Genomic DNA, 144,179 nt, shown 5'->3' with positions numbered 1-144,179 from the left:
AAGTACGAAACATTTCGTAAGTCTTGTTATATATCAGAAAAGATGTTTTACCTCACTATGCTAAATAAACAAATGAATACCTATACGGGCAAGTACATGGACGGAGGAGGCGGGATGGTAGGGAGTTACAATGAGGTGCGTTCTGCAGTGCCTATAAGGTTTTCAAAATCCCATCTCTACTGGAGAAGCAGTGGTCCTGTCCTTGCTGTTTCTTGGAAGCCACTCTAGCTTAGGCTGGGGATTCAAAAAATCAAAGGGGAGGATGACTGGGACATTGCAAGATGAGATAGAGCAGACAAATTATCTTTGAGTGTTTCAGGCACTATAATCATCAATTAAAAAATCAGCCACACACTCAAGAAACAGCAGGCCAAGAGTATTTTCACAGCACTCTAAATATATTTTTGGCATTACATTTGACCTGATTTTATGCATAACCTTTTCTAAACATAACTATAGGGTGATGCAGAAGATCTGGTTTATTGACTATTTCAATGAGCCAAGCACTGTGCTAAATGCTGTTCACATATTATTTTAATCATTTCTCACAACGATCCTATAAAATACACACTGTTTTTTTGTTTGCCTTGTTTTATTTTGTTTTTGACATTAAGAAAACTGATACTCGGAGGTGACTTGCTTCAGGCTACCTTGCCAATGGGTGGCAGAGTCAGGTCTAGAAAAGGACTCAAATCAGGCACAATCTGACAAGAGCTTTGTTCTCTCGACCACTGAACAAATGGCCACTGGGAAAAAATTTAGTCTTCTGTATCACTTCTGTTTACATGATTAGAAAATGCCATTTATAGGGGCGCCTGGGTGGCTCAGTAGTTAAGCGACTGGCTTTGGCTCAGGGCATGATCTTGGTGTTCTGGGATCGAGGCCCACGTCAGGCTCTTACGCTGGGAGCCTGCTTCTTCCTCTCCCACTCCCCCTGCTTGTGTTCCCTCTCTCGCTGGCTGTCTCTCTCTGTAGAATGAATAAATAAAAATTTTTAAAAAATGCCATTTATAAAAGACATATAAAGGAAATACATTAAAAGTGCTATGAAAATAATGTGGCCTAATTAGTTTATGAGATGATTAATGTTTGAAGAAAAAATGATGATTATAGTAACCGAGACCATCAAGGGCAAATTTGTTCTCTTTCATATGTGTCCCAAGGCACATTTCTTAGACTAAAGTAATAGGCATAACCTCTTAAGTTAATTTGAAATATGACATTTTATTCTTTTCTTTTATTTTTTTCAAGTAATCCCTACCCCCAACATGGGACTTGAACTCATACCCTGAGATCAGAAGTTGCATGCTCTTCCAGCTGAGCCAGCCAGGTGCCCCTGCAATGTGACATTTTAGATATGATAGGAAAAGGAGCAAACTCTTGCTAATATTAAAGAAAAAGTTTAGATACACACACACACACACACACACACACACACACACACACACACACACCACGGGTTGGTATGTGATCAAATGGTTTTTCCTTGGTCTTAAACATTATGACCTGCTCCCTCCTTTCTTGCCTCTGCTCACCCTCCATTGTCCCTTTCCATGCTAACTCTAGGTATCAGCTTAGATATCCCTACACTGGCTTCCCTGACATGTTGGCATCAGTTAGGTCAAGGTGCCCCTCCTCTGTGCTCCCATAGCCGCATCAAAGCACAGAACACACTTCCATGAATTTAACACATTTGAAGATTATAGGTCAGTTATTTTGTAGAATGTTTTTCAATTTGGGGTGTGTGTGTGTGATATTTTCATGTGATTAGATTCCAATTACATATCTTCTATGATATTCAGGAATATCACAGAAGCGATGCTGTGTTCTTGGGCACACAATGTCCACCTAAACAATATTTCCTGATGTGACATTGCTTCCTTGATTTAGGTGGTGTCAGCTAGCTTCTCTACTGTTACATTTTCTTTCCCTTATTGCAGTTAGTATTTCACAAGCATAGAGTATTTCTTTATAGTGAGAAACTGAAGCCTCCTGCCAACAGCCACGTGTGAGAGCTTGGAAGTGGATTCTCCAGCTCTCTGAATGACTGCAGCCTAAGCTGCTCCCAGATTCCTCATCCTCAAAACTGGGTGACATAATAAATATTTATTGTTTTAAGAAGCTAAGTTTTGAGTAATTTGTTACATTGCAAAGGTTACTAATCCACTACATATCTACTTCCTGTCTTCCATAAGTTTTTGTCACTTTTCATCTGTTACTGTCTTCCCCCTTCTTCTTTGCACCTAGGGGTTCTCTCTCTCTCCCTCTCTTCCTCTTTCTCTCTCTCTCTCTCCTTGCCCTTTTAATAGCATTTGGGGTAAAATAGAGATAAATCTACACAATTAGCCACATTTTTACCAGAAGCCCAAGGAAGTGAATCTTTTTTTTTTTTAATATTTTATTTATTTATTTGACAGAGACAGCGAGAGAGGGAACACAAGCAGGGGGAGTGGGAGAGGGAGAAGCAGACTTCCTGCTGAGCAGGGAACCTGATGCAGGGCTCAATCCCAGGACCCTGGGATCATGACCCGACCCAAAGGCAGATGCTCAATGAGCCACCCAGGCGCCCCCCAAGGAAGTGAATCTTAAGCACAGATTTGAAGGAGAGAAAGGATGGGACTTAGTGGTGTTGTTTAAGAAAAACATTTGAGATAGAAGAAATATGAGATAAACACTAAGAGACAGAAAAATAAATTTATAGAAAATAATAAGCAACTGGAAAAGATATTTCTTTACATATTTAATAGATAAAATTCCGAATTTTTAAAAGTATAATTTTAAGACTATTTCTTTTGTCTGTCCAGCACTGCTCTCCTTCTGGAAACAGAAGTGTCTTCTTTTTAGAGGAAATGCTCTTCTCTTTACCTAAACTATACTGTTCTAGTGGAGGCTGCCAGTTATAGATTTGGTCTCTCCGTCCACAAAAGGGGCGTATGACCTAGGTGAACCCTTCAGTTCCCTCTCTGGGAATTTCCAACAGGATTTAGAGAAGAACTAGTCCTTTTCAGGAAGCGATTTCGAAAGCGAGGTTCTCCAGGGTAGAAGGTTGCAGTCTCCAGTAAGACAGAAAGCTGACTCAGAGAGAAGCAGAAGTTAGAGTTGGATGGAAAGAGACTCTAGCCATGTCCTTGTTTTTGTGATCGTTGAGGTCCATGCCCTTCCTGAGATTTTGTTACTCAGGTCAGTATTTATTTCCTGGTTTGCCCAAGGTAGCTAAAATTGGGTTTTTGTTACTTGCAACCAAAAGAGTTCTTGCTTCAGTAGAGTGTCCCTTTTCCCACCCCCGTAAATAGTCTTCTCCCCTGAGAAGAGCAGAAAAGAAGTGCTTTTGGAACTATGATTTGAGATTGTCTTTTGGAATCCTCAGAGGCGCTGGCTTAAGAAGAAAAATCTCATCTTCCAGTGCCCTCCACTAACACTACCTGGGAAGTATTGAGGGGGTGAAGGAGAGCTGTGTACACAAACATACACACACCTGTTAAGCTCTTGTGCCAACACAATAACATTTATTGAAGGTCTATTATATTTCAGGCACTTTTACAAACATCTGTTCTGTATTAGTCCAAGAAAGTAGATTTTCAGACTGCTCCTAATTATAGATGAGATAATACCTTTAAGATAAAAGATGTCAAATATTAGTTTTTCCAAAATGGAAACATTAAGAGCAAAGACTAATTTTGTGCACCTTTCCTTTTTAAAAATTTTTTATTTAATTCAATTTATTTAACATATAGTGTGTTATCAGTTTCAGGGGTTGAATTTAACAATTCATCAATTGCATATAACACCCAGTGCTCATTACATCAAGTGCCCTCCCTAATGCCCATCATCCAATTATCCCTTCCCCCCCACCTTGTGCAACTTTCTGTACCTTCTCCAGGTTTAACCACCATTTGGATGTTTCTTTTGCTTTCATAATGAAAGGTTATCCCGAGAAACTTAAAACAAGATTTCGAGTGCAAAAGCTATTACAGTATTACTATTTGAATGACTTGTTTCTAAAGGCATTTTGAGAAAGATGATTAAAAATGAACAAAAATCCAAATCGGCCATAACTAAATAGCGTGACTTGCCTTGAAATTCTAGCTTTATTCATATAATTTTGTGTCCTCCAAAGAAACAGACTGAAACAAACCAGCCCAAATCCATACAAACAGACTTAAGTTCAGGAGAGCTGTGGTGCTAAAAGCATTAATTCCACTTTTGATTATTACTTTGAAACCTGGGCAATTAGTGTTTGTCCAGTAATTTCTCATGTGTCCCCCCCCCCGCCGTCTTCCTGGGGAAAATGGTTACAACAGTTTAGAGCTCTTATCTGAAGAAATTTCCACACTGGCAAAGGTACCAACTTTTCACTCTCGTAGTGGGTGGTCTGGCACAGAAATTTCCCAGTGGCTGAGAATCTGGAGCCTGGTGGGGCCTCCCATAAGCTGCAGTATTAAACATTTTTATATGAAATTTAAGATGTGAACTGTTATAATTAAAATAGATAATTAGGTTTTTCCCATTAGAAAATTGTAAGGAATTCCCAGCATATTCTCTAGAGTTAAGACTATAAGTCTGGGTCATAAATTAAATTTCTTCTTGCTCACTTAAAAAAAATGTAGTATCTTGATTCCTGACTTTGCTCTTCCCTTTTTTATCCTTTCTTCTATGCCCTTCTAATGTTTTGTCTTAATTATTAAATATACATGCATATTTAAATTATGTTTAAACATGGTATGTTTTTGTTTTCTAAATAATTCATTTATTTAATAAAAAAAAGTTATCAAACACTATGCTAGGAACATTAGAGGATAGGGAGGTAATAATTATTTATTAAGATAAGTGTTTTATACCTAACACCTCATTAATGATGACAACAAATCTATGAAATAAGCATTCATTCCCATTTTCCAGATGAAGAAACTGAGATGCCAAGAGATTAGTTAATTTGCCACAAATCACATAACTAGAAACTGGTAAAACCAAATTTAAATCTGAGATTGTTTGACCTCCAAAGCTTTTTCTCTTGACCACACTATACTGTGTTCCTATTCACCACCCCAAACCAATGTAGAATACTTACCCAACTCATTCCATGATGGCTCCTCAGGAACAACCACCTCTAAGTAAAGCAGATGTGCTAACTACTATACACGGAATGATAGAACCTACATTCTCAGGAAGTTTAAAATATATAAGAATAGATAAATCACGTAAGCATATAACTGAAACCAAAGTCAAAATTCAGTAAGTACCTTAGGAGTGGTACAAAGTTCCCTGGACTTTCAGAAAAGAGTGAGAATACTTCTGGCTGGTAGGATTAAAGCATGTCTGAGATTCCTTTTGACTTTGGTTTTGAAAGATGGGCAGGGTTTTAATGGAAGTGGTAGGAGGACATTCAGGCAGAGGGAAAAACGCAATACAGATTTAATGGTAGATGTGGGATGAGTTTGGCAGACAGAATAATCCAGTGTGTCAAAGTAGTGGAAAGTAAGCCTGGAAAGCTAAATTGTGGCTAGAATGTGGCAGACATTGAAAACTAGACTAAGAAGTTTGGAGTTAATTGTGTAGGCACTGAGTAGATGGGAGTGAGATTTTTGAGCAGAATAATGAATGGATATATATTGTACTTTAGTAAGTTAATGTGGCAAGGATGTGTGACCAAACCGCAAAGAGAGATAAACTAGAAGGTTTAAACTGGGGTATGGTAGAGATAAAGGAAGAGGAAGAGCTGAGAAAGATAACCGAAAGACTACGTTGGATGAGGTGGTTTAGGGAAAGCACAAATTCAACAAACTTAAAGTTTTTGAGTTTATGTGATTGACTGAGTGATGAGCCCATTAGCAGAAACAGGGGAATGCTATTCATCTAAAAACTTGCTTCCTAAGTTAGGTGAACAAGAAAAGGAATCATGGCAAGGCACACATAGTGAGGAATATAGTTTTGGAATCCCAATGTTAGGAAGACCAGATTTTCCTGGTAGAGAACTCACCAACTGTCATGTTCAATCAAGACTGATCTTACTGAGAAGGCAAACTGATGGCAACCTATTATGGTTGTAAGGCAGCCAAAAGCTTGCCCAAAGCTTTTCACTTACTGTATCAGAAAATCCGCATCATTAGATGCCCTAATATGGATTCAGGCATTGACAATGGTCCCTAAATGTTATTAGACTGTCCAACTTCTTCCTTATTTAAAAATAGTCAACTTTTGATTGAATAGAGGGAGATTGAAAAAGGTCTTGGAACGCTAAGGGAAGACTTTGGTAGGATAACTGGTACAGGCAAGAGGAATTGGGTACCAAGAAACTTGGGAGAGGGGAATTCATGATCTGTCAATAATTTATTAACCAATTCACCAGTTACAAATATTTATTAAGGGGCGCCTGGGTGGCGCAGTCGTTAAGCGTCTGCCTTCTGCTCAGGGCGTGATCCTGGCGTTCTGGGATCGAGCCCCACACCAGGCTCCTCTGCTGGAAGCCTGCTTCTTCCTCTCCCACTCCCCCTGCTTGTGTTCTCTCTCTCTCGCTGGCTGGCTGTCTCTGTCAAATAAATAAAATCTTAAAAAAAAATTAAAAAAATATTTATTAAGTATCTATGAGCATAAGTATTTTGCTAAATCCAATGGAGAAAATAATGACAAAAACATTGTTTCTATTCTTAAGGGGTGAGCAAAGAATAAGGAATTTATCCCACCCATAACTTTGCCAAAGGCTGATATTTTGTGTACAGCCCTAGCAATTAAGTTTCAAGTGTTCACACTAGAGAATTTAAGACATTGTAATCTTCAGGACTCATTTCTTGAGGATTTTGCCTGTTTAATTAGTCAACTTTCAAAATATATTAGAATTACTGATGAAGTTGGAGCTGCCACTGTATAGCATACTATATATTTTTTTAATTTTTTTTATTATATTATGTTAGTCACCATACAGTACATCCCTGGTTTTTGATGTAAAGTTCGATGATTCATTAGTTGCGTATAACACCCGGTGCACTATGCAATACGTGCCCTCCTTACTACCCATCACCGGTCTATCCCATTCCCCCACCCCCCTCTCCTCTGAAGCCCTCAGTTTGTTTCTCAGAGTCCATAGTCTCTCATGCTTCATTCCCCCTTCTGATTACCCCCCTTTCTTTATCCCTTTCTTCCCCTACCGATCTTCCTAGTTCTTTTTTTTATATTATTTTTTTTTAAAGATTTTATTTATTTATTTGACAGAGACAGAGACAGCCAGCGAGAGAGGGAACACAAGCAGGGGGAGTGGGAGAGGAAGAAGCAGGCTCATAACAGAGGAGCCTGATGTGGGACTCGATCCCAGAACGCTGGGATCACGCCCTGAGCTGAAGGCAGATGCTTAACCGCTGTGCCACCCAGGCGCCCCGGATCTTCCTAGTTCTTATGTTCCATAGATGAGAGAAACCATATGATAATTGTCTTTCTCTGCTTGACTTATTTCACTTAGCATTATCTCCTCCAGTGCCATCCGTGTTGCAGCAAATGTTGAGAAATCGTACTTTTTGATGGCTGAGTAATATTTCATTGTATATATGGACCACAACTTCTTAATCCAGTCATCTGTTGAAGGGCATCTCGGCTCCTTCCACAATTTAGCTATTGTGGACATTGCTGCTATGAACATTGGGGTGCATATGGCCCTTCTCTTCACTACGTCTGTATCTTTGGGGTAAATACCCAGTAGTGCAATGGCTGGGTCATAGGGTAGCTCAATTTTTAACTTTTTAAGGGACCTCCACACTGTTTTCCAGAGTGGCTGTACCAACTTGCATTCCCACCAACAATGTAGGAGGGATCCCCTTTCTCCACAACCTCTCCAGCAATTGTTGTTTCTTGCCTTGTCAATTTTTGCCATTCTAACTGGTGCAAGGTGGTATGTTAGTGTGCTTTTGATTTGAATTTCCCTGATGGCTAATGATTTTGAACATTTTTTCATGTGTCTGTTAGCCATTTGTATGTCATCGTTGGAAAAGTGTCTGTTCATATCTTCTGCCCATTTTATGATTTGTTTATTTGTTTCTCACGTATTGAGTTTGAGAAGTTCTTTGTAGATCTTGGATACCAGTCTTTTATCTGTAGTATCGTTTGTAAATATATTCTCCTATTCCATGGGCTGCCTCTTAGTTTTTTTGACTTTTTCCTTGGCTGTGCAGAAGCTTTTTATCTTGATGAAGTCCCACCAGTTCATTTTATCTTTTGTTTCTCTTGCCTTTGGAGATTAGCATACTATATTTTTATGTGCATGGGAAAAATGGACCCCTATTTATACTTGACAGAAAATGAATTTCATGTGTTATTTCTAGAATGGTGCAGGTGAAGATATACGTACTTATTTTATCAACTGGTCTAAATAGCTCTAGAGACACAAATGTTTAGCAACAGTTTTATCAATAAACTGCATTTTTTAAAATTCCATAACTATTATACTTATCAATAATTCAAAGTTGTGGAGTGTTGTTCATATGACAGAATTAAAATTCAAGGAGATCAGGCACCTAGGTAGTTCAGTCAGTTAAGCATCTGACACGTGGTTTTGGCTCAGGTCATAATCTCAGAGTCGTGGGATTGAGCCCAAGTCAGGCTCCACACTCACTGGGGAGTCTGCTGAGATTCTCTCCCTCTGCCCCTCCCCCTGCTCTCTCTTTGTCTCTCTCTCTAAAATAATAAATAGATAAATCTTTAAAAAAAATTCAAAAAAGATCCAAAAAGGTTGAAATACAGAATTGAAACTCCAATGGTAATTTAATGATAAATATGGGTGATTTTTAGATTAAAAAGATCAATAAATACCAAGGGGATGAAGCTGGCTTAACAGTATTTCCTAAACATTAAATTATCCAAGATTTTAGTGGATGTAGTAGCCAGCCTTCACGAACCCAATGATTCCAGGCTCCTATAATTGACATCTTGCAGTCCCCTCCCACAATGAATAAAATTAACCTATGTAGCTAATGGGATATTGTGGAAATGATGATGTATGGCTTCCAAGGCCAGAAAAGGAAACAATGCTGGGACAAGGAAATGGTTTCTGAACAAAGATCAAATTCAGGCTCTGCCAGGCAATTATGGTATAAAAATGAATCTGAGGGTAGAGTGGTAAAATCCTTTGCTAACACCTTATAAAGATCTAAGGTTATGACTCAAGAGAGCCATCCAGTGGCTTCATCCACATCTGGGCCTGGTTAAGATGACAAGATTCTAGACTTTGAGATGATGCTGTAATGGGATGAAACGTTTGGTGGCCTTGAGAAGGTAAGAGTTTAATTTACCTGTGGGAGGGAGTTTAGTCATTGGGAGACAGAGGGTGGGTTCTAGTATCAGTTTGTGACATGGCCTCCAAATAATCCTGGCTTCCTGATATTCATGCCTCTGTGTAGTCCCCTCCCACACCGGATAGGGCTAATCTGTGTAACCGATAGTGTATTATGAAAATGACAATGTGTACCTTGCAAGACTAGGACATAAATGATATTGTAGCTTCTGCGTTGCTCTCTTTTGGGTCATTCACCCTGGAGAAATCAGATATCATGTCATGTCATAAGGACCCGCAAGCAGCCCTAAGGGCAGGACCATGGGGTAAGGAACTGAGCCATAATGAACTTCACTGCCATATAAGTGAGCGTGTTAGAAGTAGATCCTCCAGCCCCAGCCAGATTTTCAGAGGACTGTAACCCTAGCTGAGATTTTAACTGCAATCTTATGAGAGACATTGAACAAAGGACTACCCAGCTAAGGTATTGTCAAGTTCCTGAGCCACAGAAACTGTATAAGATAATAAATGTTTGTTGTTATTTTCAGCCACTAAGGTTTTGGGTTTTTTTAAGATTTTATTTATTTATTTAAAACAATTTTTTAAGAGAGAGTGAGCACATGCAAACGGTGGGGGAGGGGCAGAGGGCGACGGAGAGAATCTTAAGTAGACTCCAGGCTGAGCACAGAGAACACACCATGGGGCTCGATTTCACAACCCTGTGAGATCATGACCTGAGCCAAAACCAAGAGTAGAACGCTCAACCAACTGAGCCACCCAAGTGCCCCTTTTAAGATCTTAAGATTTAAGTAACCTCTCCACCCAGTGTGGGGCTCAAATTTGCAACCCTAAGATCAAGAGTCACATGCTCCACTGACTAGGTTTTGAGGTAATTTTTATGCAACAACAGATAACCAATACAGTGAACTACAATCCCATCATGAGGCAGTAAAATGAACTGACTGCTTAAAAATGTTATGTGCTTTTCGACTGCATCAATTAAATGAAGTTTCCATATCAACGAGGGTAGTCGTCCATTTCTAGACTTACATCAATTTAAGATCCTATATATAGTCTGAGTCACATACATTGAAAGACATTGGAAAAGTCACTGAGGGTACTAAAGGCCAATCAGGAGAGTGAAAACAACACAGCAGAACATAAAGAGGGTATGAGAACAACTGGTGATACCCTGAGTAGACTTAGGGGTGACATAGCACCTGTGCATGTGTTTAAAGCAGCAGCACAGGAAACATATAGTAAGTATATCCTGCATATACTGTGTTCCTTCAAAGGGGAGAAGAAGAACAAAAGGCTGTAAGCTATAGAACGGTAGATTTTAAATAGCATATGCAAGCATCTTTTGATGCTTCCAGTTCTCTAAAAAAATGATTTCCTCACTGGAAGAGTTGAAACACAGGCTAGATTATCACCTATACAAAAATGCAGTACAGAAAAATCCTGGACTAAAATGTTTGATAAACTTTGCAAAAGGGCTTTAAGGCTGCTTTCCCATCTGATCTAAAATACATTTGTTCAGTCACCTGCAAAACATAAATAGCAGATTTTTAGGAATTCCCTTACACAAACCTCCAAAGTCTTATAGAAGTTTCATCATGGGTGACACAGCGGACAAGTTGCAGACCCATGGAATGTCATTAGTGTTTTCCCAGTTGCATAACCATCTAGAAGCAAAGCGGAAAGACAACTACAGGGGAAAGACACCTCTTGCTCTCCTTATTTTGTGTGAAGATTGAAAAAAAAAAAAAGACTTCTCTGAGATGGATATATTTTCTGGAGCTAAGATTCAGACTCAGCTTTGGCCTCATTTTAAAGCAGAACATTGTAGATTAGAATGATTTATAAGATTTAAAGTCAACTTGCGTATCATAAAATACAAAGAAGGTAAGCATAAATCGTTTTCTCCACTGGGAGTCATTTCACTGTGTATTGTTTGAGGTCCATCTAGAGAGTCCATTACATGCCATGCCTGTAAGGGTTAAGCTTTCAATCAGCTAATCAAAGTCATATAATTGCTGATGACAGAGTTGGGGAAAGAATGGAGGATTCTTAACTCTTAATTCTTAATTCACAGTTTGGAGGTCTCCTAAGAGCTATATTATTTTTTCTTGAATAGTAAAAATGTTCTCATCCTTAAAAATATCTTAGGAATTATTGCTACGATAATGTTCACAATTATAAAAACAATATATCTGTAATACTCTACTTATTAGATAATTGTGTCTAATGTAATAATATTTTTATTTTTTAAAATTTTTAAAAAAGATTTTATTTATTTATTTGACAGAGAGGGAACATGAGCAGGGGGAGTGGGAGAGGGAGAAGCAGGCCCCTCACTGAGCAGGGAGCCCAAACACAAGACTCGATCCCAGCACCCTGGGATCATGACCTGAGCCGAAAGCAGCCTCTTAATGGCTGAGCCACCCAGGCACCGCATAATGTGATAATATTTTTAAAGCAGAAATGGGGAAAAAAAACCCATAGCATTTTGCCAATTGTCTCTGAAGTTATTAAAGAAGACTTTCTCAGTTTTACCATCTGTAAGTTGGGGTTAATATTTCTGTACAACATATAAGAATATTATGCAAACATTGACTTATCTATCATGCTTTGAAGATGAAGATCCTGATAATTGTGAAATATTTTTAAAGAACAGTTTCATCCCCAGATTTATTAAGACTGTAATCATATTTCCACTAGAATAATATATATTAAAATGCCAAACTTAAGTCTGAAGTAAACATTTATTTTTGATGTTACACAGGCTCAGTGTTCTGAGCTCTTCCCCAAGAACGTAAAAGCCCATTTGTGAGTTGCTGTCTTAGAAAAATTTTATGTTCAAGGTCTTTTCTTATCATTGCTTCTCCAGGCTAAGCCTCCTAAGTTATTTTTCTATCATCATTATTTTTATTTTATATTACCAGTTAGATCAAGTAGAAAAATATATAAGGCGAAGTATTCATAAACCCCTCAACATTCAAACATGGATACTTGCCTTTCAAAACGTTAGTTAACATGCCAAGATTTTTAGATTGTAGTTCAAAGTTCTTAAGTTCTTTGCTTTATAACTGAGGGGGAATGGCTGCTTTTTTCACTTCTAACAAAGTATGTCCCTACTCTATGAGCCTTCACCAGTCCCTGGATCCTCTGGGATTAACATTTAGAAGCTGAAGATACACAAAAAGTGAAGGGCCAAGGCTTTCCAAATAGGTATAATTTTGTTTTCCATGCGTTGGTGAAATGAGGTACTCTTAGTTATTATTGAGAAGAAGAGAGAACACATTTTCAACACATATTGCAATTAAATTCAGTTTCTTGAAAAACTGAATTGGTATGGGTTTAGAATTTGGAAAAGTTATAAGGAAGTGTATTTCTGATAATGATAGGAGAATCCACTTTTAATATTGGATGGCTATTTATATGTGTCAATATTAAATATTCAAAGTACTGAAAAATTAATATATTTAGGTCCCTTCTTAGAAAGGCTGATGGCCTTTTAATTCTAAAGCCACTGTTAAACTATGGTTGAAGATTTATTTTAAGGACATTATAGCATAAACTAAGTAAAACGTGGTCAGAATGTCTTGGAATTTAGAGTGTAATTTTTTATTGCTATGAATTTATTTTCTATAATGAGAGCTAACCTCATATAATTTTAAAAGAAAATTAATTTTAAAATGTAGAATGAATGGGTCCCTATTTTCTCAACTATCTCTATAAATTATATGCCCATAACAAAATATCTCATTGTTATTGAGATATAGGATATTTATGAAAATCAATATTCCTTTTCTTTAAGTCATAGTTTAAAGTGAGTTTTCAGTGTTTGACTTCAAAGAAAATTAATCCATTCTCAACTTGTGTAATCCTTACCCCTATTCTATTTCAATTTTGGTTCTTCCTTAGTGGCTCTGATGTTTACACTTTATAGCATGATAATATTTTAAATGATGCTACCAGTACAACAAAAAATACACATCTTCATGCTTTAGAATATAGTTTCATAGACACTTTGATACATTATTATACTTCATAAAAGCCTATGGCTAACCCAGTACATTATAACACTGTAGAAATAAATACTATTTTAGATAGTGCAATGGGAAAGAAGAGAGATTTGGTGTGGAAAGCACTGACCATTACCAGGAATTCATCAGTCACCTATCTTTTTTTCTTCATTCTTAAGTAGAAATAAGATTAAATCCATCAATGCAGTAGCACAAGTATTCAGATTGCATTTTTTGAAGAAGTGTTTTAAGGAAAAGAGTTCGGGGAATGCAGTTTGGAGAACATCTGGCCCATCCACATACAAATAAATAGTAGTAAATACTTGACTTGGAGCTGCCAGAATTGACAATTTATAATCTAAACAATGCCTTATATATTGGAAGACTCTGAAACTTTTCTTTAAACTTGGAGCTTTAATTTCCAGAAATTAAAAAAAAAAGGAAGACATGCCATTCATTTCATTAAAAGACTTTAGCTTTTTAAATACATAGTTTTCTTTCTAAACATAAATATAATTAAATTATTGTGGAACACTTCATTTTAAAAGGATCACAAAATTGTGAGCTAACTTGAATCTTTGTATCCTGAGATCCTAATAGTATTCAGTAACAGATAGAAATTCACTAAATATGTATTGAATGAAATATTTCACAAATAAAATAAAACTATCATTTAAAAAAATTTAGCATCTTTGATATTATTAAAATATGACATTAATTCAATGATAACAGCTAAAGTTTATTTTATCTTCAATGGCTAAATCCATATCATTAAAATTAACATTTAACAGGCAATCAAAACTTAATACAGTTAGGCACAATTGTATAAATACTATTTATTAATTCCACATTAATTTTCACTTAAAAATTTTTTTTCTGGCTAAAATCCCGAGTATTAAATATATCAAACAGGATCCAAATCTAAATGAATTGAGGTTAAGTCACAAACAGCCAAAATATAGAAATGTATAGCAGAAGTGTCAATTGGTTTGAACATCTGTCACTTATGTTGCTGACTAGAACAAGTTATCTTTATTTCATTGAATCTGGAGTTTATTTGCATTTATAACAGACACTTGGAAACTAGCTCTTGTTACCATGATGGCTGATAATGGATAAGATGCTGTGCCAATTTTAGTAGGCTGTAATTTCTTGCCTAAAAGTACAGATGTGTGAAAATTAAAACAAAGTGGGGATGCTAATAGATGATAAGACTTCATCTGTTTTCAAATTCCCTTTTCTCCTCAGATATTTTAAGAAAACCTTCAAATAACCCTTGAAATGACAGTACCTCTTTACTGGGATCTCTCTCCTGAATTATGCATATTTTCATTCTCAGATTATGTTAAGGATCCATATCTGCTCTAGGACTACTGGATATATAGAGCTAAGTAATACTAGTTTACTACAAAGAATTGCTCCCTCTAGTGAATTCACAATATTACTTCACTTTTTGGCACTGCTGCCTTACATAATTTAATAAATGATATAAATGATGATGACAATAGGTTGATGATAGTGGTCTGGCCTACTTCCGTGATATTACATTTTAATGTTTTCTGTGCTTGCATGTAGGGAAGTTTTATAATGATTGATTAGAGCTGCTTGCTGGGTATTTTAGAGCACTACATTTAAAAACCCTGCATTGAGAAAAACAATTTACTTCTAAAACTCTTCAGATTACTTTCGAAACACCCATGTTACTTTGATGGCCGTGGCCCTGTTGACATTAGCAAAGTAAAGAGCGGGAGCTAAAGCAATTGTCCTAATAATTAAAAGTGTGTCCTGGTGGAAATAAGTTTAACTGGAAATGTAATTCTAGATACAATGCTTGTCTTTTCTTTGGTTACCATATACCTCAGAAAAATTATACATTATTAACCTTATTCCTCTCTACTAGTCAGAAATGCTACGCAATCAGTGATACAGATACAAAAATAGTTGAAACTTCTTGGTGTTTTATTTAAATTTCTATTACAGTATATGAATATAAAGTAACTTAGTGGGCTGCTATGAAAGGAAGAGCATTATTTAATTCCCAATCTGTTAATGCAGACCTTGCCTTAAAATTTTAAATCACAGGGAGGAGACATTAAAATCGAGTCGTCCAGGTGACTACATTTATACAGCTGATTACTTTAAATGTGAAAACAATAATTGAACAAAACAACCGAAATCGGTCAAGATTCACTTTTTCTTCAAAAGCAGGATTCCATTTTTCTGGGGAATTCGAGTTACCTGGATAATTATTTCTGCCTTGGACCGCTCCGCCTGGCTAGGCAAACCCTTTTTACAATGTAATTTCCGTGAAGATAGCAGATGGCACGGGGTACCAAGCCTACTGAGTTATTGTTTTTCTGCATCAATAAGAGTAACTCCATCAAGTTTTATGTAGTTTTCACCTTCCAAGTGCTTAGCAAATATTAATTCATCATTGCAGCACTCCTATGAGGGGGTCGGAATTTTTAATAAATAAAATATAATAAAATATACTCTAGATTAATTTACTTGAAAGCACCTGTGAAAGACAAGCAGAGTAACTCTAAAAAATTAAATGATTATATTAATTATATTAAAGAAGGCAATATTGTTTTATGATCCACTCTCCCTTGAAGTAATTTCAGGGGGATCTCATGGGAGTTACGGGCTTGCCGAGGTTTAAAACATTTTGTCTCCACTCCCCTCTCTCAAGTGAAGGAACAATTGGCAATACTTTCACGGGGATACTTCCACGCGACTAAATCCAGGCAAGGTGCAGTAACCCTGGTCTCACGCCGCCCCCGGCTGCCCCTGCCCTTCCCCTTTCTGGGGGTCATCTGCCCCCCAGGGAGCAGAAGCCCCGCCCCGAACGCCGGGCACGCGCCTGTGGCCCCACTTGGCCGCTGGCCTGGTGGGTGAGGCAGGAATTCCGGGCCGGGAAGCCCAATTAGGTCCCGGCTGGGGTTTCGGTCACCTCTAAGCCTTTCCCGAAGCTTCCTTCTTGCTCTCCACGACCAAGCGCGCCATTTATCTTGAGAAGCCTGAAGCTTCGTCCTCGCGGCCCGGGCCTCTCCGCGCGCCCCTCTCCCTCCTGGTGGCGAGGTGGGCCGGCGCTCTGACCCGGGGAAGCAGGGCCGGACGGGGGAGCGCGCGGCCCCACGCCAGAGGCCCCTCCGGAGGGCTGGGCGTGGTGGAGGCGGCTGCAGCCTGCGGCCCCGGCCGTCGCGACCCCAGCGGAGGAGGGAGCGGAGGAGGCCGCCATCCGAGGCCCTGAGAACCAGGAGGCGCAGTCACACCGCGAAGCCGTGCCAGGTTTGCGGCCTTTACCGTTGCCCCGGTTCCCACGTGGTGGGGCCTGAGGACTCGTCGCGGGGGGCGAGGAGCTGTGAAGCTGCGTGCCCGACCTCCCTCGAGGAGCGACTTGTGTCTTAGCCGCAGTCCCCAGTTCGTGTTCACGACTCCCTGCGCTCTTCTCCGCGGGAACTTGAAAAGTGCCGGTCCTGGCTGTTGCAGGCTTTCCGGCGGTGCGTGTAGCCAGGGAGCCAGCCAAGCGTTGCTTAGAGCGAGCCTCGCGTCCCAGCGCCACTGGCTGACTCACCCGGAGGTAGTGTCAGTGTCTGGAGCAGTAATTGACGAGGAAGAAGAGTCCAGTGACTCGTTTCATTTTTAATTTCATGAGTGGCGAGAAATCAAGGCTTTGAATGAGTAGATTGGAGTTTCAAGGAAACAAAGGTGCAGGGAAGAAGACATGCCTTTGGTACCTTCCCAGCCTTTCTCCTGGACTGTCGGAGACGGGGGCGCACTTGAAAAGATGACGTGAGATTCAGGAAGGTTCATTGTTTCTCGGGCAGAGGAGATATTTCTATTTTCCTCTCAGAGTATTTCTACTTCGGGTCACTCCTGATTCAGAGAGACAGAAAAGGGGCGCCTGGGTGGCTCAGCGGGTGAAGCTTCTGCCTTCAGCTCAGCTCGTGGTCTCAGGGCCCTGGATCCAGCCCTGCCTGGGGCTCCCTGCTCAGCAGGGAGTCTGCTGCTTCCTCTGCCTCTGCCCCTTCGTTCGTGCTCTCTCTCAAATAAATAAATAAATAAATAAATAAATAAATAAACTCTTCTTAAAAAATAGAAAAGAGTGAGAGCCAGACTTGAGTTCATCAAACCCATCTGTCTTCATTCAGGTTTTTGTTAGTGGTTTCGTTCCTTAAAATAAAATACTCCCCCCCCCCCCATCCCAGGGTTCACATAATAGCTCATTCAGCTAATAGCCCATCTCTGTCTACAAAGAATTTGACGTGTAGCTATTTTTTTTTTTAAGATTTTATTTATTTATTTGACAGAGATAGAGACAGCCAGCGAGAGAGGGAACACAGGCAGGGGGAGTGGGAGAGGGAGAAGCAGGCTCCCAGTGGAGGAGCCTGATGCGGGGCTCGATCCCAGGACTCCAGGATCACGCCCTGAGCCAGAGGCAGACGCTTAAGGACTGCACCACCCAGGCGCCCCACAAAATGTAGCTGGGTACTCAAAGTGGGGGTGATATTATGTATAACTGCTAAAGTTTACTAACAAACTTGGCTCTGAGCTTCCTCAGGTTCATTGGATGAAGTGTCTGTTCTGCTCAGAGTAAATAGTAAAAGAAATAAAGGCAGTTTGGTTTCTGCAAGGTCACTTTGTAAAATCCTTAACCTGCCACTAGAGGCTGCTCTTCATTCTTGTTATGTGAGGACTAATTTAGTGAAAAGAGCTTTTTTTCCCACAGCCAGTAAGGAACTGGAAAGTACTTTGGATATTGCATTGTTTTGCTAGTCACATTTTCATGTTTTCCCCCACTGACAGTTCTTTTCTTTTTAAAAATTTATTACTGTTATTAGTGTTGGTTCCTATCAGTTCTGTTTGATGGTTTGTTTTTGGCATCCAAATAGAAGATGAAGGTACTCTTACTTTTGGCTTATGCTTTTGTAATTCAGCACATATGTAGTCCTAGGATACTTTTGGTCACTGTTATGAATTTCCTTTTTGCAATCAGAAAACTCACTTTTATTAAGGCACAATTCATGACCAAAATTCATTGTGTCTATTGCTTTTCTTATTAACCGTTATAGTGAATTAAATGGTTGTTCTCTTTTACCCACTCTTTTTAATAAAATAAGGGAACTTTTCAAATAGGCAAGATATAATTAGATCTCAAGCAAATACCGAATGAGTACAAGGTGAAGATTTATGAAAAGTTCTAACAGCTGATACAGGGTTTATCCCTCATCAAAGGCATATTGCATTCAAAATATTTTAATTTCTGACAAGTGATACCAACCCCTTAAGTGTCAGATGGCAAAGTATTAATCTGCAACATGAGACTTAAAGTAAACATTCAGCCTCCTACATAATATATAAGACCTTCCCTTTTTGACTTCTAGGTCTCATTGTGATTTGCAAAAGGGACAGATTTTAGTATTTATCGAGCTCCTGCTATGTGCCAATTACGGTGCTAGGTGTTTTATATATAGATATCTCTTTTTTATCTTTACAGCAATCTTATGAAGAGACATTAGCACCTTTTTAAAATGAGGAAATAGGCTTCATGAAAAGTAACTTGTTCAGAATCCAACAGCTATCAAGGGGTGAAGCTGAGATCAGATCTGGTCTGGTTGATGCCAAAGCCCATCCTCTTTCAACTTATCACAATCGAAGAAGTGTGGCAAGATCAAGGGTATTATTAAGCAATCACTCATACATTTGGTAAATGGTTATAGAATTTTATTTTCACTAGCTAAATTCCATGCTTTATTCAGATTTCCTTTGTTCTTATCTAATGTCCTTTTTCTGTTCCAGGATCCCATCCAGGATATGACATTACATTTAATTGTTATATGTCCTTAGGCTCCTCTTGGTTGTAACAATTTCTCAGACTTTCATTATTTTTGAATTTTTAAATTCATGTTTATATTATTATTTTTGACAGTTTTGAGTACTGGTCAGGTATTTTGCAGAATGTTCTATTACAGTTTGATGTTTTTCTCATGGTTAGACTTGGATTATGGGTTTTGGGACGATGACCACAGAGGTGAAGTGCCATCTCATCATATCATATCAAGGGTACATATTATCAGTATGACTTACCACTGGTGTTGACTTGGAACACCTGGCTGAGATAGTGTTTGTGAAGTTCTCTGCTTTGCAATTGGCTTTTCTCTCCCTTTCCCTACTCTTTGTAAGGAAGTCATTGTGCAATGCCCGAACATAAGGAGGTACGGAGCTATGCACCACCTCCTTGAGGGCACGGTTTCAACATCAATTATGTGGACTTATGCACAGGAGGTTTTGTTTACTCTTCCCCCTTTGTCAGTTCATTTAATCATTTATTCATATCAGTATGGACTCATGGATATTTCTTTTATAATTTGGGTTATAATCCATTATGGATTCATTTAACAATTTAATCCATTTTTGGCCATTGGGAGCTATTCCAGTTCGCTCCTGTGTCCCTTTGACATTCCTCCGTGATTGTGAGGTTTTGTTTTGTTTTGTTTTGTTTTTGAACATTTCCTTACTTTCTGGCACTATAAGATGCTCCAGGCTCATCTTGTATATTTCTTGCCACAGTCCAAAAATCAGCCATTTTTCCAAGGAGCCCTGGTTTCTTTTATTGAAGAATAGTATTAGAAACCAAGATGTGGATGCTAATGTGCTCAGCGCTACTGGGGTGTCATTGCTTTTAGTCTTTGGCAGTTGACAGATCAAAGAAAGAATGTGTGTATACTGACCTCTCTATATACACATATCTATAAATATCTCTATCTGTAACCATCTGTGTCTATGTTAAGCTAAACATGAGTTCATACCGATGCTTCAAACGCTAATCTGTTACCACATGGATCATTCCCTTGCATGTCCGTAACTCCCATTCCCAGAGTGGAAAGCCTGGCCCCTACCATCTGCCGTCCATTTGCTTGTTCATTTATACTGTATTTATACAGTGGTATCAGGATTGTTAGCCAGAACTCCTATGGGAAACAACTTTATCAACAAAACACAATGCTGTGTATAGTTTCTTCTCCCCTTAGTCTTACAGACTTCACTTACTTTCACAGTTACAGAGATCAGCCCCTTTCCCTCTACCCCACTCAGTAAAGCTGTGAATAAATTTGTAATAAGTTAAATGTTTTGGTCACATTCTGTACTTGATCTGGGATCCCCTGACCTCAAAAATGATTTCTTTCTAATTTACACACATTAATATTTATTCTTTGTTCTGTACAGTTTTATGGGTTTTGACAAATGCAAGAGATTGGACTTCAGATATAGATTTTGGAGACATCCCTACGTCTATGACAGTAAAAGCCATGCAAACATGGAGCCCTGGGGGGTTGCATGTGGAATAAAAACCAGGAGGAAGGAGTACAGAATGCTGGAAAACGCTAACATATAAGGGGCATCTGGAGGACAAAAAACTAGAAAGAAAGAGTTGTCAGAGATGTATAAGAGGAAGCCAAGGGAGGAAAATGACAAGAAGGAGGATGTTAAGGGTTGATGTCCTAACCCCTAGGAAATCAGAATATAACCATATTTGGAGGTAGGGTCTTTACAGAGGTAAACAAGTTAAAATGATATAATTAGGATGGGCCCCAATCCAATATGACTAGTGCCCTTATAAAAAGGGGAAATTTGGACACAGAGACACAAATACAGGGAGAGTACTGTGTGAACATGAAGATAGCCATCCTAGCCATGGACAGAGGCTTGGAACATAGCCTTCCTCCATAGTCCTCTGAAGTAAACAGCCCTGCAGACACCTTGATTTTCGATTTCTAGCCTTCAGAACTGTGAGAGAGTAAATTACTGTTGTTTAAGACACCCAGTTTGAATGTTTGTTTTGACATGTTTTTGTTTGTTTGTTTTGTTATGATAGCTTTAGCAAACTAATATAGAAGGCGTGGTCAGTTATCTTGTTAGTGATTGCTCAGGTAAGATAAATAAAAAAATGCCCATGGACTTAGAAATTGATACATTGATGGTTCTTTAGCAAGAACCATTTCCAATGCAGAAATCATATTGTGGTGGGTCGTGGGGTGAATAGTGGGTGACCAAGGGAAGACTAATCATAGCTTGTGCTTTAAATAAACGTGGTGGGGGCGCCTGGGTGGCACAACGGTTAAGCGTCTGCCTTCGGCTCAGGGCGTGATCCCGGCGTTATGGGATCGAGCCCCACGTCAAGCTCCTCTGCTGTGAGCCTGCTTCTTCCTCTCCCACTCCCCCTGCTTGTGTTCCCTCTCTCGCTGGCTGTCTCTCTCTCTGTCGAATAAATAAATAAAATCTTAAAATAAATAAATAAATAAATAAATAAATAAATAAATAAATAAACGTGGTGATACAGAGAAGGAAGAAAGTTTGTTGAGGCTCTAGTCACTTCAAACTTCCTAGTAAATTGTACTTGATTCTCTTGCTAATTCTATCCACTTTGTATTTAAAAAAAATCAAATTAGCATTTGTCTTTCTTTATTTTCAGGATATTTTTTCTCTACTGAAAAATTTTTAGTGGATCTGTTATGACTTTATTAAGTTAATGTCGTTAAGTGGAGCACAGGATGCTAGATGGTGAGTTGTGGCTCAACAAAAGACCTGGGAAACGTGCTTTCATTAGTGTCCTCGGGTGGAGTGCTTTTGGGTTCCCTGTGCTAAAGCCTAATTGGTTGATTGAAACAAAAAGAGCAGGGTTTTGGTAAGCTTCATGGGTATCTTATCTAGGGAACACACAAGGGGGCGGGCTTGGGAGGAAGAAGGGGGGACTTTTGGTCACAAGGGCTGTTGGGGGAAGTCATATCGGGAACTTATATTTCTATGTGACTCTGCGAGCTGTTCTCTAGGGCTTGCGCTGCATGAGGGGTTTGTGTCAGTTTCAAGTCACTGTAGGCCTCTTGGCCAAACAAAATGGATGCCGAGGCAGCAATACCATGAAGTAGCTTGACTTAACTTTTGACTGGTTCCAACTTCTGTAATTAAAATATCAATTGAAAACTAGGAATGTACTTGAATTTACTAATATACATTTAAAGATGTAATTTCAGAGGCAAGTAGTGGAAAATAATGCTAGTTAACTGATGTGGCTGAGCAAATAGAGCTTTGTGGAGCTCTGGGAGGAGTTCTATTGGCGTCAAGTTTCAGTGCCTCAATAATTTATATGCCTCCTTCCTCCTAGCTGAATTATCAGCCAACTGAGAGATAAATAAGTTATTACAGATAAAGTCTTGATTCGGGGACATAGTTTAGGTGTGCAGTAAGAGTAATGAACCCAAAGAATTAGGTATACTCACCACTCTGTCCCAGTACCCTGGATAATTTCACGTCCTCTTTCCCTACCTCACAGGGAACCTTTATTGTTAAGCTTGTTTTATTGATGAAAACAGATCAGAATATACGCTTTCTGAACAAGTAGACTCCTGGAAGAGGAAAGAAAGGGAGGACCGATCCATGTATGTCCAGTTCCTGCTCCTACATATAAGGGGAGAAGTGAGTAAGGGGCAGAGCAAGGCCAGTGTTTTTACCTTGTTGCCCTCAGTGAAGGACACATTAGGAATTGGAAAGAAATTCACTCTTAACTTGGGAAGGAAGACAAGGAAGGATTCTTGCAAGAGAATCCGAGGCACTTAGAGCACTTGCATCAGTATTTTGGAAAACTTCAAGAAAGAGTCTTCCTCTTCTACCATCTCTGAAATAACCCAAAGATTGCCCTAATTCTTGAGTTTACTATGTGGAGAGCTACATCCTTGACTTAGTATTCATAATTTCCTGTTATTGACAGTGTCGAATTTGAATACGACTGGCACCATTAAACCTATGGCCGAATTTGAATAAAAGAAGGCACCATTAAACCTATGGCCATATCTGTGAGGTATCATGTGAAATCAAAGTATACACAAAGTATACACACCTAAACGAATTTGAATAAAACAAGGCACCATTAAACCTATGGCCATATCTGTGAGGTATCATGTGAAATCAAAGTATACACATTGAACTGTGTATAGTTAAGTCTTATTCCTATGGCCTTGAAATAAAGACCTTCCCTTCCCCAATACCAACATGAAATATGAAAATAAAAATATCCACGTAAGAAAATCTAAGTATGGCAGGCAGAACCAGAATTTAGGGTAGATTCTGGGGCATAGTTACATGAAGCATGAATTTGGTGAATACAATTAGAAGATCAGATACCAGTTGGCCACTGAGACTCTTCTCCGCTTTGTTTAATCAAGGCCAACTGCTCTAATCTACATTTCATGTTGCTCTGTTCTACTCTCATTTTATGACTCCACACTTGATTTAAAAGTTTAAACTGTGATACTTTATGTACAACCATTCACTAATCCTAGCTGGATCCAAAGTATAGTCTATCACTTTATATTTAAAAGAAAGGGGGGGGGGAGCACAGCTCTTTATTTACCCCAAGTTAAGCATTTGTTAGTTTACCAGGCATTTTGTCCAATTTTTTAATAGCTTTCTTCTTGATAAACTTCACATTTAAACTTTTCTGAAAAATCAGAGCATAGATTCTCTTTATTATTATTATGTTGTGGATAAATCTTTTAGGAAGAGCATACATTTATTTGAGATTTCATTGATCCTTAGACCTAGACCTGTAATTCCTTAGATAGGAATCAGTTACCCTACTCAGGGATAATCTTCATTATAATATTGACATATATCCTTCCAATTATAATACATCTGCAATTTACCTTAAAGTATTAATTGCAAAATATATATTGATTAAAATTATAGATTTTATGATACTTTGTCAAGAAGGTTTTTCTTTTTTTTTTCTTTTTTTTTTTTAAATCTCTCTAAAAGGAAATGGCTGAGGAGGAAGCTTGCCAAAATTTTCTTTAAATCTTTTACAGTCTTAAACAACTGGAGCTATATTCCACATCCTGTAATTTGGGGACCTTAATAATCAGCCCATCTATAGAGTAGATAGGTGCAAAATCATTTATCTGGGAAAGTCTTACCTTTGCAAATGGTTCTACTTTTGGAGTAACTTCTATTCAGACAGCTGCTTCTCGACTTTCATAAGAACATGTCAACATTTCCCTCAGTTCATCTGACTGTTAAAGTAGAAAAAGAGAAAAATCTGTACTCAGACCCACTACTGTTTTGATAACACATCAAAACTCTTGAAAATACTGTTTCTTGAGATTATCTGAAGAATATGGTCCATTTCATTTGTCTAGAAATTCTAAACTTAACTTCAGTTTAAGCCATCTATCAATTAGCTGTATACTTGGACACTATTATTTCTGCTTTCTGTAGAATTGTTTTAACTGAGAATTGACTTTTGAATTTAGCAAGGTGACCTCAACAAGTGCTGTTTCAGTAGAATAGTGGGGATGAAAGCACCACTAGAATGGGTTCAGGGGAGACATTTTAGATGAACCTAGATAACTCTTTGTTTTGTTTTTGTCTTTTATTCTCTGATAAAAGAAACGATGCCAATTTCTAAGCACAGTCCTTGGACATAATAAATGTTCTATAATATTGGTTGAACAATTAAAAAAGTATCTCTGGGTAAACATGTATAAGGATTTATCCAAAAGGGACCCTAATAGTAGAATTGCTATTCTAACAGCATAACCATTTAAAATTCAATAGTTTCTGCTAAATTCTCTAAGATGACTAGCTAGCATAGACAACTCTTTAGAGAAGTTTTGCTGTAAATAGGAGAGAGCTGGAAAGAGAAGTGGGGTCAATAGGTATATATTTTAACTTTTTGGGAAATAATAGCATGTTTCTCTGCTAATGTAAAGAACACGTTAGAGAAGAAAGCACTGATGATGTGAGAGAGAGAACAGAGATTTACTAGTACAGTGCTTTGTGAAGTTGAATAAAGATGAAACCTAGTGCATTGGCCTTAGCTAGGAGCTCACCCACAATAGGAAAGAAGATAGAACATATGGGTGGGTATGAGTACAGGTATCTTATTCCAGTGTATGGAAATGTCATAATTTATTTAACAAGTTTAGTGACTGGCATGTTTTTACTTTCAGGAGCTAAGTGGTGAAAATCCTTTCATCCTTGTATACTGAGAACATCTTTGTGCAGGATCTATAGGATAAATCTCTAAAAATTGGATTGCTGGGTCAAAGGAAAAGCATATTATAAATTGTAAAATGTGTTGACAAATTCCCATTCAAAAGACTATTCGAATCCACACTGCTACTAGCCATTTTTCCACCCCCTTCCCAACAGTGACTTTTACCAATCTCTAATTTTGGTTGATCTGATAGGTAAAAAATGGTGTCTCTTTATTTTGATTTTGTGTATTTGGGGATATTCTTTCTCTTTCGATTTTTAGGTGATTAAAAACATTTTATTTTGACATAATTCGCATGCTATAAAATTCACCTATTTAAAGTGTACAATTAAATGATTTTCAAGGTATATGTTGTAGTACGTGTCCGAACTTCATTCCTGAGGGTGGAGTTAAGATGGCAGAGGATTAGAAGGACCTTAAGCTTGTCTCCTCCCTCAAATACAGCTAGATAGTTATCAAATCACTCTGAACACCGAGAAATCAATTGGAGGTCTGAGAGAACAAAAACTGGAGGTCTGCAAGTAGAAAAATGACCACCTTTTGGAAGGTAGAAGGTGTGGAGGCTTGAATTTGGGGGAGATATAGCTTTGGATATGGCAGCGGGGAGGGAGCCTGCATACAGGGGCTACTGAAAAGTATTGTAAACCATGGAGCACAACATCAGAACCTTTAGAAGTCTGCTACAGTGGCGGATGTGCCTGGCTTAAAGGTGCTCAAGTAGAGAAGCAGAACAGAATCCCAGGTGTGACACCATGGTCTAAGGATCGCCTGGATTGCAAGAAGAACAGATGGTGCCTAAGTGCTCTACTGTTCCCAGGCACAAGAGTGTGGAAGCCAGCCGAGAACAGTGAGTCTAGGTGCGGGCCTTCTGCTCTGTGTTGCCACAAACTGCAAACCACTGCACAGTCATCTGACTGTGGGATGGGTTCTGGGATGGGTCCAGCAAAGGGCAGAAGCATGATAAGACCCTCCCTGGGAGGAACAGCATGGATCCATGCTGCCAGAGTACCTAAAATTTGTAGTTTTGAAACTTAGTCATGCTCCTGAGATAAAAAAGCTCAGATGCAGGCAGGGTGAGCACAGGGTTCTGACAGAAACCTGGGAGACAAAAGTGATAGACTGCTCTTCTGTGAGGGCTCACTGAAAAGTGAGGGAGGCAAAAAGTTTCAGCTCTGGGGCTGCTGGGTGCCGCCATATTCATCCTACCTATCCATGCTGAAAGCCTTCAGGGAGCAAAATACCACCACCTAGTGGAGTCTGGAGCCGCTTACACCAAGCCCCACCTCCCTGCACCCTGGAGTGTACTTCCACTAGGGCAAGTCCACTTGAGAATCAGTGCAACAGGCCCCTTCTGCAAAAGACCAGCATATACAACTCTTTTGCACAGTTTACTGATCATAGAAGGCTGCAAAGCTTCAGCTCTAGGGGAGCTTTCTTTGTATTTTTATTTTTTAATGTTTTCTTTTTTCCTCTTTATTCTCTTATTTTTTTCAGTTCGTTTTTTTTTACTAATTTTTTTACATGTCTATTTTTTTTTTTAAAGATTTTATTTATTTATTTGACAGAGATAGAGACAGCCAGCGAGAGAGGGAACACAAGCAGGGGGAGTGGGAGAGGAAGAAGCAGGCTCATAGCGGAGGAGCCTGATGTGGGGCTCGATCCCATAACGCCGGGATCACGCCCTGAGCCGAAGGCAGATGCTTAACCGCTGTGCCACACAGGCGCCCCTAAATGTCTATTTTTTATACATACTTTATTTTTGTTCATTTTCTTTTTTTTTCTTTCTTATTTTGGGATCTAAATTCCTTTAACAAGCTAACCAAACACACCCAGGATCTAGTTTTTTTGTCTTTTTAATTGTTGCTATTTTTGGGTTTTTTGGTTTTTTGTGGGGTTTTTTTGTTGTCGTTTCTCCTTTTTCTTTCTTTTTCTTTTCTGGGCAAAATAATGAGACAGAGAAATTCACCCCAAAAGAAAGAATAGGAAGTAGTACTCACAGCCCAGGGTTTAATTAATACAGATATAAGTAAGATGTCTGAAATAGAATTTAAAACAATGATTATAAGGATACTAGCTGGGCTTGAAAAAAGCATAGAGGACCTTAGAGAATCCCTCACTATAGAGATAAAAGAACTGAAATCTAGTCAGGTCAAAACTAAAAATGCTATAACTGAGATGCAGTCCCAAGCGAAGTCCATAAAAACGAGGATGGACAAGACAGAGGTGCGAATCCATGATATAGAAGATAAAACTATAGAAAATAAGCTGAAGAGGGAAAGAAAGGTAATGGGCCATGAAGATACACTTAGGGAACTCAGCAACTTATTAAAACATAATAACATTGTATCATAGAAGTCCCAAGAAATGAAGAGAGAAAGAAAAGGGGCAAAAGACTTATTTGAACAAATTATAGCTGAAAACTTCTCTAATCTGGGGAAGGACACAGACATCAAAATCCAAGAAACCCAGGGAACTCCCATTAAAGTCAACAGAAGCCAACCATCACCACAGCATATCATAGTCAAATACACAAAATACACAGAAAAGGAAGGAATCCTGAAAGCAGCAAGGAGAAAAAAGTCCTTAATGTACAAAAGAAGACAGATCAGGTTCACAGCAGATCTGTCCGCTGAAACCTGGCAGGCCAGAAAAGAGTGGAAAGAAATATTCAACATGCTGAGTGGGAAAAATATGCAACCAAGAATTCTTTATCCAACAAGGCTGTCATTTAGAATGGAAGGAAAGATAAAGAGTTTCCCAGACAAACAAAAACTAAAGGAGTTCATGACCACTAAACTAGCCCTGCAAGAAATTTAAGGGGGACTCTTTGAGTGGAGGAAAAAAGAAAAGACCAAAAGCAGCAAAGACCAGAAAGGATCAGAGAACATCACCAGAAACACGAACTCTATAGGTAACATAACACAATGGCAGTAAATTCATATCTTTCAATAATGATTCCCAATGTAAATGGACTAAACGCTCCAATAAAAAAACACAGGTTATCAGAATGGATTAAAAAACAAGATCCATCTATATGCTGCCTGCAAGGCACTCATTTTACACCTAAGGACACCTACAGGTTGAAAGTGAGGGAGAATCATCTATCATAATGGATGTCAAAAGAAAGCTGGAGTAGCCATACTTATATCAGACAAACTAGATTTTAAAACAAAGACTGTAATAAGACATGAAGAAGGGCATTATAATTAAGGGGTCTATTCATCAAGAAGATTTAACAATTGTATATATTTATGCCCCCAACTTGGGAGCACCCAAATATGTAAATCAATTAATAATAAACATAAAGAAACTCATTGATAATAATACAATAATAGTAGGGGACTTTAACACCCCAATTCATAGCAATGAACAGATTGTCAAAGCAGAAAATCAACAAGGAAACAATGGTTTTGAATGACACACTGGACCAGTTGGACTTAACAGGTATATTCAGAACATTTCATCCTGAAGCAGCAGAAACACATTTTTCTTGAGTGCACATGGAACATTCCCCAGAACAGATCACATACTGGGTCACAAATCAACCCTCAACAATTACAAAAAGACTGAGATCTTACCATGCATATTTTCAGACCACAACACTATGAAACTTGAAGTCAACCAGAAGAAAAAATTTGGAAAGACCACAAATACATGCAGCTTGAAGGACATCCTATTAAAGAATGAATGGGTTAACCAGGGAATTAAAGAAGAAATTTAAAAAAATACATAAAAACAAGTGAAAATGAAAACACCACAGTCCAAAACCTTTGGAATACAGCAAAGGCAGTCATAAGAAAGGAAGTATACTGCAATACAGGTCCATCTCAAGAAGCAAGAAAAGTCTCAAATATACAACCTAACCTTACACCAAAAGGAGCTAGAAAAAGAACATCAAATAAACCTAAAGCCAGCAGAATGGAAATAATAAAGATTAGAGCAGAAATAAATGATAAAGAAACAAAAAACATGTTAGAACAAATTAATGAAACTAAAAGCTGGTTTTTCAAAAGAATTAATAAAATTGATAAACCCCTAGCCAGACTTAACAAAAAGAAAAGAGGAAGGACCCAAATAGATAAGATCACAAATGAAAGACGGGAGATCACAACCACCGCTACAGAAATACAAACAGCTAGAAGAGAATACTATGAAAAATTATACGCCAACAAATTGGGCAACCTGGAAGAAATGGACAAATTTCTAGAAACCTACAAACTATCAAAACTGAAACAGGAAGAAATAGAAAATTTGAACAGACCCATAACCAGCAAAAGAATTGAATCAGTAGGGGTGCCTGGGTGGCTCAGTTGTTAAGCATCTGCCTTTGGCTCGGGTCATGATTCCAGGGTCCTGGGATCGAGCCCTGCATTGGGCTCCCTGCTCAGTGGGAGTCTGCTTCTCCCTCTCCCACTCCCCCTGCTTGTGGTCCCTCTCTTGCTGCCTCTCTCTCTGTCAAATAAATAAATAAAATCTTAAAAAAAAAAAGGATTAATAAAAAAAAATTGAATCAGTAATCAAAAATCTCCCAACCAACAAAAGTCCAGGGCCAGATGGATTCCCAGAAGAATTCTACCAGACATTTAAAGAAGAGTTAATACCAATTCTCCTTAAACTGTTCCAAAAAATAGAAATGGAAGGAAAACTTCCAAATTTGTTCTACGAGGCCAGCATTATCTTGATTCCAAAACCAGACAAAGACCTCACTAAAAAGAATTATAGGCCAATATCCCTGATGAACATGGATGTAAAAATTCTCAGTAAAATACAAGCAAATTGAATTCAACAGTACATTGAAAGAATTATTCACCATGATCAAATAGGATTTATTCCCGGGCTGCAGGGGTGGTTCAGCATTCACATATCAATCAACATGATATATCACATTAATCAAAGAAAGGATAAGAACCATATGATCCTGTCAATAGATGTAGAAAAACCGTCTGACAAAATACAGCATCCTTTCTTGATAAAAAAACCTCAACAAAGTAGGGATAGATGAAACATACCTCAAAATCATAAAGGCCATATATGAAAGACCCACAGCTAATATCATCCTCAATGGGGAAAAACTGAGAGCATTTTCCCTATAGTCAGGAACAAGACAAGGATGTCCACTCTCACCATAACTGTTTAACTTAGTACTGGAAGTCTTAGCCTCAGCAATCAGACAATAAAAATAAATAAAGTCTTCTAGATTGTTAAGGAAGAAGTCAAACTTTCACGTTTTGCAGTTGACATGATACTCTATGTAGAAAAATTCTATGTAGCAAAATTGCTAGAACTCATCCATGAATTCAGCAAAGTTGCAGGATATAAAATCAATGTTCAGAAACCTTTTTTTTTTTTTAAGATTTTTTTATTTTATTTGACAGAGATAGAGACAGCCAGCGAGAGAGGGAACACAAGCAGGGGGAGTGAGAGTGGAAGAAGCAGGCTCATAGCGGAAGAGCCTGACATGGGACTCGATCCCAGAACACCAGGATCACGCCCTGAGCCGAAGGCAGACGTTTAATGACTGCGCCACCCAGGCGCCCCTTTTCAGAAACCTTCTGCGTTTCTCTTTTTTTTTCCTTAAGATTTTATTATTTTAGAGCACGTGCACATGCATAAGTGGGGGAAGAGCAGAGGGGGAGAGAGAGAGAGAATCCTTAAGCAGACTCCCCACTGAGTGCCGAGCCCAATGCAGAGATCGATCCCAGGACCCTGAGTTCATGACCTGAGCCAAAACCAAGAGTTGGCCACTTAACTGACTGAGCCACCCAGGCGCCTCAAATCTGTTGCATATCTATACACCAGTGAAACAGCAGGAAAAAGAAAAAAGAATTGGTCCCATTTGCAATTGCACCAAAACGAGTAAGATACTTAGGAATAAACCTAACTAAAGAGGTAAAAGATCTGTACTCTGAAATCCGTAGACACTTATGAAAGAAACTGAAGAGGACACAAAGAAATGGAAAAAAATTCTATGCTTACGGATTGGAAGAACAAACATTGTTAAAATGTCTATACTACCCAAAGAAATCTACACATTTAATGCAATCCTATCAATATAACACCAGCATTTTTCACAGAGCTAGAACAAACAGTCCTAAAATTTGTATGGCACCACAGAAGACCTTGAGTAGCCAAATCAATTCTGAAAAAGAAAAATAAAACTGAGGGCACCACGATTCCAGATTTTAAGCTCTATTACAAAGTTGTAGTCATCAGACAGTATGATACTGGCACAAAAACAGACACATAGATCAATGGAACAGAATAGAGAACCCAGAAATGGACCCACAACTATATGGTCAATAAATCTTCGACAAAGCAGAAGAAAATACCCAATGGAAAAAAAAAAAACAGTCTCTTCAACAAATGGTGTTGGGAAAACTGGACAGCAACATGCAGAAGAATGAAGCTGGACCACTTTCTTACACCATACACAAAATAAATTCAAAATAGATGAAAGACCTAAATGTGAGACAGGAAACCATCAAAATCCTAGAGGAGAACACAGGCAGAAACTTTTTGACCTCAGCTGTAACAACTTCTTTTTAGACACATCACCGGAGGCAAGGGAAACAAAAGTAAAAATGACCTATTGGGACTTCAACAAGATAAAAAGCTTCTGCTCAGCAAAAGAAAGAACCCACAAAATTAAAAGGCAGCCTATGGAATGGGAGAAGATATTCGCAAATGACATATCTGATAAAGGGCTAGTATTCAAAATCTATAAAGATATTACAAACTCAACCCCCCCCCAAAGAATAACCCAGTTAAGAAATGGGCTGAGGGGCGCCTGGGTGGCACAGCGGTTAAGCGTCTGCCTTCGGCTCAGGGCGCGATCCCGGCGTTGTGGGATTGAGCCCCACATCAGGCTCCTCCGCTATGAGCCTGCTTCTTCCTCTCCCACTCCCCCTGCTTGTGTTGCCTCTCTCACTGGCTGTCTCTATCTCTGTCGAATGAATAAATAAATAATCTTAAAAAAAAAAAAAAAAAGAAATGGGCTGAAGACATGAATAGGCATTTGTCCAAAGAAGACATCCAGATGGCTAACAGACACATGACAAGGTGCTCAACATCACTCATCATCAAGGAAATAAAAATCAAAACCATGATGAGATATTACCTCACACCTGTCAGAATGGCTAAAATTAAGAACACAAGAAACAACATGTGTTGACAAGGATGTAGAGAAAGGGGAATCCTCTTGCTATGTTTGTGGGAATGCAAACTGGTGCAGCCACTCTGGAGAACAGTTTGGAGGTTCCTCAAAATGTTAAAAATACCCAATGATCCAGCAATTGCACTACTACATATTTACCCAAAGAATACAAAAATATATATTTGAAGGGATATATACACCCCAACATTTATAGCAGCATTATCAAAAATAACCACTATGGAGAGAGTCCAAATGTCCATCAACTGATGAATGGATGAAGAAGATGTTGTATATACATGCAATGGAATACTACTCAGTTATCAAAAAGAATGAAATCTTGCCATTTACAATGACATGGATGGAGCTAGAGTGTATTATGCTAAATGAAATAAGTCAGTTAGAGAAAGATAAATACCATATGACCTCACTCATATGTGGAATTTAAGGGAAAAAACAGATGAACATATGGGAATGGGGAAAAGAAAAAAAGGAGAGAGGGAAACAAGCCATAACTGACTCTCAATGATAGTGAACAAACTGAAGGTTGATGGAAGGAGGTGGATGGCTAGATGGGTGATGGGTATTACAGAGGGCACTTGTGATGAGCACTGGGTGTTGTATGTAAGTGATGAATCACTGAATTCTACTCTAGAAACCAATATTGCACTGTGTGTTAATAAAATTTAAAAGAAAGAAAAAAAAGAGAGAGGTAGGAAGGAAGGAAGGAAGGAAGGAAGGAAGGAAGGAAGAAAAGAAAGTTGGAAGGAAGGAAGGGAGGAAGGAGGAAAGGATGAAAAGAAGAAAGGGAGAAAGAAAGGGGAAGGGAGGGAAGGAGGAAGGGGGAAAGGAAATAAAGAACCTCATTCCTTTTTGGTAATATTCCACTATACAGATACACCATGTTTATTTTTGTTGGCTTATTTTTTAAAGTTTTCATTTTAATTACAATTGTTAACATACTGCGTTATATTAGTTTCAGGTGTATAGTATAGTGATTCAACACTTCCATACCACACCTGGTGCTCATCACAAGAAGTGCATTCCTTAATTCACCTACTTAACCCATGGATATACTATATTTTAAATCCATTCATTTGGGTTGTTTCCATTTTTTTACTATTATGAATAATACTGCTATCAACATTTATATACAATTTTTTTGTGTAGGCATATGCTTTCATTTCTCTTGGATATATACCTAGGAGTAAAATTGCTGGGTCATATAATAACTCTATGTCTAATATTTTGAAGAACTGCCAAACTGCTTTCCAAAGCAGCTGCAACATTTTACATTCCCACTAGCAATGCATGACGGTTCCAATTTCTCCATAGACTTGCCAACAGTTGTTATTGTCTGTCTTTTTTATTATTGCCATCCTAGTGGGTGTGAAGTGGTATCTCATCATGGTTTTAATTTGCATTTCACTAATGGCTTACTGATGTTGAATATCTTTTCATGTGTTTATTGGATATTTGTATATCTTTAGAGAAACGTCTATTCAAATCTTTTGCCCATTTTTTATTGGGTTGTCTTTTTATTATTGAGTTGTAAGAGTTCTTTATATATTCTGTATGCCAGTCCCTAATCAGATGTTTAATTTGCAGACTTTTTCTTCTATATTGTAGGTTGTGTTTTCACTTTATTGATAGTATCATTTGCAGTGGAAATTTTTTGAATTTTGATGTAGTCTAATTTATTTTTTCTTTTGTTGCTTGTGCTATTAGTGTTTTATCTAAGAAATCATTGTCTAATCCCAAATCACAAAGATTTACTCCTATGTGTTCTTCTAGCAATTTTGTAGTTCTAGTGCTTAGATCTGTGATGCTTTTTGAGTTCGTTTATGTGTATGGTAGAAGAGGTCCAACCTCATTGTTTTTGCATGTGTACATCCAGTTATCCCAATACCATTTGCTGAGAAGACTGCCGTTTTCCCCACTGAGGTGTCTTGGCACCCTTCTCAAAAATCAAATGACTGTAAATGATTTTTTTTCTGGACTGTCAATTCTATTCTGTTGACATATTTCTATCCTTATGGAAGTACCACATTATATTGATACTGTAGTTGTGTAGTAAGTTTTAAAATAGAGAAATGTGAGTTCTTCAACTTTGTTCTTATTTTTGAAGATTCCTTTGGCTGTTTTGTGTCCTTCACATTTCCATATGAAATTTATGATCATGTTGTCAACTTCTACAAAAAAAGTAAGTTTTGATTTCATAGAGATCATGTTGAATTTGTAGATAAATTTGGGGAGTATTGCCATTTTAACAATTAAGTCTTCCAATGTATGAGCCTGAGATGTCTTTCCTTTTATTTAGATCTTTAATTTTTTCAACAATGTTTTATAGTTTTAGTTGTGTAAGTCTTAGACTTCTGTTATTAAATTTATTCCTAAGTATTTTTTCCTTTTAGTCTTAGAATATAATTGATTTTAATTTCATTTTCAGATTTTATTGCTAGTATATAAAAATACAATTAACTTTTATATATTGACCTATTCTGCAATCTCCCTGAACTCATTTAGTAATACCTGTGTGTGTGTCTGTGTGTGTGTGTGTGTGTGTGTGTGTGTGTGTGTGTATGTGGTGTGTGTGTGTGTGTTACAGTTTTCTATGTATAAGATCACATGATGTGATAATGGACATCATTTTACTTTTCCAATCTGGATGCTTTTCTTTTTCTGTCTTAATTGCCCTTGCTAGAACCTCTACTACAATGTTAGTAAAGTGTCAAGAGAGAACATTTTGGTCCTGTTCCTGATCTTAGGGGGAAAGCATTCAGTCTTTTACCTTCAGTGTTTTTACCTGCTAGTTGTTGGTGTTTCATAAATGCCCTTTATCAGGTTGAGGAAGTTCCTTTTAATTACTAACTTGTTGAATATTTTATCATGAAGGCTTACTGGATTTTGTCAAATGTTTCTTTTGCGTCTATGGGGATGATCACGTGTATTTTGTCTCTTCTGTCAACATGGTATATCATTGATTGATTTTCATAAGTCAGAACAACCTTACTTTCCTGGATAAATTCCAGTTGGCACTGATCATGGTCTTTAATTTTTTTTTTTTTAATATTGCTAGATTTGGTTCACTAGTCGTTTGTTGATGATCTTTGTGTCTGGATTCAAAAGAGATACTGGTCTGTAGTTTTGGGGTCTTTTTTTGTGAGCTCTTTGCCTGGTTTTAGTATCAGAGTAATAATGACCTCATAGAATGACTTGAGAAGTGCTCCCTCCTCTTCTATTGTAACAGTTTGTGAAGGACTAGTGCCAATATTTCTTTAAATGTTTGGTAGAATTCACTAGGGAAGCCATCTTATCCTAGGCTTTTTTTGTGGAAAGTGGTTTTTTTCCCCCTTAAATGCAGATTCTCAGGCCACATTCCAGACCTACAGAATCAGAATCTGCATTTTAAAAAATATTTTAAAATTTATTTTAGAGAGAGAGGGAGAGAGAAAGCATGAGCAAGAGTGGGGGAAGGGGCAGAGAGAGAGGGAGAGAGAATCTCAAGCAGACTCCATGCTGAGCACAGAGCCCTCGTGGGTCTTGATCTCATGACCCTGAGATCATGACACCAGCTGAAACCAAAAGTCCAAGGCTCAATGGACTCTGCCATGCAGGTGCCCCTTCTGTGGAAAGTGTTTATTTAAATCAATCTTTTTACTTGTTATAGATACATTCAGGTTATCTGTTTCTTCTTGAGTCAGTTTCATAGTTTGTGTTTTTCTGGGGATTTGTTCATTTCACCTAATTTATCTGTTATGTTGACAGACAGTTGTGTATACTGTTCTCTTTAATCCTTTTTATCTCTCTAAAGTTGGCAGTGATGGTCTGGTCCCTTTTTCATTCCTGATTTTGGTAATATGAGTGTTCTCACTTTTTTTCTTGGCCAATCTAGCTAAAAATTTGTCAATTTCATTGTTCTTTTCAAAGAACCAGCTCTTTGTTTCATTGATTTCCTCTATTATCTTCTATTCTTTGTTTTGTCAAAAGTTCAGAAATAGCTGAAGTAAAATCAGTGAATCACCAAAGCACTAATTAATTAAAATTTATTGTGCACCCACCAAAAGACAGTCTGCAAACTGGGAACACTCAAACCAAAGCATGGAATGAGGCTCGGGGTATATTGTTACAAAGCAGCTTATATAGTGAGAAAACAGTGGCTGTTTATTCTTCACAGTGATTGGTTATAATATTAGAATTTCTTCAAATTATGGGGAGCTGGTCAGTCATTACCTCATATCAACCTTGGGAAACAGTTTCAATTTTACTTATGACTTTCAGAGGCATAAGCAAGAACTGGCCCAGGTCAAGTTAGTCTTTTAAAATAAGCTAAATTAATCTTTGTTTGTACAACTTAACTGGTTTTGTCTGCTCAGGGAATATTCAAGGCTGTTCTCTGTTTTTGATTTTAACAATTCCCCCTTTTTGGTCATTCTATCAGCAAGCTGAGAGTATGACCAAGCAGTATAATGTTAGTCTCAGTTACCACCGCTGATGTGGTCAGGCTGAAGAATCACATACCCACTGTTTCTATTAGCTGTGTCGTTAGGCTGGAGGGCCATGTAGTGATCATTTATGAGGTTGTTGTTGATTTCATCCAGTTGTCTTATCCTAATGGATACCATTTGGCAAGTGAGGGGCCGCTGACAGACTTTTAAAAACCTCAAGAGTATAGAGCACACTAGAGAAGTTAAAATGATGAGTACACAGAGAACAATAGCCAAGGATTGAAAAATTTCCTGGAGCACAGATTCCCAGGAGCCAAGATTTAACCAATTAAATAACTTGAGTGGTAATAATTTTTTTAAGTTGGCATTCCTATGGAAACAAAAGAAAAACAAAGTTAATAGTTTGAACACATTATAAATTCAGTTTCTAAGTTTGGAGAGCAGTCAGTTGAGAAAATTTCTAGGTGTCAGTTTCTCTAAGCATCTTCAGATGGAGTGAGGTGGCAATCTGACAGATTTTCCTGGTTTCCAGTTTGAGATGTTCTGGTGATCTTTCTGAGTGCTGTTACCAACAGGCATGAAGTTTGTCCACACAGGAGCTGTTGTGATAATTCCTCTGAAGGTTATATCAAGTTGTCCAGCATTAGCTTACATGACTTTGAGAAAAGGGCAGTTTTTGTTTCCTGGTGATTCCAAGTGGAAAGAGTGGAAGAAAATTGGAAATGTGAGTTTGGAGAGTGCTAGCCTAATCACTGGAGAAATCCAGAAGAATTCAGGATCCAGTCCAGTTTTCCAGGTAGAAAACAAAACCTCAAAGATAATTAACAGCTCTAGAATCTGATATCAACAAAGGTCTATGACTAAAACATATTTTTTCTATAATCATTCCCTTTTCTGTCAAAGATAACCTTAATAAGACTACTTTGTTTGCAATTTAAGTCTGGTTTCAATAAACTTGGCCTTATTATTTACATAAGTGCAGCAAGAAGAGTGATAGACTATATAGATCTTTTAAATCTGCATTGCTGGAATTTTCTTTTTCTTTTTCTTTTTCTTTTTTTTTTTTTAAAGATTTCATTTATTTATTTGACAGAGAGAGCACAAACAGGGGTAGCAGGAGGCAGAAAGAGAGGGAGAAGCATGCTCCCCCCTGAGCAGAGAGCCTGACTCAACTCTGGGCTTGATCCCAGGACCCCAGGATCATGACCTGAGCTGAAGCCAGATGCTTAACTGACTGAGTCACCCGGGCACCCCTGCATTGCTGGAATTTTTATAAGGAATTTCAGATTCAATTTTCAAAAGTCTCCTGAGGCTAGGAGGTCAAGCCAAAGACTTGTCCAGTTGTGTCCTGTAACAAGGAGAACAAATTCTTATTGAACTTATGCAAATATATGTATTGCCATGAAAAATAAGAATATTTAATAAGAGTTTCTTAATGCTGGAGGGAGAAAAGGATAATGAGAAAAGGATAAATAGTTCAACCTTCATTTACAAAGATCCACTTGACCAAATTGCTCTAAGTTATGCATAGCTTGAAAGAGAGGAGAAAAGGGAGTCCCTTAAACCTGGAAAACAAAGCATGAAAGAATTAGTAATGTTTTAAATAAAGTCATAAAAATTATAATTATCCTTATCAGTTTATTCAGTGTTACTAATTGTTTTGTTTGATCTTGAGTTAGCGTCTTTATGAATCAACAGGTTTTCAATTCAAGTTTTAGAAATTCCTACCCAGGGGCGCCTGGGTGGCTCAGTCGGTTAAGCGCCTGCCTTCAGCTCAGGTTATGATCTTGGGGTCCTGGGATCCCGCCCCACATTGGGCTCCCTGGTCAGCAGGGAGTCTACCTGTCCCTCTGCCCCTTCCCTTCCCTCAAACACCTGCTCGTGCACTAGCTCACGTGCTCTCTCTCTTTCTCTCAAGTGAATAAATAAAAATACCATAAAAAAAAATTCTTACCCAGTTTCAGTGTTGCAATCTTTAAGTTATCAGAAACCTGCATTTTAGAGTACTTATCAGGGTCTTTTCCATGAGTCTCTGAAGATAAAGCACTTTTGCAGGAACACTTTTGCGTAAACATCAGTGTAAAACAATAACTGTCTGTAAATGACAAAAGACTTAAAAATGGCCACGGTTAAAGATCTGGTGAGAGTTCACACACACATACACACAAAAAATGATGCAACTGACAAGTAAATTTGGTTATTTTTGTGACATACAGTATACTTTTAAGATAGTGATTAGAATTATGACTGATAACATTATACCAAGTGGGTAAGGAAACCACTAGAAATAATAAAGGTGAGAGAAAGTAACTGTATAACGAAAGTGGGTAGGCAACTGTGAACTGTCAAATTTATGAATATATTTCATAATTTCTAAAAGTATATTCTTCCTTCTAGTAAATTTTTCAGTGTGGTACAAAATGTGTTTATTAATAGACCCAAATATCTTTTGTCTCCCTGAGAAAATTTAAAAGCCAGAAGTAGATAAACTTATGTTTAGCATTTAATGTTTATCTTATTTGAAATGATTTAGATATGCAATGAGTATCCATTATTTAGTTTAACGTAATATAAATTTTTATCTTATTTACATATATTTAAATTACTTGCTTTTAATAATTATGCTTGGATTAGATATTAAACAGTTAACCATTATCTTAAGTTATTTTTCTTGTTGACAAATTTTGAAGGTATAGAAATCGGATGAGCTTATTTGATTCCTAAACACAGGCAGAAAAAGTTATATGTTTGCATTACATTTTAATATTGACAACTCTGAACACATGCTTGTTTTTTTAAACCAACAAACTTAAACTAGCTTTTATTTATCAAAGATTATCCCAGATCATGTGAACTTGAAAAACATTTGGATTAGTTTCTATGTTTCTGAGAGTATACATGATTTCTATAAATGCTTAATTTTCTTTAAGCCAATTAAATAGAGCTCTTTGCAAATTAATTTTGGCAATACTATTCAGAAGTAGAAAAATATCACATATCTGTAACATACATACATAGACATACATAGACATACAGATGGACACAGATATCTTATAGCTTTTGTTTGAAAAATTATAGCCATGTCTCACATCCAAAACTCAACAGTTGGATCCAAATTGTGTTTCTGACAGATGGACTAAATTAAGTTTATGCTCAGATGGCCAGAGTTTTTACTAAAGATTCTTTATTTGCATGCTAAAAGGATCCTTTTACAGCTGTTTTTTGAAATCACTTTGTCTTTTAGAAGTTTCTGCATACTAATCAAAGAATGCATTCCATTGTCTCTGAGAGGTGTGGAATCCTCTCTTTTAAGAGTTCCCCATTAAGGTGGACTTCCCTAAGTTACAGAATCCCCTAAGTGACCCCTACAATTCCAAAAGTTCACCCATTTTCCAAAAAGGCACAAGATCCTGGTCCATAGACTAGGTGGAACCCAACTTTGCCTTTGGATTCCCTAAGACCTTTTAACTAAGAGTGGCTCTGTTTTCTAACAACTGTTCTAAAACACATGGAATCACGTTTTGAATACCCTTTTGAACAAAATTGGGTGACATACCAAGAAGCTTCAACAGACAAAATATAGGTATGCACGATAAAGTTGGAGAGCACAAAATGCAGAGAGAACAGAACACAGCAAGAGAGATCCTCAAATTTCAGGGTTGGTGAGAAAGCAGTGAAGGCTCATTGGGCTCTGTGGATACCAGCACCTGTTTGCTCACTGGCCTTGGAGTCATTCGGGATCTTCTTTGGATCCCACTTCTGATGCCATGAAATGTCCAAAATTCATAAATAGCATAAGTAAAACCAATGAATTACCAAAATAGTAGTTAGTAAAAGCTTAGTGTGCACACATCAAAAAGGCAGTTTGCAAACCAGAAGCACTCAAACCAAAACACTGAATGAGACTTAGGGGTATAGTGTTATAAAGCAGCTTACATAGTGAGAACACAGTGACTGTTGATTCTTTACCGTCATTGATTATATTAGAATTTTCTTAGGTGATAGGGAATTGGCCAGGGGTTACCTCATATCAATTTTGGGAAGCAAATGACATTTTGCTTTTCCTGATTTTCAGAAGCATACATAAGAAATGACCCAGGTCAAATTAGTCTGGGAAAATAAGCTAACCTAAGCTTTGTATGACTAAACTGGTTTTGTCTGCTCAGGGAATTTTCAAGGCTGGTCTTCATTTTTCTTTTTCTTTTTCTTTTTCTTTTTTTTTTAAAGATTTTTTATTTATTTATTAGACAGAGATAGAGACAGCCAGCGAGAGAAGGAACACAAGCAGGGGGAGTGGGAGAGGAAGAAGCAGGCTCATAGTGGAGGAGCCTGATGTGGGGCTCGATCCCACAACGCCAGGATCACGCCCTGAGCCGAAGGCAGATGCTTAACCGCTGTGCCACCCAGGCGCCCCTGGTCTTCATTTTTCTAATTTTTTTTTTATTTTAACAGTTTCATCTATTACTACTGTAATTTTTACTATTTCCTTTCCTCTAGTGGCTTTAGTTTCCTCTTTTTTTCTAGTTTCTCAAAGTGGAAGCTTAGGTTATTGATTTGAAAGCTTTCTTGTCTTTAATATGCATGTTCACAGCTATGAATTTCTGAGAACTGCTTTTGCTGCATCCCATAAGTTTTAGTGTGTTGTGTTCTTCCTTTCATTCATCTCAAGATATCTTTTAATTTCTTTTGTGATTCCTCCTTTAATCTTTTGGCTATTTAGGAGTGTGCTGTTTAATTTCTGCATACTTATGAGTTTCCCAAATTTCCTTTTGTTTTTGATTTCCTGTTGGAGAACATACTTTGTATGGTTTCAATTCTCCTAAATTTATAGAAGCTTGTTTTCTGTCCTAACACATGGTCAGCCCTGGAGAATGTTGCGGGTGCACTTATGAAGAATGTGTATTAAATAGTTGTTGGGTGGCATGTTCTATGCATGTCTGTTAGGGACATTCCCTTTTAATAATTATAATTTTTGATGTAGGAAAGTAAGTTTTAGACTGAGAAAACTAAAGACCAGCAACTCTTTAGTTGAAAGGAATACTGACTATGTATGTTACATGTATAGAAAATTTTAAAAAGCATTATGGGCTATTCCCTTAAAATATGTTACCCTCAATTCCACTTCTGGACTTTATCCCCCCTTAGATTATAAGATCGCATTCTTTTGATTAGACGAGTACGTATCATTACAGAAAAGGGCAAGGATTCAAAGATATAGAATGAGGCTTTGCAATTGACCACGTTTTTCTTCTCATAGAAAAGTAACACACTATAAAATTTAAAAAAGTAAATTGATATCTATCATAAAAATTAAAGTTCTCCATAGGCATTTTATTTTATTTTATTTTATTTTATTTTAAGATTTTATTTATTTATTTGACAGAGAGAGAGACAGCCAGCGAGAGAGGGAACACAGGCAGGGGGAGTGGGAGAGGAAGAAGCAGGCTCCCAGCGGAGGAGCCTGATGTGGGGCTCGATCCCAGAACGCCGGGATCACGCCCTGAGCCAAAGGCAGACGCTAAGAGACTGAGCCGCCCAGGTGGCCCTCCATAGGCATTTTAAAACACATAACACAGTATGACACATGCTTGAATTAACAAACATATTTCTTATGGGCTATGTGCTTTATCCTGCTTCATTAAACAATTTTTTTTTCTTCTTCATCTGGTTTAGCTTCCTCCCTTAGTGTCTCTTCTCAGTTTATTTGCAAGGAGGAGAGGTAGTTCTTTTATTTGTTTTCCCCATGGCCTTGGATGTTTTATGATTGATTGCTTTTGTTTTCATGATAATGAATATAACATTGGTCTCAGTTACTAGGGTAATTATTTAATTTTTCTATCTCTCAGTTTTCAAATAGAGAAAAAATTGCTATGGGAATATTAGAAAATAAATTAGAAGAGTTCTTCCATTTACATGCTGATATGTGATGAAATTATGACAATTTTCTTACTTTTCCTTCCTTTCCAACTAAAGTGCTCCCTTCCTCTCTCTATCCCTCCCTTCTTCCTTTCTTTTCTCTCCCTCCCTCCCTTCCTTCCTTCTTTCCTTCCTTTCTTCCATTCAGTAACAATTGTTGACCCTTTCTGTTAGTCTTAGCAATGTATTTTCAATAGCATTCTCCTCTAACTATATTTCTTGGGAGAATGTGAGGGAACATAGTATTGGAGTTCTTTTCATTGAAAGTGACAGAAACTCAATTTAAACTAGTTTAAATGTAGAGAAAATTTGTAGGTTCATTTTTTCCCCCAAAGATCTAAGGGATTCCCACATACAGATAGATTCAGGGGCTCAAATAATGTCATCAGGTTTCTGTGTCTTTCCTCTCATAGCTCTGCTATTTCTTTTTGGCTTCTTTCCATGTGGTAGTAAGATGGCCAAGAATGGCCCAGGAATCTTCTGTCTCGGCAACCCCAGCAGAAAGAGGACTTCTCTAATATCCATGTATCATAACCCTAGAATATGTTAATTTGCTCTGCTTGGGTTCAGTGATCACTCCTGAACATCACGGGGGTGGGGCACCATGGTGGGAAGGGTGGGAGGTGTGGGAAATGAGGCACTGTGATTTTTAGTTCTGTCAAGATCACATGGAATCCTGAAGATGAAAAATGTAATTTAGGAAACAACTTAATCTTTGAATAAAAATATAAGGGATCTTTTGGAATTAAAAATGCAAATTCTTGAATCTGGAAGTAGAAACAATTTTAAGGAGACAAACTTCGTAAGCACTTGGTGCTTATGCCACTAAATTTCCACTATCTACTGCAGAGAATATAAGCCTTTCTCATGAGCCACTACTGCTATGTGATTTAGTTCAGTGAGACTCCAAAAAGGGAAGACAAAGTTTTTTGTAATAGCTTTATTGAGATATAATTCATGCACCATAAAATTCAACCTTTTAAAGTAGTATTACAATTCAGTGGTTTTCAGTATATGCAGATTTGTGCAACCATAACCATAACCATTATTTTATTTTATTTTATTTTTTATTTATTTTTCTTTTTATTTTTTTAAGATTTTATTTATTTATTTGACAGAGAGAGACAGCCAGCGAGAGAGGGAACACAAGCAGGGGGAGTGGGAGAGGAAGAAGCAGGCTCCCAGCAGAGGAGCCTGATGCGGGGCTCGATCCCAGAACGCTGGGATCACGCCCTGAGCCAAAGGCAGATGCTTAACGACTGCGCCACCCAGGCGCCCCTATTTTTTATTTTTTAATTTTAAAGAGGCTCCACACCCAATATGGGATTTGAACTCATGACCCTGAAAGCAAGAGTCGCATATGAGTGAGCCAGCCCGGTGCCCCACCATTATCTAATTTTAGAACATTCTCATCATCTTAAAAAGAAAGCATTAGCAATCACTTCCCATATCCTTTTCCTGAGCCCCTGGCAACCACTTAATCTACTTTCTGTCTCTACAGATTTGCCTATTTAGGACATTTCATAAAATAGAATTATACAATGTGTGGCTTTTTGTGACTAGCTTCTCTCACTTAGCATAATGTTTTTAAATTTCATCCATGTTAAGTCATATATCATATTACTTCATCCCTCCTTAAAGTATGGCTATACCACATTTGTTTATCCATTCATCAGTTGATGGACATTTGGATTATTTCCAGCTTTTGGTTATTATGAATGATTCTCTGAATAGTCATGTATCAGTTTTGGTGTGGACTTATATTTTCAATTCTCTTGGGTATATTATTAGTAGTGGAGTTGCTGCATCATTTGGTAATTCTATGTTTAACATTTGAGGAATTAGGGAAGTCAAGTTTGATGGTTTATCAGTGATGCATTTTAGTGTGCTTATGTATCCCAACACAAAAGGGAAACACACCGCTCCAGCTTTTTTCCCTTGATTACAAATATGAATCTGTCTCAAATGTTGCCTATCATAATTTCTCCTATATTCTAAAACTCATCAAGGCTGGAATGAATTCCCTGGTGGGTCGATCCAGTCCATTGGTCTGTGCCAAGCAAAGGACCCAGCTTGGAGCTTCCTATATGCTAAAGACAATGGCAAGAAAGGAGCACTGGGTAAAATAGAAACATAAACCCAAACAAAATCTGTAGTTACACTTTGTATCACTCAAGGGTCCATTCAGAAAATACTGTAGATATACCAAGCAGAAAAAGTTCAAATACAGGCATTAGGCTCTTATACATCATTAAAAGGGCAGGAGGAACAGAAGTCAGAGGGTTAGTGCCAGGCTCCTGGTTTCAAGGTTGCATATCACCACCATTCTGATCCAGAGGTCAGAAACTGCTAGCATCACCCAGAAGTCAAGAAACTATGAGTGTCTCACCAGAGCTTCCCTGTACCACAGAGATGGCAAATACACAGGGACATGAGCTCAGAAGCTGTCAACTCACAGAAACTGATATCCCCTGCACTCTTCTGGAAAGAACAGTCTCTCTTCTCTCTTTTCCTTTCAAGTTGCATGGAAGTGCATATCGTTGGCAGAACTTAAATCATGTTTAAGGAAGCCAGGGAAGTGCAATTTTTGGCATGCCAGCTTGGCAATACAGGAGGATGGGGACAGAGAAGATGGGAGAAATGGAGGTGCAGCGACAATAGACAATGTCTAGCACATTGTCAGATACAATTTAAATCAGACAATCTAAATTGCCATTAGGAATAAACATTTTCTTATGTAAATGGTAAATATTATTTCAAGGCTTTCCAGTGGAGTATCATATCAAGGTATTGTCATTTGCTGAAGTTAGTCAATGACTTCCCACATTCTCCTTGCCCCATGTGTTTCATCCCACTCCATTAATCCCCTGACTCAATTTTTCTTCCAGTTGTCTTCTATTTTTTTTCTAAAGTACGCTCCATGCCCAGCATGAGCCCCAACATGGAGCTTGATCTCACAACCCTGAGATCAAGACCTGAGCTGACATCAAGAGTTGGCCGCTTAACCGACTGAGCCGCCCAGGCACCCCCCTTCCAGCTGTCTTCTTCTTCTTCTTTTTTTTTTTTTTTAAAGATTTTATTTATTTATTTGACAGAGAGAGAGACAGCCAGCGAGAGAGGGAACACAAGCAGGGTGAGTGGGAGAGGAAGAAGCAGGCTCCCATCGGAGAAGCCTGATGTGGGGCTCGATCCCAGAGCGGCGGGATCACACCCTGAGTCAAAGGCAGACGCTTAACGACTGAGCCACCCAGGCACCCCCCAGCTGTCTTCTAAATCCATTCCTGAATCTAGCCTAACCAGTACCTAAAACAAGGCTTGCCATATAATAGGTACGTTTTTTTCTTTTCTTTTTTCTTTTTTTTTTTTTGAGAGGGAAAGAGAGAGAGAAAGAGAAAAAGAGAAAGAGGAAGAGGGAGAGAGTGGGGAGGGGCAGGGGGAGAGGGAGAGAGAATCTTAAATAGGCTCCACGCCCAGCACAGAGCCCCACAAGGGGCTTGATCTCATGACCCTGAGATCATGACCTAAGCCAAAATCAAGAGATGGACACTTAACTGACTAAGCCATCCAGGCACTCTTATAATAGATATTTGTAAATATGAGTTATTTGAATGAATATATGAGTGCATGAGTACTTTATTCAGCCTTCTCCTCATTATCATTCTTTTCCCCAAACTTCTTTTTCCTCTGGTGGCAACCACTCAGCACAGCCATAATTAATACGTAAATGAATGCCTGTACTTGTGTTTCAATAAAACCTTATTTAAGGGCACTGACTTATTTAAATTTCATGTAATTTAAGGCAAGAGAACTAGAAGAAAATAACTATGATAGAGTACTACAGTACTTTGGTGTTCATACTAGACAGATTAAGCTAGATTATGCTGAGGGACAAACAACCTCAAAATCTCAGTGGTTTACAATAACAAAGGGCATTTCTCACTCGCAGTGCAGGTGCACTGTGTGCTGGCTACGTTCCGTTCCATGTTGTTTCCATCCTGGAATTCAGACAAATAGAGGCACCTTTATCTGGAACATTGCTGGATCTAGTGGCAGAAGAAAAATGGAGGGCATGGCAGACATGTGCTGACTTTGGACGTTTTTGACTCAAATCAGCATACATCACTTTTGCTCATATTTCACCAGCCACAATAAGTCACACACCCATGCTAGATTTCAGTGGGGTGAGATAATGGAACCCTCCCCTGGGAGGGGCAGGAACTATTTGTGAACAACACCATAGTCGGACACATTGCCTCTCCTTAGTGCCTTCACCTGCTTAGCTCTGGTTATGCTTGAACCCAAGTTCACTGTGTTCTGCAAACTAGTGTATAAGTGGGGATTAGGAGCCATAATAATGACAATAAAAGCATCTAATGTTTATTTGGTGATTATTATTTCCCATACATTTAGCCTTTGCCTGCATTCTTGCATTTCATTCTCATAGCAACCCATTGAGGTAGTTACTATTTTTTTTTTTAAGATTTTATTTATTTATTCGACAGGATAGAGACAGCCAGCTAGAGAGGGAACACAAGCAGGGAGAGTGGGAGAGGAAGAAGCAGGCTCATAGCGGAGGAGCTTGATGTGGGGCTCGATCCCACAACGCCGGGATCATGCCCTGAGCCGAAGGCAGATGCTTAACCGCTGTGCCACCCAGGCGCCCCGAGGTAGTTACTATTTTTATCCTCACTTTAGAGATGAGGACACTGAGCAACAGAGAGATTAAAGGTACTTGACTGCCAAGTAGTTGAGATTCAAATCCAGATCACTCCAATTTATTTTTTTATTTTTTATTTTATTTATTTAAATTCAGTTAACATGTAGTGTATTAGTTTCGGAGGTAGAGTTCGGTGATTCATCAGTTGTATAAAACACCCAGTGCTTATTACATCACATGCCCTACTTAATACCCGTCGCCCAGGTACCCCATCAGATCACTCCAGTTTTAAAGCACACATTTCTATTCTAATGCTGTAGTTAAGAACATAGATTCTTGAGTGTTGTTGTGTCTGTAAAATATATCCAATATACTTAAAATCTAGGATAAAATGCAAAAAAAAAAAAAAAAACAAACCCATAGATTCTGGTGATAAACTGCCTAGGTTCGAAATCCTGGCTGGTGCCAGACACTACTTTATGGCTTGAGCGAAGTTCTACAACTGCTGTCCCAGTTTCTACATCTGGAAAATAGGATTTTTTTTTTTTAAGATTTTATTTATTTATTTGACAGAAAGAGACAGCCAGCGAGAGAGGGAACACAGGCAGGGGGAGTGGGAGAGGAAGAAGCAGGCTCCCAGCGGAGGAGCCTGATGTGGGGCTCGATCCCAGGACTCCAGAATCACGCCCTGAGCCGAAGGCAGACGCCCAACGACTGAGCCACCCAGGTGCCCCTGGAAAATAGGATATTAACAGGACCTACCTCCTGAAGTTTCTGTAAATGTAAATATAGAAATTAAAGTATGTGGAGTGCTAGTGTTTAGAACAGTACTTGGTCAAAAAAAGTTTGCTATTATTATTTGCTAATGTTTTAGAAAACTCCACTGATAATTCTATTACCCTACCTTCTGTTGTCTCCTTATTCTCAATTTCCTTTGAGAATTACTGTTCTAAATTTTTGTTCCCACCTTACGTTTACCTATTTTTGGACTAACATTTTACCAACAGAGAGGGTAAACTATAGGAATACCATTGCCTCCAACGGGCAGCTGTATATAGCTGTTTCCCAGACCTTCCCCACCTGTCACTTTTATGTTCATGGTTTATTATTTGAACTCCTGGTTTATATTTATGTGGGTGCATAGCAAGGATCTGGAATACTGGAGTAGACTGCCTAGGTCCAAGGTAATAACACTGGCCCTGCTCCTTGCTACATGACCTTGCTGATCATTTCTTCCAGTTAATTTTAAAAAGTTGATGGTATACTGCAGTTTAATTTTGGAAACAATATACTGATTTTCCTCCCTTGTGAAAATCAGGACAAACCAGCAAGCAGAGAGGAAATTGTTCTTGGCATAGGTCTACCTATCAGTCATTAGCCTTTTAAAAACCAGATGCTGTTTGAGAAGGCCCTGATGGACTACTGAAGTTGTTACGACAGAGTGTGCGCAGCTCTTTTGCATGTGGAGTAAAGAGAACTAAAAATTCATTTTCCATTTTAGTGCCTAAAATGGAATGAAACAGAATGACTTGGAGGCAAGTTGTATTGTTTCATTTACCATCCCCCTCAACTTATATTTTTCTTTAAAAAATGTGTTTATTACATAAAGCAGGAAGATAAACCATCCCACTCCTCATCGACTTGAAACAATACATAGACTTCAAGTGCTGGTTTTGATTGTGAGTAATTTGAAGTTAGGGTGTTAAACCTCATGAGGATAGTAGGGCTTTCCTGATGATTTATGGTGTTAATGTGTTTTTTCTTCTGAAGTCACTTAAAATAGTATTTTTAAAGTTCTCATCTGGAAATTTCTTTTTTTTTTTTTAAATCTTTCTCCCCTTCAGGCTGCATTTGAGTTTGTCAGTTTAGCTGTGTAGATTAAGAAGCAATAATTAAGAAATAGCAGTAGGAAAGTTTACAAAGTCTGAAAGTATTTAACTAAGGCACATTATTATGTAGCTGAAGTCAAAGCTAAGATTTTGTTTTCACGTGCTTCAGTTATCATCAGATCAATCTTAAATTATTTGAAGGTTCCACATAAATTTTGATTTTCTAGATATAGCAGACTGAAATGTAGTCATTTACCTTTTTTGCTGTCTGTTGGACTTACATTGTGGCTCTACGAGGCATCAAGTGCCATATTAAACATATTCTTGCCACCGGCTTCTACAAAATTGATGTCTTTAATCACGTCACGAATATAAATTTGATCAGTGCTATTCTGTATGGATTAGGATCTAAGGGCTTATACATAAAAGTTATCTATAAGAAGATATATCCTCAGATATGCAGAGTCATGCTGGAGACATACATGGGTTTCCTCATTTTCACACTTAGATTGCTAGGTTAGATCAAAGCTAAGTTCTAATTCCATTTAGTTTTATGGAATAATCAGCCTTCTCTCTTTCCTGACCAGTTTCCAATTATTTAGTCTTTTTTCTCTAAAATCCATGGAGCAAAGTTAAGCACTATCTTCCCTCTAATTTCATAGCATATTTGAAGGAGCTTTGTAGGGAATGGAGCAGGATGACAGAGTACCAAGCATGAAAAAGGCTAGGTTCTTGAATTGTATTTGCCTCATGCTAAATTATTTGGGGAATGCTGCAGTCATTATTATTCGAGAGTAAAGTGACACTGGAAAACAACATATTTTCTTCAGGTTAATCATTCAGATTTATTTTAAAAAGGAGAAGAGAGTTCTTTTGTTGATTTTATAGTAAAGGCAATAGCGATTTCTTTGGCTAATTCATGCAATCCTTGAGTAAAATTTAAACCTCAGTTGCTTTGGTAGGATTTAAAGGAGTAGGACACATGTGAATACAATGATATGAGATATGTGTAATTCTGAATAATAAAATAAAGATTAAGATGGTAATTTTGGTCCCTCAAGTACTGGTATTTAAACTTTAAAAATCAATCAAGAGAGAAGATTAAGTGGTGTTTCTTTGGTACTAAAAATGTAAAGCTAAGACCAAATTGTTCTATTTTCACAGGTATAAGATATAAAGAATGATATTTAAAGACATTAAAATGGCTATTAAATTCTCTTCAGTTTGCAAAGAATCTCCTATGAAGTACACTTAGAAGAAATCCCTGAGAACATTAACTACTCTCTTAGTATCTTCCTTCATAAACAAAGAACAACTTAAAAGCTTTGCAAGACATAGAAACACACCACTTAGCAAAAGCAGTATCTGCGTATAAGACTCCTTCCATTGTGCTTGTAAATTCGGCCACCAAATATGTAATAGGAGAAACAATAGGTTCACAAAATTAAAATATGATATTTAGACACATTAACCGTTCCTAGGTAAATCCAAAAACCACTGTCTTATGGTGTCTCTGTTTTGCCTTAACCACTCGATATTGTTCTTAACTGTTTCCAGCACTTGCTCCCTAGGTGTTTCTCCTGCTCCAGCATCTGGATATTTTTTAAAAAAGCTCTCCATCTAGAAAAGAGAGGGAAATAATTAAGAAAGTCATTTTCAGCCCAGTTAGTCTTCAAGGCTTTTATCTACAAACTGGATTTGTTTCTTTCGTCCCTGGAAATTCATTATCATTGCACAGCAGTGAGTTACATGTCCTGGTGCATCGTTGAGACTGAGCCCGTCTCTCAGATTGGCAATCATTACCCATGGCGTTTGGACTTTTGGCAGCATGTCGGGTCCAGAGAGGCTCTGCCATCTTGGGGAAGGACAGCAGCGCACTAGCGGCTGCGTGCCCCTCTGTACTCCTGCTGTTTCTCTATTTTCTGTGCATTCACCAGCATGGTCCCTGGAAAACCCGATCTGTGGGATGTGGGCTTTGCTTAGCCTTTCACTTCAGCAGTTGGGAATATTTTCATACACTTTCAGTTGCCTTATTAAGGCCTCATAATAACATCTCTGTTAACCTTGGTTCTCTCTTTTGTCTTTCTTCCAAAATCCTCCCCCAAAGTCAATCATAGTAGTGTCTGCCACTTATAAAAATAAGAATTATTTTGTTCAGAAGAATGTTAACATTCCAATGTAATATACGGAAAATTCATACAATCTCAATTTTCCAATATTAATAAGCATTTTCCCCCCTGGAACTGAGATGTTTGAAACCTAAATGTCTTTGAATTCCAAAACTATGAATTTTGAAAGGAATCAAATCGTGACTATCTTATTCTAGGTTACATTTACGAGGACAGGGGAGACATACCGTCCACACTTTGGTAAGCTGAAAGGTCTCACGTAGCCTTCTAGGCCTTTTAAGGCCTTAGCTTTCTCAACTTTTACACTTTGTTTCTTGGTTATTTGATTTGTTTTCAGTTTAGAAAAAATAGGTCTACATTTAATTAGATATAAGAATTATTTCTTTCTCCTTGTCGTCTGAGATCTGAATAGAGAAAACACCATTTCCATTTGAAAAAAAAAAAAAAAGTTTGATTCTGTTCTTCCCAGACAAGTATAGAGGGATTTAACTTCATACCTGCCAGAGCTGTAGTTCAGTGTTGAAAGGTTCTGCTATTGTGACAATCCTGCCAAGGTTTCTGTCGTTGAGAGTGTACCTGGAGAGAAATTTCAGGAAGTAAGAGGGAATATAAGTGCCTCGAACTTTAAATCCTTTCTCTAGACATGGACATTTCCTTTTGATTTTGTGGGTTTTTAAAAACAGTAATTTTTTTTTAGGGGCGCCTGGGTGGCTCAGTCGTTAAGCGTCTGCCTTTGGCTCAGGGTGTGATCCCGGAGTCCTGGGATCGAGCCCCACATCAGGCTCCTCCACTGGGAGCCTGCTTCTTCCTCTCCCACTCCCCCTGCTTGTGTTCCTTCTCTCGCTGGCTGCCTCTCTCTCTGTCAAATAAATAAATAAAAATCTTAAAAAAAAAAACAGTAATTTTTTTTTAAAGTAACCAAAACACAGTAAGTAAACACATTTAATTTAAAATTTCTATTACAGGAAAAATCTTAGTACATCCTTCAGCCCTTTTGTATACAGAGCCACAACACCATCCCAGATGTGGTGACTGTTGGTGGGACTCCCCCAATCTGTTCTTTTATCCTGCACACATGAGAACCCAGATAGAGATTACATTTCTCCACCTCCCTCACAACTACGTGCAGATGGGAGGCTCTGTTCTTATCAGCGGAACAGGAGCAGAAGTGCCACGTTCATTCTCTGCCTCCTTGCTTAAGTCAAGGAAAATTGCTTGCCTTGGACTTCTGGTTTTTTCTCCCCTTCTTCCAAGCTTCAACCACACCGACAGGATAAGGTCCTAGGCCTTATGGGGCAGAACGCTTTAACAATTTGGAGTGCTCACTTCAGTAGACTAACATGAGTGAGAAATAATTGTGTAAGTCCTTTAAGCTGCTGCATTTCTGTGTTTCCCATACAGCGGAGTAGCTCTAGTCACCTTTACCCTGATAAATCCTCCACGCATCTTACCACAGGTACAGAAATTTGAACATAAGCTATTTATTCTTCCTCCAAAAAGCTTTATTAGCTACTTGCATACTGTATTTGTCTGTATCAGCCTATATGATCCATATTAGGCTACGCAAAGACACTTGAAGCTAAGTGCAAAGATAAGACTTTAGAGATGATACTCTATTCTTGTCCCTGTCGTACTTTCTCTCTTAAAGAGCAAGAATCAGAAATTTTCTAACAGACCATAATACAAATAATTGTGTTACAGATAAAAATCTCATTGCAACCAATCACAGTGTGAGAAAAACAACCACAAGAAGTATGTATTGACTTTGAACCACCGGAATGCCGTGGAAGGATAAAGAACACATATTGCTGTAGGAGAGGTAAACAGCAGAAGAAGAAACTTTACATTTAAAAATTATCACATAACAAAAGCAGAAGCCATGGAGATAAAAGCTAATAAAGTTTGTTGTGTGTGTTTTTAAAATTTTTGTACTAAAAAGCTCATAAAATTAAGTCAAAATTCATTTTTTTATTGTGAAAAGAGCAAATATTTTCACTATACAAAGAACACTTACCAATTGGTAAAAGGGAGAAATATGCCAATGTGAAATTATCAAAGAAATGAATCAGCAGTTTGCAAAAGAAACATAAAGAGAAAATGTACCAATGGGAAAAAACAGGAAATGTTCTAATAATTAACCATGATTTTCAGTGAACTAGGTCCAGTGCTCACTCTTAAAACAGACACCATTGAATTGAAATTCACCATGTCTTTCCTCTTTCATGTCTTAGTAGTCTAACGTAAGCAGTTTCCCTTTACTTAATGTCATCAGTCATTATCCCAAATATAAGACTCTGAGGCGTCTATTCTCAATGCTGTCCCAATAATGTATATGCTGTACTTCCTCGCCCTTGACAGACTCCGACATCTCCCAATCTCTTGATCCCTTCCACCTAGCCTTCTGGAACTATCCCTTTCCAGGGAATATTTCTTCTCATTTCGATAATGTTTATTTTCCCACATCCTTCAGAAAAGCAGGTCAGAAATGGAGTTAATGTGCTCATTCTCCCATTGTGGATTACAGACCATTATTTCTCCACTCTTTTTAAAAACCTCTGTTCCTGCTAGTTATCCCCCCTCATCTAATTTATGCACCTGACTCCTAGTCTTTCTCTCTACTCCAAGCTGTGATTTCAAGGTCCACATCGATGACAAATACAACATCTCAGCTCCTTAGTTTCTTTACATTCTCATTCCTAATGATATCTTTACCTTGGCCTCCAATTCCCATGATCATACCTTGCGATCATCCATAAGTACACTGTCTCTAAAATTGTTCATTCATGCACCCTCCATGATAAAATTTACCTGTCAGTTTTCACTATGACCATTCTCTGACTTTATCTGGATTTCTGGGCCATTGACCATCCCTATCCTTACTTTCTCCTGGACCATCAGCTCTTCCTTTTCTTGCATTTGTTTCCTTATATAGTTTAGATTTCATGGTATGCCACTTTCAATAACATTTTTTTTTCCTAAGCCGTAAACTCCCTTACAGTTCAACAACTTGTTTCTAGCAAAACTTCAGTTTTGGATGAAATCAACTGCCCATTTCCTCTGTGTTTGCTAATCTGTCCAGGGAGGTCACCCAACTTTTTCCAAGAGGTTTCATGACAAATTCGTGAGTACCAATCTTAAATGGACCCTCCATGTTGACAGTCCTCCTACATTACCCTGGTCAGTTCATTCTCTTAATCCCTGAATTACTTTTTACAAGTTTTTCACTCTCTTCCAACCTCCAGACATCTTCCTGTTTCCCTCCTTCTTCAACAAAGATGACTTTTCTTCTAATTTACAGAGAAAATGCATAGTAACTCCTATATCTTTTAGTTTACAAACATACAAAGATACCTATTTTTCTTCTATCATCTGTGCATTGTCTCCAATTTCTCCCCACTAGCTCTCTCTTTTTTTTTTTTTTAAGATTTTGCTTATTTATTTATTTGACAGAGAGAGAGAGCACAAGGAGGGAGAGTAGCAGGCAGAGCGAGAGGAAGCAAGCCCCTTCACTGAGCAGGGAGCGCAATGAGGGGCTTGATCCCAGGACTTTAGGATTATAACCTGACCCGAAGGCAGACGCTTAGCCGACTGAGCCACTCAGGCACCCCTCTCCCCACTTTCTTAAAAATTTTATTTTTAAAAGAATCTTTTCTGTCTTACATATTAAATCTCTCATTCTTCACTGGGTCTTTCTTATTAGCTTTAAAATATATTAAACATATTAAAACTATCTTCCACAAAGAAAAAAAATTTCTCTTCCTTGATCTGGCATCTCTCTTAATATCCTTTTTCTCACCTCTCCATTCATAGTCAAACTCTTCGAGAGAGTTCTCTACATTTAATATCTTCATTTCCTCTCCAGTGATTGATTTATTACTTTGATTCAATTTAGGTTCTGCCACCATCACTCCACTGAAAAATTCTTTCTAGAGTTACCAATAGCTTCTTTTTTAAAAAGATTTTATTTAGGGGCGCCTGGGTGGCACAGCGGTTAAGCATCTGCCTTCGGCTCAGGGCGTGATCCCGGCGTTATGGGATCGAGCCCCACGTCAGGCTCCTCCGCTATGAGCCTGCTTCTTCCTCTCCCACTCCCCCTGCTTGTGTTCCCTCTCTCGCTGGCTGTCTCTATCTCTGTCTAATAAATAAATAAAATCTTTAAAAAAAAAGATTTTATTTATTCATTTGAGAGAGAGAGAGGCAGAGAGAGCACAGCAGGGGGAGAGGCAGAGGGAGAGGGAGAAGCAGACTCCCGACTGAGCTGGGAGCCTGACATGGGGCTCCATCCCAGGACCTGGCGATCATGACCTGAGCCGAAGGCAGACACTTAGCCATCTGAGCCACCCAGGAGCCCCTAGAGTTACCAATAGCTTTTATGCCAATAAATCTAATGGGCATTTTTCTGTCTTGGATTTACTCAAACCTTAAGTAGCATTTGACAAGGGACTATAACTTCCTTGAAATAATCTTCACTTCAACATCTCAAAAGAGACTCAAAAGCATCATAAATAGAAAACGGAATTCATTGTTCTCCCTTTCCTTATCTTTTCTAGAAATCCAGGCATTATACTTGTCACCTCACTTCTGTCCTATTTCTAATGTTGTTCTTACCTCTTCATTTTCATTGTTATATCCAGAGTCCAGTCTACCACTATCTTTTGTTGGGACTGCTAATAGCTCTCTAACTGCTTTTCCAAATTCACTCTGGTCCCCATTTAGGTCTGTGCTTTACCACCAGAGTTTTCTTTTCAAAGTAAAATCAATCATTTCACTTTCTTACTTAAAACCCTTTAGTGATTTAGCACTGCCCTTATAACAACAGCCCAAATCTTAACTGACCCTGCAAAGGTTGTCCCTCCTCTTTTCTCTTTTCTGATAGAAGGTATTCGGCCAGGAATGCTTCACCTCCTGTTCACCTAAATAACTCCTGCTCTTCCTTTAGAATTCAGTTCAACCCTCACTTCCTTAGGGAAGCCCTTAATGTCCAAATTCTCTTGACTTGGTCAGTTTCCCTTTTACACTCTTTCAGTGTGACTGGAACCTCTTCTATTTGTAATTATTACAGTTTGAAGTGTACATGTATTTGTGTGATTCTTTAATTAATATTGGTCTCCATTACCAGACCCTAAGGTCCATGACAGAGATCCAAGTCTGTTTCTATTATATCTTCAATGTCAAGCACAGTGCCAGGCTTATAGTATATGTTATACAATACTTACTGGATAAAAGGATTATAATTTAAAATGAGATATCAGTTTTTATACACTCAATTAGCAAGGATATTTCTTTTTTTCTATAAGTTCTAGTTAGCTGACATACAGTTCAGTATTGGTTCAGGAGTAGAGTTCACTGGTTCATCATTTGCACATAACACCCAGTGCTCATCATAACGAGTGCCCTCCTTAATACGCATCACTCATCTATCCCATCCCCCTCCCAGCTCCCTCCATGAGCCCTCGGTTTGTTCTCTATAGTTAAGAGTCTCTCATGATTTGTCCCCCCCCCCTTTTTCCCCTCCTGAATGTTCATCTGTTTTGTTTCTTAAATTCCACATGTGAGTGAAATCATACGGTACTTGTCTTTCTCTGATTGACTTATTTTGCTTAGCATAATACACTCTAGTTCCACCCAGGTCATTGCAAATGGCAAGATTTCATTCTTTTTGTTGGCTGAGTAGTATTCCATTGTATATATATATACCACCTCTTCTTTATCCATTCATCAGTTGATGGACATTTGGGCTCTCTCCATAGTTTGGCTATTGTTGATAATGCTGCTATAGACATCCTTCAAAGGTGTGTTTTTGCATCCTTTAAGTAAATATCTAGTAGTGCAATTGCTGGATCATTGGGTAGTTCTATTTTTAGCTTTCTGAGGAAGTGTCATACTATTCTCCAGAGTGGCTGCACCACTTTTCATTCCTACCAACAGTTCAGAAAGGAATAATTCCCACCAACAGTGCAGGAGGGTTCCCCTTTCTCTCCATCTTGCCAACACCTATTTTCTCCTGTGTTGTTAATTTTAGCATTCTGACAGGTGTGAGGTGGTATCTCATCATGGTTTTGATCTGTATCTCCCTGATGATGACTGATGTTGAGCATCTTTTCATGAGTCTGTTAGCCATCTGGATGTCTTCTTTGGAAAAATGTCTGTTCATATCTTCTGCCCATTTCTTAACTGGATTATTTGTTTCTTGGGTGTTGAGTTTGATAAGTTCTTTACAGATTTTGGATATTAGCCCTTTATCAGATGTTACTTGAAAATATCTTTTCCCATTCAGAAGGCTGCCTTTTAGTTTTGTTGATTGTTTCCTTCACCTTGTAGAAGATTTTTATCTTGATAAGTCCCAGTAGTTCATTGTTGCTTTTGTTTCCCTTGCCCCGGCAACATGTCTAAGAAGAAATTGCTGTGGCCAAGGTCAAAGAGCTTGCTGTTTGTGTTCTCCTCTAGGATGTTGATGATTTCCTGTCTCATGTTTAGGTCTTTCATTAGCAAGGATATTTCTAAAGACACCTCTCAGTATTAGCAAGGGTTGGAAAAATGGGCAAAGTTAATAGTAAATTTTTTTCTTAGTGACTACAAATTAAAGGATATTTTGGGGAATTAGCAATGAATAGATTGAATAAAGACTGTAACTATCTGTATAAAAACTAAAAATGTAAGAACAAAATATGTTTATCTCAATAAACCCATATCATAAAAAGTGTAACATTTAAAGGGAAACTTGCTGTATATTTATCATATTAATTACTTTTAAAACTAAAATAAGGATTTATCTTAAATAGTTAAAAAATAATATTATATAATGATCATCTTCTTGGACTTATATTTACATAAGTATTATCATATTATCCAAAAGAAATTACTTCAATGCACATAAAGCTTTTAATTAAATTCTTACTAAATTTTTTTGTCTATGAGGCAGTCTTTAAATGGTTTCAGTCATGTCCCATTGACTTAATTTTCAACCATAGTCATAAATTAAAATCAAACCTTAGCACACCACACTACTGACTTGCTGAGTTCATTCACATTCACGGTTTCATCTAAGACCTTACTGGGATAAATAAAAGCAAAGACTAATTGCAGAAGTATCTTTGGAACGTTTTGATTAAGTCTCGAACTAGAAAGGGTATTAATGATGTGGCCATCAGTCGTCATATAAATCACATGACAAAGCCCTTTATAAAAAAAAAGCAGCTTATTTATTTTAGGATGACAATAAATTGTTCGGGAACCTAGGCAGGAAAATCACTCATTCTGGATTCTGGAAAATATTCAAGAGTTTGGAAATATTTGTGTAAAGTTTGCTCATTTTTGTTTAATTCATCCTATCCAATTTTAGCAGGGAAATTCTATTTATTCAAACTAACCATAATTAATATTGGGCGTTATTTTTGTGTTCAACATGTGGTTGTAATATAATTTTATGTTTGAGGCTATGTGAAATAATACCTCATGAGAATTAGATCATTAGACTATGAAGAAATATTAAAAGCCTTGGGCAAGGGTTTTGGAACTGGCACTGGAAATAGTACATCAATTTATTATTTTTTTTAAATTCAAAATTAGGTCTAATAAATTTATTTTAGGGACAGATGTTTATGACTTCTATGACAAAATAACACCTCTTTTTTCTAGTTCTTATTAAGAGGCACAACAATGAACTAATTTTTTAAAATGAAAAATGTATTACTTAAATAAATCACACCAGAACTATTCAAATAGGCCTTGAAAAGTACTTTATATTTAATAAACAATAAGGGAATTGCCATTTTATTATGCAAAATGGAACATTATTTATTTAGTTTTTTACAATAATTCAAAAGTAAGCATTTTTCTTCATCTGCGTAGGTTTCCTGCAGCATGTACCAAAAAAATGAAAGACTTATAGTCTTTTTGATTAAAACAAAATACTCACTACATGTCACTAGGCATGTATTAAGCAAATGAAAGGTACCAGGTTGCATAACATGAAGGGTTACCTCCAGATAACAACATGTTCCCAATAGGAAGACTTATTAATTCTAAGTCATGCATTTCATTGAAAAAGTTATAAACAGATGGACAAAGCATCACACACACACACACACACACACACACACACCAGTCAATTTTTATAGAGACGGATGAGCAGTTACACTCAATCACAGCAAGAACAGAAAAGGCAAAACTTTATCACAAATAGGCAAAAGCAATGTAGGGTATCTTAGTTGAAAGATATAATAAGTTATAATAAGATAATAAGATATAATCTGGATCTCAGAAGGATGAGAAATGTGAATGAACCTAGTGGCAGCCTGGTGAATTGTGGGGTAGAAAAGAGAAAAGAATTAAAAGTTATCTTCATAGTTAGTATTTCTGATAAGGCAGTCATTATCAATGAGGTAGTGCTGATGGGAAAACAGGAGAGATTAGGAGAGGATAACAGGGCCTGTTTCACGGTATGGGGATTACAGACAATAAAGGTCTTTTGTCAATGTTTACACATTTATTTGGGATATATCATCTATATGCATTTTATATTCCATAGAAAAAAAATTTAATGGGAATAACCACTAAATTTAGAGGATTAGGACCAAGAATAGCAACATTTCTTCTAAATGGGGCTGCAGAAATAAGAAATTTGGGAAAGCATCTCTTTAGTTTGATTTCTTCCTCTCTTGTCCTTTCTTCTTCCCATTTTAAAATTGCTATTGCCTGGAAAATATAGGTCCCTTTAATACCTAAAGTATAATTATCTGCTCAAGAGAGATAAATATTATCACCCATATAAGCTCAGTAAGATATAAGGTTCCAGTTTGAACCTAAGTCCAGAAACTCACTTAGTTTTCATTAAATCTTGAGAATTAAATATGTGCCTGACATTATACTAGGTGCTAACACAACAGAGAGAGTTATATTAACTTGTTTTAACCAAACTAAAAATAATGCAATTTAGGTATCTCTCCAGGCTTCAGAATTCTGTAGATCAGTTGGAAACAACATTTTCCAGAAAAAGAATTAGGCCTAAAATTAACTAGTCTATTGCTTCCCTAGAAAGAAAATACCATGATCCTTTACTTCTAATAATATGCCATTCCAGATATTGTATAGATGTCAGAGAAAGTACAGCAAAGAGAAAAAGAAAGAACTTATCGATGGTATCAAACAAAGAGAACAACAAGCCATTATCTGATTATCCCACCTGTTGACTAGATATTCCCAGTTGAGCTGAATCCAATTCCAGGCCATGTACTTCCCATAGCTGTTGTATGAGATATATCGGATGACTGTAAACACATCCTGAGATTTAATAAGGTTTGGGTCCTTGAGAAAATCTAAATACCTAAGAAAACACAAATAGAAAAACAATTCAAAATGTTAACTATTAACTTTTAAAAAATTAATTGAATTTATTGTATACAAGCACTTCACCCACTTACCTATTATCCCCCTGAACTAAAAAACAAAGAGCCAGTAAATTAAGGGAAAGTACTTATACTTTTATTTTCTAAAGGATAAAAGTTACATCTTATTTGTCCTTCCCTAGATTGTAAGAAACAACCTTCTAAAGTAACCTATATGGTTAGATTAATTAGCTATAATTACAGTCTAATGGAAAGCAGTCCAAGATAAATTACGTGACCAAATCAATAGGTTTTTATTAACTCTATGCCATGACTGTACCTAGAGGGAATATCATGACGTACTCTAGACCACTGAATTTCCAGAAACTGCACTTTACTGGTAGTCCTGAATTTTTGTGTAATTTATCACTCAACCTCTAATTCACAAGAGTCTTAGTAAGGCATGTAAACACTTGCTAATTTTCTCATCAGATGATCAGCACAGTGCCATCAAAATAATGGATCAATGAATCAATGGAAAATCATGGAAAATCATGGAAAAATGATCAAGTTCTTGATAGACTATTTTAGGGCGAAGAGCAGAATTGACATCTACCCCAAAGCAAGATGGTGAAGGAGTATTGTTGGCTTTGCTTGCAATAGTCCTTATAAATTGGTTATTACATCGTAATTTCCTATTTATATTCTGTCTCTCTCATGAGCTATAAGTTTCTCAAGGATAGATGTCACGCCTTATTCATTTTTATTCCCACAATTTATATACTTACACATAGAAAGGACATCGTAAGTGTTGGCTAAGTAAATGCAATAAATAACTGTGGCAGAAGATTCGTGATATGCATATTGTGGCACATACTCCTTCTCTGCTCACAGAAACCAATTTTGTTCTGGGCTTGGGTCAAGGTATCCTTGATCCTAGGGAAGTAGGGAGGCTCCTACCCCAGGCTCAGAGTACGATGATGGCCCAAATCAGTCAAAGGAATTCAAGAACATCCTGTTGGCAAATGATCCAGTAGTAGACCTAGAGCATAACCCAGAACGATCAAGTGTGATCCTGTTCTGGTTATTAGGGGAAGCGGAGATAACCCACCTTTAAGCATAAAAGACAAAGCTTTGTGAGGAGGAACTCTTTTGTTCGTGTTCTTCTTTCACTGAACATATTTGTGCGAAGACAAAAATATTTGGAGCTCTAGAGGTTATGAGACATCCAACATGGCGAGGATGGCAGAACAGAAAGAGAAACACCCCAGGTCCTGAATGAAAATGTTGAACCACTGCTCACAACTAGAAACTGCCTACTCCCAGAATATTTTCATATGAGATTACATGTCTTTATTCCACTCTTACATGGATACTTTGTTTCTTGCCGGGAAAAATAAGATTTAATAGATGTTCTTGGAAATGTATCCTACTTTAATTCGCATCTTAAAGTGACAGTGACACATAAACCATCAAATGCCACTCATATGAACAGAAAAAACAACAACAAAAAAAACTTACCTTGACAAAAGAGTAACATTCTTCACCGATGCTAATCCATACAACAGTTTTTCTTTTTCCTGAGCTAATGAAGTTTTCTGGTATTGATCAAGAGTATAGTTCCATGAAGTCTCATTGCCAGAGTTCTGCATTCCATACTGATAAACCAAAAGCCTGAGATTTACAGGAAGCCTAGAAGAAGAAACAGTGTTTCAGAGATTTTAATTCTTCATTTCTAAGTTTGAAGTCCTCTAGAAATGAACACATGAACAGTCACCTTACAGTCCCACTTAGCCACTGCTGAAATAATTGGGTAGCATTTTCCAAGGCTTCTTGATCTCCCATTTTGCATGCAAGCCCTAACACGGAGGCACGGAGTAACCTTAAAAAACAAATACACACAAAACTGGGGCCGTGAGCACTTTTTAACATGTTTTAACATACACAAATATTAAATGAAAATTAGTTTTAAAAATGTAAGAAATAACTTTGTAAGGTGGTCTCCAACATCATTCCATCCCAGAAGATCTGCAATGGGCTTCACTTGACTTTGGAAGTATTCCTGAAATAAAAGCACCATATACAATGAGTCATAATTTACTATTTATCAACAGTTTCTTATTTATTATAATCTACAGCCCCCTGTTGTAATCTTCTTTCCTACTAGTTCAGAGAATTTTGGGCCTCTCCTTAGGAAACATGGCAAATTTGCTTCAATTCTGAAGATAAGAACATCCTGGATCATTCTCTAATGTTTAATAAAGTTTAATAAAACTTTGGGTAAGCCCCTTTTGACCTCTACTTTTTAGTTAACATTTGTAAGAAATGGAGTAACACCTAACATACTTACTGCAATAAGAAGATTAATCAAGTATTGTTGAAATAACAATAGTGAAAACTAATATATGTATACCGCCTTTGGATTTACAAAGCGTATTTATTTTATATGATCTATACTGTCTCATTGCTATAGACAGGGAAGTGCCGACATCCCTACTGTACAAAGGAAATGAAGACTCATAAATATTAAATCGTTTGTCCAAATTCTCTCATTTAGTAAGTAGAAGAGCTAGAGATTTGAATCCAGCATTTCCTTAAAATTGCAAGTGTCCTACCAAAGTGCTGCAGAAACCCCAAAGCAAAGTATTTAGAATGACTATTCTGTAATAAAATCTCAATGCGGAAATAACAGCAGCAAGAACAAGGAAATACAATGGTATCAAAAATATAATGGTATCAAACTTATGTTTTAGTAAGAATAAATTCATTTAACATTGATAAATCCATTGAAAATAAGATCTAGTGAGTATCTTGTCTATTGTAACTAAAATATTAGTTCTTGTGTTCTTTCTAACACTAAAATATATCGTTAGGTGGTATACTGCACCAGAAATGCTGATACATTTCAAGTTAAAAAAAAATAGAGATAGTATCTCTTTAGTTTGACTAGCCATGTCATTGTACCTTCCTTTAATTTCACTTGGCACCCAGATGTGCTTTTGTGTCTCTCAGAAGCTCCTTGTCTCAGCAACTTCCCTATTCTTCTCATTGCTGCACCTTTACTGTCATAAGATAGAGCATTAACATCACCTCAATCACAGGGTATAGCTCTTTATCATCTTCAAACATGCTAATGATATAGGTTATGACTGAAATCACTCTCTGCCACGGTAAAAAATCTTCTTCCATTCTGAGATACTTGGTCAAGTTTAAAGCCATCTTGTAATCTAGAAGTTGAGCTCTAAGGGAGAGAAAAAAACCCATTAATTAAAACCATACACTAAAAAAACAAAACAAAACAAAACCAAAACCAAAAAACCCAACCTTAGACTAGTACTCATTTTTCTAAAAGTACTAATATGGAAATCACAGAATTCAATGTTAATGAGAATCCTTCTGTGAAGCAATCAAGAAAATACATTTATTTTGGAGGACCCAATCAAAAAGGTTTGTTCACAATGATGCCTTAGTACTTTCATATATTCAATAGTAAGGAGGAAGACAGAACATTAAAAAGTACATTTGAAAAATTGCTGAGGCAAAATTCTGGATAAAACAAAAGCCATTTAGCTATGGTTAATATCGATGAATAGACACCAGCCGATTACAATATACGAATGTGGGGCGCCTGGGTGGCTCATTTGGTTAGGTGTCCAACTCTTGATTTCAGCTCAGGTCATGATCTCAGAGTTGTAGGATCGAGCCTCACGTTGGGCTCCATGCTGAGCAAGGAGTTTGCTTGAGTTTCTCTGTCTTCGGCTCCTTCTGCCCCACCACTCTCTCTAAATATATAAATAAATAAATCTTTAAAAAATACTTTATAAGAAAAAAATACAAATGCACCATGATAATTATATCTTACTGAAATTATTTACATTTGATATGAAGAGGAAACATAACAGTACTCATGAATTATGAATGTTTAAAACATTCCAATTGAACTTTTCTCATTAAAACATTTCCTTTTTCATACGTTTTCAAACAACATTGATAAACAAAAGTGGATTTTGTTCCTCCACAAATTTGAAGTTTCTATTGACATTTCAAAGTTTAAAGAATCCAGTTTTTTCTTCCTTAAAAGGAATGCTAGAACCTTTTGAAATACTGTTCTCAGAAATCTATTATGCCTCAAAATTTAGCCTAGGTTTTTTTTTTTTAAGATTTTATTTATTTGACAGAGAGAGAGACAGCCAGTGAGAGAGGGAACACAAGCAGGGGGAGTGGGAGAGGAAGAAGCAGGCTCCCAGCAGGGGAGCCTGAAATGGGGCTCAATCCCAGAACACTGGCATCACGCTCTGAGCCGAAGGCAGACGCTTAACGACTGTGCCACCCAGGTGCCCCTAAAAAGAACCTTAGATGGGAATTCTGTCTTTTCAAATTACATTTTGAAATTTTAAATTAAATAATAAATTTTGAATTATTGAATTAGTAATCCTGATGCATTGAATGCTATTACATTTGAAAGTATTTGTAATTATATCTTGAATTCTCTCCAAGAGTTCGATTTGAGGATGAACTAGTAGTATTGGACAGGTAGATAAGAATGAAAATCTTCGCCTCATTTGATTTGTATTAATGAGATATGATAGTTTGTTTTCAGTTCAGAGAGCTGATTTCCTCTATTTCCTCAGATCCTAATCATTATATTTTGGAGCATGCAGCCTCCTTAATAAAAACACAAATAATATTGAGAAATGGAGTGTTTTATTGAGAATGTTTGCTTGTTTAGTAAGAAAAATTATAAAATTTTGTGTTGATATTTGAAACTCGAGAATTTTCTAATTTTAATGATTCCCTATTTTCCCTGGTGGATGGAGCAACAACTATGTCCAGCTGGTGATTTTTAAGGTGTTTCTGAAGAATAGTTGTTGCTCTGAGGATCGGTTTAGCAACAAGAATAATGAAAGTTTAGGAAAAATGACCATTTGGTCAGAAACGAAGTGGTCTGTACATTTTAGGTAGGTGAAAAGATTAGAAGGAATGGGTCTGAGTTACCAGGGCCAGAAGAATTGGCTAATTAGGTAGCGTAAGTAGAAGTAAGAAGAGAATCCAATTATCCAAAAGTCAGAGGTTCTGAGGAAATACTCTGTATTCAAACATTGAAAATCAATATCCTATCCTATACCCTTATTTTTCCAACATGCTTGATACAATAGTTCCATTTTGGTATCACTTGTTTTCTCTAAGTCTGAATCATATGGTCAGAACATTGGACTGGGAGTGAATTTTTGCTGGTTATTATAGGGATAACATTTCGAAAACTTAGCTGATGCACTTTTCATTTCCCACCAATTATGTTACTCTGTAGCTCCTCCTGGTATTTGATTCTCCAGAGGAAGAACAGTATCATTTAGAACTATGATTCTCAAATTTGAGCATCTATCAGTAACACCTGAAAAGTTCATTAAGTAACATATTCTCAGACCCCCCCCCCCCAGATTTTCTGATTTAGAAGATTTGGAGTAGGGCCTAAGAATTTGCATTTCTCACAAACTCCTAGGCAGTGTTGATACTGGTGGGACCACATGTGAAGACCTGGTTTTGAGAACAAAGACATGTATAGTGCCCTTCTCAGATCCCTTAACAGCGCTGTTGGCTCACAGCTGCCACCTTCTTCAGAGAACAGCCCTTAGCCAAATATATCCATCTTGCCTAAGAGGTAATGTAATCCCCCACGCCTGGACATTAATTCTCTGATTCAGGAAGGCAACAAGCCAGCCTGCCTCCCTCAAGTTGGACACACTCTACGGCATAATTCATAGCTTTCTAGTGGAATCTGGCAAAGCTAGACTCCATCTGAGACCGTATCATGGCTCAGCTCTTTATCCCTGCCCCATCCTGTTTTTCATACTCCCTACCTCATGAGAGTACTCTCTCAATAAACTACATGCACATGAACCTGCATTTCATACTCTGCTTCTAGGGAGCTCAACCTAAGACAGCATTGGTATGCAACTTTGAGTCTCAAACTCCATTTGTTAAATCCATAGGCATACAGCAGTTCTGAAAGCCAGATATGGTTAAGAATTTTATTTTATTTTATTTTATTTTATTTTATTTTATTTTATTTTATTTTATTTTATTTTATTTTATTTTTTTAAAGATTTTTTGGGTGCCTGGGTGGTTCAGTTGGTTAAGGGTCTGATTTTGGCTCAAGTTATCATCCCAGAGTCTTGAGACTGAGTCCCATGTCAGGCTCCCTGCTCAGTGGGGAGTCTGCTTCTCCCTTTCCTTCTGCCCCTCTCCCTCACTCGTGCTCTTTTTCTCTCTCCCTCTCTCTCTCAAATAAAGAAAATCTTTAAAAGAATTTCTTTTTATTTGAGAGAGTGAGCAAGAGAGATAGAGAGAGCATGAGTGGGGAGGAAGGGGAGTGGGAGAGGGAGAAGCAGACTCCCTACTGAGAAGGGAGCCCCATGCAGGCCTCAATCCCAGGACCCTGGTATCATGACCTGAGCTGAAATCTGACACTTAACTGACTGAGCCATCCAAGCATCCCAATCATTCTTTTTATTTGAAAATCTTCCATCAATCTAGTAAAAGCCCAGCCTGATGACTTAAATCATAGAACTGTCCTATTATCTGGAGAAAATGGAGGCTATAACTTAAAGAAAGTTCCCACCAAACTTGATGGAAAAGAGGACAAATGAGTCTGATGAGAGAATTCTTGCCCTCTTATCTTGGGCTGAGGCACCCAGGAAGTTGGGGAATCCTATAACAAAGGGTTTGTTTTTGCTTCCCTGGGTGTGACCCGGAAGTACGGTACAGTCCTCAGAGAAGCTGAGTTAAGCATAGTGTGTTGTCAAACATCGCTCTTCACTGGGACATTGGAAACAGTTCGGAGAGGTACCGAGGTGGATGCTGCTGACCCCATGTGCTCGTGTTCCCCAGCAAAGCCTTTGGTGGTGTGGAGAATTTCAAAAAGTCCCTATTGTGTCTCATTTCTCAGTGTTCACTTGCCAATTAAATTCAGATTTGTGGCTTAAAACAGTCGTTTTGCAAACAACTAGGTCCTTTTTGGACTCTTTCCAATTACTCTACTCCTTTCTTTAAAAGGCAGCATGAGGGTGGGGGCAGGCAGTAGGAGGGTGAAGTTGCTTATCCAGTTCTGTGTTGTGCTCTAGTTACCTTTGCAAACACCTGTAAAATGGTAAAACCAGTGACTCTAGAAGTCTGTAATCTTGGTGTGGCTGATGTTCACTTGGTGGCCTGTAATTTGCTAACTTGCTCCTCGCCTTGGATATCATTGGAACCACTGCTGTGTGAAGCCGCGCTGAAATTCTGTTCCGATCGTTAGCTTAGGCGGCTTTTTAAGCCATCCTTTCTGCTCTTCTTTCCTCACCCTGGAGACCCCTGCCCCCACCCACGGGCTTGTTAGCTAGTGCTCTCTGCTTTCCCTTATGTTACTCCTCACCTCTTTCCTGGCTTCAGTACACAGCAGGTTACAGAGCACAGTCAAAGCTATTGAAAAGGAAAACCCTACTGTAACAGGTAGACAAAAAAGGATTCTTTCTGTCTCTGTTTTGGCAAGGCCCTTGGCCTAACCTCCAAACTAGGCCCGTTGGCCTAAACCCCAGAGTAAGATGCAGGCCCCCCAAATCGGAACCAACATGGTCAGGACAGATTTTTGTGATCCTTCGCTGATAACCCATCACCAGCCTACTACAGGGGTTGGGGAAGCTAGGGGCAGAATGACACATTCTAACAGAGAGCTTTGGAGGAGCGCTGTTAGGGTGCTGTGAATGCTCTCCTCCCACAGGGGAGAGGGGGATGCGGGAGGGTTCTCCCTCACAACAAGCCTTGGAAAAGGGGCTTCAGTGAAACCACTTGAAGAGTTTTACCTGTGTTGTGGAGCTTGGGGCACAGTGGCCTGGTGTCTGATGCCCTGAGAAAACTAAAGGATAAAAGACTACTGCTCTAACCTCAGAGTGAAGAGATAAGCCTGCTTGGGGTGGCCCATCCTTCCAGACTTCGGTGGGGGAAAAGATATATGAATACTGCCTATGGACCAGATGTGGTTCAGAGATTTTCAACTTACCCACCTCAAGGAACTGCAAGAGAAAGACTCTAAGCAGTAAAAATGAGTATGGATGGCAAATACCCCATGAAAACAGCACACAAGAAAATGAATTAAACATCTTCAAAGTTCAGAGAGGACCAAACGCAGACAGCATGTGAGGACCTTTTCTTCCCTTCACCTGCTTTCCCTCCCTGCTCTCCTTGCCTTAGCTCTGGAGGAGTCAGAGGCAGCCTGGCAAGGGAGGAGCAGTAGGGGTTCCATGCAACAAAATGGAGACGACATCAAGCACCTCGTGCCCACTGCAGGTGGCTAGCCTGACACCAGCCTGTGTTGGGGGCAGGGAAGAACTTTAAGTGAAGTTGGTAACTTTGATGGTTTACTGGACTGGGCTCAAAGTGACACCGAGCCTGTCTGGGGGACTTGAAGTAGCTGGGAGAATTTTTATTCCTTGTCTTGAACACATGTGCCCATCTGGGTATTCATCCAGGGCAGTAAGAACACTGACTCCTCAAATTTGGGGACAGGGGAATCAAGAATATGTTTATATTTAGATGTGCTCTTTTAGCCCTGCTTATGAAACATGTTGGTGAGATTTCTTTTTGAACACCAGAGTAGAACTGCATAAATTCTTATCCTACCACAGACACTGTTTAACTACATGTTTCTCCTTTTTTCTCCCTAAAGTTTCTGAGTGAACTGCACTTGACTGTAGCCAACACTGGTGGACTCTACTTCCCTGAGTCCTGTTTCCCTCACATGTTACAGAAGGAAATTGGGTGATAACTGAATAACTCAGGTGATAGCTCAGGTGACAGCTCAGGTATTTTCCAGATCTGTTGCTGTGTGATTCTACATGTTTTTTGGTTTTCAAATGAGTTTCACATTCTTCCTTCCCATATCTCTCCAAAATTTTACGGGGCTATGGCCAAGGAGCTGAGCAAATGCGAGAAAGTCTTTCAATTGTGTGAATTATTTGCTTTATACACAGTTTCCCAGAGAGACCTGTTCAAGAGGCTTTTACTTCTTAAAGCCAAAAGAACTGTCTGCATTGTGTTGTGATGGGAATTAAATTATAAAGATATCGCAGTTCTGTGTAACTGCTAACAGCCAAGATTCTAAGCTTTGGAAAAGGTCATGATGCATTCCTAGGAGAGTTTCCCCCCAAAAGAATTCTTAATGGTTCTATTTTATTTCAAAATATTGATTATCTTCCTTTACCACTTAATTTCCCAGGCTTACGCAGTGTCTGGTACAGTCAAGTGGTACACTTTATTAAGCACCTGCTACAGGCCAGACATGGTTTGGGGTGCTTTATGTGCATTATTTCATTTATTTCTCACAAGAGTCTTAAAAGGTCATCTCCATTTTACTCATAAGGAAATCGAGTCAGAGAGTGGTTGAGAAATTTACTCAAGGTTTTACAGAACCAAGATTTTCATCGTTCCAGAGCCTGTTTTGTAACCCTATCCATTCCCTCCTTAAACAATGTCAAGAAGTCTTCCTAACTTGCAGTATCTCATCTAGGAAGTCTGTGGAAAATAGCTCTCCCATGCCTTTGGTGCTGGTATACTATCCTTCAGACATGTGTTCGGCTCATATTTAATGAGCTTCTGCCGTGGGCCAGTCACAGTTAGAAGCCGGGAATAAAATAAACAGGAACATGATCTGGGTGCCTACCGTCACATAACTTGCAGTTTGGTAGGTGAGCTGGACAGTTAATAAGAAATGACAGTATAATATTGTGGTGAAACACAGGGGCCCGTGAAAGGGACACCCAAACCCAGACAAAGGGGCCACTGAAGGCTTTTTGAGGAGGTAGCCTCTCATTCTCAGTACCCTGCTCGTATCTAGGATGAGGCCACTATAAAGCCAACAAAACCCATTTGTTGTGTCCCTACCTCCTACAGAAGTACCAGAAATTCAATAAACACCTGTTGAATTAGTGGTGTCAGACTACTTGAAAACAAAACGAAACAAAAAATCTCAAAGATACTGTGGTTACTACCCCTTCATTTCCCTAATCTATGTTGACTTTTTTTTTTTTCCTAAGTGTAGGTCACCTTCAGGCCATGAAAACAAAAAAATTCCAATTTTTTAAGCGGTACCTTAATTCTGATCAATCCTAGAGCACCATGTCTCATTCTTCTTACCCTAATGACCTGAACAAGAGTTGACAACTCTAGCCATAAACTCATAGAGTGGGCTTAGGCTCATAGACGTAAGTTAATGAAACACACTGTCGTTTTATTAAATCAAATTATGAAGGTGCACTTTTGAGCATTTGCAAATGTCACTCCTAATTAGCTCAAGGGCTCTGATATAGACGAACCCTACTCAAAGTCAATAGGGTAGGTGAGCTTTTCTGTGTCTGCTAAGAGCAAATTTCAGTATTTTGGCTATGAGGCTTATGTGAGTTTTAAAAAGGAGAGTTAAGGAAAACAATAATGTTATAAATAGTGACTTTGAATATTTTAAACTATAATTAATGCTTAAACTTCGTTGCAATTCATCAAGAAAAGAGATTTATAACAAAATCCACAGTATTTTAAATAGTCCAATCTCATTCCAAAACTCACCTTGCTAAGGCAAAAGCATCATCAATAAGACTTGCACGGTCAGCAGAAGAAAAGTCCTGAAAAGAAGAAGAAAAAGAGGTAAGCAGCACAATTCCTAAAGGAATGCATGTTGAAAAAATTAACATCATCAAGACGCTGTTCTTAGAACAAAAATAAAACAATTCACAAGCACTGCTACTCTTACCGTGTGGTTGATGGAAAGATTGGTAGCTATCTGTTCCCAAGTTGGTACTTCATAATTTACACGATAAAACCCAATATGATCAGGGTTTATTTTGAGAAAAACATTTCCAGCAGGATTAGAAGAGTTCAAAGTGATTCCTGTGGTAGTAAATAAACACTAATGAGAAACATGTTTGCATATACTGTAAACACAGAGAAATTAGGCCCAGAGGGTCAGCAGAAAAGAAAAGAAATATCAGCTCAAGGAGTCAAGTTTGATTTGGATCCAGAGCCCCAAAGCTTAATTCTTACTTAGTTGCCTGATTTTAGAATGTCACTGTAGTGCGTGAGCCGAAAAAGAATAACCAATGTAAATAAGTGTCCTGTGATTTGTGACTTATACTTCTTACTGGTAGAAGCTTGCCAAATGAGTGAAATAATTCTGTGCTTGTCAATCCTTCAATAAAAGAAAACAATGACAAAACACAGAGAGGTCCATGCTTTTGGGCGTGATCCATATATTGCTAATCATGATGGATTAATTACACAAAGAATATTCATTGGGCAGCCTGTGGAGGGGATAAAAATGTAAACATCTAAAAGAATACTTTATTTATTAAAATCAACATTCAAATTGATGGCAATGGCTATTGCCTAGCAAAACAATGATTTGAGAATCAGTAATGCTTTTAAAATGTCAAGAAGGCTTGCAATAGAACTGAAATCCAAATACAACATTCTTGATTTTGTAATCCGTGTCATACTTGGTCTTCTAATTTTATTTATCTTTGTAAAGTCTTCTGTTTCCTTATTTCAATTGATTACATCAATGCTTTTCAGCAATGGATTTGCCAAATTAACTCTCTTTCTAAAGTAGCATCCAGTATTTACATAAGACTCTGGTATATAGATTTTAGAAGCTCAACATTGAAGGAACAGAGACTTTTGTTTGAGGTAAAAAATATTCACTTAAAATAATAGCTGTGCTCCTACACAACCGGTATTCATTTGTTAGCATTGCGTCTACATTTTTTAATTCATACACTCTTGTTTCCAAGAACAGTATACAATTTAAATAATAGTGTGGGAAAACTTCATATATTTGAGAAGTTTCAAATAGTTTAATGTAGTCACAGTGTAAGGATGTGATAGTGGAAGATGGAAGATAAGGCTGGAAATAAATTCTAGAGCTTTGGAGTGCAAGAGCCATGTGCCATGTGAAGGATCCATCTCTGAGAGATGGTTAGATAGAGAAGATTTTTAAGCAGGGAAATAATACGTTCAAGTCTACTTTCTAGAAAGATAATTTTGATGACGTTACGAGAGATATATTGGAAGATTTTAGTCTCCTGTAATCATCTAAGGCAGGAAGGAATGAGGGCTTACTTCAATGTGGAGGTAATGAAAAAAGAAAAAAGGTGATGTTTTCAAGACACATCACGGGTAAAATCAACAGTCAGTTTTGTTACTTGATGTGGACGGTCAGAGGAGGGGGAAATGGGCTTGCACGATCGGATAAATAATGATGTTGCCATTACAGAGTAGAGGCAGATGAGTTAGTTTGGGAGGAAAGAAGATTTAAATTCTGGAAGTGTTCACAAAGTTTGGAAGATATCCAGGACACAGTAGTTTTTCATAATATATGAGTAAGCTCTCCAACAAAACAATACTTTTTTTTAGGAATGTTCAGAGTAGGTACTTGACAAATTATAAACCTTTACCTCTCTCATGTAGTATTTATCTTTCTTTGTCATTCTCCCATGGACAAGTTGTTGAAAGGAAGCTAATCTTTTGGCAACCGTACACTTTGAATGTTTGTATCTGGAGGAGAGCCTCTTGCTAAGCACAGAGCCATATGTTATAGGAAAAAGAGCATGAACTTTCGAGTCTGACAGATCTAGGATAAAACCCTTGCTCTGTGAGTAACTAGCTGTGTGATCTTGGCCAAATCACTTGACCTCTCTGTGTCCTCATTCACCATAAGGGAAATAGGGATAAAAATCCCTCACAGGGCTGTTGTGAAGATTAAATAAGATAACATCGGTAAAGTGTTGGTCACACAGTTATTTGTCCGACAGATGGTAGCTATCCTCATTATTATGAAAGGGGATATGCCACGGTTCTATAAATAGCGAGGCAAATATAAATAACATTGAGAAGTTCCTGGCAATCCATCTAAATACTGCCGTATTTCAGTGTGCTTTATATATACCTAGTTAAGCCTGTCTAGAGTTACTGTGATTTTTCTCACTTTATAGATGAGGAAGCTGAGATCCAGGAAGTCAGTAGTTATGGACTTTCCAAGTTCATGCTACTTTCCCAACAGTTGTTAACAACAACATACTGTTGGGTTGTTTAGTTACAGAATGAAGTAAGTAGGACTAGAATACTGGTGCCCACTCCCGGCGGCACATGGGAGCACGTATTGTATTTCCTTTCGTTTCTCCACTTACTTTTGATTGTTTTTCTGATTGTAACAGTCTTATGTGTTCCTTATAGTTCCAAATACGTATTTGGAAAATACAGAAGAAGAGTATAACGAAGAATGTAAAAAGTACTCTCTACTAGTTAATGTTTTTGTGTTCTGCGTGTGTATCCTCCGTATATGTGCAAATACATGCGCCCAATACACAGAATGGGACTTTACTGTTTTCATGATTCATAATCCTTTTCATTTAAAAGTATATTGTAAACACCTTGCAATTTTGTATTCTATACAGAGTTCCCCCTCTATATGAAAGTAGAGCATTCCTGTGAAAACTTTCATAAGCTGAAATGGCATAAAAAGAGGAGTATCTCCCACACTCTAAGACTGTGTTAATTCCACTTTGTTTTTTACAAAAGACTTACATTAGTACCTGTTTTTTCTAACTGTAAGAAATCCAAAGAACATTTTCATTTTTATGAAAAAAGCCATCACCAGACCATGTTGGTCTTTTGTAAAAATGAAGAGGCAGAGCCTGAACGTTCAGAAAGCGGGGGATACCTGCATGTGAAAACGTAAATTGAATGGCCACAGAACACCCTATCATTCAATTAATAAATCATCTTGTTCTGTTTCTTGCTAGTTTTATGCATAAGTGAGTTGAATGAATTCTTTCTGGGTAGGCGTTCTTTCTAGAAAATTCCTTTTTTTTTCTTTTACTTGTCTAGATGGTGGAGAAGAGGGGTAATTACTTTTTCAAAATTTCATCCAGGGGCTATTTAATTTCAACCTAGATAGATTTCAATAACAGAGCTCTCATAACAGTTCTTTACTACAGGCATACCTCACTTTATTGCAACTTGTTTGATTGCACTTTGTAGATACTGCATTTTTTACAGATTGAAGGTTTGTGGCAACCCTGCATAGAGCAAGTCCATTGGCATCATTTTTCCAACAGCATTTGCTCACTTTGTGTCTCTGTGTCACCTTTTGGTAATTCTTGCAATGTTTCAAACTTTTCATTTTCATTATATTTGTTATGCTGATCTGTGCTCAGTGATCATGACTCACTGAAAGCTCAGGTGATAGTTAGCATTTTTAGCAATAAAGTATTTTTGGATTAAGGTATGTCCATTGTTTTTTAGACATCACGCTATTGCACACTTAACAGACTATAGTACAGAGTAAACATAACTTTTATGTTATGCACTGGGAAGCCAAAAAATTCATTTGACTTGCTTTATTGCAATATTCATTCTATTATGGTAGTGTAGAAGCAACCCACATTATCTCTGAGATATGCCTGTATACTCTTTTATATAAATAATGATAACAAACTTTAGACGGCTAGACAGCTCTTGTGATAACTTGATAATTCTAGAGAAAGAAACATTTTTCTTTAGTGATGTAGATGCTTTGTTGCATTGATACTTTAAGCAAATTATTTTTCAGTGTAAAATGACAGTTTTTATCTTATTAAATTTTGTGCATCACTTATGCTGAAAAATACAAGAGTAGTACTTTTTGACTAATGACACACTATTTATACTTGGGGAGCTAAAAATTTCTAGTAGGATGCACTATCAGAATTTAGGGTCAAGGAAGAAAATTTTAATCTCTGAAACCAAGACTAACATGATCTATTGTAAAATGGTTTGTTTATACATTTGTGGTAATATTTTCAACAAATCATTTAAGAAAGTATTAATGATTATGTTAGTAATAATTACAGAGTCCCTCCTAAATCTCAGCAAGTGGCCTAGACAATCTCCCTAAAAAGAAAGGTGTAGTATTAATATACAATATATAATAAGCAGAAATCTGGAAAAATGCAACCTGGCTACCATGGTGAATGATTATCACTGGTGATGGTTTTGGTGATTGGGAAGAAATAACTGCAAAGAAGAGTTGGATAGTGAAAATCTGTCAGTGTGTCTCAGTCTGCCTAGGGAAGTAGGTACACAGTTTAGCTGGTACGTGTATTCCAGATCTTTTAACAGATTTCCTCCTACAGAGAACAGTGTATGTGGTAGAGATCTGTTAGTTATTTACCACACTATTCTCTCTTCCTCCTGGGTATACAGCTAGACTATATTTATTAGCCTCCCTTGCAGGTAGGTAGCAACATGGGATTGACAAATGGACACAAATTGTGCCAGAAGTCATAGATGCACTTCTTGACCTGCTCCCTCCATTATCTTCCTCTGTCTTCTGTTCAGATGCAAAGATCCAGCAGAGGAATTGAAGGTCTAGGAAGCAGTGGAGCCGTAAGAAAGAGGAAGACTGGATTTCTAAGTTATTATTTGGGACTGAACCACCTAGGAAAGATGGCAGGTCAGGAATTCCTCCATTGGACCGTTACATGAATAAGAAACTTTCATTGCATCAAAATAGCTTCTAAATGCAATAATTAGACTCCCCTGGTTAATGCAGTATATGAGGCTATCACAGCTTGATGAAATCTCTAAAATAATTGATCTACCTTAACTCTCTCTTTACTCTTATTAAGTAAACTTTCTTCCTGGAAAGAGATACCTAATTAGCTGACATGAGTATTCTGGTTCACCTTGGCCAGTATATTTTTATTTGTATAAATTAACAAATTAGCATTCTTATATGTTTGCTTTGTGTGAATAAATCTTCCAAGCCTTGGTTGACCAGGGCTGAATTAATGAAACTGAGCTTTTGATTCTGCAAAACTGAATTCATAATGATCCAATCAAAATTCAAGCATTCCATGAGGCTCAGCTTGAAAGAATGAAGAAAGTCTCTCTTTCTTTTTGTTATTAAATTTAAAAAATATATGCCTATAGTTATTTTGACATGAAACATTTATTTATTTATTTATTAAAGATTTTATTTATTTATTTATTTATTTATTTATTTATTTATTTATTTGACAGGGACAGCCAGCGAGAGAGGGAACACAAGCAGGGGGAGTGGGAGAGGAAGAAGCAGGCTCCCAGCAGAGGAGCCCGATGTGGGGCTCGATCCCAAAACGCTGGGATCACGCCCTGAGCCGAAGGCAGAGGCTTAACGACTGTGCCACCCAGGCGCCCCTGACATGAAACATTTAAATATAACTACCATCAAATTCTAGTAATATTCTATTTATATGTAGTCAGAATTTGGTTATCTAAATCATCCAGAATGTATCCTCAACTCTTTAAGAGTTATGAAAAAGTCATCACAAAGTCTATACGATTTCCTATGGCCTAGACCCTCTCCTAAACCCTATGCACTTAGAAATATCTATTTTAAAATATTACGTTTTAGTAAGATTAGTTATCCGACATCATGTGATAACCTTCAAATCTTCTGAATGTTAGAAAGCAGCAGACTAAAAAGCAAAAAGGTGATATACTACTAAATGTAGATGCCCTGACAAAGTAGTCGCTGGTACTAAAGACAGAGGCATAAATGAAGCATCTACGGGCATTCTCTAACAGCACAGTAGTCTGAAGGCAAACAAGCCTCCATTAAGCAAGGACTTACTAAACTCTTAGGAAGTCTTAAGAGGTGCACAAAACCTCGTTGGCAATTGGGTGGTATTCCTGACCTGCCATCAAGGAATATGACGTAGAAGTTGTCTCTCCAAGGAGTTTGTCATTTACTTAAAAAAGAAAAGACAGAGCAAATGAAGATTACATAACAATGATGATATTCAAAATATAAAGTAGTAATACTAGGAATAAGGAAGGATTGATTAAACCAATAGCATAAAATATACTATAAACAGTGAGAAGAGAGATTACACAGGGCAGGTTAGAATAGCCTGAGAAGGGTCTGTGATAGAGGTCCTCTTCTTTGTTATAAATTACATGTTTAATTTTTTTAATGTTTAAAATATCATGTACAACACAAATGTAAATAAAAGGCCTTGGGGGAAGTCCCAGCATTGCCTGGGAAATTTCTAACTGATGAATCATCAAAGAAACCAAGAAGAGGGAGGTGGGGCTGGTAACCTGAGCCGATTGCCCATTCAGTGCACTTGGGACGTGTTTGTCATCTGTGCTCTGAGCTGAGAGCTGAAGATGTCCCCAAACAGGAAACAGGAACTTATTGCATAGCCTAAAAATGGAGCAGGCACTTTGAAGTAGGAAGAGATGTCTAGTTTGTTTCTGGCTAAGTGAGCAGTCATGATTCTGAAATTTCAGATAAAGACAAGTCTGTCATCAAAGCTCTGTGAACATTAGAGCCTCTTCATTCATTCTTTCACTGATTCATTCAATAAACAATTACTGGGTCCCGGCTGAAGATATAGAACAACCACCACCAAAATAAATAAGCTTCATTTCCTCAAGAAATATTCTATGGGGAGGGGAAAGACAGCTAAGTCAATAGCTAGAACTAAAAAAATGTGTTCAATGTAAAGACAGAGGGATACAGTTGCTGGAAGAGCTTCCGGCTGCCCTTACTTTTCTACTAGCATTCTCTGTCTAGAGTGAATAGTTCTTATTTACACTTGGTCAATCCTATCGTCCATTTAAACACTACCTTTACCCCCTAACTCTCAGCCTAGACATCTTTTTCTTTAGTAACCTTTCCTGAACCCCTAAATCTGGACTGGTGCTTCTTCAGCGAGCCCCCTTGGCTATTACCGCACGAGGCACTTATGACACATTTATTTACCTGCTGACTCGTCTGCACCCTCTCTAGACAGTAAGAGCCAAGAGGGTAAGGATTTTTTCCCTCAGCATTATCTCCATGCCTGCCTCTGTGTCTGGCACATAAGTTAACACTTGGTAAATACTTCCTTGAAAGAACTGTTTAATTAATTGATTGATTCATTGATTGATTAGTAAGGATTAAATTTATTATTCAGATATTCTCTCTAATAAGTACATAATCCATATAAGAAAAATGTTTATTGTTAACTCTTCGACTCTATTTTATAAAACACTTGAGTAAGCTTCAGTTATCTAGAAAATTCACTTTTTTGGAAACCTCATTCCATGAAAATGCTGTTAGCATAGACGAATTATTCATGCTTTTAAATTTGCTAACAGGATATCAAGCAGCTGCCAAGATTCCTCTAACTCTCAGTTAACCAATGGTAACCAATGGGGAAAATATGTAGTAATATGTTAAACCAAATTCACTGAAAACCTTCCAATGGAATGGTAGTCTCATTATACCTTTTATCATTGGCACTGCACATTTTTTTAGGGGGAGTGGGGCAGAGGGAGAGGGAGAGAGAATCTTAAGCAGACTCTAGGCGTGGAGCCTGACATGGGGCTCAATCTCACAACCCTGAGATCATGACCTGAGCCGAAATCAAGAATTGGACACTTAACTGACTGAGCCACCCAGGGGCCCCAGTGGTATTGCACATTTTAAAAAGTCTTTTTTTGTCTTCTCCATTTTCCATTGGCAAACATGCTTATGAGTAAAAAAATGGTCAGAAGGCAGATCACAAAACATAGAACTCAGTATTCAAAACAACAATCGTATATAAAAGAGTAAGATAAAAAGGCATTGATCTGGGAATTCCAGAAGAATTGGGGAGAAATGTTGACCATAACAATCAAAGTAATTATTAGTATAAATGATCAAGAGAAAGTTTTGCAGCAAAGCAACATAACAGGTTCTTGCCTTGAGAATAGCAAAGCTGGTAGGGTTTATAGTAAAAATAAACACACACGTACACACCAAAGAACTTATAATAAAAGTAAAAAATCCCAAAGGTGAAAAAAAAACTACTACTGGATTTACAGAAAAATTTGTACACAAATGTTTATAACAGCATTAACAGCCAAAAAGTAGAAATAATCCAAATGCCCATTAACTGATAAATAGATGAATGGGAAGCAGTATATCGATATGGTATGAGTATAATTTGTCAATAAAAAGGACTGAAGTACTGATACATGTTATGACATGGATGAACCTTGAAAACGTTATTCTAAGTGAAAGAAGCCAGTCATAAAATACTACACATATCATTCTATTTATATGAAATGACCAAAATAGGCAAATCTATGCAAACAGAAAGTAGATTAGCAGTTGCTCAGGGCTGGGGGTATGAGAGGACAGAGGGATTGATAGCTAAAGGATATGGATTTTCTTTTTGAGATGATTAAAATGCTTTAAATTTGACTATGGTGTTGGAACACACATCTGCAAATAGAACAACCACTGGATTCTACACTTTAAATGGGTGAATTACATAATACGTGACTTTTATCTCAATAAAGCCATTTTAAAAATCAACCTCCTGGATATAGGATAAAAATTTACTTGCTAGGGGAAATCATACCTAATTAATATTTTAGAATATTTTGCAGGAGCAAATAGGCATATGTAAATAAAGGATGAATGATTTACTTTACTTTTATCCCTAAGAAGCCACAGGTGAAGAGTGTGTGCCAAATGCTTTTCTGAAACCAGCTTTGCATGGGGTGGGGTGAAGAAGAGCATCATTTGTCTTAGAAAAGAAATGATTTGGAAACATAGAACAAGTGCAATGGTAAAAGAACAAAAAAGAGGAATCTTCCGGGATGTATGCTAAAACCTACCGTATTTATTATTTTTTTCAGTGATCTGGAGGAGAGAACATGTGATAAGGCCTCCTTGTTTTTAAATAGCTAAATTTTTCAAGAAAGGAAAAGATAAACCAAGGGAGATAGAGTACAGAAATATATTTCCAGTTGATTTAAGTGAGCAGAGCAGTCACAGCTGAATTTTAACACAGGCACATGCCAAGTAATTCATTTAGGGAGATGGATGGATGGATGGATGGATGGATGGATGGATGGAAATAGATATAGATAGTGCCTTGAGCTACTGGTGACAATTTACAACTTAGAAAAGATGATTTGGAGTCATTAACGATTCTAATGTCATACTGAATTGGAAAACTGATAGATCTAATTTAATGACAGATTTTAAGAAACCAGTTTTGTCGCATAATCTTTTAAGAAATTCCATGACTTACTTCTCTGATATAAAGGGAAAAAAAAGTAAAGGAAGAAAGAAAGAAAGAAGGAAGGAAAGGAGGGAAGAAATAAGGAAGGGGGAAAGAAAAAAAGAAAACGTACACATTGATCATCCAATGGTTGGGTGTGTGACCCTTCTTTGGATATGGGTATTTGTTCTTGTGTCAGTCATGGGAAAGCATTAAAAAAAAATCTCAAGGTAGAAAATTTCTCATTATTGTAGATAAGGGCTTGAATTCATTGATAAATTACTTAAGAGGTCCCTTTTAGCTGAAATTTACATCATAAATTCCAGCTTTATTGTTGTTTCTTTATACTTATATTAGTTCAATGTGGCACATTAATTGAAAAGAAGAAATAAATCAATTAATGACATTTACCTCCTGTTTCTGACCTGTTGTAGACTGTAATACTCGATACATTATCTTCAGTCCATTTAACTGGAATATTCCATGTGTAACTAAAGTTTTTTTAAAAAGAAAAATTTAACTCTTATTACTAAAAAATAAAAACATTTCCAAAATAAAAATACTTAAAAAGCAATAGACAAGCATGTTTTCCTCATCAATGATCATGCAATGTATAGGATACAGTTAATATAACACTCTTTAGTGATGAAGATAGGCCATATAACTGCTTTCAATTTCTATAAATCTCTAAAATTTGGACCTTTGTATCAACAAATTAGCTAAGCATGAAGATGATTTCAATAAAATGCCTTGGGGCTTTGAAATAAAGATATTACATAAATACAATACATTATATGATAACCTTGAGCTTTCACACACACACTTGCACATATTCTAATATGCTTAATTTCTGTCGAGGAACACAAAGCATTTTTCAAATTCAAAAGCCAATCTTAAAACACCATGCAGGGAATAACACATTTTAGAAATTATATTGAGACTTAAATTACACCACCACCATCCATCCCTTAAGGATTCCCATGTTCTTTCAGTATCTCCTCTTTTGCCTCGTGTGAATCAGGTGTGCTGCAAAGGAAAAATCATCAGACAAGCATGTTTCAGGGTGTTTTTTTAGTGTTCTCGTTAGCTACTTAGTTATTTTCTTGGGGAGCAGGGGGAGGAGGTTAGCTTTGTAATTTGGTACTATATATACGTAACATTTTAGTCTTGAAATCTCCTAAAAGAGGTCTTAAATTACTTTGATTATTCTCATCTCGTGTACTATCAATCAGGAAATGCAAGAGACCTAGGAAGAAGATGAATCTGTGTTTGGATTCAGGTTCCAACTCAAAGTTTGCCTTGTTTTTCTTCATCTGCGATCAGTCAAGTCCCTGACAGAATGGGGAGAATGATATTTCTCTTTTTCAAGATAAAATAAAATTTAAGTAATTTAGAGAAGCTACTTTTTTAAAGATTTATTTATTTCAGAAAGAGAGAGAGTGCACATGAGTGGAGAGAGGGGCAGAGGGAGAGGAAGACAAGCAGACCCCCCGCGGAGCAGGGAGCCTGCCGCAGCCTGGATTCCGGACCCTGAGATCAGGACCTGAGCCAAAGTCAAGAATCAGGGGCTCAACCGACTGAGCCACCCAGGCGCCCCACAGGGACAATACATTTTGCCATCTACACGAAAGAAGTAATCCTGTTTTATAACTGTTGAAACGTTTTATAGGATTGAGTTGTTAGTAGCTTTCTTTGAGGATTTTATTGCTGTGGATTGTTTTTGGCTCTAAGTTCCATAGGACCAATACATAAATTTTTCTTGGGCCATGTTGCAAGCATTGTCAGTACTCCACCCTTACCCCTCGGATCTCTTTGTCATTTTTGTACACCCCAGATCCCAATGCGCTCTCCTTGCCGCATTTGGGTCTCTCTCTCTCAGAGGACTGCCCTCTAACTGCCTGAGCAAGAAAAGCCAGAAGTTCCTTGGAATTTACATTCTTGGTTCTTGGATGCAGCCCTTAGCCAATGACGGATGGGCATGAGAATCATCCTTGCCCCATCGGTCAGGAGCACTCTACAGCACTGTTTCCAGAGCCTCTCCGCTGGATAGTTACCCTCCATAACACCTGCTCAGTATTGCACTTTGCTTCGTAATAGCCCATGTCCCACTCGCCTTCCATTCTTTCTTAGAAACACTTCCTGGTGAGTAGCTTTCACTTGAATCATCACCTCAGGGTCTGCTTTTAGGGAAGCCAACCGAACAGCGATCCCTTGCAGCTTCTCAACAAATAGACAAACAAGCGCTTTTTAAAGGTCACATCCTACCTACATATTTCACTCTTCCACTGTTCTGTTTTGGTCCTGCCACATAAACGAACATTTCTTCCCCTCTCTACATTTTCCCAATGCCGACCTGACTGACAGAACGGAGCACGCAAGTGTCCTATGGGCACAGTCAGGATTTCATATTTTGACTATTCCTCCATAAAACACAGTCTCTGGGACTACACTGTGCCTAGAAGTGGACATGTGATATACTACGAAGTTACGTAAAAACATTGCTCTGAAGTCTGAGGGGATCACAAAACTAAAAGGATCGAGGGTTGAGACTATATATAATTTTATAGTTTTAGACTCCCTTGCGGGATCTAATCTAATCTGAGTAAAAGAACAGATTTAAGTACAAAATGTCAAGAAATGGAAATTACATAAATGGAATGAGAGAGTCTTCTATATGTTACCTAAAATTTAGGAGAATCAGATTTCATTTTTAAAGGCACGATTCACTTTTTTTGTATCTAACACTCTAACAAACTCTGGTAGTATTAAAGCTGGTCAACCTAATTTTCACTAAAGAAAATGGACTTTGCCCCAAAATTACATGCCTACTCCCCTTTACCCCCTGTTTACATTGAGTGGACTGCCAAAGACATGTCCCTGATAGAGAATTCCATTCCACCTGATGGAGACAGGAAATTTGTTTGTTTCTGAGATGGTTGAGATGATAGTGTTAAAACAATAACTTACACACATGTGAGCCATTTAGATGGTAAAAAGTTTCTGGTCAGTAAGAATTCCCTAATCTTGGAATATTTAAGGAGTGAGAAGAGGGAGGGGCCACAGAGTTTATAGTACAGCTTAATCAACCACATTTCCCACCAGACAGAAATAGATCTGGACAGAGAATGGGTGAACACTAGGGTTGGGGAAAGGGCTAATTCCTTTCTGGGGTCAGGAGGGCATATATTATGATCTAGGTTTTCAATCAAGTGAAAAATCATGAAGGATCACTTTTGATATAATGTTTTCTCTCTCTTATTTGTTCAGGAACTGCTATAGATTTTTAACAAATGTTCTCAACAGGATAGCACATGTTTTCTGGGTTTGTTTTCCTATGCATATATAACTTCTTTTTTTTTTTTTTTACAAAAATGGAGCAAGTAGATTGACTTTATGGTAAGTGATCACTAAAAATCAGGTACTTATGAATCTAAATAAAATAAAAACAGTATCTGAAGGTAAAGTCTAAAGAAAATACTAGAGAATAAACGTTAATATAGTTCCATGTTCTAAATCTTGATGAATACAATTTAAAGATTTGTTACAACTTAAAAAGTGAAGACCTGATAATATATTTTATTTGCTGGGTAATAATTTTTTTTATATGTGTGGAGAGGATTGCATAACCAAGGAGTAGTTCAAAAAATGCAATCCCACCAGTTTAAAAACAGTTTTCGGGGGCGCCTGGGTGACACAGCGGTTAAGCGTCTGCCTTCAGCTCAGGGCGTGATCCCGGCGTTATGGGATCGAGCCCCACATCAGGCTCCTCCGCTAGGAGCCTGCTTCTTCCTCTCCCACTCCCCCTGCTTGTGCTTCCTCTCTCGCTGGCTGTCTCTATCTCTGTCAAATAAATAAATAAAATCTTAAAAAAAAAATAAACAGTTTTTGGTATTACTTTGGCTTAACGAATCAGTGGATACACATGACAGAAGGGAACAATTACTATGAAGCTTTCCTACTGGAAGTTTGTTTCTCAAGAGAGAAATATTTTTAATTTTAATATCCAAAGGCTTTTAAATAGCAGTATTAAATATGGCCAATCTAATTTGCTAGAACATAAAACTGTAGCTATAAAATAAACAGATTATAATTAACAGAATGATTGCACAAATCATTATGTGGGTTTTTATAATTGAATTATCACCTAAGTCAGATCGAGGTTTCAATTCATTCATATATCATGAAGATGAAAGAGTGAAAACAAAGCTCTTCTATCATAATCTTTCCTTTCCAAAATAAAGAGAAGATAAAGAAGTATATACAGATACTCCCAGACTGATCTCAGTTGGTCTAGGAACTCAAATTTCCTTTGTTGTGGCATGAACTATTAATTTTCAGAATTTGCATACAGCAAGATCCCCAGTTCCTCTGAATGTCATTCACTGTGGTAGAGCTGAGTGTCTGATGTTTCCAGAAGAGGCTGATCATGGGCCTCAGCAAGGTGAGCACCACTGGCTTTCTTGGTGTTCGTCCAGTTCAGGTGCCAACCAGTATCTTCAAAGTAGCTACTTTAATAATTCTGAGTGCTCTTCATTCTCTGATGCCTTGGACAGGAAGTGCAATTTGAATTTTGGCAATTTGATCGTTGGAAACACCTGAGTGTGCTATCAGTGTGATTTAATTTTCAAAGCCCTGAATCGCAAGCCGGGAAACAGGTTGTGTTACTCACTGCATAGAGTACGTATGATAAGTGGGTCTCTAAAGACCTTTCAGTTCTCTAGAAATTTGGCTGTGACCACTATAGAACAGGATGAGAACAACATTCTAAAATGAGATGGTTGTCTACAAAGTCATCCAACGCAGTTCCTGGCATATCGTTTGTTCTTTAGTGAGAAATTTAGCTCAACCCCATCTTTGGAACAGCTGCCACAGCCCTCCAGCTCACGGCCACTCTCCTCGTGCAGGACCCCGTCCTCTGCCTCATCTTTCATGTGAGTCTCTCACTACAGTTTTCATACTAACTGGCCCCCCCGCTCCCACTCTGGCCCCACTCTGGCCTACTCTCTGTGATGCAGCCAGAGGGGAACTTTGAAAAAGGTAAAGGTGAGCCTGCCAATTCTCTCTCTTTGAAGGCCTTGAATTTGCACACTGTTGTTCAAAATCGTGAGCATGGTGTGCATGCCTGGCCGCTGCCTTCCTCTCTCACCTCTGGGCCCAGTGCCTCTCCGCTGTTCAGCTTCTTGGAGCCAGACTGCCTGTGTTCAAAGCAAAGTGCCATCGCTTACACTCTGTGTAACCTTGAATAAGTTATTTCACCATTTCCGGTTATTTCTCCATTTCCCCACCTGTTATGATAAAGCGCTCTAAAGTGCTTCAAGTGTGCCAGCTACTTAGGCAATGCTCAGTGACTGTTGCGTATTATATGGGTAATGCTGCTTTTTAACCTCTGGAGCCTTCATACATGTAGTTTTTGTTTTGAACACCCCCACAGTCATCCCCTCATAGCAATCTACTCAGCTTACATCTCACTTCTTCAAGAAAGAAAGTCTCCCGGGGCCCTCCCTCCTCAAGCGCACCCCTGACCCGCCTGTTAATTCAGGCTCAGTGTATCAGTGGGCGCATATGACAGGAGAACGTAATCACTGTGAAACTCCCCAGTGAAAGCTTGTTTCACAAGAGAGAAATATTTTTAAGTTTTAATATCTAAAGGCTCCTGCAGTATTAAATTTGGCCAAACCATAAAACAGTAACTATAAAAGAACCAGCCTATAGTTTTTCTGGGACACCTTTGTCACACCTTATAATTTTCCTTCCTCGTGTTATCTTAATTGCTACCAAATAACTATCTTGTGATAATTTGTATATAATTAACCATACAATGAGATCAATGAGACTATTAAAAAGGAGATAAAGAGGGCAAAGGGCCTTTTCAGTGGAAATCGGGCAGTGGATATTAGAGATCACCGGAAGTGGCAGTGGGTGCAAAAGTCTCTCCACCAAACCAAGTATTCAGAAGTTGAAAGAAGAGACCATCAAAATTGGTATGGGTGATGGGTGTTAGTTGAACCTATTGTGGGAATCGTTTCACGATATACGTAAATCAAACCGTCATGTTGTACGTCTTAACCTTATACATGACGCTTGTCAATTATTTCTCAAGGAAACTGGAAAAAAATTGGCAAGGGTGGAAGTGGAACATTGTCCAGGTGACCAGGGCCGCACAGGCCATGCTGTTCCCATTTAGCCAGGATCCTGTCTAGGCGGGGGCTCATCTGGGTCATGGGGGGCTGAGGTGATACCCCCAAAGTGGTATGCCCAGGTTTTCGTGGCCAGCCCTATATGAGGCGTCCTGAGATCCTGATTTCCTTCTCTTCTGTTGGCAGCAATTGGCACCCCAGAAATGTATACAAAAATAACTAGTCATACAGAAATGGACGTAGTATTAAGACTTTCTGTACAAGCTGTATTCACACAAGTGTGATTGGTGTGAAATCACGGGCTGTGTTGCACATATTTTTTCAGCTTTTATAATATTTGAAACGTTTTCAAAAATCTGGCAAATTAATTATGCAACTAATGAATCATTGAACGTGACACCAAAAACTACTGATGTGCTATATGTTGGCTAATTGAATTTAAATTTAAAAAAAGGGGAAAAAGTCTGGCAAATTAGAGGGAAATGACATTGTATTTATAATTTTAACTGAAATTCTTAGGATACCTTAACTCAGTAGCCATGTTAAAATGTCTAGAAAAGTCTGCGTTTGTAAAGTTAAAGGTTTGATTCTCACTATGCTGAAAATGCCCAAGAAATTTGATATAATCTATGAATTTTAATTCGACAGATTCATAAAAACATATAGGAAGTTTTTTAGATTCAGTTTATAAATCTGTGTCTTTAGCTGTTTTTATTTCAAAATTATAAATGGGGTTTAATAAAATTTTAAGTAATGATGTTCAGAAGTTTCTTACAAATGATATTAGCAAGAGAATTTGAGTGATTGAGTTTATAATTGCTGTTTAAATATTCAGGAGAATTTCATTTGTGCGATTTATAAATAGAAATATCCTCATCAAAAACTAGAAAAACTGCTATTGAAAAGCCAGTCTCCTTTTCCACCCTTCCCCCAGGACAGCCCTTCTCTCGGAAGCATCCTCTTCTAAAAAATACTTATGGACTTAATTCTCCCTAAGTCTAAATGTGTAACTCTAAATAGCTCTTTTTTTTTTTCCGGATAGTATTTGTTTTTTGTTGTTTTTTTTTTTAATGATTTTTTATTATATTATGTTAGTCACCATACAGTACATCCCCGGTTTCCGATGTAAAGCTCGATGATTCATTAGTAGCGTATAACACCCAGTGCACCATGCAATACGTGCCCTCCTTACTACCCATCACCGGTCTATCCCATTCCCCCACACCCCTCCCCTCTGAAGTCCTCAGTTTGTTTCTCAGAGTCCATAGTCTCTCATGCTTCATTCCCCCTTCTGATTACCCCCCTTTCTTTATCCCTTTCTTCTCCTACCTATCTTCCATAGATGAGAGAAACCATATGATAATTGTCTTTCTCTGCTTGACTTATTTCACTTAGCATTATCTCCTCCAGTGCCGTCCATGTTGCAGCAAATGTTGAGAACTCGTTCTTTCTGATAGCTGAGTAATAGTCCATTGTATATATGGACCACAACTTCTTTATCCAGTCATCTGTTGAAGGGCATCTCGGCTCCTTCCACGATTTAGCTATTGTGGACAATGCTGCTATGAACATTGGGGTGCATATGGCCCTTCTCTTCACTACATCTGTACCGGATAGTATTTGTTAACTCATCCATCAGACAGGGTGATTTAGTTTACTTATACTAATTTATCTTCCATTCCCCCATTAACAGTCAAAATTTAAGAAAGTAAAATTATTATTAGATTTCTGTAGGTTGTAATTGTTCCTTTCAATAATGTACTCAAGCCGTCATTTCCTGTCTCATAAATTTTAGTACTGCTACTCTCTCCTAACTGTAAAATAGGAGATGTTACCCCTATTTTCCAGTGAGGAGAAACCATAGGATAGCCTATGGAGTGCTGGTAAATACGTAAGAACTGGCTCTTGGGGAGTGGGGAAACCGAATCCAGTATTTGCTGGTTTCCACGAACCACCACCTGATGGATTTCAAGCTACCAGCATGATGGCACTGAGTTGGGATTAGCGTCAGCAGCAGCACCGGCTGACTTAGTACCCACCACTTCCTTCCACCTCTCCTCCCTCTTCCAACTCCTATCTTCTATCAGCTTTTTTTTTTTCTGATTATATTTCCCATCTTCTCTGCCACTGTAACAAAATTTTCATTATTTTTATTATTCATCCTTGATTATAAAAGTTAAAAGCCAATAAGTAACATTTATGAAATCATACTGTTGTACACATATTGTTGGCCAAGAAGTGTGTTGGAGTTACGTTTCCTTCTCTATAGGCTGATTTCATGGCCCCCTAAGTCTTTTAAATAAAAATTTACCTGACACCCTAACATAAGAGTCAAGTGGACTCCTTTTTCTTATATTTATCAATGGCATAAAATTATTCTACCTGGTTTATATTTTTGGATTGCAATTTTTATATACAGCCTTGATTTGGTTTCTCTAGTTTTCTTCTTTATAGTTGACTTAACTGATGGGCCTTCACCAGCTCTTCAGGTTTTTTCATTCTCTCAACCATACTTGCTTTTTCCTGGCGATCACCTACCTGAGCCCAGTCATCCGCCCCTCACGCATGGCACTGTGAGCCCCCTGGCTCACTAATGGCCGGCATTTCCTCTCATGGTTTTCCTCGGTTGGATGCATTGTTTCCTGGATCCATGTCTTCTTCTTTTTTTGATTTATCTATATTTTTTCTCTTCTTCCTCCCCTAGTAACTTTCTAAGAAGTGCTGTGTGGAAAGCAATTTCTGGGGCTCCATGTGTGAAAATGCCTTTGCTGTGCTTTTACATTTGGTTTAGTTTGGGTAGAGAATTGGAGGCTGAAAATATTTTTTTGCTTCAACCATTTTAGATGATTATTCCATTCATGAGGATGCAGCTAGGTATATATATATATTTCCTTTTTTGTAATGCGTAATCAATGGGACTTTTTAATCAGAATCCCTGTGTCCTTTATTATTTCTTTGATATGATTTGCCCCTCAAGTTTCTCTGTTTTCTTTTTTGAGAGACATCTATTAGTTGGGTACTGGTCATTGCATATTTGTCTTCTCTTTCGTATTTATGCGTTCTGTGTGTTTGCCCTATAACTTGAGACAGTTCCCCAAATTTATTTCTACTTGGTCGATTAAATTCTTTGACAATCAAAAATTTAATCTGCCAGAGCAATTCTATATTCTAAGTTTGTTTTTTTAAAGACATTCTGCTCTTAGAAAATGGGTGTTAATAGCTTCTTTGATCTCCAAATGTATTTCATAAATTTATTTTCTATTTCCCCAGTTATGTTTCTTACAGAGACAGGTTTTTGATCAAGTGGGATTTTACCTTCTTTGCTTTTAGATTTTTTTTATGTCTCATGTGATTTTAGTGGTCCACCTATATTTCAGAAAGAAGGGCTAAATTAACTATTCTTGGTATCTTGTATGTAATCCCTCTGCTGTTGAGAGGGGAGGTGTATTTTTGAAAAGGCTCTTTCTCTGATCTGGAAGTCTGACTGGGAGCTCTGCGTATCTATAAGGACAGCTGGCAGCTCTAGCCCATTCTTCCTGTAGGTGCCGTAAGGAGCAAAGCTTTACTCTGGGCATCCTAACCAAATCCTTAGCTTTCCTCCACTGTTTTAGTTATTTTATTTGGGGGGCAAGGGAAGAGCCTTTGGATTTTTGCCTTGGGTCATTGCCAGACTTCTGGCAGACTTCTGAGCTCTGAACAGAGGAAAGGATAGCAACAGCTGAAGGGAAAATGGAATGGGGGTGTATCTCACTGACACAATTGTTCTGAGTCTAGACTTCAAATTAATCGCCCTATTTTCGGCCTCACTTCTCACGCGTGCACTCCACTCTTCATGCAGACCGTGAGCCCAGGGCCTGCCTAGGGATAGGGAAGATATTTCCACCTCTACCACAAGTCCCTTTTTGTCTGGCTGCATCTTCCTTAGTTTGTTTTCTACCAATAGTTCTCCTTCTGACTTGTCTTCTAGAATTCTATCATGTATATGGCCCCTCCTCTTTATTTTCTTTCCTTTATGAGTTCATTTCTTTCAGCACTTTACTCACTCATCTCTGGGAAGAACAGGACTTGGACGCATGTGCTCAGTCCTCCATTTTGAACCTGGAGACCATGGAGCTCTCTTTGAATGCTTTTGTTTCCCCAAACACACTGTGCTTTTATACTATCACCCATCAATCATGTACTGAATAGCAAGATCCAAGCAAATGGCCAGGATTTCCATCAAATTTCTGCTTTTCTCTTGAAATGCATTGTAGATCCTTACCCAAGAGGTGAATGTGGCTCAGAAGAATTTGCTCTTGAGTCCAACAGAAAGCGTTTCTGTATGATGTTCCTCATATCTTTCACATCAAGTACAGGATAACCCATCTGTGTGGTCCACGTATCCATTACTTCTTTCACTGGTAGATTACTTGCCTGATATTTAAAAAACATGAGGAATAATTAACAAATTAGATGAATAAAAGGACAGAATAGTCAGATAAAGAAATGATTGATAAATCATTTGTTAATCAGACAAAGAAATACTTGGGGACATACTCCTTACCTCTTCAAGTGCTCCCCAAAAATCTTCAGTTTTTGCATTCTTGAATTTGTATTTTTCCAAGTAAATCTGTATGTGAAAGAGAATAAGTATTTTAGAAGTCAGTGTATGGGGGCACCTGGGTAGCTCAGTCAGTTAAGCATCTGCCTTCGGCTCAGGTCATGATCTCAGGGTCCTGGGACCGAGCCCAGTGTTGGGCTCTCTGCTCAGCGGGGAGTCTGCTTCTCCCTCTCAGTCTCCCTCTATGCTCTCTGTCTTTCTCTCTCTCTCAAATAAACTTTAAAGATTTTTTAAAAAGAAGTCAATGTATGCTTTTCCCATACTTCTACATAAGGTGGACCCATAGACATATCTCATTCTAATGTATAATATGGCGAGCATAGCTAGAATAAAATAAAATGATACATTGTATGCAAAACATTTTTTAACCTATAAAAGCATTGTACAAATAATTTATTTGTAAAGCACAAATATTTTTCCTTATTAATGATACAGCTTGTTCTTTTTAATAGTCTAATGGATTTGTGGACAGGAGAGGAAAAGTTTAATTTTTTCAGGACAAGAAATTTAAGATACTTAAGGGCAGTCAAGTGTTCAGCAAACAGTCAACAGTCCACAACATTTGTGATCCAATATGAAGAGAGATCGGTAATTTTATGATCTTCACTTGGTGGTGTTAACCTGTCACCACTGGCTACATCCCCTACTGTCATTTACAGGGGTGTTTTCTCATTTCAGACACTAGATGAGCCCATCACACATGAGTGATTGAGGCAACATGCCTCAAAGAGGTGAGCTTGGCTCTAAGCCAGGGCTCAGCAAACTTTTTCTGTAGAAAGCTATATCGTAAAGATTTTAAGTTTTAGGGGCTATATAGTGTCTTGTATCTACTCAACTCTGCCTCTATAGCACAAAAGCATCCATAGATAATATGTAAATGAATGACCATGTCTGTCTTCTGATAAAACATTATTTATGCACTCTGATATTTGAATTTCATATAACTTGCACATGTCATGAAATATTCTTCTTTTGAATTTTCAACCATTCAAAATTGTAAACATGATTTTGTTTGCAGACCTTACAAAAATGGGTGGTGGGCCAGATTTGGCTAGCAGGTAGCAGTTAGAAGACCCCTGCTAAAAGAAATGGATATATGATGTTTTGAATAATAGGAATGATGATGATGGTCATGGATAAATTGGGGATATTATTCTCTTTAAAGAGTGTCTTCACTCTTCAATTACTTTTAAAATATGAATTTTTAAACTCGAAGGCTCTCTTTTTGGCAATCCTGTTCACAAAATCTCTGTATATGAGTTTTCAGATATAATGTGGTGTGTCCCTAAAGAAAATTCCCAGTTTTCTCCTACTCTCATAGTTGTGGTTCTCCAGGAAACCATCCCAAGTTCCTGCCGTATCATGCCTTTGTTGCTGTCAAGAATTGTCCCACTTAAAATATGGACATCTTTGATAGAAATGGAACCTTCTTAAGTGTTCCTTGAGCTTCAAAGAAACTAACCAGCGGTTGACTTTGCACTTGACATTTTCACTCTAAGTTGCTATAATTTTCAGGGGGCACTGTGCCTAAGTCACATTATCTTCTAAATTCCTTTCTTTTCAGGCACGGAGAGATAAAACAATATTAGCTGTACTGCTCCAAGAAGCCTGGACGAGGGTTGAGAGCAGTTTGGGAATGCTGCCTTCGTATTTGTTCTTTTCATGAGGTCACTGCTCAGCACTACCACTGGAGGGCAGGCAGAGGAAGAGAGAAGACATGAAAGGCACATACTGGATATTCAATTTTATGTATTTGTTCCAGAGCTTTGCACAAGTCATTCATTCTAAATAAAATAATGGGATACTTGGAATAGTAATAATCGATTATAACCATAGCTACCTGCTAACGACATTTTCTAGTGAGTAGTAGCATCTTGAAATTAATGTGGAATTTACATGCATACTCACAATGCTTTGAGCCTAGAACATGCAATCTTGGAACTAGAAGGGATTTTAAATATTATCTAACACAACTCTCACATTTTTAGGGTTGTAGGAAACTGGTGCCTAGAGAGGTGAAGAGAGTTTCCTGTGGTAACCTTGAAAGAATTCTGACTCTTGGACCAGCTTGTGCAGGTTTCAGTGGTGGTGTTATTATTATTGCTTTTTAAACTACAGTTTCTTGCTTCTCCTGAACTACAGGCTACATGGACATTTATATAAACAGCATATTAAAAGACATCAATTTTATTTTGTTGAGATGAGTGCACTTCTGAATAGTCTATATTAAGAAATTCCTTTCTTCACCCTGAATAATCACAATGCAGTCATTCCACTCAAAATTTTATGGTGACCTAGGTCCCCCAATAATAGTCCCTCATTAGTTGATATTGGTGTGGTAAGCACAAAAGGAAAGGAGCCCTGTTTCTGTTACTAGTATCCCAGGAAGGGAAAGACCATGTTCAGCTGAGCCATTCCTGTCCTATCAGGAATACTGCTGATACTAGGAGAAAAAGAAAGGATGGATATATTTCTCAGCTTGATTTCATGACCACGTACTGTTACGAACACCCCATTATCTATTATGATTTTTTATGCACAAGCACAGCCTTAAAGATTTTCCAGGTGATGGGTTTGCCCTGTTTCTCTGCACTTTGCACCTGCTTTGATGTCTGAGATGGAGTTTGGGAGAAGGTAATGAGCATGAAAGAGAACAGACAGCTGGCCATCCCCAGATTTCATGCCACACCAGGTTAGCTTGTGAAGAGTCACTTTGGATAGAATTAGCATTTGCAAAGGTAAAATTTTGAACGGTATCAGAGTGTGGGATTTAGGGGCAGCAATCGTACCATGATAAGTCAAGGAGAGATACTATTTGGATACTTGAATGAAAGAAAGGGAAGTTCCAATTGGTTTGAGAGCTATTGAGTGTGGCCTATACTGACCATATACTATTTTCAGACATGAGCTAGTGTTTGAAGATTATAGGGAAAAAGTGAGTGTTTTAGTGGTTGTTTTTTTTTTTTTTTGTAAATTTATTCCACAATACTATGATGGCATGAAATAATTAAAATCTACTCATTCTAGTTCAGTTTCTAGCTCCATCTATAGTTACAGGGTGGAGGAAGACAGTTTTCACTTGATAAATATTAGTTTTAGACAAGACTGGCTTTTTAATTAATTATACCATAGATAATGGGCTAAAGGAAATACAAGATTATTTCTGAATTATTAGAATAGCTATGCACTTTTAAAAACTCTTTTGGCACATTTCTAGAAGTTACTATAAAAATCATTAAATTTGAAGTCAGCTTTGAAGATTCCAAGAATGTGTTACTGATCAGTTTAATTTAGAATGAAAACTATGCAAATGGAATTTTAACAGATTTTTTAAAAAAAAGAATTGTCTTTGTTTCTTTCTGTATTTTATGCTATTTATTGTAGACCATTCATTCACTCAAGCAGCATTTTTTGGCTTGCCCTAACATGTGTAATGGATTCTACTAGGTGCGGGAGTCTATGCAGAGATATAGAACGCAGAGCTCCTCACCGGAGGGGCTCACAGTGAGAGAAGATACGAAGACATGCTACAGAATGTTCTAATGTGCACATAAGAACAAGCACATAGCTTTTCCCTTTCCACCAGAGTCCACACAGAATATTTTATTAATGGACAAAAGCAGTAAAATGTACTGATGTACTTCCTGATTATTTCCCAAGCCCTGGTCTTATTTCTTACTTTATTGGTCACCCAGAAATTTTAGCATTGGGTAGAAGGGGACTGTTTCTTTTTGCGGGAGCCTAGAGAGTGCTGGATGCCACATGAGAAGACTTGGTGGTTGTGAGAGCTGAAGGAATGGGGAGCAGGCTTTGTCCTGGGGAATCGCATCCAAAGGAAGTGCCGGTCCTCTTTAGAAAAGGTGGCAGGGAGCTGCTCTGACCTGTTTTCTGCTTTCTGGACCAGGCATCATCACCACTGCTCTGCTGAACTACCTGGGGTATCGCAGGAGGGAGGACGGAGATGAAAGGGCAAAAGTAGGAAGACAATTCCTTCTCTAGGCTGCAATGGGGCCAACCTGCAGACAGGACAGTTGCAGGGACAGATTGTAGCAACATTCACAATATGAAACCCTGAGACACTTGGCTTAGGTTTGCTTAGGTTTTGCTAGAAAAGTAAAAATGAAACTGAAATATCCCCTGGAGTCATAAGCTTAAGTGGGATGTGTGAAATGCTTTTGAAAATTTATTACCATTTCTGTTTCCAAAAGGAAGCAGGCCCTCTTTATTCATTGACTCCATCATAATAGGAATGTGTGTTTGCCGTTTTTTAAAATCTACTAACAAGGAAAAAGTCCTTTTACAAACTGTAAGGGAAGACTTTTATAGATATGTTTAAGTTTTTATATCATGTTGCTATGGACTGAATTGCATTCCTGAAATTCAGACGTTGAAGCTCTAATCTCCAATGTGGTGGCGTTTGCAGATGAGGCCTCTGGTTTAGATGAAGTCATGAGGGTGGGACCCTCGCAGGAATCAATGTCTGTCTGATAAGAGGCACCAGAAAGCTCTTGCTCTGCCCCACCAGTCACAGAGAAGAGGCAGCCATCTGCAAGCCAGGGAGACAGCCCTCTCCACACAAGACACTGCGGTGGCATGGTCATAGACTCCGCAGCCCCCAGAACCGTGAGAAAATACATTTCCGTTGTTTAAATGACCCAGCCGATGGTATTTATCATGGCAGACTGAGCTAATACACATAAAAGGGCATCCAAAATAACTACGGAGTCCATTCAACTTCTCCGTGAAATTTCTGCTAAATGGTAATTCCAGATACGGTGTAGGCCCTTAGCTGGCCGTGAAGTCACCTTTTTATGTTTTACTCTTTAAACTATCCCTGAATAAGGAGAGAAAAAGAAAGTGTCCACAGATCAGTGTAGCTTACGCTTAATACTATTAAAAGTAAGAAATCATACCTGACATCCTTTTTGAAATTTCTCTGGTGTTAACCAGTCTTCAAGCATCCTCAGAATGGACGCTCCCTATGGTGGAAAAGAATGAGAAATTGAACTAGTGAAGGATAGGCAGGAAACAAACACCGGCGATCACTGTTGTGACCAGTATTTCAACATTGTATTTGTGAGATCATGCCTTCAAGACGACCCCACTAAATTACTTGGCCATAGCTCTATAGTTTTAGGGTAAAAATGTCATTTGGCACAGCCCCTGCATCTACGCTTCTAAAGTAACTAAAAGGTAAAGAGAAATTGATAAAGCGACCATCATTTCAGGGACTTGGGGTTTAAATAATTATTGCACTTCACCAAATGAACCAGCAGATGGGGCTTTTCTAATGAAAGAAAAAGGTTAGAAACACTTTTAGAAAACTATTTTTCAGTGACTAAAGTAATTCCATGATAAAATTCTGCTTACTTCTTAATGTATATTTCAATACTTTAAAAAGATTACATTTAGTGGAAATAGAAAGTTGAAGAATTATCTGGTCAAATAGTTTAATATAGTTAGATAATACCATTTAGACATAAAATCCTCTTCAAAAGTAGTTTATCTCATTTGGTTTTATTTTATCTGAAGAATCTGATGAATCCCTCTGCTTTCTACTTTCTTTGCACATGTTATAAGATTAATACTAAAATTCACTATTTATATATTTTTAAGTCGATTTTCAAGTAACTTGCTAGAAAAACATGTGCCTCCCCAATAAGTTAGCAATTTTTACTGTCATTTAAGTATAAATTATTTTTGTACCTAGTAGAAGGCTAAAAGCTTAAAACATTTATTTATTTCTGACCAAATATCTTAAGCCCATGGATTATCTAGGACTCAGAAAGAAACTGATTTAATAAAATGTAAGCATCTCCATGTGAGTTATTAGAACATACTGTAAATGGATTAGAAATGTCCATTTTAACAGAAAGAGAAAAGAATCATGGGCAATGTGAAAGAAAAATGAATAAAGGAAGCCTAAAAAGATGCCATGGGAATAATGACAGGGAAAGCCAAAAATATGACGCTATGACTTTGAAGTAGTAATAACAGGGAAGGCTTTTTTCACTCAAGCTATTTATCTTGTATTCATTTTAACAATTATAATATTTTGTTTTAAATAAAACTTTAGGTATTATCCAGAATAACAACATGTATTCGTTGGCAGTGGCTTTGGAGCAACTCAGCATAGTGGGTAAGTCATGAGCAGCAAGAGGGAAAGGACTAGATTATGCTGCACGCAGTGTGCTTGGAGGCGGAGTTACAGCAAACGCTGTGGGAGAAAATGGGCCACTGAAGTTCTACAGGAGCTTTGCAGACCAGGTTAATGGGTAAAAACGCCCCATCTACAACATGCTCATGAAGTCAGCTTTCTATCTCCCAGAAAACGGATAAAAGTCATTCCTTCAAACCAAGTTGATCTAAGTTCTTCCTGGCTGCACTAAAGGATTCTATTAGAAATGGTGTCCGCATACATGGCATCAAAGACCACAAAGCAGAAAAAAGAAGATTTGCTGTCTTTTAAAAAATCAAATCAAATAATTTTAAATTTGAAGCTTGAAGTATAAACGTTCAGTTAGAATGAGAGAGGTTATAAAAAAGGTGAAAAGAGAAATTTTTAAAAATCCGATTTAAAATCCTATGACAATGACCAGCATTGATCACTTTGACTGAAAAGTACAAACTAGTGAATATTCAGCACCCAGAATAAGCCCTTCACTGTTTCCTGAAGCCCATTACCATTGTCTCACCATTCCTTCCATTTTTAGTGTTTTCTAAAAGTCACTAAACAAGAAGGTGTTCACAACAGTGTTATATTTCCCCTACCTTGCTATAGGATATTCCATCAAAAACAGATGTTATTTCAGCAGGAGTTGTCACAGTGACAACAATTGGGTGTGAAGACATCAAAGAATCATCCTCTTGTATGGGGAACACATCTTCAAGTAATATCTGGTCTCTCTGAAATGACGGAACAAACCCAGAAAAGATAGCACTTCCTTTATACTGGTTCATATTTCAAAATATCATTCATGTATCACTTGGGGGAAAATAAATATAAATGATGCAAATTACTTAAGACAGGATTAGGTGTTCAAATCAATTAGATTTTGCACTGATCGATCTATACTGATTCCATTCCCTTCTTCTATTGTAATTCCTTTGACTTCCCCTCCTAATGACAGGCCAAGAAGACACAAGCATCCATGAATGCTGTTTCTGCTACTTCTGCATGACTTTCAGACACGTGCCAAGCTCTTCAAATCCTATTTCCATATTTGTGCACTGGAAATGATATCACCTCACAGATCTGTTCTCAGAATTAAGTGAGGATGCATGTTGATCAAAAATTGATGTTTGGGATTTTTTTTTTTTTTGGTCAACTAATCATTTGAATTTGGATGATTCATAACTAATCAAAGAAAATATTCATTTTATTTAGTTCTAATAATCATCTTCTTATTCCAATCCTATGTTTTCTCAGCAAAATAGAGTGGTTGAGACATCTAGCCCTATAGTCAGATTCTTATGGTTCATAGCTCATTTTTCCATTTTCTAGATGTACATTTAAGCTCCCTAACCCATCCAATAGGGATAATAATGGCCTATTCTTTTTGGAATTATTAGAGAATTCAATGATAATGCATGGTATGCAGTTGGCCTAGTACCTGGCAGAGTGAAACCTAACACATTAGCTGCTATTATTATTTTGATTCTTAATCAATTAGATTCTGAAATCTCATTCTGTTAAATCACTATTAAAAAAACAAAAGTTTTATTGGTTTTACTTAATTAAAAATATTCCCCATTTACATTTTCTAATTTTGCAAATTCCATTTATAACAGGCAAGGCATTATTGTCAAGGGACGACTGCCAAGCAAGGTAATTTTGACTTGGATTTTAAATTTTGTGCACCTAAAAGTCTTAAGTAAGTAGAATGAATTCAGTTCTCAGTGTCAGGAAACTTGACTCTAGTTTTGGTTGTGCTACCAATTGTCTGTGTGAGATTGGAAAGTTATATTTCCTTTCTGGGCATCGGCTTTTTCACCTGTGAAATGAGGCTCCACTGTTGTGGTGCTTACCAGGCTCTCTTACAATCTGTCTATATTTATCTGTTCCCCTTCACCCTTACTTGGCAACTTCTTGTGGGCAAGAAGTATGTTTTATTCCATTTTGGATCTTCTGTAGTATTCACTGAACACAGAGGACTGAATGAATAGATAAAAAATGAATGGATAGATGGATGGATGGATGGATGGATGGATGGATGGATGGGTTGGACCATGTGATTAAATTTCATTTCAGAACTGCACACTAGGGATGCCTGGGTGGCTCAGTCAGTTAAGCATCCTTCTCTCGATTTCAGCTCAGGTCATGATCTCAGGGTCATGGAATCGAGCCCTGTGTCGGGCTCTGTGCTCAGCGGGGAGTCGGCTTGAGATTCTTTCTCTCTGCCCCTCCCCACCGCTCTCTCTCTCAAATAAATACATAAATCTTAAAAAAAAACCTGCATACTAAATTCTTCTGAAATTTAATTGGTGTTTTGAAATACTGAATTGAAATATTAAAATGTTAAATTTCTTATATATAATACAATGATATTAAAATATTATAATTTTTTACAATATCTTATAATAAGAAGGGACTTAGGTTACTTTATAGAAAATAAAGGACAATATACTTCTTCATTTATATAGTTTAATTTTAACAAATTACAAAATCAACAATTTTCAACATATATGAGTGGTTGTCAACTAGGGAAAATTTTGTCCCCCAGCAGACATCTGGAAATATGTGGACACAATTTTGGTTTTACAACTGGCGAGGGAGGGTTACTTGCATCTAGCATATATGGGCCAGAGATGCTCCCGAATACCCTACAGTACACAGGACAACCCCCACAATTGTCAACCACTCCCAAATTATCTGGCCCAAAATGGCAATGGTTCCATGGCTGAAAAACTCTGATGTAGGTTAAAGTGTTAAAGCAGGAATTGTTGCAAATTAACTTTCTCACTTTTAAAAGTAGGTTACAGAACCGGCCAAGGGCCTCAGGCATTTAAGGTTGTCTCTTTATTTTTCCAGTAGAGGGCAGTAGTCTCTACAGTACACAACCTGTAATTCTCCACTTTTACACACCTGCACACTTAGACTTTCCTATATACAAACAGATGAAGAGTATCTACACCATCTAAATATCGATAAAAACAGATTTAGCTTTTCAGAAAAAACACATTTTTAGGGTTCATGGACGCCTTTGTTCCGGGCCCCTCAGGGAATGAGGCAGGATAGTGGGAATTACATGTATTTTCAGGAGCCTTTAAGCTTACAAGATAGAGAACAATGTTCTTCTTTCACAGAAGAGAGAACCGACTCAGGATATGTCACTTGCTCAAGGTCACATCCCCTATAACACCGAGTTTATACTCATCTCTTTATCACACTATTTCAGCAACCTAGGTAAAGGTAAGTACTTTGCAAAATTAGGCTTAGATTTTTCAAAGGATTAACACTGCAGACACTTGAATACAGAGCTGTGTTGTCTAAGCTCACTATTTTGTTTTTCTGCTTTGACACATGTTATTGAGGGTCTCTATTGAGAACATCCTCAGCTCGGGGTGGTCAGCTGCCCTCCAAGGCCTGGGCATTGGCCCTCAGCAAAGTATAGTTGGGTGGAACAAACTGACTCCACTCCAGACTCCCAAGGGAATCCCCAGTTCCCCACTGCACCAGGCCCCTGACTCGGGGACGCTGTCGTGGTGTAACCGTTTCAGTCGCCTCGCATGAGGCCAACAGACATTGAGAGCTTATGTGTTTCGGGCTCACCATTTGCCACTCGTTTTCTGCTTGGTTTACTCCCAGGAACTCAAAGAACGAAGCAAATCCTTCATTTAGCCACAAGTCTTCCCACCAGTCCATGGTCACAGTATTTCCAAACCACTGAAATTATAAGCAAGAAAGAGATAGTTAAATTATTATGCTCGTGGTAGAGAGGCCTAGAAGTTAGCGATACATTTATTTGTCCATGTAAATGCCGTCATTTGACACAGAAGTGGCGGACACTGTACGTAATTAGCATTTATTTCCTGCTTTTTTTTCTATTTCTCCTGATTTTTAAGTGATCTTGAATTCTCTTTAGTTTATTGTCTTTATTTAGGTATCATTGGGCCTATGTAAAGTCAAAGTGAGGTCCCCTGTGTATTTACTAAAGGCAAAACAATGTGTCTTAAAAGGTTTTTATGGTAAAATATTTACTAGCACTAAGAAAGACTGTCAGGCAGAATTTTTTGATTGGCTAGGCTTTATTTGCTAAGTTTTTATTCATTTCAATTATTCCTATGGTCTTAAGCCACTTTTAAAAACAAGCTAATTTGATACCCAGATTCTCTACCTGATGCACAAGTTCATGGGTAACCACACTGGCCACCCTCTGCTGGTTTGTCGAGGCTGATTCCTCAGGGTCATAAAGCAAGTTTGTTTCTCTGTAAGTGATGAGTCCCCAGTTCTCCATGGCCCCGGTGCCAAAGTCTGGAATAGCGATTTCATCTATGGAGAAAGAAGCAATCCCGTGAGAAATGCTTCTGTGCATTTGTTTATAACATTTCTTACTAAATTAAGTTCTTTGGAAGAATGTTTTTTAAAAAGGCTAAAAATAATTTCTTAGAGTAAAAAACAATAATCTATTTGCGCGAACTTTTCAGCCTTCATGCACTCAAACTTTCCATGGAACTTTTCCTGTTGGCCCCAGATATCAATGTGTCTTTTAGCTTTCAAAGGATACCAATGGCAATGCTCTTTTCAGTCCTCTATAATTTTACGTCTTTTGTTTCTCCGTGTACTTCACTTTTATTAGCCTTTTTCCCCCCAGATTTTTACTTAGGTAACAGAAAGCATCTGTTTTTGAAGATAAGCTGTGAGGATTAGGAAGTGAAGTTTTCAAATGAAGACTTAGAAGTACACAGCTTCCAAGAGCACAGAAATATATTTCTTTTCTTTCTTTTTTTTTTTTTTATTCGACAGAGATAGAGACAGCCAGCGAGAGAGGGAACACAAGCAGGGGGAGTGGGAGAGGAAGAAGCAGGCTCATAGCGGAGGAGCCTGATGTGGGACTTGATCCCACAACGCCGGGATCACGCCCTGAGCCGAAGGCAGACGCTTAACCGCTGTGCCACCCAGGCGCCCCCAGAAATATATTTCTATCCAAGGATGCAGAATATTAGAGAATATAAAATTCCACTTTTCCCCTATTTCTATACAACTTGAGATCAACCGAATTTCTTACTGGTTACCATCCATTTGCGTGCATTAAATAAGTTGGATCAACATGAAATAGACCATGTTCTCTCTAAATTCTCTTCCAGACCTAAAATGTTGGATTCTGCCAGGAATTTCTGTTCCTCACTTTCGCTTGGGCCTATAGTCTTTGATATAACGTTTGACAGGAAGAGGTAGTGCCTATCAGTTCTATGTTAAATCCCAAACAGGAGATGTTGAGCTTGACTAGTGGACAGAATACAGATTCTTCAGCTAATGAACTATAATAAAAATGTAATTTCTTTATTAATCCATATAATTTTTTTAAAGTAGGCTTTACACCCAGTGTAGAGCCCAATGCAAGGTTGGAACTCCCAACACTGATATCAAGACCGGAGCTGAGATCATGAGTCGGATGCTTAACTGAATGAGCCACCCAGGCACTCCATATTATTACATATAAATGAGGCACACAAATAAAAATAAATTAAATTTTTATCTAACATATAAGCAAAGGTCCTTTCTGGTTAACATAAAAATTCTTAAAGCTTTTTGTAAAAGAATGAAAAGTGTATATATCTTAAATAAAAGTCAGGATTACAGGAGTAGTTTCCTTTCTGTGTTATCTCCATTCTTAGGTTTAGTTATTTTGTCAAAAGAATGCCACTTAAAGGGTGGAGAAGTATTCCCCCCAAGGGCCATTATTTTCTATAATATTATAGAGTACAGTTTTTACCTAATCCTTCAGTGAAAGGAGTTTTTGTGACCTCATTTCTCTAGTGAGTTTTGAAATTATAATTAACTCCAGTGTATTTAATAAATGGGGAGTGTAATAAATGCAGAAGTCAACTGTACAGAAAGTCTAAGGCAGAGTCAACTCGGAAAGGATTGAAAATGCATTTAAAAGTATAAAGAAGGCGGCGTTTGGGAGAAAGAGGAGGAGAAAAGGAGAATAGAGAAATTTGTGAGAGCTCCACTGCCCACTTTATCCTGGGTGGTTCAAGTGAGATAAAGAGAAAAGAGACTTTTAAATTAATGTGCTAAACATTTTATTAAATATTATTCTGATGTTGATGAACAGTTGTTTCTCTTCCCGTCTCTTTCTCTAATAGTTGGGAGCTGAAGCCATTGAAGAGAAAATGGAGCATCTACGAAGTTGCCCAGAGCCACAACCACTCCCGTGTAGAGAATCTGGCATCTCAGTCACTTTGCACTGATAGTTTATTAAAGCAGAGGCATAAACATAAATAGAGAAATCAATTTTGGGTTGATTGGTTTCCTTGTTATCTTCATTTTATCCCTACAAACATCTATATGGGTGTTTCATTTAAAGTCTTTGCTAATACCCCCTCAAGCTTACTAATAAAGCACTTCTACTATTGGTAGAAGTATCATATCTACACCATTTTGATTATAGCCTTAATTTTATTTTAAAAAGAAAACATGTCGCCTGCAAATTAGAAAAAAAGTATTTATGGAAGGAGTATCAGTGTTTCATTTTAACTGCTGGAGAATCTAGACTTAGTCTTGTACAATAGAAAGACTAGAAGCATATGGGACTCCAATAGCATCATTTATCCCTACTAGTTATCAACACATTGATGGTAGGGAGGCAATGTAAGCTATTGGAATGGTAATGATTTTGAAATCAACAAATCTAGGTTGCTATTTCTGGCCGCATTACTATCAACACGTACAGTTTTGCACATTACTTTAGTCTTTATTTGGAAGTAAAAGTCTATGCATTTGTCAGGTAAGAACAGAAGTATGGACATTATTCTTGGAAGAATCCCAGGTGCATCTTTCAGCATCTAGTAAATATTAGACACATATTTTAGGCATATAATAAAAAGACTAAAGGGTAACTATTAACTAAGAATGCAAAAACTTGAGGACATGATTTAACTTAGGTAAAAGCAAAGGCAATATTAAAAATAAGAAAATAAAAAATGAGTCTCACCTAATTTAGGAAGAGCATAATCCATAGCAAAGTATTCTTCAAAATAATCAAACACAATTTTAGTTATGTTTGCGGCGTATTCAGCTGTGTGCTTTTGCTCTGGCTGGACATATATAGTGAGCTATTAAACAAAACACAAAAATATAGTGAAAATTATTCTTCATTTGATAAAACACAAAAACCACAATATAAAACATAGTGGAAAGAAGGTGAGCTTTGGAGCCAGGTAAAGACTTATTTGAATCCCAGTTTTGGACAAAACACTTCACATCTCTGAGACTCATGTATAAATGGAAACAATACTGTATAACTCTCTGAGTGATTTCAATAACTAGAAATAATGTAAGACACAATGGTTATGTCCAATATATTTTTAAGTGTTACTTTTTTCTATTTAGAACATATATCCTTAATATCTATGTGTCTACCTAACTTTCTATCAATTTCTATCATCTATCTATCTATCTCTGTGTAATTTGTCTTTGAAGAAGTGAATCATGTGATTTTCCTCATCTAAAAGGCCTTGGATACATTTTTTTCCACTTGTACTCTTCTACCCATTACTGTCCAAATTATCCTTTTGATAATTGATAATTTTAACTATTTTACTCTCAGAGTCTAAAAATACAGTGATTCAAAATTTTCTGAGAGGGAGACATCAATTCTCTAAGTCTCTAAGGTATCATTTTGTGTCTCTATGACATGATTTATAAATCAAATCCAAGTATAGACTTTTTTACCCCCCCCCACCCCAGTTTCAGCACGAATGACCCAGAATAGCCAACATGATATTGAAGGAGAAAAACAAAGTTGGAGGACTGGTACTACCTGACTTAAAGACTTACTCCAAAGCTACACTAATCAAGACAGTACAGTATTAGCAAAAGAATAGACAAGTAAATCAATACAACACAACGCGACCCAGAAATAGACCAAATAAATATAGTCAAATGATCTTTGACAAAGAAGTAAAGGCAATACAATGGAGCAAAGATAGTTGTTGTTGTTTTGTTTTTTTTTAACAAATGGTGCTGGAACAACTGAACATCCACATGCAAAAAAGTGAATCTGGATACAGACCTTACACCCTTCACAAAAATGAGCTCAAAATGGATCCGACCTAAATGTAAAACGCAAAGCTATACATCCCCTACAAGATAACACAGGAGAAAACCGAGATGGCCTTCGATATGAAGATGACTTCTTAGACGCAACACCAAAAGCCTGATCTATGAAAGAAATAATTGGTAATTGACTCATTAAAAACTTCTGCTTTGTGAAAGACAATGTCAAGAGAATGAGAAGACAAGCCAAAGACTGGGAGAAAATATTTGCAAGAGACACATCTGATAAAGGACTTTTACCCAAAATATACAACGAACTCCTACAGCTCAACAAGAAGAAAACAACCTGATTAAAGCATGGGCCAAAGACCTTAACAAACACCTCGTCAATGAGGATATGGAGATGGCAAATCTGTATACAAAAAGATGCTCCACATCATATGTCACCAAGGAGAGGCGAATTAAAACAATAATAAGACACCACTACCCACCTACCAGAACGCCAAAATCCAGAACACTGACAACACCAAATGCTAGCGAGGATGTGGAATGACAGGAGCTCCCATATGGTGCTGGTGGGAATGCAAAATGGTATAGCCATTTTGGAAGACAATTCAGCAGTTTCTTACAAAACTAAGTATACTCATTCTATATGATCCAGTAATTGTGCTCCTTTGTATTTACCTTAAAGAGTTTAAAATATGTCCAACAAATACCTGCAGATAGATGTTTATAGCAGCTTTACTCGCAATTCCCAATGCTTGGTAGAAACCAAGATGTCCTTCAATAGGTAATGGATAAACTGTGGTACATCCAGACAATGGAATATTATTCAATGCTAAAAAGAAATGAGCTATAAAGCTCTGAAAAGACAGGGAGAAACCTGAAATACATATTACTAACTGAAAGCCATTCTGAAAAGGCCTCATTAATTTTGGAAGAGGCAAAACTATGGAGATAATAAAGAGATCAGTAGTTGCTAGAGGTTGGGAGGTGGAGGAAGGAATATGAATAAGTGGAGCACAGAGGATGTTTACGGCAGTGAAAGTACTCTGTATCGTGTAATGTCTAATAACAGATAATAGATAGCTATCACCATACATTTGTCCAAATCCATAGAAACATAACACCAAGAGCAAACCCTAAGGTAAACTACGGACTTTGAATACTATGACGTGTCAAGTGAGTTCATCTTTGGTGAAAAAGAAAAGTACTATTTGGGGCAGTGGTAGTGATAATGGGGGAGGTTGTGCCTATGTAGGGGCAGGGGGTATATGTAAAATCTTTGTATCTTCCCTTCAACTTAACTGTAAACCTAAAACTGTTCTTAAAAAGAAGTCTTTTTTAAAAAAAGTTTGTGAGGGGCACCTGGGTGGCTCAGTTGGTTAAGCATCTGCCTTTGGCTCAGGTCATGATCTCAGGGTCCTGGGAGCCAGCCCCACGTTGGGCTTCTTGCTAAGCAGGGAGTCTGCTTCTCCCTCTCCCTCACCCTCTTCCCCCCACACTCAGTGCTCTTGCTCACTCTCTCTGTCTCTCTCTCAAATAAATAAGTAAAGTCTTAAAAAAAAAAAAGTTTGTGGGATGTACTGTATGGTGACTAATATAACAAAATAAAAATTATTTGAAAAAAAGAAGTTTGTGAGGAATTCAAATGAAGCATGCTTGCTGAACTTAAGACCTGATTCAAAACCCTCAAGTAAAGCAAAATATGCAGTTATTCGGTAAATCCAAGCCTGTCTTCCTAACTGAAACCATTGACTCATCATTTATAAAAAGGAAAACAGAAAGAGAAATTATGCCTACTTTCTTCCTTTATTATTCCAAAAGCATTGCTAGTTTTGGTGTTCTCTTAGGCACACATCTCGAGCCATCTTTTTCTTAGATGTGAAAAACAGTAGAAAGATCCAAGAATTTAAAGGCCAAGTACTGAAAGAGCATCCCTGAAATTACCAGAGCTGGCTCACTGTCCCCACATCCACTGGGTAGTTGACATTCTTGCTTTATTTGCAAGATTAACATGTGTTCATCTTCGTCTCCAAAGGCAACACAAGTCACTCAACTACCATCCCAACATTCTTCGAGGTTTATTTGGGGTTCGGGTTTGGTTTTTTCAGTTACCAGGATAGGTGATACGTTTTCTCACTGTTCTTGTTCTCTTTGTGAACAGTGATATGCATTTTCCAAGAAGTTGAGTGAAACTAAGGATCCAGTTGGTGGTTTTTACTGTATCATCCTGTCTCCTCTCTACTCTAAGAGTGAAACCTGACTTTCTCTGGTTGCAAATTCAAGATAACCACAGCCCCTAGCTCATGGAGTTTCTGGGAGCATTGAATAAGCTAGTGCATATGGCAGTGCTTGACCTGGAAGAGTTTAATGCGTCCCATCGAGAACACTGGTATCATTGCAGATAATACATTGAATTATTAACCTTTTCTTTGTCTGAACTGATTTTCTTTGTCTGAACTTCCTTCTATGTGAGTGATAGCCACGTTACCATTAGGGACATTAGGACAATACAGGGAGAAAAACAAGTAAAAAGTGTTTGACTGCCAAAATAGACTTTTCATGCCCACACAATAAATGTGAAAGCCAAAACCTTTCGATGTGCCAAGGCCTGGTTAGAAAGGCTTTTGGAAATAAAAGCAGAAGGCCAAGAAAAAAGCAAACTGCAGAATTTATGCTGTAACAATAGATTGGAAAGAGAACCCTGGGGGAAGGTCGAGCTCTCCCTCAAAAAACTACATGAGAATTACCCGCACCAGGAAAGGGGTAGTGAGGCTGATGGGCCAAGACTGTGGGAGGGCACGTTAGGGTCAGAGGTGAAGGCACTGAGCACAGAAAGACCCTCTGAACAGAGAGGCATCAGCCTGAGCCGACTGCGAGCCACCACTGTCACCACTGCCGTGGTTAGAAGCCCAGCCAATGCCTGCAGGGTTCCCACCACCACCTGGGAGTGCTACAGGTGAGCGGTGCTCTCACTTCGTGTCCTACTGTCCTTGTCTGTTGAGTGTTTTCTATCGATAAAGGTGAGCGCGCCATCCAGGTTTGCCCAGGAATGGCCCAGGAATGTAAGTCTCTTGCTTACCTGTGTACACCTCTTGTCCCAGCATTACTCGTAACAGCTTCTCTATTATTTATATTTTCTAAATTACATATACTTGACCTATCGGCAACGGCCTGCCTTTCTGCTGTCCATCATTTCACAGGTTTAGCACCAGTTCATCTCTTGAGGTTTTAAAGAGTCTTATCTGAACTGCTCCAAATAGACATACCCCTTTATAGGGCCCTGGACCTCCACGGAGCCCCTAAAACACAAGGTGAGGTCTTTGGCATCGAAAGAGCATGACCAGCGAAGACCTGAAAACCCACTTGCGTGACACTGGACAGTGGTGACCACCTGCTTACATCTCAACTGAAGCACAGTTATCTTAGCATCTTTCGTTCCTTTCGGGGCTCAGCGTCCTCCCTGTGCACCTGGTCGGGGCTCAAGAAGGCTACTTAACCTTTTTAAAAAGCTCATAACAACCTGACTAGTTGTTTCGTTACCATTGCTGGCGGAGCCAGGATGAGAAAGAGAAAAATAAGTCTCTTATCATTTTTAAGTCCAGAAACGTGTACTAAAGGTACACAGTTGGTGTTACTACACATCCTGTCAATGTGTTTAATTGCGTGAGTCTATATTCCTCCAAATGTTCTTCCAGAAGTAGGCGGAGCCGTGGCGGAAGAATACCCGGCAGAAGTAGACAGAGCCGTGGCGGAAGAATACTCGGCAGAAGTAGGCAGAGCCGTGGCGGAAGAATACTCGGCAGAAGTAGGCAGAGCCGTGGCGGAAGAATACTCGGCAGAAGTAGGCAGAGCCGTGGCGGAAGAATACTCGGCAGAAGTAAGAAGAGCCGTGGCGGAAGAATACTCGGCAGAAAAGAGTAGTGATACCATCGGTATTTGTCAAGTTTTGTTTAGGCTGCCTGATCCCAGCAATGTGGTGTACTCTTCCTACGTTTGAGCTTGCCCCATCCCCACAGACAAATTATCATAAATATGCAAAGCCCTGGCTCGAATCATGGGTGACTAAGGACTATTTTCTGCCATGGCTTTGTAGGTTCAAATGTGGCCAGAGTCCGAGTTTAGAACTCAGCTGCTGGGAGGTACTGTTTGAGAAACAACCCAGCAGCGTTCGAAGGGTTACACGAAGGGTTTGTTCGAAGCTTACTTTTCATTGGAGTCAAAATTGAAGTTGTTTGAGGCTTGATGATTATTATTACCGCAGTAGAATTTTTTTTAGAACAAAAGCCAAACATTTAAAAAGCCTAACTTACCTCCTAGAATTTTATGTATTTTTAAATTCATAGTATGTTTACGTTGTTGTAAATTTAAATACAGAATACAAATCATTAGCGATCCTTTATGGCTTCCTGAATTGAATACATTCTTTTAGGGAAGGTTAAGAGCCACAAATTTAGAATAGCCTTTCCAGTAAAGAAATGAATTCTTTTTAAAAAGCTCTTAACAATGAGTGGTCAAACCCTTAGGGAGAACTAGGATAGGTTCATAACCTTTAGTTATCTCTCCCTATAAATATTTATTCATCACTGAGGTGGCCGTATCTCCATAAATTCTCTGATAGTCCTTCCTCCAGGAAGTGGGGCTTAATCGCTTTCCTCTTGGGGGTGGGCTGTACTTAGTGATTGCTTATAACAGACAGGACATGGAAAAGAAAAACAGTAATTTATGCTACAGAAACCTACCAGACATCACTTTAACCAAGTGATTGAAGTTAGCCTCGCCAGTAATAAGTTGTGTTGATAGCATGTACCCCCGATATGATCTAGTGAGAGGGGTACCTTATCTCTGTGGTATTTGTCCTCCAAATCCAAAACCCCACTGTAATCATGAGAAAACATCAGACAGACTCAACTTGAGGGACGTTGTACAAAATATCTGACCAGTACTCTTCGGAAGTATCCATATCGTTTAAAAAAAGGAAGGACTGAGAAAATGCCACAGACTGGACAAAATTAAGGAGACATCATGACTACTGTGGTATCATCTATTGGGTCCTGGAACAGAAAAAGCACATTAGTGGAAAAACTGGTGAAAGTCAAAGAAAGTCTGTAGTCTAGTTAATAGTTTTGTACAAAATTCATTTCTTAGTTTTGATGAATGCATGATAAATGGTTTTGTAAGATGTTAACTTTGGCGAAACTTGGGTGAATGTCACATAGGGACTCTGTTGTATCTTTGCAATCCCTGTAAATCTAAAATTATTTCAAAATAAGTTTAAAAACATATCTGAGTATTAAAACAATGGAACTTATTTCTAATAAGACTATTTCCATATAGGGGAATGCATAAATTAAAATCCATGGCAGAAAAACAAAAATTGCTCTAAAAAAAATCTTATTAAAAAAAACAAACAAACAAAACCACAATACACCTGTTTCCTGCCCTCAACCAATCTTTCCAATCCGGACAAATAATGCACCAAGCCAGAAGCAAGTAAGAAGACATAGGCAGGTAGGAAGGATTCATTTAAAGGTATAATTCCAGTGCAACTATTCAAGCAAGCACAGTATAATCTCTCTTACCAAATTAATCAAATTAATATGGTTATACTATAAACCTAATTCAGTGGGTCATACCAGCACTCTCTTACTGAGCAGTCCCCCTCAACTTCCTCCCCCTGATCATGAAAGCCAAGGAGAATATGACTGGAGTTGAAATAATCTCCAGCAAGGTATCTGCTCCTTTTTGCACACCCTTCTTTACAAAAGACAGAGGTCAAATATCCAAAGAAATCCAAGCCTTAATTAGAACTTACTGTTTCTCAGAAACAGGATCACCCTTACCATATAACTTGTCCTGAATTTGATTCCTGGAAGACCAGTGCAAAACTAAAAATTCTGGCAAAATTACTGAGGTTATAGGTCAAATGTACTTCACAAAGCTAATAACTTAGAATGATTTTATATATGGTAATATGGGTGACTTTTCTTTTTTCTACCTGCTTTTTTTGGTCCAAATTTTCTATAATTTATATGTATTAAACCTATAAATTTTAAAACTGAAAAATATATTCATAATCCATGTTGTTCTGGATTTGAAAACAGAATGCAATATAGCTCAATGGAAAACTTTGAACTAACCTATCAGGTTAATGAAATTTTTATCAAGGACGTTATTTCCCATAATCTGACTCCTATAAAAACAATACAAGTGCATTTTATTGATAATTCAGGAGTTAATTCATTTAACTGGGAAGTCATATAATCTCCACATTTTGTAGTGATCAGGTTTTTAAATTTTTGTTTTTCTTGAGTGGAATTCAGTGATTTCATTTCATTTCTTTTCTTTTATTTTTTCATGCCCATAACTTATTTATTTTATAACTGGAAGTTTGTATCTTCTGACCCTCTTCACCCATTGTACCAACCCCCACACACCCCACCTCTGGCAACCACCAATATGTTCTCTGTGTCTATGAACCTGTTTTTTGGGTTTATTTTTATTTTTGTTTTGTTAGTTTTTTAGTTTCCACATGTAAGTGAACTCATACAGTATTTGTCTTTCTTTGTCTTATTTCACTTAGCACTTAAGACCCACCTATGTTGTCACAAATGGCACTATTTCATTCTTTAATGGCTGAATAATAGTCCTGTGTGTGTGTGTGTAATTATCCATTTATCCATCAATGGACACTTAAGTTGTTTCTATATCTTGGCTACTGTAAATAAAGCTGCAATGAACATAAGTGTGCATGTATCTTTTCGAGTTCGTGTTTTCATTTTCTTTGGATAAGTACCTGAAAATTGTATTTACTTTAAAACCCTTGAACAATCAACAAAACCTGAAAAAGGCCTCAGGATATTTCTTATCAACAGAGTTAAGTCTTTCCATCAACGGCTGGCCTCAATTGTTGCTAAATTACTTGGAGTAACCCTTCAAGTTATTCTGTTTTTTTCAGGACTGAATTAAAATACAATGCAAATAATGTACAAACAAGGAAATATACAGAGTTAAACTTTAAAGTCTTTTGAGCTACCTTTCAAACTCAGTTACCTTTCTTCTTTTTTTTTTTTTTTTAAAGATTTTATTTATTTATTCGACAGAGATAGAGACAGCCAGCGAGAGAGGGAACACAAGCAGGGGGAGTGGGAGAGGAAGAAGCAGGCTCACAGCGGAGGAGCCTGACGTGGGGCTCGATCCCACAACGATGGGATCACGCCCTGAGCCGAAGGCAGACGCTTAACCGCTGTGCCACCCAGGAGCCCCATCAGTTACCTTTCTTCTTCACAGTTTTTTGGGATGAGTCCTCTAATCTAATTTTTTCTCATGAGCAACAAGGACATTTTAAGCATAATGAATGGTTCAACTACTAATATCCGCTGTGCAATCTCAGGTAAACAAGAAGAACATAGGTCTGGATTCCATGTCTACTGATACAAAGGAACTACTGCCAGAATGCCCAACACCCCCCAGAGAGTTTAATCAGGGTGCTACTGATTCTTGATTGCACAGTATAATCTGATTGTGAATAGCAAATGATTAATGTACCAGAATAATACTGTCAGAAGCAAAGTGAATAAGAATGGTCTTTGGGGGCACCTGGGTGGTTGTCAGTTACGTAAGTGTCTGATCTCAGGGTCCTGGGATCAAGCCACGAGTCGGACTCCCGGGGAGTCCGCTCGTCCGTCTCCCTCTCTTTCTGTCCCTCCCTTTACTGTGCACACACACTCTCTCTCTTTAAAATAAATACATAAAATCCAAAAAAAAAAAAAAAAAAGAATGGTCTTTTGGTTCACGAAAGTTCTATTGAAAGTGTTGTCTTACAGAAAAACTACCCAGTTTCTTTTCTTTTCTTTTTTTTTTAAACTGAAATAGAAATACAGGAACTTTGGGTCAAGATGGTACAGTAACTTGAAGATGGGAGGTGGCCCCACATACAGGAATGACAGATGCAATGTAAAAATGGAAAACCCACAAGACATACTAGGACTCTAAATAAAATCTCCGTGGACTTGATAAAAATACAGAGCAGTGGGCAGAACTGAAGCCATAGGCTAATTGGTACTTGGTAGCAGGGTCCTGGGGGGTGGGGCCAGGTTATGCTTTGGAGATCATGTTTCTAAACTCTGGCTACTGATTTCTGATTGTTTGCTCGTAGCTTTCTTTCTATTTTATCGTGATCATATCTTCTTGAATCTCTGAGGGCAATAATTGAAGGTTGTATGCGTGAGAAAGTTTAATTTTTTATGGCTTTTTTTTGGAATTCTCTTTACTTTACCCAATTATTACTATTTGCCCCCACTGTGTTTTTGTTTGTCTTGGATTTTCTCCTTTATGTTGCTTTCTTCATACACCTGTTTATCTTAAGTTGTCTGTTCAGCTCTAAGAATGCAGCACTGAGGCTGGTTTGCGTTCCCGCTGATGTCACATTTAGGTAGATTTAAGTAGGTTGGTTTCCCTGTCATTCTTTCTGGAGCGGGAAACTGTACTGGGGCGTCTGTGCTTGAGTGCTAACTGTTAGATTTCAATTTAGAGGGAGTGGGTAGGAAAAGCCAGGCAGGGAACCTCTCAAATGCCAATGAGGCAGAATTTACCATAAATTGACATTCACATTAGATGCCTTAAAAGTTTTCTGAGGGTCTGTTCACCTTTTGTAGAAAATAGCCCTACCAGGTTTTGCAGGAGGGCAAAATCTGCTTGCCTGTCTTCTGTAGACGGGGTAGAGGGAAGGGCATCTACTTTGCTAAGCTCCATGGCTCACTTTCACTGACTTCCCCTGCCCCAGAGTCTCTGAGAATTGTCCAAAAAGATTGTGGCTTTCTGCTGCTCTCTGATCAGATAGATGACCGAGAGCAATATATGACGACCATACTCATTTCCCACCCAAATGGTGAAAACGTCGCCAAATGGACGATAGGATGTTATGTGCTCAGCTCTGATAGTTAAGAAACATTTACCACTGAAAGGACATTGGGATCTTTTGCCAAATTATATTTTCCATTATGTCATCCAAACCCTTAAATAAAATCCATCACTGGAGCTCAGCTAACTAACTGGTACAGGCTCTAATGACTCAACCAGCCAGTGTCACCACCTTACAAATAAGTGTCCTTGGTCAGAGGACCAGGTGATAGAGTCACATTGGAAATGCAAACTCCCTGTCACTGTGGGAAATAACTCCAAGTACCCTGTCATTTTGCTGCTTGGTTGGTTGCATGGTGTTTATTTAGGAAATTATGTCATCATTAGTGAATTGTTTAAGCTTTCTGTTTTGCCTTGGCATTTCTACCCAAAATAAAAAACTTGTCCCAAACATAAGCATCATGTTTAAAAATTGGTGTGGAAAACACTTGCACACCATGAAAGACATTCATGCAACTGAACTGTGGGGCATGAAGAAAGCACCTTCAGATGAAAATTCTTTGACTGATATGAGACGGGAAGAGAGCAGAAGCCGGGCTAATGCTTTCCCCTCCGTACAACGCGGGAGGAGCGCCAGCGGTGACGTTCAGCACAGCACAGAAACACAATCTCCTCTTTCCAGCGGCATTTCTTTTTTACATCTAATATCATCTCTGAGCCCCGGCAGTGCTCTACCATGACTGAAGGTCACATCAAAGCAACACGTAATAAGGGACGACCGAAGACCGAAGTCGTCATGATCTATAGCCCCTTTGAAAAGGTCTCAGGACTTTCCCCCATTCGCTATAATCGGGACACAGTACAGGCAGCACGCTGGTCACCACGCTTGACTCCTACTAGCCAACACTAAGGCAAATGTCCTCGGAGGTAGTTTCACAGGAAATACAGGAATTCATCCCTTCCTTCCAGTGATTGGTAAAAAGGTAAAGGTATTTTTAGAATATCATATTTCAGAAGGTTTAGCCAGGTACGGTATTTGGAAAGAATCTGAGTGTCCACCACTTGCCACCCGGGTGATCTTGAGCAAATTACTTACACATATTAAATTTCAATTCTCTCATCTGTAAAATAGGAGCGATGATTGTTTTCCTTAGAAAGTTGTATTTCTATAGCACAGAGGTGGACTAACCAAAAGATTAAGCAAGTGTTTAGGGCAGAAGGTAAATGGGAGACTCCAAAATGAGAAGACCAATTAGGTGAAAGTATTTGTGTTTTCAAAAGAAAATTATTGAACTGGTCATCTTAATTTTATTTATTTTATTTTATTTTCCAAGATTGTATTTATTTACTTGAGAGAGAGAGAGAGAGAGCATGAACAAGGGGAGGGGCAGAGGGAGAAGCAGACTCCCCACTGAGCAGAGAGCCGGTCCTCGGGCCTTGAACCAGGACCCTCCATCCCAGGACCCTGGCATCAGGACCCGAGCTGAAGGCAGACGCTTAACTGACTGAGCCACCACCCAGCACCCTGAGCATCTTGATTTTAAAAAGTTTTTTTTTTATCTCTTACACTTTTAAAACTGTTTTTTGACACTTTGTTGTTGTCTTATTTTGAATTACGTAGAGGAATGGCATCGAAAACTCATCTTCCTGTGGCCTCTTCCTCCCTCTCTGGTCTCCGTCCAGGACGCCACCCACACATATTCAATCACTTCACGAAACAGGGCATGCTCAGATATTTTAATATACTTGTGCTGATGTACTTAGGAGCTCACTTTCTTTTTATAGTGAATTTTCCTTTTGAAATAATCCAAAACTAGTCATTCCTATGTTGGTCATGTCTGTTTATTTTTCACATGTGTCCTTTTAGCTTATGATGTCCTACATTGCTCACGGACGCTGAGAACTAATGGGCTTTCCCAGTCTGTTACATGAGGAGAAAAACTATTCAAAAAACATAGAAAATTGGGGCACCTGGGTGGCACAGCAGTTAAGCGTCTCCCTTTGGCTCAGGGTGTGATCCCGGAGTTCTGGGATCGAGCCCCACATCAGGCTCCTCCGCTATGAGCCTGCTTCTTCCTCTCCCACTTCCCCTGCTTGTGCTCCCTCTCTCGCTGGCTGTCTCTATCTCTGTCGAATAAATAAATAAAATCTTAAAAAAAAACATAGAAAATTAATCACAAATGCATAGGTAGGAAATTTTTAAAAATATAATGGGACTCACAGGTATTCCTCGCTTTGATAGCCTCTCAACGCGGTCGAATTGATGTACGGCGAAGCACACCAGGTAGGTGCTCATAGGGACAGACTTCTCGAAAGTTGTTCTATTCCATTTATCATCCACCGACTCTTCTTTCTATTGGAAACAAAAGATCGTCTTTTGTTTATCAAAAGATCAATCAGGTACAAGACAAACAAATGATTTCTCCAACCCTGGCTTTTCAGTCCGGTTTGTCAGAGCTTAGGGATAACATTTCTTTTTACCCCTGAATGGCGATAAAAGAAAAAGACTGAAGGAAAGGCATTTATTTTTCGTCCTGTGAAAGAGTGATTCAACTATACATCGTGTGAGGTTTCCCAAGGAAAGATACAACTTTGTGACGTAGGAATTTGTCTTTCTATGTTGAATACACGATCCTGACCCTGATATTTGAGGGGAGACCGGCTCCGTCAGTGAAGAAAAGCTTCATGCTCTCAGGAAGAGCGGAGCAGATAGGGCCGCGGGAGGGCAGTCGCTGTACGGGTACAGCGGGATGCTGGGTTCTCTTTTCCATCACTGGGGTCTCCCATCAAAGAGCCAAGGTATCATCACTAAAGTCACTGCCCTGCTTACCAGGGCCAGAGAGAAGGATTTCATTCCTTGATGTCACTACCGATTCCACCTGTCCAGTTTGCTGTCCGTGCCAGCTTTGCCTTCCTCGCTGCCAATCACCGGTCCTACTCCATGCGTGGATACTTGCCCGACTCCTGCTCCCATTGTTTAACAACTTCCATGGGCCCTGCAGCCTCCCAGTAAGTCCCCACTGGGGGATGCTGGGAAGCCTTCACAGGGGATTAAGTGAGGAAGGCTGGACTAGAATCGATGCTCCTTGACAAGCCAGCCACAAGTGCCAGTTTTGGGAGAGAAAGTTACTCTACAGTAAGAATGGGCAGTGTCAATTTTGACCTCCTAAAGACCCAGAATTTCTCCCTCTTCTGGGACTATTGTCTGGAATGAGTGATGGGTGAGGAAATATTCTCTGCAAAATGCAAAGGTCATCTGGGAGGTCTAAAGCAGAGGCTGCTGAGGTTTGCATCCTCTCCCTTCCCACCTGCCCTCCTCCTTCCAGACGGAACATTCAAAGGGCCTTTTACCCTGACCCAGTCTTCTAGATTAGTGGGTCAGACTTGAAGTGTATCCTCCCCTCTTTCTTCTCCAGTCAAAACTCCATGGGTCAGGTGACCAACACCAGAAGAAAACAAATTGATAAACGAATTCACCTTGTGAGGCCCAGATGGCTGACGACAATTTATTTTTTTAACCCTCTTAAAACTTTGATTTGTTTTCTTTTGCTCTTGCTGTTTGGAGGAATAATTATCATTAAAAGGGATGAATTTCAATGACGACATTTCAGATGGTGGATCAGAAAGATGGGAGATATAATGTAGGCAGGGTGTTTTTCTAGTATTAGGTAGATGACAATTATATTTAAGGATGAGCCCGACCTTTTTACATGTGAATATATGTGCATTTATTATATGTAGAAGGTACAATAACCCTCGACTTTAGGTAATGACACTTTAGCTGCATTACCCGTTCTGTGGTTGAGGAGTGGTGACGGGAAAAAGTCTTACGCCAGTAATTATAGACAGAACTTACTGGAGCCTATATTTTTGTCAGCGTTTCATGAGGACTACTTGTTTACTAGAAACTCTATGGGCATGGGCTTTCCTGGAGTTGGCTTCTGTGCTCCAATAGTTAAGTGATGGTTTGGGTTTTTTTTGCAGTAGCTCTGGGCTTATATTCAACTGAAAACCAAGAACAGTGACCGGGCCCAGGAAAATTTTTAAGTCTCTAATTCGTTGAGTTTGTCATTCATCCGTCCTAACTAGGGCGTCCTTCCAGTTAAGCAGAGCCCAGCTGAGTGGTGTCTACTGTATTCATTCTGGTTCGGAGCCCAACCATGGCTTTTTGACCTACGATATGTTAGGTTAAAGACTTTGAGGACTCAATGAAAAGAGATTGCCAAAATGTGTTTTCAAGCCTCTAAATGAACTAGGAGAGCACATTTAATTTTAGAATTCAGTGGGTTCCCTCATAGCAAAAGAAGACAACTTACCTGATATTATAAATAGACATCTGCACACACACACACAAAATTTTTTAAGTACTTACCTCCACTGGCATATTTGAAACTGCCTGATATTCTTTGGGGTGGACGATGGATATTGTGTAAGTTGCCTTTTTGTTGGGCTCATCAAAACAAGGGAAGGATTTTCTGGCATCTGTTGGTTCATGATCAGTGGCCGCTATGCTCCTTAGAAACAAACACACAAACAAAATACATGTCGCCTCTTCTGACAGCCCGTGTTTCTTTCTTTTTTTTTTTTTTTGAGACTTTATTTATTTATTTGACAGAGAGACAGAGAGAACAAGTAGGCAAAGTGGCAGAGGGAGAGGGAGAAGCAGGCTCCCCACTGAGCAGAGAGCTGGATGTGGGGCTCGATCCCGGGACCCTGGGATCATGACCTGAGCCGAAGGCAGACGCTTCACTGACTGAGCCACCCAGGCGCCCACCCCTGTGTTTCTATTCCTATACAAAAGGCAACTGTGTGATTACAACTGCATATAATTATAACTACTATATAATTATGCTGCATTTCTTAAAATGATCTTCCATCCAGAAAACAATCAAATACTTGTCCAAGTCTTTCCTGGAATTTTCAGGTGAACAAATAAATGAATACCTGAAAACTGCTTCAGATCTTTTACATGAATCGTTTGATTTTTTTTGGTGCCATAACTAAAAATCTGTGAACTGTAGATAAGCAAAAATAAATCCAATTACGAGCTATCACTCTTCCCACCCGAAAGCCATCGAGCAACAAGTAGATAAACACAAAGCCAAACTCAAGGACTTGTTTCTAATTGTCCTTGTGAGAGGGAACAGCTGTGTCCTGTCACAGAGCAGAGGAGTATCTTCCAGAATCCCCAGCTCCTGTCTCTCATGGCACATTCTTTCTTACTTATGTTGCACCAGGGACAAACTCCAATTGCATTTCCACGTAAACGCAGTGCTCTGAGTAATCTCCCAGGTGAAACAACCTTTGGCCGGGCTGAAAGCCTGCTTTTGAAAAGAGACAGCATTTTTTTATGGCTCTAACTAGACAAACGCCTGTGTAAATTAAAATGTTAATGTTTAATGTTTCCATCATTTCAAAGTGGAAATAATATTTTTTTTCTGAGTAACTGCTCAAAAAAATCAAAGAAAAAATATTTTTACACGTAGTTATATCACAGTAAGATATTGTATATTTGGTCATTAGAAGAGTAAGCAAAGTAAAAATTAGAAAAGAAAGGAGGAATTTGCAGCAGCAAACAAAGAAAGCAATGTCGACATGTTCATTAACAATTTGGGTAAGGAAAATATTTTGTCCTTCAGGCATATCAAAAAGAATACCAAGCTAAATCATTAGATCTTTCCTTCATCCGATATTTATCGAACCCTTTCCTTCCATACCCCTCCCCCGTCCCCATACCGCACACACAAACATATTTGCCAGGCATTATTCTAGGGGCTGAGGGAATAACAAAGAGTAAATAAACACATCAGGAGAGTGATAAGAGGTATATGGAAAATAAAACAGGGGAAGAGACGAGAATAATCTAGGAAAAAATGTGAGCACCATTAGGTGAAATAGTCAGGGACGATCTCTGAGAGTAAGTAATGGTTTGCTGAGATCTGAATGATGAGAAAAAGCCAGACAGGGTAAGCACAAGAAAAATGTGTTCTAGCAGAGAGAACAGCAAGGGCCCAGTTGCTGGAGCGGAAAAGAACTTAACATGGTTGAGGACCAGAAAGGTGTCCAGGGCGGCTGAAGTCCAGTGAACCAGAGGGACTGGGGCCAAAAAAAGAATTTGGCTGTTGAACAGGTGCCATGGTAAGAGTCTGCATTTTATTTTGGTTCAAGGATGTATTATATAAATTCATTTATCTAAGAAATAATATGCCATTGGTCAACATCCACCTAGAAGAAATCAAAATATTTTTGAATTTCTTTTAAAAAAGCCTCTAGATATAAAAATTACTTGCTAAAAGCTCAGCCAAGAAACTTCATCTGTTAGAATTAAAACCAGAAAGTAGTTGTCTTTTGGGAGACAACTGACTGAGGGAGGGAACTTGCTGGGATGATTGAAAAAAAAAAAATCTATATCTCATAAAGGGTATGGGTAACAAAGGTGTATGCATTTGTCAAAATTCATTGAATTGTGTCCATTAGATCTGTGTGTTTAACATGTATTAATTTTACCAAAAAGTAATTGTAAATGAACATTAAGTTCTAGCAAGTGAGTTGTATTTTGCGGTAGAGTACAGTTAGCAATTCAGAAACAACCTTTTCTGTATTCTAGGCTTGAGCAAGTGAAAAAGAAAATGAGGATAATGGAAGGCAGGCTTCTCACTGTCGGGGAAGAGAGTTACAACCTGTAAAGGGGAAAGACTAGAATGTTCCCTTGATATGGAATTGCAACTGCGGGTTTGGTGTAAATTCAACGATTTTTTTGTGTAGATATTGGTAGATGGCTATAAAAATCCAGACTGAGACACGTATTTCCTAGTTCTGTCTGCTGAGCAGAACTAGGAGCACTGACCAGCTTGTCACAAATGAGCACAGCTAGTTCTCAGATGATGATTTGTAAATACCACTCCCCACTGAAAGGAACCAGACTCCTTAGAGAAATGGCCGATTCCAGTGATGAGTCAGGAAAAGTCCAAGATGATCCTGGAACATCTTGCTTTTCTCCAAAGGAAGGAAGTTCTCAAAGAATCATTGGAACAGGTCAAAGGACACAGAAGCCTGCTTGAGTGGACTACCCCTGGTCCAATCTGGGGGAATTAGAATGTCAAAATAAATAATGAAATTATAACCCATTGACTAAAATAAGAATCCATGGATCCTTACTCCAATATATATATTGGGGAGGGGGGAAGCTGGGTTTTGTTTGTTTTGTTTACAGTAGATTGACTATTAGTGATTTTAAGAGAAAAGTCATCAGTGGATTCCAAAACAAGAGGGCAACAGTGTGATGAAGAAAGGGGTATCTGAATGGTTTCAAAGAATCACTCTGAAAATCACTTACAAGGAGAAAAGCTGTGACTTTACAGCGGAGAAACCACCGGGCACCACCGACGTGATCAGCGGCAGCATCGCTAATCACAGTACAGACCAACATTATCTGTCTCCTGATAGGACTTCCTGAGAGGGACACCGCGCCACTTCTGTGAACTTCCTGACAAAAACTGCTTAACTTGCATTTTTAAGTCGTGAGGAAAGTCAGATATACTAAAATTGAGGGACATTCTCCAAATAACTGGCCTGTGCTCATCAAAAATAGCAAGGTTGCCGGTGATGGGTATGAAGGAGGGTGCGTACTGAGTACTGTGCTGGGTGTTACACGCAAGTAATGAATCATGGAACTTTACATCAAAAACTAGCGACGTACTGTATGGTGACTAACATAATATAATAAAAAATATATTATTAAAAAAAATAGCATGGTTGTGAAAGGCAAAGAAAGGCTAAGGGACTATTCCAGTTTGAAGGAATCTAAAAAAGGCATAACCTTAAAGGCAATACATGAATCCAGACAATCCTGGACTGAGAAAAAATAGCTCAGAAGGACATCTTTGGGTTAACTGATAAAGTTTGATTATGACTGTGGATTAGGTAATTGTACGGTATCAATGTTAAATTTTCTGATTTTGATAAGAAATCAGTAAGCTGATAAGGAATTAGCTGATCTGATAAGAAATCGGTAAGCTGCTGATAAGAGATCCGCACTGGGTCACGTTGGAGAACGTCCCTGTACTTCGGAAATATATACTGAATGTTAAGATGTAAAGGGAAATAAGGTGTCAAATACTCTAAAGGGAGAGAGAGACAAAGAGACGAGGCGTGAGAGGAGAAATAGGACAAAATGTTAACAATGGTGAATCCGAGTAAAATGTTTCTAGGAGTTCTTTGTACTATTCTCGTCATTTTTCTCTAAGTTTGAAATTCTTTCAAGATAACTTATCCAGAGAAGCCTCAAGAATTTACTCTTCCGTAGAGCCATTCCTGATTAGTTTTTGTGATGGTAACAGCTTAGTCAATTGAAGTTTCGAACACGGGGCAGACTGTGGAGAATTGCAAACACATCAGGACATAAAGAAACCTGCACACTTTCCCAGGGTACTAAGGTTTTACAATAAGCTCCACCAAGCTCCAGCCCCATGTTTAGTCAGCTGCCTTTTCTTCCGAATTCTGCGGGCTTCTGATTTCTTCCAGAGGCAGAAGAAAAGGAAAAATCACTCTCGGCAAGAATGTTTCAGCTTAGTTACACTTCAGGAACAAGCCAGCTAACTAATTTGGGAATAGGCGAGAGAAAGAGAGAGAGAGAGAGAGAGAGTGTGCATGTGCATGTGTGCTTGCTCACACATGAGAGGGGGAGAGAGAGGGTGGGGGGTCAGGGTGAGGAGGGAGTGGGATTCCACTTGCCTGAGCAATAGCCATTGGTAGGGTTCCCAACGCTCTGTTTCAGCCTCAGCTCGGAGCTCAGGTTCATACCCCCAAGTGCCCGACAGAGGCAACGTTCAGTCGTTCCTCACCTTCTCTCTTTAAAGGAGGCTGGGCTGCGCGTGCACAAAGTAGCCTCCCTCAATGAGAGCAGCTCGGAACCTGCTTTGGCAATGGAACAGAGCGGCCTTGGTACCGCTGTGTCACGCGTTCGGTCCATCTCGGTGGTCGGGCGGGGAACGTAAATCACACCAAGTCCAGCTCAGTCACACCGATCGATGCAGGTGAAGTGAGGTGGGTAAAGCAGCTTTCCGCCACCAGAAGGGCTACCAGATATGTCCCGTTTTCTTTTTTTAAGGGTGCAGAGCCAATATGATTTCAGGGGAAAACTCTTTTCTTCTTTTTTCTTTTTTTAAGATTTTATTCATTTATCTGAGAGAAAGAGAGAGTGCACGAATGGGGGGGAGGAGGGGCAGAGGGAGAAGCAGACTCCCCACTGAGCAGGGAGCCCAATGCGGGGGCTCAATCCTGGGATCCCAAGATCCTGACCTGAGCCGAGATCAGGAGTTGGACGCTTAATCCAGGCACCCCAGGGAAAACCCTCTTCTAAGAGTAAAAATTCCTAGATTCCAATCCTACTTCAGCCCTTTAAAGTGTGATTTTGTGCCTATCACAAAACATACTGATTCTTAGTGCCCTGATCTGTCAAACCAGGTTACCAAAGTACGTCTGGCCTCTTCACAGGGTTATGTGGGGGTGAGAAGGGGTAGATCACTAGTAATATATTTGAAATTCCCTTCACATTCACATGATAGGATTAGGTCACACCTCATCTATTTTCTTTAACTCCAGAAGGTTAACTATGCTTTCTGTGAATGCACTTTCCTCAAGAACAGACTTCAAAATTCATCCATTAAACACGAGTATCTGTGCTGGAGCAAAAGTACTCAGGCAATATCACGATATCTTTCAATGGTAACTTGTGATTTTTTCTCATGAACTCCGGTGTAACTCAAAAGCCCCTCTCTATATGCTAAATTCCAAAGTTACTGAAGTTTTCTAAATGTTTGCAAATTTTAAAACAAGGTGTATGAGATGCAAAACAATTTTAGATCATAACTTCTTCGGGGAGGTTTTCTGTGGTGATTAAAACTTCTTTTTAGAATCAGATGCGTTGTGCCGCAAATTAATGGAAAAAGCCTGGCCGAGAGCACAGTATGTTCAGGAGTGACTCCTGAGCCTGTCCTGAATAATTATAATCCCAGGCAAATGTGCTGAGCTAAACCGTTTTTCCATAGGGGCCTCTCTATGTCATGTTAATAAGTCACTGACTAGACCCAGCACATTAAAAATACAATTCTGTGTAGCTTATTAATTTACAAAAGGGAAGAAATCCCTCCGACTTCTCTGAGTACATCAGTCCAAGGTGACTTTATAGAAAGCTGGAGAAAGAGTTGGTGAGGGTGCAAGCCACAGACCAGTTCACTCTGAAGCAACTTTAAAAAGAATTACTTGATTACCTCATAAATCATCGGGCACACTGTTTCCAATGAAGGCGCTCTGGCTATGTTCAGCAATTTAGTCACTTAAACCAGCAAAATAAAGGACAAGGTCTGGGTGCAAACCTTAAACAAAGGCCATCTGATGCAGGGGAGGCAGCCACAACTGCTAAGAGTCTGTGCAGACTAAGGTTCCAGAATGAAGTAGGGGAGCTGATCAGTGCAAGACAAGCCATCTCGACTATTCAGACTCTAACGTATTTTTTTAAGGATTTATTTATTTTAGAGAGAGAGAGTGCGTGTGAGCTGGGGGAGGGGCAGACTCCCCATTGAGCAGAGAGCCCGACATGGAGCTCGATCCCAGGACGCTGAGATCATGACCTGAGCCAAAATCAAGAGTTGGACTCTTAACCGACTGACCCACCCAGGCGCCCCCAGACTCCAGCATATTTTTATGGTGGTTTGAATGAACCAGTTAATTATTTAAATTTATTTCCCAGTTGCTTTTTTCTACGTTGAAGCCATTCAAGGTCAAGTGAAGTTTCCTTTTGTTTCCTTGCTTCCAAAATAAAAGAGATTACCATGCCTCCTGCAACACGTAACAAGACCAAAAAAAATCTCTTCTTTATTGATAATGGGTATATGGATAACTCAACATATCAATCTGAGAATATAATGAATAAACAGACATACAGCCAAAATTTTAAGATTAAATCCACAAATGAGTATACATATCCCTGCATGTGAGAATATACCCCCACAGACTTAACTAAGACCATCTCACTGGTTTCCTTCCCGCCATGTTTTCACTTAACTCCTAGTCTTTCTCATAAGCCCTAACCTTGTGCTTCACACTTAGTTATCCAAACGCTTACTGGACATGTCCTCCTGGATGCGTGAGTGGCATCTGACAACAAACTCATGACCTTCCCTCCTAAACTTGGTTCTTCTCTTCTATTTCCAGTATCAGGGTAAATGTGTGAGCTCTCAGATCTGATATCTGGGACATTCTATATCCGTAACTAACTCACCCCTTTCGCATGGTCAGTCTGCAAATCCTGACCATGTTACCTCTTATTTTCTCCATTGTGTCCTCTTCTGTCTGTCCTGAAATCACTGTCCTACCTGATCCCCACCTTCTCTTCCTCGGATCACCGCACGATCTCCCAAATACCCACACATGGATTTAGCTCTTTCCTTCACCATCCACCTAAAGAGTCACCACTTAATTTTTCCTACATGCCTGCCATTAGCTACCCTTCCTTTCTTTTCCCCGAAAGGCTTTCCAGAGTTATCTCTAGTAGCCTCTTCATATAAACCTCTCCTACAAACTAATTTCTTCTCTGCACTCTGCTTTTCTGACTTAGCGCCTTTCCTTTTTTACCTTCTTTTATGTTCTTACTTGCTTTTGCCTTTTGCAATCCCACCATTATATCAGAATTCAGCTTCAATCCTAGCAATGCTGTAAATACCCAGAAAACCCAAACTAGAAACCGTTTGTCCCTCTTGTAAACTCTTGTTGTAATTCTTGTTAATTCCAATGATTCTCAGTCCTTAAAATATGAAGACTGCATTCCCAAGTCCAAAAAAAAAAAAAAAAGATTTTATCAATTGCTCTTCCAGTCAATGAGATGGGGAGAAAAGGAACCAAGGAAAAATGTGCATCCTGACAGAGTGGGAAGATAGAGATGTTATTGGTGGAAATTGGACTCCTCAATGGGAAAAGAGCTGGGGCTCTGCAGGACATCCCAGCATGTGCCAGAAGACATTAGTCCTGAGAGAGGCTATGTGAAAATGTGTACTCACTGTGTTAACTAGGGAACAAGAGAGGGACAGCCCAACTCCCACCTATGGAAGTTTCCATAGTCTGATACAGTTGGGAAGCTGCATGCTCCAGAGATTCATGGCAGTCTCTAGAGGTTCATAATGGATGTTATTATGTAAAAGTCTTTGAGAAGTCCCATTATTAAAAAAAAAAAAGAAAGAAACACATCATTTTTGTATTACTATTATTGCCCAAACTAATTTGGCCACAGAATCCCTCCCCTGCTTTTTTTTTTTTTTTTCTGGCAATACCTATTAATATCCTATGCGACTAGAACTCTGGGGGACAGCAAGTCGGGAAATGCTGTAAAGGTAGTTCAAATGCTGACAAGGAAATGCTGCCCTTGGAGAAAAGAAAATAAACTTTGGAGATGTGAGTAGAGGGAAACTCTGCTTGGGAAGAGAGCAACTGGAAACGCTACATAACACAGTGAGAGCGTGGAGTGCATTGGTGATGTGGGCAGCAAAACACTCCAAAGTCTCCAATCCTTTTAAAAGTGGCTTCTTCCAATTATAAGGAACAGATCAGAGTAGGAAAAGTGACTTCTAAGTTTCTCACACTTTTTCTCCTAAGCCTCACTACAAGCCGGTCTTCAGCAAGATGATATGGATATCACGGCCATGGAGCTCTAAACTGGCTCTACCTTCTTCTCCAACTCTCCTCTTGCCTCTGAATTTTGAGGGAAAGAAGCCCAGAGGGTTGACTCCTCTCTGTGAAGTTCACATTCAAGTCCTGGTTGTATTTGCAGAAATCAAGTCACTTTGGTTACTACTGCGCACACTCATGTTTAGTTTGCATTGTGGTCGCAGCAATAATATCCCAATGATAATATGCAACTGCTAATATTCAGCCCTGGCATTAAATTTTACAGTAAGACAGAAGAGTCAGAAGATATAATTTGTCTGCCTGCTTAAAAATGTATTGCTATGATGGCATTTTAAAATGTATCAGCATCAAATATTCTGCAGCTCGCTATATAAAATGAAAGAACAGTGCTGCTCCCAGTGAACTCACTCCTGCGTCCTTCTGCGGGCTCTGTGGATGAGAACCCCCATAGGCCCATATGGTCAAAATGTTACTTATGGGCTTGGGGGAAAAACAAACAAACAAGAACAATGGACTCTCCTTTTATGCTTGAAATATTTCATAACAAGAAAAACAAAAAGCGTTCCATTTAGCCTAAATGAGGTTACTGAGTATGTGCCAGAAATTTTCCAAAACCACGTAGACAGGGCAGAACCAGCAACCTCCTGGGTAACGTGAGAGCCTCAACTGCCACCAAGAAAAGCAGACGAGCTCAGCATTACCCGTCCTCCAGGACAACCCACATGAGCCCTCCTCTCTCACCAGTCTTGCTCTAACTTGGTATTTGCCAACAATTACGACAGCCGAGTTTCGGGATATCAGCTCTCAAGTATATACTTTATGGTAAAACTTAACTGGTACAGTAAAATAATCCAGAGGCAAATGAATAATATATATTTTAGAATATAACGCTTTCTTAAACTTATGAAGTCCATAAGAGAAACTTACAGAATCTTGTTCCGTATTTTTTGGCCTTCCTGTAGTGCATAGAATTTTTATAGTATTTTGGTGGTCTTACTCGAATGAAGTTTCTACTGTTTTCTCAACCCAAGAAACAATTTTAAAGTCTTAGCAATAATCACTTGAAAGCTTTGACTTGTTTTCAACTCAACTAATGAATTTCTAGAATCTTCTGAAGGTGGATATTCTTCCAAACATAATGCCTTTCCCTCCCAAATTGGGCTCAAGAAATAGGCACTTTTATTCACTATTTGTGGAAACGTAACTTGAGATATATTATTGAAAGTCAGTTTGGAGACACACACAGGAGCCTGCACATGTTATATTTACGTATACATGTGTAAACATACGCACAAATGTATGCACCCACACATACACAGTGTGGACCGATTGCCTATGAATTTTCCTACAGAATTAGTAGAAAATGTTATACATATTTGATAAGGATGCTATTATATTTTTATAGGTGTTTATAAAAAAGGTAAAAAAAAGGTAGGAGAAACTTAAATGCCCAAATGTAATGGAAAAGTGGAATAAAGTACATTATATCCATATACCTGACTATCATGTACCCATTAAATCATCTACCAAACCATGTTCAAGTTGACATATTCTAAAAACATGTTACACAATACAGTGTACAACGTAATCTGTATTCAGATACAGACTTTATCTTAGATAAAGATGGATCCATCTTTATCTGTATTCAGAAAAAATACTGAAAGAATATCTGTTAAATATTAATAATGACTATATTTCAGTGATAACAATTTTCTCTGCTTTCCAAGTTTTCTGGATGAATGTGTGTTATTTATGAAGTAAACAAAATAAATGTTAGAAGTTTCTTGATATATTTGTACTCTTTGACCCAGCAATTCTATTTTATTGAATGTATCCTAACATAAGGAAATAAACAGATATATGCTTAAAGGTTTACTTACAGCTATGTTCTTTTCTGACTCTTTTACTGTAATAACTACTGAAAGCAATTTAAATATCCAGTATTAGGAAATAGGTCTTAAAAAATAGCAGTGCATTCATGCACAGACGTTTAAAATCAGATTCTTGAAAATATGGAAGAATGAGAGGAAATGCTTATATGAAGTCAAAAAGGCACATAGATACATGGACATTATATAATTATAATTTGATTGCCTAAAAAAATATTCATCAACATGTAACCAAAGTTACCACTGGATGTGAAGTTTCTCTTTATAGTTTCTTTTGATTTTCCTTCTTTATAATTTTCCATGCTGTCCTTATTTTTAATTTTTATAAACAGGAAAAAATATGTCCACAATAAAGAAGCTTGTTTTACTGCCAGTGACACTAAGATACAGTCTATGAGCATGCTCCCTTCAAATATTTTTTCAAACTACCATTTCTATTCAATTTATTAGTGTATCCCCCAGTAATATAAGGATAGTTAAACATTCCATTTTAGTCCCTGGGTCCCTCTGAGAAACAATAGGAAGAATTTTGACCAAAAGCTTTACTTTGCTCTGTAAGATGCTTAAAACAACATAGAGAAGGGATATGCAAGGGCCTGGCCCCAGACTCCTATTTGTGAACTGTGACACTAAGGTTTCTTTTCTTTTCTTTTTTTTTTTAAGATTTTATTTATTTATTTGACAGAGATAGAGACAGCCAGCGAGAGAGGGAACACAAGCAGGGGGAGTGGGAGGGGAAGAAGCAGGCTCCCAGCGGAGGAGCCTGATGTGGGGCTCGATCCCAGAATGCCAGGATCACGCCCTGAGCCAAAGGCAGACGCTTAAAGACTGAGCCACCCAGGCGCCCTGACACTAAGGTTTCTTAATGATTTGCCTGTCAAGAATCCACATAAGCAAAGGTCAAAGCAGTTTCAAGTTCAGTGATGCCTCAGTATAGCCTTCCTTCCTCATGCAAGGCCCACACGCACAGAGTGAAGTTTTTTTTAATTCATTGAGAGAATTTATGCCCTTAACATAGTAATAGCATCTGATTGATGGCCAAAGCAAGTAACCATCTTTGCTAGACTCAGAAATGCAAAAATACATATAGTAATTACTTGATATATCTTTATATCCTTAATTACTTAATATAGCGTTATGTTGCAAAAAGCTCAGCATTACCATTGCTTATTGCGTGATGGACAATATGCCCAAAGAGTCATCCGTGTGCCGCCACTAATGTGTGAACTCAGTGAGTGGTTACTAAAAGCTTATGTGTGGAACATGGTCTGGCCATACTAGATAAAAACAGACTCCTGCCTTCCTTCCTAAAGACACAAAGACAATTCTGTGGATTTTACATACCCTTTCAATATCCCTTCTCCAATAAAATACTCAAAATTATAATTGACGTTTACTGACTTTCACTTAAATTTAGTGCAATGTATTTTTAAAAGTTCACTTTTAAATCATTGTCATATAGCCCAAGACCGTGGCCATGAAATTTACCAAACACATGGATTTTAAAATCAGAGGTAGTTTCTGCAAGCAGTTTCTGCGTTCTGACAGGATGTAGTACATTGTGATTTTTTCCTGATGAAATTAAAGACTTAAACTGATTCTTTGGGCTCCACGAAACTCACTCTGTACTTCTCAGTTTTCTGATAGGCTTTGAAAATATCACAGGGCAGGAGTTTTCGTTTCCCAGGTGAACAGGCAGAATTGAAACCAAGTTTAGATAATCAGACCGATGAAACAATTAAAAGGTGGAAAGTGAAAAGGAAAGGGAGGAGAAATGGAAAACAAATACGTGAGCTGAGGGTAAATAAAGCAAAAATGAATATTTACTTGATTTGTCCGTTCTCCTCGTACGTCGTTCTATAAAATCCCACGAGCGAGCCGTTCAGCCAGCCGGCGAACTTCATAGTCAGGAGGTAGGCGCCCTCGCCACTGCTGGCTGCAAGCTCTTCTCCTGCCTCCATCACCACATACTCCTGCTTTTTGTACTCGAAGCACCGCCTGACTTCCACCTGCTCCCCGGAGGACCTCTTGAGCTCGGGGAGCTGGGTGATCCTGGTCTCCCGCAGGTGCAGCCACAGGTACCGGGTGGGCGCGCTCACGTTGATGGAGATGGTCACGCTGCCTGTGTACGTGTCCTCCTCCAGCAGGGGCTTCACCTCCAAGTCATAGTGCACGGGGCTGATGAAGTCCGGCAGCCTGAAGTCTGTCCAGTCTCCACTTTCATCTTCGCTGGCAGGGCAGACCCCCTGGTCCTCCGGAGGGATCTCAGGGGAAGGAACCTGGGAAGGAGCCGGGGCTGGGCCCTGCCCGGCGTCCCCGGTGGAGCTGCTGGACCTGGTCAAGCCCACGGAAAGTCCTACTATTAATCCTACCCCCACCACCACCGCACAGATTATGGCTACATGTTTGGTTTTAATGCAGTATCTCTTAGCGTCCTCTCCCTCCGCAAAGTTCATTTTTGTTTCCAAAGTCAAATACTACACACAAAAGGATGTTAAATTTAACTAACTAACTAACTAACTAAAGTCAGCTGACTTCCTTTTCAAATTGGGAGGAATTCCCTGGCTTGGCAGCCTGTTTGCGTTTTTCCCACACCCCTCTCCGGCTCCCTGCGTCTTTCCTCTCGGCTCAAGTTCCCCACCAGCCACTCAAGGATGGACGCGGAAATAAGGGGGTGGGATAAGGGCTCGGGAGGGGAGGCTGAGCCCCGGGAAGAGGACGGCCGAGAACACTGTCACAGCTCCCCTTATAAAGGACGCATCCCCACCCCGCCCCTCCTGCGCAGGACTGAGTTAAATATAAAATAGGGCTTAGCTTATCAGGGAGCGGGAGGATGAGCCCTTGCCAAAGTCCTGTCAGCAGCTTTCAGGGAGAGAGGATTCGGGGAAAGAAGTGAGCTTGCAATAGAAAAACTCAACCTTTGCCACTGGGTCTACGGCTTCTTCCTGTTGTGCTCACACGCTCTCTCTCTCTTAACCAAAGGGCTTCTTGGATTTCAGCTGTTTCATCAGGTAGCTCGCCCAAGAAGCCAAGTGTTTTCTTTTCGGTTTTTCCCCTCATTTTACACAAACACATTCAGGCTCTGCCTTTACCAAAGTCATACCCTGGAGCTGGATGTGCAAAGGGATACATAAATTCAAGGACCCCTTAGGTACTCAGTAAATATTTGTTGAATTGCCGGATTAGCAAAGCATAGCAAGTGACTCTGAATCAGTTGGGTAAATGCTGGATGGAAGAGGGAGGGAACGTGAAATTAGCCAAAGCGGTCGTGGAGCTGAGGAGCATAAAAAGAAAAAAGAAAAAAAAAAAAAAGAGGCAGAAAGGGAAAGGATTGAAAGGACAGAACGACAAGGAAGATAAACTCATTAGGTTAGATAACTAGACTGGGGTAGATACACTCATCTCTGCAGTTGGCCTCCTAGTGAGATCAGCTTCCTGAGACTTTGATGTGGAGACCATGTTTGCAGCAAATTCCAGATGCGAAAGCTGGCCTCTTGGGAGATCCACTATCTTTGTAAATCTGTTGCCGCTGAATGACAAGGGCAAGATGAAATCACAGCACCGACCTGAATGTTTATGAGTAGCTACGGTGTAGACCCCCAAGCCATCTCTAACGGTAACGGTTCCATAATAATTACCAAAACTTCGAGGGCTTTCTATGTGCCAGGCACTACGCTAAGTACATTTTAGAAGTTATTAGCTGAGTCTTCCCAACAACTCTGTAAGATTGGGACTATTTTGATGCCCATCTTAGAGATGGGAAGACTGACATTTTTAGAGGTTAAGGCACTTGAACAAGTCACACAGTTGGCAAATGGAAGAATTGGAGTTTGTACCCAAGTTGTCTGAGTCCAAAGTCCATATGTCTAATGACACTGCCTCCATTCTCTGCAGACGAGAAATCTCGAAGGGTTAAGTAGTTATGAAAACCCTCGTCAGTATTTCCTAAAGTACAATTCATGGGTATTAGTAGATATACTTGCAGAGCAGGCAATGCTGGGTTAGCGAAAATTAAGAATGTTCTTTTACTACCATCCATTCTTTCAGAGCCTCCAGATGATAACATACATTGTGAATCTCCAGACACGATAGACTATTGAGTGATTTCTACATTGAGTTGATGAGAGAACATTTTTGGTGAGGTAACATTTGCAGGATTTGTGTTCCATGGGACGCTCAGAAATTTAAGTGTTCCAAATGACCAACTAAACAAACCAGGTCGGGCGGGTGGTGGTAAAGACTTTAAAAGCAAAAGAGTCCATTTTGCTCTGTACATTTCTATTGCTCTCTCAGAAAATAGTATTTAGAAAAATAGAATTGAAGGGAAGTGGGTTACATTTTTCTCGATTATAGGTTCATCTTGTATTTGCTCAGTTCGCATTCTGCAGCAGTACTAGACTTTTTAAATCATAGCATGTTTAATTTTGGCAAATCAAATTCCTGAGTTTGAGCCCTCAAAAAAGCCCCTTTTTATTGGCAAGATCACCTGACATTTCAATAAATGAAAGGGAAAATGTGGATCATATTTATGTCAACATAATGACTAAAATGAAAAGTATTTGGAAGAATGTACATAAAATCGTGTTAAACTGGAGGCATTTCTAGAGAATCTCAGCTGAGACAAACACACCTGAAACTGTTAACTTCAACCTCATCTAGAAAGACAGCAATGTTACCACCAGGCCCTATACTTGTGGCTAGACTGAACAAAGTAGATAATAGACCTTTGGGATGGAGTGCACTCAAGGGGGATTAAGAATGATCGACTGCTATAAAATATCTCTCCTCTTCTGCCAAAAATTCCACCATGAGGGATTCATTATTTAAATGTAGTAATTTTGATAGAAATAAAATACCTTAAATCCGTGTATGTAGTGTGTGTATACACACATGGACACATCTGTGTAAATTTTGAGTCTAAATCCCAGTTCTAACCATAACGTCTTAGTCCCAACCCATAAGGGCAGCCTACACCCGGTGAAGGGCACTACATCTTATCAGTATCATCATGTCAGGGTCCTCCGATGTTGTAGAGGTAAATCAGCCAGCCAGAGAAGTGGGTGCAGCAGAGCCAGCGTGTGCATTAAACACATTTAGAATCAACGTATGAGGGTTTACTAAATATAACGCCCCCAGCTTTCATAATTTGATGACACTGCACTCCACGGCAGCAGTACTTGCTGTCCTTCCTCTCGGTGACACTGAAATATTGAGTCTGTGGCATGAGGCTCTTGATCTTGAAAGCCAGATCTAATCCACAGCAAAGGTCAAGGCAGTCACTGATGGAGGACAGAGAGAGAGAGAGAGAGAGAATCTATTCCTACAAAGAGACTAATGAACCATCAGAGGCACTCACCTAGATTAAACAGTTTACATTGGCTAATCCTGTGTTGGAAAATCTACATTAGAGATAAATAACTTGAAAAGGCTACCTCTGGTCAGTTTCCACTTAGTAGGTTCCCGCCAGTGGAGTGAATGCAAAGCCATTCATTATAGATCCTAGACCACACTCCGCCTGCCCAGACTTTTGACAATGTGTATTATCATTTTGTACCCGAGGAATGAAGTCCAATATCTGTTCCGTATATGGTATAAATGTTCATTGATTGCTTATTGAATAAACAAATGAATGGAAAAATAGAAAGGAGGGAAAAGAATACCAAAAATCCAGAATGGAAAAGGTTCATGGGCATAACATACCAGAAATGTTGAGATAAAATGAACTCAGTTCGAATTTCAGGAGTGACTGGAAGAGATTCCATGGAGATGAGGACCTGGAAATCATACCTGGTCTTGAGGACGTGAGAGACTGCTTGGCTAATTCCTTCCCAAGGCAAATAGATTGATGCAAGAGACCCGCCATAATACTGAATACACAATGTGGACCTCCCTTTTTCACTTGGAGCTTCAGTTTAAAGATTTGTTAGGTCCCAGGAATGACATTTACCCTAGAGGCCACTGGGCCTACTATGGACATGGGGTGCTGCCAGCTCACCCGAGAACTAAGAACATCTCCAAAAATGTTGTCAATAACTAAACAGCTGAGTGGCCCAGTTGGCTAAGCGTCCGCCTTCGGCTCAGGTCATGATCCCAGGGTCCTGGGATCGAGTCCCTCATCAGGCTTCCTCCTCAGTGGTGAGTCTGCTTCTCCCTCTACCTTTCCCCGCTGATTGTGATCTCTCTCTCTCACTCTCAAATAAATAAAATCTTTTAAAAAAATAATTAATACAACAGTGTGACCATTTGACTGGCTCTTTACTCCTATTAGTTGATCAGAGCTGAACTCCATGGTTCAGCAAAATAACAAACAATAATGGCAAGATACAGTCATAATAGAGGAAACAGAATCTGCAAATCAGGCTGTATAACATAGGAAACAAGGAGAATGGGAACCCATTTGTCTTCACCTTGCCACAGGGTCATTATTATCAAGCAAGTCATTTCTATAAACCCCATGGTCAACCTGGGTATTTCTGAATGTTAAAGGTTTAGTTAGAATTGAAAAAGGAGAATGCCATCACATTTAACTTGGCAGACCAGGAAGTCTAAATCCATACTGGCAATGTTCCGTGTGATCTTGGTCAATTACATCCTATTTCCTATTCTTCATCTTTTATCTGGACTCAGCAAATGTTTTAAAGGGTCTAACGGGTTTTAAGATTATGTGATCACCACTAACTTTTTTCAAGAACCGAAACTCCAGATATCAGGACAGAAAATGTTTAGCACGTCCCATCTAACTTTTGTTGGTTGGTTATAATGAATTTGTCCAATGACTGGCACAAATTGGAGAACTACACAGCAGGGAAGATGAGGAAGAGTAGAGTGAGAAAGAGGGTCAAGAGGAAAAGAAGACGGATTTGCAAATAAGATGATGAGAAGAAACCTCCAAAACATATCTAAACATAATTCAACAAAAAATAAAAATCAGGGGCGCCTGGGTGACTCAGTCAGTTAAGCGTCTGCCTTAGGCTCAGGTCATGATCTCGGGGTCCTGGGATTGAGCCCCGCGTTGGGCTCCCCACTTATCAGGGAGTCCGCTTCTCTCTCTCTCTCTCTGCCCATCCCCCCACTGAGTTCACTCTCTCTCTCTCAAATAAATAAATAAATAAAATCTTTAAAAAAATAAAAATCATAAAACAATAGGTTTTTGTCTTCTCTATTCTTTATTGTTTCCAGACTGATATGAGAGTCCTTCCGCAGGGTTTTCTGGGGTACACAGATTGTGTTCATGATGTCCACCGTCCACATCACCCACAGACACCAGGACTTCATAAGCCACAAGCAACAATCATCTTTCTTTCTTTCTTTCTTTCTTTCTTTCTTTCTTTCTTTCTTTCTTTCTTTCTTTCTTTCTTTCTTTCTTCTTTCTAGATTTATTTATTTATTTGAGAAAGAGAGCGCAGGGGAGGGACAGAGGGAGAGAAGAGAGAATCCTCAAGCAGACTCCTCACTGAGCACAGAGCCCGCACGGGACTCAACCCCAGGGCCCCGAGATCATGACCTGAGCTGAAATCAAGAGTTGGACGCTCAACCGACTGAGCCCCCCAGGTGCCCCAATGATCATATTTCTGTTACTCCTTTGGACCGCCCTGGAAAAAATCAGCTCACTTTACCTAGCTCTCAAAAAGTGTCTATGGGCCATTTATTCAGTCACTCATTTTTTCAATCATTCAACAGGTATATATTGGCCCAATAAATACTTAATTTTTAGCAAAAATTTGCTGGACAAGGAATTCTAGGATAAATGTTAAAATGTGGATATTTTTTTAAAATGTTCATAAATACTCTTTTTTTTTTTTATTAATAATGATTTTTTATTATATTATGTTAGTCACCATACAGTACATCCCCGGTTTTCGATGTAAGGCTCGATGATTCATTAGTTGTGTATAACACCCAGTGCACCATGCAATATGTGCCCTCCTTACTACCCATCACCGGTCTATCCCATTCCCCCACCCCACTCCCCTCTGTAGCCCTCAGTTTGTTTCTCATAGTCCATAGTCTCTCATGTTTCATTCCCCCTTCTGATTACCCCCCCTTTCTTTATCCCTTTCTTCCCCTACTGATCATTCTAGTTCTTATGTTCCATAGATGAGAGAAATCATATGATAGTTGTCTTTCTCTGCTTGACTTATTTCACTAAGCATTATCTCCTCCAGTGCCGTCCATGTTGTAGCAAATGTTGAGAACTCATTCTTTCTGATTGCTGAGTAATATTCCATTGTATATATGGACCACAACTTCTTAATCCAGTCATCTGTTGCAGGGCATCTCGGCTCCTTCCACGATTTAGCTATTGTGGACATTGCTGCTAAAATGTTCATAAATACTCTTAAAGGCAGGTATGTAAATCCTTGCTTTGTTCTTAGAATGTAGAGGCTTTGAAAATATTCAGAAAAGCAAAGAAAATAAAACAAAAGGATTTATTATTTCTATAATTTTAAACTGCTTTCATATTGGGTTCCCTTATGTCAGTAATACACTGGGAGCTTGTGGCAAGATATAGAAACAACAGGAGAAAAATAATAGTGATAATATAGTCCAGATTTATGCTGTTCTCAGAATTTAAAAATTACCTTTATACATTTTCTCAGTGCACTAAACAATAGCTCTAGATTCTGAGTTTTAAAACTTCCTAATGTGCTGAATTCACGCAACGTTTTCTTTCAGTCTTTGTAGTGTCAAAATTCTTGGCAATATTTTCTCTCTCTCTCGTCTCTCTTATCTGCAGAAGTCTGCAAAAATAATGTTGGTGTAGGGAAAATAACTCACCCGATATTCTTTTATTCTATAAAAGGTCTGAGTGAATCATACTAGCAATGATGATTTCAGAGTGTATCTCCCACAAAAATTCTAATAGATCCATTCTTCATCTTTGGGAATATAATTTCTTTCAGAGGAAAGAACTGTAATTTTCCAATTTTTATTTATTAACACTGGCTGTTTGGTTTGAAAGTTTTTTTATTACCACATTAATTTTAACAAATAAAGTTGTCTTTAACTGTTGTTTTCTTTGGGAGTAAAGACTTTCACTGCATTAAAAGGATCGAAGTCATCCATTTGAGTAACAGGAATGTTGTTTCTACTGTTGGTGTTCTCTTTTCTCAGCATCGTTTCTGGTTTGGGTGATCACATTTTTAGTATGCTTTTGTCTTAAGCATTGCTTTCACTCACACCATTGTCCAGAACTAGTCACATGACTCTTCTTGAAAACAAAGAGGCTGGGACAGGCAGGCAGCAACAGCTCTACCCTTCAGGAGAGGAGGACATGTCTTTGGTGGTCAGCTGGCCATGTCTGCCCCACCCTGGCCTCCCCTCATTGTAGGATTTATTTTGCTGGGAAACTACAGTGACTCAGAAAAAAGTCCATACGTAGAAGAAAAATGCTGTGCCAATTGCTGTAAGCATTTTTATACAGACCTAAGACCATATCGAAGGCAGAGTGCCTTCTCGCTTCACACACTTGTAGAGATCATTCAGCTACATGCTGATAGTTCATGCTCATTTCTTATCACTGCTGCTCGGAATATTTATTTTAACTTGATTTTTTTCTGAACAGACCTGTACTGGGAGGGGGGATACGTTTTTATTTTATTTTCCAGAGGTCATTTTACTTGCACTTCAGAACACTCTAGAAACAAACGTAAGTAAAAGTAATTGCATTCAGGTGGAAGGAAAGAAGAAGAAAATGGCATGACACAGAACCAGCCTTCATGGTGCATACTTGCTGACAGATGTCTTTTATCTGCTGTCTTTTTACTGCATCGGCAATTCTAGGGGTCAGTTATGACGAGCCCCAGCTGCTACTTACCACACCACGCCGCCTCCAAACCTAACAAAAGGAATTTAATACTATTTATGGGTTCATCCAGACTCCTCCACGAATAATTTTATATTTTGCTTACATCATAGACTGTACAGATCCTGCAACTAGCCGAGGCAACAAATCACAATATTGTGTCTAAGAAAAATGTACTACGAGGTCCAACATCGAAGACGTGCCAATTTATCGTCAAGCCCAGCAGGTCGTTGAAAGAGTCCCCTCCTCAACGACCACCGGGCTGAGGTGGCGCTGCCATGACTTTGTGCCCTGCAGTCCCCTCAGGGTGCTCCTCTCGCCCGGGGTGCTGAGACATTGGGCCTGTATTCTAGGTCGTGTAAGCACTGCCTAGCTCATTTGTTAAGTGAGGACAAATATTAGAACAGCGCAAGAATAAAAAATAAGCATGAAAACTGTCCTGCACTAATGCTGTTTGATGCAAACTAATTGTTATTCTATTTTTTAATAAAGTGGTAGATTTGAGGAGCTGAGTGAGTTATCACTGCAGATGATGTCACTAAAGGCTCTTTGTTTTCTGCGCGATGGATGGTTCTCGTATCTCAGCTACAGCATGAGAGACACGAAGTAAGTGTACCCACCCCCCATCCAGAGTCAGCCATGTCGCTTTCTGACCTAACCCTGCCTATGAGTTCAAGTTCCCATCCCATCTGTGATCTCAGTCATAACACCTAACACGGTGTCCTGCATCTCTCTGGAGGTCAGCGGTGCTCACGTGCCCCAAATGCTTATAAAATTATTTGCATAATGAGTGCTCGTCGTTCAGCAGAGAAACTTATTCATTTTGTTGCCTTCCTTTCGCAACCAAAACTCAAAACTGCCAACCTTAAAGTATCAGTGTCTACAGGCGCCTGGGTGGCTCAGTTGGTTAAGTGTCTGCCTTTGGCTCAGGTCATGACCTCGAGGTCCTGGGATTGCACCCCACATGGGGTGCCCTGCTCAGCGGGGATCCTACTTCTCCCTCTCCCTTTGCCCCTCCCCCCTGCTCATGCTATCACTCTCGCTCTAGCTCTCTAATAAATAAATAAAGTCTTAAAAAAAACCACAGTGTCTGCACATGGCAAGAAGACACATGGAGACTTAACTAACAATTTTATCAATTCAACTCGTGTAGACACTCAAATCTGATAATTAAGGACAAAATGACATTTGAGGTCCAAGGTCATTGCGGCTTATTGGCAGTGACTGGCTAGTTGTTCCTGAAGCACGTTTCCCTTTCCTTCTGGGTTCACGGTCGGGCAACACTTTTCAGTCTTCTTCACTGTTGAAATGTAATTCTCTTTTAGCTGATCGAACGTGGAGAGAAGTGATATATTCTCTTCAGACCTGGTGCGTAAATACCACCTGTGCGATCCTACACTCTCTCTTCCTTTGGCCTGCCAGACAAATGTTGACATCCACGGAAATCTGGAAAGTCTTATACGGACAATGGAAGTGTCACAAGATGCAAGGAGTGTCAGCCTCCCAACGACCACATACCCCTTCCCATCTCCACGCTACCGATGGGTCCTTACCTGAATAAGAAATTAAATTCTAGTCATTAAGCTATCAAAAGGTGAAGGACTTATCCTCCAGCATGATTTTAGCTAGTTTTCATTATCAGATATATTAGCCTTATTTAATGGTTGAATTTTTACGTCAGGCTGGTAGTTGTCAACCATGGACAATTTTGCCCTCCCCTCAGGGCGCATCTGGCAACATCTTTGAATGCCAAGCCTCAGGGAGGGAAGGTGAGGAGATTGCTATCAGCCTCTAGTGGGTGGAGGCCCCGGCTGCCGCCGACCAGCCTGCAGAGCACAGGCCAGCCGTGTGTTATCTAGCGCAAACGTCATTGGTGCTGAGGCGAGCACCTGCTCTGGGCTGTGTCTGTATGGCAAATATAAATATAATTAAATATTCGATTCACTTCGTTATATGCCTTACATATGCATTAAGGCATCTTCTAATGCTATCTTTGATTATTTTATGTTCTTATTTGAGTGCTGTGATACACTGACAGATTTGGTGACTCAATGTCGTTGGTACAAAGCTTTATAATCTCCACATTTGCCTTTCCGCCGCCACAGCCTCCTCACCCAGCCCTCCCTCTACACGGCACTCTTTTCACCCCCAGTGTTTATCGCTACATCTCCAGCAAGTCTCACAATACCTGTCACAGAGCAGGTGTTTATTAAATGTGTGGTGAATGAAGACTGAATGAATATAAACAAAAGCACAGAGAAAAAAGAAGGAACCATTCCTTGATCTCAACTGCCCTCTTCCCTTAGTTTCAACGACACTCCATTGCTTTGGTTTTTCTCTCCCTGTTCTGTCTTCTTAATGTCTTCTCCTCTTTTCTTCTAAATGGAGTTCTTCTACAAGTCAGATATTTTCCCTTCTTTCTCCCCCCCCCCGATAACTCAACCATTACGTCTACTCAGAAAACCCCCAAATTTCACCACAAATCCAAATTCTCTCCTGAGATTCAAGGTCAAAATGATGCCAAATGTGTCCACTAGCATATCCCACCATCACCCGCAATTCAAGTTTGTCTAAAGCTGACTATCATCACTCCCCACGAGAACATTGTATCTCCTCGTTCCCTTCCATGTTTGATTTTTAAATGAGAATCACAATTCTTTATTGGCATCAGCCGAGACTTTTCCCTCCCCTCACAAACCGCTGGAGGGGTTGTAAGTGCTTGACCAACTCACCTGTCTTTCCTATCTCCCTGCCCTTTGTAGAGGTTGTCCTGCTTGACTTTAGTTTGCCATTTTCTTGTTCAGGTTTTTTTTTTTTTTGAGATTTTATTTATTTATTCGACAGAGATAGAGACAGCCAGCGAGAGAGGGAACACAAGCAGGGGGAGTAGGAGAGGAAGAAGCAGGCTCATAGCAGAGGAGCCTGATGTGGGGCTCGATCCCATAACGCCGGGATCACGCCCTGAGCCGAAGGCAGACGCTTAACCGCTGTGCCACGCAGGCGCCCCTCTTGTTCAGGTTTTTAAAATCCGGAGCAGCACTGATTCATAGAACTATAATGTGAGCCATAGATGTAACTTTCAATTTTCTAGTAGCCACATTAAAGAATGAAAAAGAAACAGGTGAAACTAATGTTAGTAATATATTTTATTTAACACAGTATGCCCCAAACATTATTCTTTCATGCACTCAAAACTTTTAAAATGTACTCAACATAAAAATTAATAGCATATTTTACATTTTGTCTATACCACCGAAATCTAGTGCATTTTATGCTTACACCACATCTCAGGTTGGACTGGCCGCATTTCAGGTGCTCTACACTTAGCTAGTGGTTACTCTAATGGCCAGCTTAGCTCTCGAGCTTCGGGATTTTATCTCTTGCTGTTCGTGTTCATAATACTTGGTGCAATGCCTGGCATACAAATGTGTTTGACTAAAGAAACTAACTCTACTTTTATGGAATCGGCTTCTCTTTGTTCCAAAGTGCTGCCGAATGTGTGCTGCACACTATTTATTTGCTGTTTTGAGTGGTTTTTACTTACTTGACATATTTATGCCTTCTTCCCCTTATAATATATTGAGGTTAGGGTCATTCGCTATGTTTTCTAATCTCTTTGTATTCCCCAAACTGTTCCTCATGGTACCAAATTCAGAGAAGGTATGCACAGAGAATGAGTGGATAAAATGACGATCACATAAAATTTAAGTTGAAGGAAAAACTAATTTCCTTTTTAAATTATAAATTGAGGGGCATGTGGGTGTCTAGGTCAGTTAAGCGTCTGACTCTTGATTTTGGCTCAGGTCACGATCCTCAGGGTTGTGAGACTGAGTCCAGCATCGGGCTCTGGGCTGGGAGTGGAGGCTGCCTAAGATTCTCTCTCTTTCCCCCTCTCTCTCTACCCCTGCCCCCTTAAAAAATTATAAATTTAAAAATTGGACTTAGTCTATACAACAGCATTTTACTGATTTTTCTCTCTAAAGTTTTCTCTCTAAAAATAGCCAATTTTTATTGCAATGTATTTAAGGGTTTTAATCACAAATATAGACATTGTAAAAAAAATACACAAAATGTAATCTCTGTGTACATACATTAAGGGATAAAGGCAGACAACAGAATGATATGGATAATATGAAGTTCCTGTTATAAATATATACACATAGAAAAAAGCTTGGAACACATGAATCAAAGTGTCAAAAAACAATCATTTTCTTTGGTTTTCCCATGTAAGATTACAGGAAACTTCCTTTGTAGTTTTTCATATTGTTGTTCTTAGTTTGTTTTGTGCATTTTCCTGAAAATACGTTATTTAGTGTTTAGTGAAAAATAAACACACTCTAGTATACTGGCTCTAGTCCTTCACGAGAAAACCTAGATGTTCATTAGCGTCTCTTACTTGCCTGGACTGTAATAAGTGGCCCCTCCAAATCTCGATCCATTAAATTAAACAAACTCAGAAAAGACGTTATACTGTCTCTAGGAAATACAAATCCATTTTCTGCTATCATTCCACATTTACAGTTTATTAGGATAAGATTAATTATTTGAGTTCCTTCTTTTTGCATCTTGCCATAAACCGTATTTTTGGTGACTGATCTTTGATTTGTGCTGAGGTTTCCTTCCGTGGGCTGTCCATTTCCCCCCCCCCAGTCTTCTCCCCCACGTGCCCCCACCCCACCTATCCTGGGCTGTCTTTGGGGCATTACTTACTGTCACTCCTTCCCTTGGAGACGGTTTTTACAACATGGTTACAGGACAGTCAAATAACAAATATACCCTACTCAGCCTTTACCGAAGACATGTGACATGCAGACACCCACGCAAATAGAGCCAATGTTTTAAATCTGATTTTATTTTTTATTAAAGAAAAGCTTTATGAATTTTTCTATGTAAAGTTTACCTTTTCCCTTCTCAATCCCACACAATACAATATACATGGCAGGCACAGTCATCTTTTTAAAAATGTGAATAGTGTTACTTCTTGCTTAAAACTCTCAATGGCCTCCCAATGCAATCAAAACTACATTGAAAGTCTTTTCTACGGCCTCCAAGTACCTCAAGGTGTCTTCTCTTCTTATCCCCTGGGTTCCATTCACTCGA

General features: G+C 38.6%; 1 protein-coding gene and 1 long non-coding RNA gene across 2 annotated transcripts; one reads left to right on the top strand and one right to left on the bottom strand.

The window, feature by feature from the left end:
- Window positions 1-50,156: 50,156 nt before the first annotated feature.
- Window positions 50,157-132,191, bottom strand: ENPEP (glutamyl aminopeptidase). Its single transcript, XM_026499187.4, has 20 exons — window positions 131,102-132,191; window positions 119,077-119,218; window positions 116,926-117,057; window positions 104,776-104,896; window positions 101,953-102,107; window positions 101,388-101,501; window positions 98,387-98,521; window positions 96,529-96,594; window positions 91,559-91,624; window positions 91,277-91,428; window positions 81,290-81,369; window positions 71,569-71,705; window positions 71,385-71,440; window positions 63,882-64,032; window positions 62,780-62,853; window positions 62,569-62,673; window positions 62,313-62,483; window positions 60,650-60,790; window positions 51,963-52,041; window positions 50,157-50,956 (listed from the first exon to the last, which is right to left on the bottom strand). The coding sequence occupies exons 1-20, from the start codon at window positions 131,728-131,730 to the stop codon at window positions 50,804-50,806; spliced, it is 2,859 nt and encodes a 952-aa protein (XP_026354972.1). The 5' UTR covers window positions 131,731-132,191; the 3' UTR covers window positions 50,157-50,803.
- On the top strand, window positions 97,668-104,162 carry LOC130543327 (uncharacterized). Its single transcript, XR_008958597.1, has 3 exons — window positions 97,668-97,754; window positions 99,407-99,443; window positions 103,928-104,162. It is a non-coding gene; the product is annotated as an uncharacterized LOC130543327 (long non-coding RNA).
- Window positions 132,192-144,179: the final 11,988 nt, after the last annotated feature.

The sequence above is a fragment of the Ursus arctos genome, unplaced genomic scaffold (genome assembly GCF_023065955.2).
Source record: "Ursus arctos isolate Adak ecotype North America unplaced genomic scaffold, UrsArc2.0 scaffold_11, whole genome shotgun sequence".
In the NCBI taxonomy this organism is placed as follows: Eukaryota; Metazoa; Chordata; class Mammalia; order Carnivora; family Ursidae; genus Ursus; species Ursus arctos.
Note: the sequence above shows the minus strand (reverse complement) of the source record. Positions and strands in the feature narration are given on the sequence as shown.

Excerpts from the sequence above, each read along its gene's own strand:
- ENPEP (XM_026499187.4), bottom strand. The coding sequence starts at position 131,730 with ATGAACTTTGCGGAGGGAGAGGACGCTAAGAGATACTGCATTAAAACC. Across the intron at positions 91,625-96,528 it reads AATTTCAAAAAGGATGTCAG|ATTTACTTGGAAAAATACAA; the intron begins GTATGATTTCTT and ends TTTCACATACAG. Across the intron at positions 62,484-62,568 it reads TGGCTAAGTGGGACTGTAAG|GCTTCCTGTAAATCTCAGGC; the intron begins GTGACTGTTCAT and ends TTCTTCTTCTAG.